Source organism: Pleurodeles waltl, chromosome 3_1, assembly GCF_031143425.1.
Source record: "Pleurodeles waltl isolate 20211129_DDA chromosome 3_1, aPleWal1.hap1.20221129, whole genome shotgun sequence".
Classification (NCBI taxonomy): Eukaryota; Metazoa; Chordata; class Amphibia; order Caudata; family Salamandridae; genus Pleurodeles; species Pleurodeles waltl.
In genome coordinates this window covers 573,623,581-573,767,759 of record NC_090440.1, presented here as the reverse complement: position 1 = coordinate 573,767,759, position 144,179 = coordinate 573,623,581, and positions in this window count along the sequence as shown.

Sequence of the window (144,179 nt, the reverse complement as noted above, 5' to 3'; positions counted from 1 at the left end):
GTGGATTAACTTTAACATACTAGTACCAGGGGAGTCCAAGGGTGCGGGACTTGCCTGGCTCTCACCAGTTTTCCTACACCCAGACTCTTCTTAAAATAACAAACTTTGCTTAAAAAACACTTATGCCTTGTATTTCATTGAGGGGAAGTCCTGGAATCTGCAGGCAGCCACAAATTTTCTACAACCCACTAAGTCTCGAGAGAAAAACATTGCCTCACTTTAGTGGGTGGGCAACTGATCGCAACAGGAAAGCACCCAAAATGGATTGTGTAGACATCAGAATTACCTGCCAAAAACAGCCTGGTTTTGTAAGACAGTCTCCTGAGTATTTGGTCCTGGGCTTGTCCTCCATATAGGGAAACCTACCAAACCCAGACATTTCTGAAAATTAGACACCCGGAGCAGTCCACAGAAGTATGGCGTGTTTGGATTTCACAATGTTTTCTTACCCAGAGTACCCTGCAAAAGTGAAACATTGATTAAAAACACAATTTTTCCTTGACTTTTCATCACAGAAACTACAGGAATGTGCAGGGATCCACAAAATTCCTATCACCCAGCGTTTCTCCAATTGTCCTGATAAAAACACAACCCCACTTGTGTGCCTGTGCCTAGTGCCAGCGTCAGGAATGGATCACTCCAGGGTTGACTGTAGCCCTCATGCAAGGACCACCATTAACCCTGGTATGATCCATTCCTGTTGCAGGGAACTAGCCTATCCACACAAGTGAGGTACCATTTTTATCGGGAGACTTGGACGAATGCTGGGTGGAAGGATGTTTGTGGCTTCCCTCAGATTGCAGAACTTTCCATCACCGAAATGTGAGGAAAAAGTGTTTTTTTGTCAGATTTTGAGGTTTGCAGAGGATTCTGGGTAACAGAACCTGGTGCGGGCCCCACAAGTCACCCCATCTTGGGATCCTCTAGGTGTCTAGTTTTCAAAAATGTGTAGGTTTAGTAGGGTTTCCCTAAGTACCTGCTGAGCCACAGCCCACAATCCACAGCTAGGCACTTTCCAAAAACCACATCAGTTTTCCATGTAAAACTGTGATGTGTCAATGTTGTGTTTAGGGGCATTTCCTGTAGCGGGCACAAGGCCTCCCCACACAAGTGAGGTACCATTTTTATCGGGAGACTTGTGGGAATGCTGGGTGTAAGGAACTTTGTGACTCCCTTCACCCTCAGATTCCAGAACTTTCCATCACCGAAATGTGAGGAAAAAGTGTTTTTTTGCCACATTTTGAGGTTTGCAAAGGATTCTGGGTAACAGAACCTGGTGAGAGCCCCACAAGTTACCCAATTTTGAATTTCTCTAGGTATCTACTTTTTAAAAATGTTTGCTAGGTTTTCCTATGAGCCGGCTGAGTTAGAGGCCAAAATCCACAGCTAGGCACTTTGCAAAAAACAGGTCAGTTTTCCTTGGGAAAATTATGTGTCCATGTTGTGTTTTGGGGCAATTCCTGTCGATGGCACTAGGCCTACCCTCACAAGTGAGGTACCACTTTTATTGGGAGACTTGGGGAAAAGCTGGGTCGAAGGAAATTTGTGACTCCTCTCAGATTCCTGAACTTCTATCACCAAAATGTAAGGGAAAAGTGTTTTTTTGCCAAATTTGAGGTTTGCAAAGGATTCTGCGTAACAGAACCTGGTGAAAGCCCCACAAGACTCCCCATTCTGAATTTCCCTCAGTGTCTGGTTTAAAAAAATGCATAGGTTTGCTAGGTTTCCCGAGGTGCCGGCTGAGCTAGAGGCCAAAATCCACAGCTAGCACTTTGCAAAAAACAGGTCAGTTTTCTTTAGGAAAATGTGATGTGTCCACATTGTGTTTTGGTGCATTTCCTGTCGCGGGCACTAGGCCTACCCACACTAGTGTATTTGTATCGGGAGACATGGGGGAACACAGAATAGAAGAACAAATGTTACTACCCATTGTCTTTCTCTACATTTATCCTTCCAAATGTAAGACAGCGTGTAATAAAGAAGTGTATTTGAGAAATGCCCTGTAATTCACATGCTAGTATGGGGAACCCCGAATTCAGAGATGTGAAAATAACTACTGCTTCTCAACTCCTTATCTTGTGCTCATTTTGGAAATTCAAACGTTTCTTTGATACCTATTTTTTACTCTTTATATTTTACCAAATAAATTGATGTATACCAGATATACAATGAAAGCACATTGCAAGGTGCAGCTCATTTATTGGCTCTGGGTACCTAGGGTTCTTGATGAACCTACAAGCCCTATATATCCCGCAACCAGAAGAGTCCAGCAGACGTAACAGTATATTGCTTTCAAAAATAGGCCATAGGTGGAAAAAGTTATGGATGAAAACATGGACAGAAATGGCTCTTTATTTCACCTCAATTTCAAGATTATTTCTTATTTTAGCTTTTTTTTCTGGAGGAAAACCTTGAAGGATCTACACAAATGACCACTTGCTGAACTCAGAATTTTGTCTACTTTCCTGAAATGTTTAGCTGTCCAGGATCCAGCATTGGTTTCACAACCATTTCTGCTACTAACTGGAAGGAGGCTAAAAGCACAAAAAATAGTAAATATGGGGTATGTCCCAGTAAAATGCCAAAATTGTGCTGAGAAATGTGGTTTTCTGATTCAATTCTGCCTGCTCCTGAAAGCTAGGAAGATGGTGATTTTAGCACCGCAATCCCTTTGTGGATGCCATTTTCAGGGGGGAAAACACATGCTTTCTTCTGCAGCCCTTTTTTCCCACTTTTCTGAAAAAAGAGAAATTGTATCTGCAATTTGGCGAATTTCTTGGTTTCCTCCAGGGGAACCCACAAACTCTGGGTACCTTTAGAATCCCTACGATATTGAAGAAAAAGGGTGCACATTTGGCATGGATAGCTTATGTGGACAAAATGTTATGAAGGCCTAAACGTGAACTACCCCATATAGTATAAAAAGGGTTCAGCACCGGGAGGTGAAGGGAAGAGCAGCTAAGGGGTTAAGACACAAGATATGAGTAGGACAACATAAACTAAGGCTACACATATACTAACTTAACCTATATACTAATCAAATATATATTGTTTGTGATTTTTTTAAATATAGATTTTTTTCATTTTTATAAACATAGAACCCCATGCATAACCCCCACCCAACCCCCCAAAACAAAAATCTGTTCTAAAACCCACCCCCCAACTATACTTACCCTATCCTACAACTAACCTAATCTATTTAACTAACCTATCATTACCCACCTAAAAATGATAACACTATACAACGGGAGAAGGGAAGGAACTGGAGGCTGTGCAGCAAATTGTTCAGAGCTTCTTCAGCTTCTTCTTACAGAACCTCAGCAACCTGTAATTCCCTGCACTGTCCTTCTCCAGCTGGTCCAACCTTGCTATTATGGCTGCCGTGACCCTCCTCATGTTTGCCTCAAAGTTTGAGGAGGTGGCTGCTGCAGGTGGCTGTTGCAGTGGCTGAGTGGGCATAGGTGCTGATGATGTTGAGGGGGTAGGACCACCTGAGGCCCCCCTGAACCCAGATGTTGTGCTCCATATGCCATTCACATTTGCGGCCTGTTTTGGAGGGCCCCAATTTGAAATGCAAGCCAAGCCCCGAAGATTTCTCACACCGATACCTCCTGGCTATCTTCTGGTATCCTGCCTGTACCGCCACGATGTGGCGGAAACGCTCACCTCTTTTTTTCAAAACCACACTTCTGTGCTGTGGTCATAATGGCAGCTAAAACATGAAGAGAACATGCCATCAAATAATACATTGGGTAGAGGTAGACCAAACATTCAATGTACATGGCATCCTGAGATGACACATGCTCTCCACTAGACATTTCACAACAATGTTAATGTCTAATTCCAGATTTAAATTCCTACCAGTCATCTACCGTATCATGTACATGTCACTGGGTTAATGGCTATCCATTGTTGACCATTAGGGCCCTGAGGTAAGTGGACTACTGTCTCTTTGTGCAACATTTGTGTCAACATACTAGTGAGGATCATGTGGCCCAACAAGTCCCAAATCCCTGTGCCATAGTCACTAACTGGCCCAATGCATGCATTCCTCCACTTTGACATCCCTTGCGCAATGTCAAGCCTTAGGCCCACATCATGGATGCAAGGTGGGGGTCTCTTGGTAGGGGGACCGGAAAAATTGGCACCAGGAATTCTAAGAAATGCCAATGCATCAATCATGTATCATTGGGTTAACACCTGCTCAGTGCAGGCGTCACCTTGGTCCCAGCTTCTGTATGCAAAGGGGACATAGCTCCTCTTGTCCTTCACGTGGTGTGCCAGTCAGGTTGTGGCTCTATTATGTACATATGGGTGTATGTGTGGGTGACGTGCATTGAATGCAGTGTAGTGTGGCATGTAGCATGTGTATTGTTGTCTGTACATCTGTGTTCCCTTGTCGATGTGTGTTTAGTGTGGTGTATGTATTGTTTGTCCTATTAGTTTGGTGTGTTGTCTGTGTAATGATTGGTATGGTGGCTTACCTACGAGTAGGCCATTGCCACATTTTCCATCCTGGAACCGCTCATTGATGGTGGAGTGCCAGAATATGTAGGCATCATGGACACTGCCAAGATATTTGGCTAGGATGTTTGTGATGAGCCCATGGTGGTCCACAATGGCCTGCACAGTTGTTGAATAGGTGTGTGTGCGGTTCCTGTAGAGGTGTTCACTTGCAGCAGGTGGCACAAGTTGGACATAGGTGCAGTCCATTGCACCAAGCTCATTCGGGAACCCAGCAATTTGGTAGAAGCCTTGCTTGATCTCCTGCTGCAGTTGCTGGGTGTTGGTGAAGTAGATGTGGTGGGGTGTGAGGCGCATGAGTGCTACAGAACCTTTGGAAGAAAAGCCAAGAAGAATGGCTGGGAAATTCCACCCACTTGTGCACCAGTTGTCTGGAACGATCCTGATGCTAGCGTATGGTGGACAGACAGGAGTTTGGTAATAGGTGGAATGGTTGTTGGAGTTTCCACCCTTGCAGTGATGTCTGGCGCAATGTGGTGCAGCAGGCGTAAAATGGTCTTCCGCTTCAGACGGTAGGTCCTGATGACATCTTGTTCCCTGAGCGCAAGGATGGTTGTGCATTGTCAAAAAATCCTCTCCCACCTTCTGCGCTGCCTTTGTGACTGTTGTGGTGGTCTTTGGGGTAGCTGTGGTGGTGGTGGTCGGACCTTTTGTCATCACTGCTGTCTGGGGTGTGTGCCAAGCTGAAGCATTCACAGTTCAATGTTGTCCAGGGGGTCGCCAATACTTCTTCTGTGTGTTTTCCTTATGTAGTAGTGTGTGGGTCTCATTTTAAAGTCTGGTCTGACCAGGTGTTAAAATTTGTGCTAATCGGATTTTGTGCCTTTTTTTGGGACTGGTTTCTTAATGTGCATCATTTTTGCATCAGACAGTGAATATATGGCGCTGGAGGGCTAGCGTTATTTTTTGGTAGGGAACGCCTACCTTACATATAATTGTCGCTAAACGACAGAAGGAGGGGTGTGCTCCTAAAAAATGACGCAAACTCTGATATTTTGTCGTTAGACGGGTCTAGCATAAAAATATAAACATGGCGCTAGGTTAGCGACGCTTTTGTGCCAAAATTTATGGCACAAAGGCGGCGCTAAGTTTCCTTAAAGATGGGCCTAAGTCTGAACATAGGAATCTTTATCCAGCAGCTCTCTGCTGATGGCACTCCCTCCTCAGACACCACCTGCAGGCTTGCTGCCCAAACCTTTATCTTCTCAGAACATTTTTCTTCAAAAGTCCAACTGTAAGCACTGACTGGACCCTATCTACTCTTTGCATCTGGCCCGCATTCTATCACGGTCAGCCATGCTTTTCAACTTTGACCTGGTGTTGCGCGGCTAGAAGTCCACGGTTTGTATGTGATCATTTATGCTCAAATTTTTACCGTAAACTTTAAAAATGTGTAACTCCAGTTCAACTAATTGGATTTTTGTCATTTTGATGTCAAATAATTTATTAAAATGTCCTCTATTTTTCTAAATTTGGAGTAGGAGTTTTTCTTGTGTTGGGTTTTCACTTTATTAACATTTATGTGCTGCATAAATACTTTACACATTGCCTCTAAATTATGACTGATTGCTTTTGTGCTAATCTACCAGAGGGTTAAGCACAGGTTAATTTAGTAACTTTTTTGGTTGACCCTGACAGGGAAAGTGGCAGTTGCGTGAACGAGGGTCACCCCTATGCAACCAACATCCAAGTTTGTCACAGATTGATTTTGGCATTAGCGTTTTTTCAAACGGGGAAGGGTATTATTTTCAAGGATATGAGTGGTGTAAAATTCTTCCAGTATAATATTCTGGCCTATGCTAAAGGTAAGAGGGAGCACAGTAAAATGTTAGATGGATTCAAGAGTTGTTTAAACTTCTAACATTCTCTTCGGTGACAGTTGTTGCCTTGGAGCAGTTTTATCAGACTCTTCTTATCCTTGTACAGATTATATTTGCTTACAAATTCATTGTAGCATGTTAATTTTACAGTGGCGATCAGTGTCCTGCACTGCTGCCAGTGAATCCTCAACGCTCAAATATCAAGTTGCAGTTACCTAGCTCCATAGATTTAAACTGTTCTAGATTTCAAGTGGGGAGGCAGTGTCACTCTAGTAGATTGATGGCATTGCCCTGGAGGCATTGGAAATTACACCAAAATTGAAAAAGAGAGGTTCTTAAAAATGAGACAATAGTTGCTGTATTAATACAAAGTCAAAGACAGCCACAGTAGATATCATATAGATGTGCACATAGGGCCAGCTCCTATGTGAGATGAGCAATATAAAGGTCTGTCTTTTTAAATGACAACAGTTAAAAAGAGACCCCTATATTGTTCATCCCACATAGGAATTGGCCCTATGTGGGGTCTGTCACATGTGAGATTTGGCCCTGCAGCTGCTGAGGGTTTTCCCGCATGAGATATATTTTCCAGCTCGACCCATACCAAGGTTTTGTGTCAGACTTAGGGCCTAATTTAGAGTTTGTCTGATAGGTTAATCATCTGCCATATTGCGATTCCTATGGGATATAATAGGATTGTAATATGGCAGACAGGATATCTGTCACATTTGTGATGGAGTAACCCCATCCGCCAAACTCTAAATCAGGCCCTTTGTAATATTTTTGAGAGTTAAAAATCCTACAGTGGGACACTGCTGTAAGATGTAGACAGAGAGAGCTCCACAACACCAGACACCTTTACTGTAAGGTCCAGCTGAACCAGTGTTCAGTATAACAAAAAAATACAGGTAAGACAAACCTATTTTTCTTACTCGCCTTTGGTGCAGTCTCCATGGGCAAGCCCTACCCTTTGTTCCAGTTCTCTGGTAGTAAGAAAAAATGTGCAAAGTCCCACTGTTCTCCAGCTGTTGAGAAACATCTGTTGGGTTAGTCCACAGGCCCCTAATCCTTAGGGCAGGGTTCTAGGCAAGAGATCTCACTCAAGCCAGGACTCCTGCAGGACCAGGTCCTCTGTGGTCTGGTAGACTCACTTGGAGTCAGGAGTCCTTCCTCTTTATTGTGTGCATAGAGGAGACACAAAGAAGACCAAACATTTCACAGCTGAAGTGCAGTTTCTGTGGATAGGTTCCAGCAGGAGTGAGATGTCTGCTTTCTTCCAGCAAGGTGGAAACTTCTCAGTTCTGTGAACTATTAGAGGAGCTGATGGTGAGGTGCCAGTCTTATCCTGTACACTAGCTAGTTATGAGAGATTTTTCCTGACCCAGTGCTGGATACTATCATGCCCATTCTTCCCACCTCCTTTTTCAGCACTTCCTCTTTGCCTTAGTCTCAGTTTCACAACAAGTCCTTGCTTGTAGATGACCTAACCCCTCTAGCACCAGAAAGGCCTCTCTCCATCTTCCTTGCCAATCCCCTATTTAAGGGAGCTCTCTTCCCCCCTATCCTGGTTAGAACTGGTTCTCCCTGCTGCTGGGGTTGCAGTCAAAGAGTACAGGGTGGCTCTGGAATGAATGGGATCAGATCATGATTATCACATTTTGGATCAACAAGCCAAAGGATGACTTATAATGTTAAAGCTGTCCTTTGTTCTGACTGCTGTCCTTCACCCCTCCCAGATGGGTAATCCCTACTAACTGGCCAGTAGTTTACAACATCCTGCTGTTCCTGGGCACAGAGGCAAACTATTGCCTTCTGAGACAGAGTCGTCAACTATCCCAGATAGGGCCGAGTATTCCAGTTCTGGAGGTGTGATAAGTGTCACACCCTGTTTTAAGCAAACTCCAGCTCAGGCAGCCCAAAATAATGTTTTACTTTTCCACTAAAGTTAGCAAAAACTATTTTTCTACTAAATTAGATTTTTAAAATTAAAGGGATAACTTGCATGCATTTTCCTAATCAAATGTGCAAACTTGTGGGCTTACAAAGTACACTTGAGGTGTAACATTAACATGTAAAAATAGGTTTGCCTGCATGGCAAAGGCATTGTTCTTTTCCGTGTTCTACTACAGTGCCATTAAGCTGCAGCCTACCTCATGGGTAAATGTGTGTGTTGCAAAGAGACACTGCCTCCCATATCTGTCATTCAACTCCCACACCAAAGGTGCATTTTCCACACCATCTACGATGGCCTTAAAGGAACCTGAATAGGACAATTTTGCAATTATCATTTTAGGGTCTGAACAAATGTACTATGGCACTGAACAGCAGCAGAAAATATGCCTCATAAGAAGAGAAAATTCTGATGTGACCATGCAGAAAATGTGAATCGCCTACATTGTTCTTCCGTTTATAATTTGTTGTATATTTAAGAAAACAACATAATACACAAACTGCCCCACATTATACATGTAGCGGACAATCATACATAAATCTTTAACTCAGATGAGCATTTATTCATTCAAAATAAAACATGAATCGGCCAAGATGCTGACGAGGACAAACTGGCCAGTGCAGCAGCTTGCAAACGATTTGCTGACAGGGTAAAACTTCAAATTCAATATGCTGTAAAATGTTCACTCTCAAAAAAAGATGATCCTTAAGTGGTCCGCGGACCAAAAAATGTCTGAGGACTTGTCTGAATTAATTTATTATGCATTTTTTGAGTACTGTCCAGTCTTTCCCAGGCTGTTGAAGAATGCCACTCAAAAATGTTTGCATGCTCAATTGGTTACAATGTTAAAAAGGCAGAACAGTGGTGTTTCCATCAACGCACAACAAAAGGAACCAAACCTGTTCACTGTTATATTTATAATACCTAAAAATAAGAGAAATAAAACAGGCACTGGGGCAGCCAGCTCTTGAATCACGGTTTTATCGTACATAGCTTAACTCATTGGGTGCTGAGGACATGCTGGGCACGTCCTCCGCACCAACTCTCGGGTGCTGAGGACGAGTCGAGCATGTCCTATTACCCATGAATGGGGGAAGCTCTGGCGCTGCCCCATACTCTCCTTGCCACATGCCCCCACCAGGGATGGCAGCGGAAACACTTCCACTTCCACTGCCAAGCCTGACTCCCCTCTCCCCCCGGCAATCTGATGACATCAGTGCAGACACAGCACATTGTTGTCATCAAAAGAAGCCGAGGAATACCTGGAAGCCATTTACTTCCAGCATGTCAGGAAAGAAGGTACTTTGTTTGCCGGGAGAGATTGGGAGGGCACAGAGGAACCAGGGGAAAGAAAAGAGTGTTACATTCCACAGGTGTCACCGTGCAGTGCATTTCTGCTGTGGGATCACAGGTGGGACTGCGATTGCGCAGCTGGAATGCACCCACTAGGCACCAGGGTTTTGTTTTTCATGCAAGGAGTGTCCCCTTGGACAAGGGTCACTTGCTAAATATATTACTAGAGGTTTTGGCTGTTTTTTTGTCCCCCCTTGGGGCAGATCAGCCATTTTCTAGGCTGATCTGCCCCAAGGAGGGGCAGAAAGTCCCTATGCACCAGGGATAATTTTCTATGTGTGTGTGTGAACTGCAGTTTGCCTAGCGGTCTGCATGTACTGGTGTTTGACCTGCTGTCTGTGTACTGGCATTTGCCTGGTGGTGTGTGGACTGGCGTTGGGCTGATGGTGTGTTTGATCTGGGGATTTTGCTGGCGGTGTGTGTGTGTGGACTGGCTTCTAGCCAGCAATGTGTGTGGCTGGAATGGTGGTGGTGTGTGTGAATTTGTGGAAGAAGAAAGGATTGGGGGGTGCACCACTTTGAGTTGTAAAGACAATTCTTTATAATGATTACGAAAAGTCCCAAGTTACTGAACAGGTAGTAACGCGGAGTTTCTGTTAGTTTCTTCCAGAGAATTTTATTTGGTCAGAGACACTTGTTGCAACAGTAAGTTCATGAAGACAAGCAGCCAAACAGCCAACGCGTTTCGCCCTATACACTTGGGCTTCTTCAGGGCTGCAAGAGTAACATATAACCATAGAGGAGTAAAGTAACAGTTGTGTGCATAACGTTACAAAAACAGAATATACAGAATATTGTATGGTACAGAGCACAAGACACTAGCTACATATGGTTGTCAATCAAGTCACAAAAGAGAAGAAACAAATTCAAAGATAAACCACAACTCAGTTTTTACACATGTCGTGAATGTAATGTATGTGCTTTTGGTCTGGATAAAACTAGTACTTTCTGTTATAACACTACAGGGGTCTTTACTATTAAGAGCTTTATTAATTGTAACACCAAATTTGTGATCTATATTCTAAAATGCACATGCAACAAAAGTTATGTGGGTAGCACTATAAGACCTCTGAAACACCGAATACAGGAGCACATACGTGCTATTAAGAACAATGACAATAGGTATCCATTATCATCGCATATGACATTGATGCACCGACATGATGATTTAATTTCGTTTCATGGGATTGACCACATTCCACCAAACCCTAGGGGGGCAATAGAGAGCTGCAACTACGCAAAAGGGAAGCAGCTTGGATTTGTCGTCTGCGAACGGTCGAGTTGGGACACAACACTGACCACGAACTTCACTAATATTTGTAATGGTTTTGTTGTATACTATACATATCAATCTTCTGTTAGCACACTTTTCTTTCGAGTATTGAACACAAATGTTTCTACTAAAAATGCTGAATAGAGCTGTGACCCAAGAATTGCTTTCTACACATGTAAATAGATTACAATTATCTATGTAATGAGTGAGATTGTATTGTATTCTGGATTATATGTTTTACTATTTCTTGATAATACTCTGCTTTTATCTATATGTTCATCATATACTAATGGATCACCTCTTTAGTAAAACTGAGATTGTATTGTAATAGGGACCATAGGCTCCATTACTGTCATAAATGCTATTGTACTATCACTCTTATATATATACTCTTCCTTCCCTTATCGGGGTCTGTCACTTTCTCTCCAATAGGGTTTGTTACTGTGTGCTGTTTGCTTCCCTACCTTCTTCTCTTTCACTTTCTTTCCTTCCTATATTCAGTTGTATTTATTTAACATTTTTCATTTTATATTTTTTATATATACTCCACATAATATATTTTATATATATATATATATTTTTCTCTTTATCTTTGTCTTATCTATTATTGTTAAAATCTTTTACTTTATTATCTGTTTCTCAAAACACTTAATTATATTAATCTTGGAATTTATATCCCTTTATTCTTCAGTTTTTGATGTTTTTTTGTTCTGTTAAATTATTGGGCTCATATTTTCCTCTTTTCACACTTTGCAACACTCTTATATACTACTTTTTGCTCACTCATGCTCACTTTAATATGTCTGCCGCACAAACCATTTGCGTAATGGCGCCTGTTGGGCATAGTCCTTCATTTATGTTTATACCTCTCTCCCACGTACGGCGGCTTCTATAAATCTTTGGCACTACTTGCCTTATATTTTCCAACACTCGGACGCGCTACGCACATTACTATACTTGACGGGCGGCAACACGGCCGGGCCCGCCTCTCTTCTTACTTGTTTTGTCGCCCACCGGCCTGTTATATTTCGGGAACAGCGCACAACTACACATCTGCATATTTTAGGTAAGGCTGAAGTAGCCTCTTAACTTACAAGCACGGTTACCTGAATGTACTTAAACTAACTCCCGAAGGTACCGCTTACATCACATATCACTTTATTGCTTTTATATTTCAATGGTTCAATGTAGCTCTAAGCCTATACAATGTTTTCAGTCCATTTTTTCTAAAACTAGTGACACTTTCTGGATATTATGAATCGTTTTTTCCCCCTTTCTTTTCCCTTTTTTTCTCTTATTTCTAGTTTTTTGAACCTCCGTCCGTGTTCATACATACTTTGTGAACGACTTCTAAATTCAAATTAGAACTTTACTACTTGGTATGTGCCCCTTTTCAACGTAAATCATCTTTCTATTTTAACTCTTGTCACCTTATGTTACTGTATGTCTGGTGATGGAATCTCAAACACTTTTGCATGGTGATGCTGGTATTATTCTGTTCCAGGGTTCACTATATTATCATACTATTTATAGTTTCCACCTTGTTTTGTCATTGCGCACATTTTTGTCACAATTACAATCCTGAGAATTTACATTATCATTATATAGAATTGTCTTTACAACTCAAAGTGGTGCACCCCCCAATCCTTTCTTCTTCAACAATTGGGGTGTTTTTGGTCACCCCTCTGGTTCCTTTGTGCAGCAGGGACTTTGGTGGAGGTGCACACTATATCATACTCTACAATGTATTTTCTGTGTATACTGCGACTATTTGGAAACTACTAGGGATTGATGCGTCTCGCTTTGGGCTTGCTGCACTTTGTTCGATTAATGTGTGAATTTGTGTTTGGCTGAGGTAAGGGTCACTCCCTTCTAAAGTGTCAATTTCTTCCCTATGCTTTGTGCTCCCACCCCAACCTTGGTGGAAGATCAGATGTTTGTGATGATACTCTTCCTCCAAAGGCAGACTTCATGGTGTTTTATATTGTTAACTGTTTTATTTTGTGTCATCATTTGCATTTGTGATGACAATGTTTTTTTCTCCTTTTTATTCTAGTGCAAATGTTTTGATTTCCTTGGTGGCGACTGCTGTTTGCAGTCTCAGCAGTGGTAGTTCTGAGGTTTGTGTAGCTGCATGTGTTTGGTAAGAAAACATTTTTGTACTGTTTACTTCAAATGAGCATCATTGCCATTCAAGAATGTGTTTTTTTACTGGTGTAATAATTGCAACATATTTAGCTCCTGCTTTACTGTGTCAAATTCTCTTTGGGTTTACGCAACATGTGCATTGTTGTAGGAAGTTGGCTCTGTATATACTATTTCAAAGTAAGAAATAGTGTGAACAGAGTCCAAGGGTTCCCCTTAGAGGTGAGATAGTGGCAAAAGTAGATAATCCCAATGCTCTATTTTGTGGTAGCGTGGTCGAGCAGTAGGCTTATCAGAGGGTTGTGTTAAGCATTTGTTGTACACACACAGGCAATAAATGAGGAGCACACACTCAAAGACTTACTCCAGGCCAATTGGTTTTTATATTGAAAAATATATTTTCTTAGTTTATTGTAAGAGCCACAGGTTCAATATTTACATTTAATACTTTAAATGTAAGGTACTTCACTTAGATACTTTAGGACAGTGGTTCCCAACCTTTTGACTTCTGTGGACCCCCACTTTACCATTACTGGAGCCTGGGGACCCCCCACTGAATCTTTATAGGACTTTGGGGACCCCCTACTGAGTCATTACTGAAAGGTGAGGACCTAATCTGTTGATGTTATTTAGTTTTCTAAGCAGTCGCGGACCCCCTGAGGAGGCTTCGCGGACCCCCAGGGGTCCCCGGACCACAGGTTGGGAACCACTGCTTTAGGAACTTTGAATGAAAACAATATCATGTACAGCCTTTGGCAATAAGCTATTTTCAAAGTGGACACAGTGCAAAAATCAACAGTTCCTGGGGGAGGTATGTAAAGGATAGATTAGGAGGTAAGTAGAACACACACAAGTCTCAGTTCTGGGGCATAGGCAGCCCACCGTTGGGGGTTCAAGGTAACCCCAAAGTTACCACACCAGAAGCTTAGGGCCAGTCAGGTGCAGAGGTCAAAGAGGTTCCCAAAACACATAGGCGCCTATGGAGAATGGGGGGGCTCCGGTTCCAGTCTGCCAGCAGGTAAGTACCCGCGTCCACGGGGGGCAGACCAGGGGTGTTTTGTAGAGCACTGGGAGGGACACAAGTAGGCACACAAAACACACCCTCAGCGGCACAGGGGTGGCCGGGTGCAGTGTGCAAAGCAGGCGTCGGGTTTTGTATAGGTTTCAATGGAGGAACCTGGTGGTCACTCTAGCGGTGCAGGCAGGCACGGGGGCTTCTCGGGACAGCCATCACCTGGGCAAGGCAGAGGGTCGTCTGGGGGTCACTCCTGCATCAAAGTTCGGTTCCTTCGAGTCCTGCGGGTGCAGTGTTGGTTCCAGGCGTCGGGTCCCTTCTTACAGGCAGTCGCGGTCAGGGGGAGCCTCTGGATTCTCTCTGCAGGCGTCCCTGTGGGGGCTCAGGGTGGTCGTCTCTGGTTACTCACGGGCTCGCAGTCGCTGGGGATTCCTCCCTGAGGTGTTGGTTTTCTGCAGGTCGAGCCAGGGGCGTCGGGTGCAGAGTGTAGAGTCTCACGCTTCCGGCGGGAAACGTGAAGTCCTTTGAAGTTGCTTCTTTGTTGCAAAGAAGTAGCTGGTTTTGAACACGGCCGCTGTTCACGGGAGTTTCTTGGTCCTGTAGTCCAGGGCAGTCCTCTGAGGGTTCAGAGGTCGCTGGTCCCTGTCGGATGCGTTGCTAGGGCAGGTTTTCGAAGTTGGAGACAGGCCGGTAGGGCTGGGGCCAAATCAGTTGTCGTCTTCCTCCTTCTCTGCAGGCTTGTAGGTCAGCAGTCCTTCTTTCTTCAGGTTGCAGGAATCTGATTTCCTGGGATCTGCGGAGCCCCTAAATACTGAATGTAGGGGTGTGTTTAGGTCTGGGAGGGCAGTAGCCAATGGCTACTGTCCTTGAGGGTGGCTACACCCTCTTTGTGCCTCCTCCCTGTGGGGAGGGGGGGCATAGCCCTAATCCTATCGGGGGAATCCTCCAAACTCAAGATGGAGGATTTCTCAAGGCAGGGTTCACCTCAGCTCAGGACACCTTAGGGGCTGTCCTGACTGGTGCGTGACTCCTCCTTGTTTTTCTCATTATCTCCTCCAGCCTTGCCGCCAAAAGTGGGGGCAGTGGCCGGAGGGGTGAACATCTCCACTAGCTGGGATGCCCTGGGGCACTGTAACAAAAGGGGTGAGCCTTTGAGGCTCACCGCCAGGTGTTACAGTTCCTGCAGGGGGAGGTGAGAAGCACCTCCACCAAGTATAGGCTTTGTTCCTGGCCACAGAGTGACAAAGGCACTCTCCCCATGTGGCCAGCAACATGTCTGGTGTGTGGCAGGCTGGCAGAAACTGGTCAGCCTACACTAGAAGTCGGGTAGGTATTCAGGGGGCATCTCCAAGATGCCCTCTGGGTGTATGTTACAATAAATTGCACACTGGCATCAGTGTGCATTTATTGTGCTGAGAAGTTTGATACCATACTTCCCAGTTTTCAGAGTAGCCATTATGGAACTGTGATGTTTGTTTTTGACAAACTCCCAGACCATTTACTCTTATGGCTACCCTGCACTTACAATGTGTCTAAGGGTTTGCTTAGACACTGTAGAGGCATAGTGCTCCTGCACATATGCTCTCACCTGTGGTATAGTGCACCCTGCATTAGGGCTGTAAGGCCTGCTAGAGGGGTGACTTACCTATGCCACAGGCAGTGTGAGGTTGGCATGGCACTCTGAGGGGAGTGCAATATCGACTTAGTAATTTTCTCCCCACCAGCACACACAAGCTGTGAAGCAGTGTGCATGTGCTGAGTGAGGGGTCCCTAGGGTGGCATAAAACATGCTGCAGCCCTTGGAGACCTTCCCTGGCATCAGGGCCCTTGGTACCAGCTAGTGGAGATGCCCGCCCCCTCCGGCCACAGCCCCACTTTTGGCGGCAAGGCCGGAGGAGATAATGAGAAAAACAAGGAAGAGTCACCCACCAGTCAGGACAGCCCCTAAGGTGTCCTGAGCTGAGGTGACCCCTGCCTTTAGAAATCCTCTATCTTGATTTTGGAGGATTCCCCCAATAGGAATAGGGCTGAGCCCCCTCCCCTCAGGGAGGAGGAGGCATAAAGAGGGTTTAGCCACCCTCAAGGACAGTAGCCATTGGCTACTGCCCTCCCAGACCTAAACACACCCCTAAATTCAGTATTTAGGGGCACCTCAGAACCTAGGAAACTAGATTCCTGCAACCTGAAGACGAAGAAGGACTGCTGACCTGAAGCCCTGCAGAGAAGACGGAGACACCAACTGCTTTGGCCCCAGCCCTACCGGCCTGTCTCCCCACTTCAAGAGAAACTGCAACAGCGACGTGTCCCCCAGGGTCCAGCGACCTCTGAAGCCTCAGAGGACTACCCTGCATCTAAAAGGACCAAGAACTCCAGAGGACAGCGGCCCTGTTCCACAAAGACTGCAACAAAGAAACAACTTTTAAAGGACTACACGTTTCCCGCTGGAAGCGTGAGACTTTCCACTCTGCACCCGATGCCCCCGGCTTGACCTGCGGAAAAACAACACTACAAGGAGGACGTGAGTAGCCAGAGTTGACCCCCCTGAGCCCCCACAGCGACGCCTGCAGAGGGAATCCAGAGGCTCCCCCTGACCACGACTGCCTGCTTCAAAGAACCCGATGCCTGGTAAAGACACTGCACCCACAGCCCCCAGGACCTGAAGGATCCGACCTCCAGTGCAGAAGCGACCCCCAGGTGGCCCTCTCCCTTGCCCAGGTGGTGGCTACCCCGAGGAGCCCCCCCCCTTGCTTGCCTGCATCGCTGAAGAGACCCCTGGGTATCCCATTGAAACCTATTGGAAACCCGACGCCTGTTTGCACTCTGCACCCGGCCGCCCCCGTGCCGCTGAGGGTGTACTTTTTGTGCTGACTTGTGTCCCCCCGGTGCCCTACAAAGCCCCCCTGGTCTGCCCTCCAAAGTCGCGGGTACTTACCTGCTGGCAGACTGGAACCGGGGCACCCCCTTTTCCATTGAAGCCTATGCGTTTTGGGCACCACTTTGACCTCTGCACCTGACCGGCCCTGAGCTGCTGGTGTGGTAACTTTGGGGTTGCTCTGAACCCCCAACGGTGGGCTACCTTGGACCCAACTTAGAACCCTGTAAGTGCTTTATTTACCTGAAAAACTAACAAATACTTACCTCCCCAGGAACTGTTGAATTTTGCACTGTCTAGTTTTAAAATAGCTTATTGCCATTTTTGCCAATACTGTACATGTTATTTTGTTGATTCAAAGTTCCTAAGATACCTGAGTGAAATACCTTTCATTTAAAGTATTGTGTGTAAATCTTGAACCTGTGGTTCTTAAAATAAACTAAGAAAATATATTTTTCTATAAAAAAAACTATTGGCCTGGAATTGTTTTTGATTGTGTGTTCCTCATTTATTGCCTGTGTGTATGTACAACAAATGCTTAACACTACCCTCTGATAAGCCTTCTGCTCGACCGCACTACCACAAAATAGAGCATTAGAATTATCTCTTTTTGCCACTATCTTACCTCTAAGGGGAACCCTTGGACTCTGTGTATGCTATTTCTTACTTTGAAATAGTACATACAGAGCCAACTTCCTACACTTACGTTATGAGTGTTGGAATTGTTTCGATTTCGGTATTGAGCTCGACCGGCCCGGTTTAGCTGCTGGTCTTGCCTTTGGCATCCATAGCTCTCAATGACAGGGGTGTAGCTGTTTCGGGATCACGGGTGAATATAAGAGTGGGGGCCCGTGGCTGGTTCGGGTACGGATCCGGCTGCAGGGCGGGCATTTCAACTGCTGCACGTTAAATTTTGTTTTGCTCTAGTCATTTGTCAGGGCCTCCCATCGCCCCCAAATCCTATCGTATTTACTCGGGTTGCCTCTGGCTTCGTAAACCAATCTCTCTTGCCACGCGCACCAGTCCATTCCCTGCCTCCATTTGTTTAAGGATGGTGCCACTTCTCTTTTCCATTTCGTCATGATGTTTCTTTTGGCTATCAGGCAAGCTATTCCCACAAAGGTCCGCTCTGCTCTCCTTAGGTCCCAGTCTCCCATTACCCCTAATAGGAACGGGCGAGGCTCTGGTGCTAAGTCGGTCTGTAGGGCTCTGGAGATCTGGTGTGTGATTGCTCCCCAGTATGCCTCTATGACTGGGCAGGACCATGTCATGTGATAGATGTCAGCCTCTAGCTGGGAACACCTCGGGCAGTCAGCTGCTGGACGGAGGCCCGCTCCATATAACCTCTTAGGAGTCATATAAGCGGTGTGTAGGTAGTAGGTCTGTATAAGACGGAGTTTAGCATATATTGTTAGGGTTCTGGGTGCCATTAGGGCTTCCTCCACCTCTCCCTCTTCGATATACCCAACCCATCCCTCCCATCTGCGCCGGAGCTTATCTAAGGGGCTGGATGTGTTAGATACCAATGAGCGGGATATCTGTGAGACTCCTCCCTTGCCAAGGTTGCCCATTAATACTTTCGCTTCCATAGGGGAGTGCTCTGGGATGTGTTCGTCGGCTCACATGTGTGTCGCTAAGGCGTGGCGTATTTGGAGGTATTTGTAAAACTGTACTTTACTCATCGAGAAGAGATTTTGGAGATCCTCAAAGGATCTCATGTGGGATCCCTCCCAGACATCTCCCAACGTAGAGATCCCAATATCGTCCCACTTCTGGAACCCCTGCAATCCTGCAACCTCGGCGAGAAGAGCACCGTGCCATAGCGGGGTTTGTTGGGTGATTCGTCTCCACCATCCTGTGGTTCTTTGGGCCTCTCTCCATCCCAGTAGTGTCACCCTAGTCACCTCGGGAGTGGATTGGGCACCCATAGAGGGCATCAAATACTCCAGAGTAGTTCAGTGTGTGGAGCTCGAGTCGATATGCATGGTCCGACCAGCCGCCTCCAACCCAGTCGTTGATGACAATCAGTTGTATCACGAGGTGGTCGTAATATAGGTTGGACAATCCCAAACCTCCATCATAAACATCTCACTGGCACGTGGCGAGTGCCAGTCGGGGACGGGTGCCCTTCCATAGAAATTGGCGGATCGAAGAGTCGAGGTTTTTAAACCATCTCTTGGGAATTGGGTAGGGGAAGTTCTGTAGCAGATAGAGGAGTCTGGGAAGGACCATCATTTTAAAAAGTGCGATTCTCCCAAGCAAGTTAAGAGGCAGGGTTTGCCAACGTTGCAGGTCGGCTTTGGTTATGAGTGGCGTGACATTAAGCTCCCACGCCAACTCCGGTATGAGGGCAATGAAGATTCCCAGGTATTTAAAGCTATTTCGGCGAATGGGGATGGTTCGTTGCCAGTCGACACATTCCCTTGCGGAGTGGAGCGGGACCAGCAGGGATTTGCGGTGGTTTAATGTGAGACCGGAGGCCTCTGAGAATAGGTCTAGGATCTGCAGGATACGTGGGCCGCTTGCAGCTGGGTTGGCAAAATATAGGAGGATGTCATCAGCATACAGTGCTATGCGATCTTCGGAACCAGTAGGCCAGGACCATCCCTCGATCAGGGGGTCCTCTCTGAGTAGTTTTGCTAGCGGTTCAATTACGAGGGCGAAGAGGAGTGGGGACAAGGGGCAGCCCTGGCGTGTACCGCGTCCGATGTGAAACGGGTCGGACACCACTCAATTTACCTGCACTCTGGCTGTTGGTTTGGAGTATAATAACCCCACCAGCCTCCGGAACCTGGGGCCTATCCCGCTGCCCTGTAGGACCTGGTGTAGATATGACCAGTCCACAGTGTCAAAGGCCTTTTCAAAGTCTAGGAGTAGTAAAGCCTTAGATGAGCCCGTTAGGGCATTACGGTTCGCCAGGGCCAAGTGCAGGTGTCTAATGCAGTGTCTAGTACTCCGGGAGGGCATGAAACCGCATTGGTCTGGGTGGATTAGTGACGGGAGGGTGGGTTTAAGTCTGTTTGGGAGGATTGAGGAGAGTATTTTGACTTCAATGTTTAGGAGGGAGATGGGCCGGAATTCTGAGCAGTATCATGAAGGGGGCTGGGTTTTAGGGATAACTGCAATTGTGGCTTGGTCAGTATCTGGGGGGAAGGGTCCCTTATTCTCAGCTTCCTCGTACATGCTGAGGAGGTGCTGTCCTGGAATGTCACTGCATCCCCTGTATAGCTCTGCTGGGAAGCCGTCCGGGCCGGGGGTCTTACCTGGGGCCGTTTTGGCAATTGCGGCTGTTACTTCCTCTAGCGTTAAAGGCTCATCGAGGATATCCCTCGTTGTGGGGGATACCTTGGGGAGAGTGATTTCAGCAAGAAGTGGAGACTCTCTTTCTCTCTATCTGGGGTTGGGGGCGTTCTTTGTACAGCTCCTCATAGTAGGCCGCAAAGCTTTGTGCAATTTCCCTAGGGGTCTTAGCGAGGGTTCCGGACTTGTCTAGGATTTCGGATATAATTCTCCTGGCCATTGTCCGCGTAGCCAACCAGTGCAAGAGTTTCCCATTCTTGTCCCCCTACCCGTATATCCGGGCAGTCGATGCCCTCCAGAGATGTTTGGCGGATTCTAGGGTGAGGGTTTTGATCTCCTCGTGCATTCTCAGGAGCTATCGCAAGTCCTGGGCAGAGGGAGGGGTACGGTTCCTGCGCTCTAGGAGCATTGCTTGTGATTCCAGTTCGGCTATTTGGGAGATACAGGCTTTTTCTCGCACTCGAATGAGGTACTTGGCGTGACCTCTAACCGTTGCCTTGCATGCCGCCCAGATCATGCGTGGAGATTGCACTGAACCTAGATTTTCGTCAAAGTATTGTATTAATCTGTCCCTCACCGCTTGTTTGTACTCCTCATCCAGTAGGTACCAGGCATTTAGCCTCCAGATTGGTCTGTTGGTGGGGTCGGTGCCGCCAAGGCGTATTTGTATTGGTGCATGGTCGGAAACCCCATGTGGAAGGATCTCGACTCCAGTGACGTTAATAATGTCTAGTGCTGGGGTGAATATAAGGTCAATCCTGGCGTGCGTCCCATGTGCGGCTGATATGTGTGTGTGTACTGCCTGGTTCTAGGGTGCCAGGTTCTCCATATTTCGCATAGGCCGAGGCCGTCAGCCCAGTCCCTAAGTTGTGATGCTCTGGACGAGCGCGGTGGGTCGTACTATTGCCTGATATGTCTAACTCGAGGTCAAGCACTGCGTTGAAGTCGCCCCCTATTAATGTGATGCCCTGGGGGAGATCAGCTATGGTTCGACCAAGGGAGGTCAAGAAGGCCTCTAGTCCCGCCGGTGGGGCGTATATGCTTATAAGATTAAGTGGTCTTCCATGCAATAGCCCAGACACTACTATATACCTGCCCTGGAGGTCGGCGTGTGTAGTCGTGATCGACATGGGTAGCGAGCGGGGTAGCAAAATAGCCACTCCTCTAGAGCCTCTGGTGAAGCCCGAGTGGTAGACTCTATCGTAACCTCCTCTAGCTGGCATAGGGCATCTGGTCCCTAGGAGGTGTGTCTCCTGCAACAGGATTACCGAGAGTGAGTATCTGCATAGTGTGCTGTATACTGCTGATCGTTTAATTTTGTCTATGAGACCGTTTACGTTCCATGACAGAATTTTGGTCATTGAGAGCAGTGCGTGAGTATGGTGATTAAATGTTGGTGTCGGGCCCTTCTCCGGGAGTGTCGGGTCAATCGTCTCGAGTGGTGGAGCAAAAAGGGGAAAGAGAAAATATTGTAGCAAAGGAAACTTACTGAAACATTAACCTGAAACTGGAGTGAGAACATATTAGCCCCCAACTCCCACCCACCCCATACTTCCACCCAAGAAGCTTCTGTCGCCCTTGTGCCCATTGTAACCTATACAACTAGTAGAACTAGCTTTGAGGTGGAGTGGTGGACCCCTCCTGGTGAACGGATCTTATGCAATACATACTTGGAAAGTCTACAAAGATATATCTCATAGTTATTGGGACCTTATTGTACGGCAGGTGTTCAGCTCGCACTGCCGTATCTTAGTCGGACCCAGGCCAGCAGGGATCAGTGTTGTGGAGCCAGGTTAATGGTTTTCGGCAACCCACTGTCTGGGACCGACTCAGTCTATCCTCTTTGGTTTCTTGTGTCTGGTCTTTATCGCTTAGAGCGGTTTCCAGTGTCCCCACTGAGCAGGTCTCTGCGTCGCCTCTCCGGCTCTCGCTTGCTGGACTCACATGGTCCTCATGATCTCTGTGCCTAGACCTAGCACGTCGTCGGCTCCTCCGTTGCTCCCTCTGCGGGAGGGATCGGCCTTCTGCAGGCACATCTGCCAGTTCCCTAGCTCCCCGGCAAGGTCTTGGGGCCTCCTCAGTCAGCCAGGTCCATGCCTCCTCTGGTGCGTCAAAGAAGTAGGTCTTTCCAGTCATGATGACCTTTAGGCGTGCTGGAAACAGGAGCATGTAGGAGAGCTGCATGGCCCTGAGTTTCTGTTTAACACGTTCGTAGGACCGGCGTTTAGTCTGCACCTCTCGGGTATAGTCAGGGAACACCAGGATTTTATGGTTGTCCCAGAGGAGGTCAGTTGAGCGCCTGGCTTCACCGAGGACCCCGTCTCGGTCCTTGAAGTTAGCAAACCGAGCGATCATGGGCCTCCTTGGACCGCCAGGGGGAGGCCGGGGGCCGGCACTCTATGCGCCCGTTTGATCGAGAACCTGGGCAACAGCAACAGGTCAGGCATACAGGATTTAATCCAATTTTCTAGGAATTCGGACGCTTTGTTCTCTTCCACTCCCTCAGGGAAACCCACAAACCACAGATTGTTTTGCCTGGAGTGATTTTCTGCATCCTCTGCCCTTCAATGGAGCTCACCGGTCCGATTTTGCAACTGGGCCACCTTGATTTTAAGTTCGGTAAGATCATCCTCTGTTCGCGAGACTCGGATCTCGACCTCTGTTATGCGGCCCACTGCGTTTCTGAGGTCCTGTCTAATGAGGCCCACATCTACACGGACTTTGCCTATTTTGGATTCTACTGCCAATTGTGAGGTTTGAATAGCTAGGAGGATTGCATTTACTCCGTCTGGTGCGGAGGTCTCCGGAGGTGCGGTGGCATTTCCCTGAGAGGCCGCGCAGATGGTGTACTGCTTGATTTTCTGCTGCGAGGCCGGGGTCTGTCTCGCTGCTCTATCTTTCCCCATCGTGCGTCCGTGTGTCTTCGCGCTTCTCCGTGATTCTTGAGCCCAAGGGGACTTGTGAGTGCGATTTCGTAGGTCTCCTCAATAGGACCAGCGGCAGCTCCCCTGGTCCGGGAGGCCCCTCGGCGGCCGAGTTTATTGTCTTCAGGTGTCAGGGTCCTCCAGGGCCCTCAGGGGGAAGGCGCAGTGGGGCGCCCCTCGCCTCCGCCGAGGCCGCTGCGGTCACGCAGCGTCCCTCTCAACCTCGCTCCTCTGCGTGGCAGAGGGTCCCAGGGGTGGGCACCCGATCGGCTCCCCTGCGGCCCCCCAGGCCGTTCACACTCCCCAAGAGGGCAGGGAGTGGACCCAGGACCAGGCGGCCTTCTCTCCGATTCTCCAGGGGCACTGTGCCGGTCGACTCCTGCCCGGTCCTGCCCGGCGCCCCAGTCTCCAGCTCCCCCACGGTGGTCCACGGGTCCAGGAATCTCACAGGGCTCTCCGCCCCTCTGGGTGTCGCTCCCTTTTCGGGGGGTTCCCCGCTCAAGCCCGGGGCCAGCGAGTGCCAGGTCCGCTCCACTCCGGGCCAGACGCTGCAGGGCCCCACGCGCTCGGTTCTCCCACAGCCTCCGGCTCCGCCGCGCTCAAGCCGGGGGTGGGGCAGCAAGCCCCGAGGCAAGGCTCACCCCACGGTCCCGGAGCCCAGATTCAGGGCCTCCCTGGTTAGTCTCAGCCGGGGCTGCATCGGCCGAGGCCACGCCTTTTTGCCGCTGGCTTCCGTCGGCCCGCTCCTCCTCGCAGAGCCGCGCTTGGGGAACGCGGCCTGCATCTGATCTGCAGCCTCAGCCCTAAACGGCCCCGGGACCGCTTATCGGCTCAGAATTCCTTCGGCTCTTCGGCTACAGGGTCGCGGCAGGGATAAGGTCTTCTGGGCTATTTCAGGTCGCGCCTCAAAATCCTGTGGGGTTCGGCTTTCCTGGCGGATGACGGAGGGGTCCAGAGCACTCTCAGAGTGCGACCGCCATCTTGACGCCCGTGGCCACGCCCCCCAGTTTGATGAGCTTAATGACACCTGTTGTGTATGCAGTCAGTTGGTAGTTCATCTTCTTCCAATAGGTTGGTTCTGTGCTTTGAGTGTGTTTTTGTGTGTAATCTGTTTATTGTGAGAGTGAAATTAAAGTGGTGTGTAGCTTCACAGTGAAGTCCGAGAGGTGTTTGGGTAGCAGTGTATGTGACGGGCAGTGTGTATGGACTGGCATTTGACTGCCAGTGAGTGTGTTGTGACAATCAGCAAGTCACTACACATGGACACAGCCACCAAAACACCAGCCCACATATTCCACCAGCTTTCAGGCAGTGTGATTGTTGGGTCTGAACTGGCATTTGGCTGGTGGTGTGCATGGCTGGTGGTGTGTGTGTTTTGCCTTTGGCTGGGAGTGTGTTAGAGCTGGCATTTTTTTGGGGGTGTGTGTAGTGACTTGCTGCTGGTCGCTACACACACATTGCCAGCCAAACGCCAGTCCACACACTCCATCAGCCTTGATTGCTGTGTCAGTCCTGTGGGCATATGAAAGTAATGTACCCTTGAATGGCGCTGTTTGTTGATGTGTTGTAATGTGCTGGGTCTGGAGCTGGCAGTGTGAATGTTTTTTTGTGTGTGATGAATGAAAGATGTGTGAGCGGTTGGTAAAGCGGTTGTTGCAGTGCCGTGGCTTTACAGTTCATGAGCTGTGAGTCATTGGTTCAGTGTTCTTAATGTGCAGTTATTTTATTACCAGTGATTTTCATTTCTGTGAAATCTTTTGTTAATAAGATTTACACTTGGAACTTTTCACTCGCACTCGTGCCACATCCAACTAGTATGTGTGTGTACTTGAGGACTAGATGGTTCTGCAGTAATATTTTCCTTTTCTGTCTTTCTGTCACAGGGCATACATTGTCTTTAGGGAAAATCTATCAACTCTAGATATTTTCGTAAACGAGACACCAGGGGACACCAGGGTGGCTCATGTGGTTCCTTCAAAGTATTGCAATCTGCTGGGAGGCTCACATTTCCTTCCACACACAGTTCCCAGATATCTCCTGATAAAAATGATTCCTCACCTGTGTGAGTGGGCCTAGTGCCTACAAAAGGGTGGTTATGGAACGCAATGTGGCAACATCAACCAAAGGGGTATCTCAAGTTTTTGGACCTGGGTTCAGAGGCAACCCAGGAAAATCTACCAAACCCATACATTTCTGAAAACTAGACACTCAGGGGAGTACAAGGTGGTGTGCCTCACATGGATCCCATAAAGTTTCCTTACCCACAGTGCCGTGCAAACATCAAAAATTTACTAAAACCATAGATTGTCCTTGCATTTCTGTGACATATTTTTCCAGAATCGGAAGGAATCCACAACCTTCCTTACATTCAGTGTCCCAGTACAAATGCTACCCCACTTCTGTGGTTGGGACTAGTGCTTGTTGCAGGAAAGGCTCAAACTAACATCCATGAGAGACCTTGCAAAGGGACCCTCATTGACCTGGCCACACAAGTTGGGCAGGTTTTATTGGGATAAGTGGAAGAATGGTGGATGGAAGGAATTTTGTGGATTCCTGCTAATTCCAAAGGTTTACATCACACAAATGCAAGAAAGATATGCAATATACGGCAAGGTTTGCAGGCTATTGTGGCTAAAAAACCTTTGTGGGACCCCTGCTAGACGCACAACCCTGGACTCCCCTGCATGTCTATTTTTCAGAAATGTCTGGGTTTGCCTAGGTGGCCATCGATCCCCAGGCAAATAAAACTCTGCTACCTACCCCATTGCTAAATTAGATCATTTTTGTGGCAAGAAATATTAATGTCTCAATAATGTATTTTAGGGCATTTCCTGTTGCAGGCACTAGGCCCACCTACACAGTGAGGTACCATTTTTATAGGGAGACTTGATGGAATGGTTTGGTGTAGGAAATTAGTTGTTCGCTGCAGATTCCAGAACTTTTCATCACGGAAATGTGATGAAAATGTGTTGTTTTAGTCAACGTTTGAGGTTTGAAAGGGCTTCTGGGTAAGAAAACCTGGTCCGAGCCACACAAGTCACCCCATGCTGGATTCCCACAGGTGTCTAGTTTTCAGAAATGTGCAGGTTTGCTAGGTTTCCCGAGGTGCAGGGTGAGCAATGGCCCAAAATCCAGAGCTAACCACATTGCAAACAAAGGGCCCGTTTTCAGTGGAAAAATGTGATGTGTCCATGTTGCGTTTTGGCACTTTTCGTATCGCAGGTATTAGCCCTATCCTCAAAAGTGTGGCACCATTTTTATTGACAGACTTATGGGAATGGTAGTGGGAAAGAAATTTGTTGTTTTCCACACATTCCAAAACGTTCCATCAAAAAAAGATGAGTAAAATGTGTTTTAGTCAGGGTTTGAAGTTTGCAAGGGCTTCTGGGTAAGAAAACCCAGTGAGAGCCATGCAAGTCACCCCACTCTGAATTCCCCGGGGTGTCTTTTTTCCAAAATGTGCAGGTTTGCTAGGTTTTCCTCATTGCCTGCTGAGCTAGGGCCCACATTCCACAGCTAGCCACACTGCAAAAAAAAAGGGTCAGGTTTCAGTGGAAAAATTTGAAATGTCCATGCTGAAATTTGGCGCCTTTCCTGTCGCTGCCAGTAACCTTATGCACACAAGTGAGGTGTCATTTTTATCTGGAGACATGGGGAAATGGAAGGTGGTAGGAAATGAGTTGCTCCCTGCAGATTTCAGAACTTTCCATCACAGGAATGTGAGGAAATACTGATTTTTAGTTAAAGTTTGAGGTTTGCAAGGGCTTCTGGGTAGGAAAACCTGGTGAGAGCCATGCAAGTCACCACACCATGGATTCACCCACATGTATAGTTTTAATGAATGTGCAGGTTTGGTAGGTTTCCCCGGGTGCCTGTTGTGCTAGGGCCCAAAATCCACAGCTAGCCACATTGCAAAAAGAAGGGCCAGTTTTCAGTGGAAAAATATGTGTTGCATTTTGGGTCATTTCTTATTGTGGGCTCTAAGCCTACCCACATAAGTGTGGTACCATTTTATTGGGAGACTTAGGGGAACACAGAACAGTGGAACAGGTGTTATTACCAATTGTATTTCTCTGCAGTTGTGCCTTCCAAATGTAAGCCAGTGTGTAAAAAAATAAGATATTTAGAGAAATGCCCCCTAATTCACATGCTAGTGTGGGTATCCACAAATTCAGAGGTGTGCAAATAACCACTGCTTCTAAACTTCATATTGGTTGATCATTTTGAAAAATACATAGGTTTCCTTCATACCTGTTAGACCTGGCAGCCTTTGGGTGATCCCTCCCTCCCCAGTTTTTTGCCTACCCCATCCATGTTTCTGACCTCTTTTTTGCTGGCATTACAACTCCGTGCACTTTACCACTGCTAAACAGTGCTAAAGTGTTTGTTCTTTACCCGAAAACATGTGGGGCAACCAAGGAAAATCTACCAAACCCATACATTTCTGAAAACGTATCCCGCAACTGGCATATTTAATTTACTTAGAAGTCCCTGGTAAAGTGGTACTAAGTGTACTCAGAGCCTGTGCATTAAATGCTACTAGTGGACCTGCAGGACTAATTGTGCCACCCACTTAAGTAGCCCCTTAACCATGCCTCAGGTCTGTCATTGCAGAGCCTGTGTGTACAGTTTACACTGCCATGTCGACCTAGCAAAATAACCCTTTTGCCAGGCCAAAACCTTCCCATTTTACACATATACATCATCCCTAAGGTAGGCCCTGGGCAACCCGGAGGGCAGGGTGCAACGTATTTAAAAAAAGGCTGGGCATGTACTTTTAGGTTTTACATGTCCTGGCAGTGAAAACCTCACTAAATATTTTTTTATTACTACACGGTCTATCTCTCCCATAAAATAGCATTGGGATTACCTTATTACATTTATAAGTGCAATTCCCAATTGTGAGGAGACAGACTTTTCAAGTTTGGTGTCTTGGGAATCATAATTTAAAGTCCAAACGTTTAGTACAGTTGGATTTTTAATTGCAATTCTGAAAATGCCACTTTTAGAAATTGGCATTTTCTTACTTTAGCCAACTGGTGTCTGCTGCCTGTCTCTGATTGCATGTCTGTGGTGGATGACAGCTGGGTTTTGAGTATTCCTACTATACAGCCACACACAAAGGCAGCATAGGTGTAATTTGATGGGCCATCCTGGCAGGATGGGATGAAGGATCTTGGCCAAGCCTCACTTACACCTGCATAGAATGTGTGCTGTTCCCACACAAAGGGCTGCATACCCCGCTCTATTGAATCTGGAGCCAGGACTGGAAGGGCGGGCCTCTGTGCACTTCAAAGGCCTGTCTTTGCAGTCTCGCCTACTACAAAGGCACCACTGGGTATAAGAACTTGACACCACACTTAAGTACACTTCTGGGCCTGTGGATGTGCTGCCAGGAAGAAGCACTGCTGTGCTGCTGAAAGGACTGCAACTCTACTGGACCACCACTCTAAAGGAGCTGCTGCCTTGCTGTGCTGACATGCTGCCCTCTTGCCTGGATAGGAAGAACTGGACCTGGAACCCATCTTGAATCCAGAATGACTCAAAAGGCTAGTCTGCTGTCCTCCTGTTTGACCTTCAGGGACATAACAGGCCCCCCACAGTTCCTGGACATTCAAGAGGAGGCTGTCAGGTTCTGGGCCCATGGAAGTGATTTTTAAGCACTTAAGGTCGAGCTTTTTGGCTCTTCTTGAATGTGAATGGGACTGTTCACTCCCGAATCTCGTTGCTCTCCTGGAAATCCAGTGCAAACAGCCACAAGTTAGTCTCTTTGCACAGCAAGCATAATTCGCCCAAATGGATCACCTCAGCAAGACTCCAGTCCATCCAGTCGCGATGTCCAGCCTGCTTCTCGTGCCCTGCTGACCATCGCCAGCGACAAGCTTCTTGCTCCCAGCAAACTTATTCCTCACAAATGGGAGTCTTGACACAATTCTTAAGAAAGTAAAACTTCAGTGGGTCTAACTTGGGACTATATCTGACCCACGCTCCATTCCGTTTGGCTTGAACGTTTTGACTTTGACCTGGTCCAGCGTGACCAGATAGCTGTGATTGGTACTTTATGCTATCAGGCACTATATTGCAGTTTATTCTTTAAAAATTCATAACTTCAGTTCTACTGCTTGGATTTTTGGTCTTGTTTTATTCAATAAATTGTGCTGTATTTTTCTAACCTGGTGTGGCATCTTTTTGTGTGGTGTTCACACTGTTTTATTGTTTGAAACATTGCACAAGTACTTTACACACTGCATCTAAGTTAAGCCTGACTGCTCTTTGGCAAGCTACCAGAGAGGGAGCGCAGGTTAATTTAGGGTTTGCCTGACACTTGCCCTGACTAGAGTTGTGGTTGCTGCTTGACTAGGGCTCATACCCCAGTCAACCAGTAACCCAATTTCTAACAATACTTATTTTTCACTCTTTGTATTTTACCATATGAATTGCGCTGTACCCGGTACGCAATGAAAAACCATTGCAAAATGCAGCTCAGTTATATGCTCTGGATACCACAAGTTCTTAGAAAACCCTCAAACCCTATGTATCCCTGAAACCAGAAGGGTAAATCAGTAATTGTAACAAGAGGTTACAAATGAAAGTGTTTTCAAAAATGGATGTTTTTCCTACTAATTTTCAATTTGTTTTAATTTCAACAGTTAGTTTCTTTGGGAAAATCTACTCTAATGGCCCCTTGCTGAGTTTGGAATTGTGTCTAACTTTCAGAAATCTATAGCTCTCCAAGATCACCCATGGATTTCACAGTGGTTTCCACCACAAACTGGAAGTAGGTTGAAAGCATATAAAATTAGGAAAAATTGACTACCTCTTTGAAAAATGCCAAAACGGTGGAAAAAAATGTTTTTTAATTCAGCTCTGAATGTTCCTGAAAGCCCTGAAAATGGTGACTTCAGCATAGCAAACATTTTGGTGATGCCATTTTTGGGTTAAAAAAAGACAATTTTTTGCAGAGCACTTTTGTCCTGTATTTCTCAAAAACCTTAAAATGTACCTTTATTTTGCCCATATTCTCAGTTCCTTCCAGGGGAATCCACAAGGTCTGGGTACCTTCAGAATTATCCAGGATCTTGGAGAAAAAAAAACACAAAGTTGATGTGGACACCTTATGTGGAAAAAGTTATGGATGCCTAAGTGCGAACTACCTCAAGTAGTCAAAAAGAGCTTAGCATTCTATTGGGAAAAGGCTGAGCAGCTAAAGGGTTAAGATCGCAGCTGACAAAAACGTACCATGGCTGAGGCACAACTGTGCAATTTGCAGTGGTTTTGTATGTGGAATAAAGTAACCTTTACATTACGTTTCATGATATTCCAAATCACAACAAGGTAATGTGAGCATATAGATATATGCAAGGGAAAAGCCTAAAAATGAAACCCCTTTCCATTACTTTGACTCATATTTCTAACTGCACCAAGCAAACAAAGTGAGCGATTTATATCCTCAAGAGTTTCTTTCTACGCATTCTTTCACCTGTCTACCCATCATTTCAACAGTTCCGTCCATTCTTTCACCTTTCCAAACATCCAGTATTGAAACATTCATCTTTTCATCCAAATAAATCCTTTCACTCACCCACCCACCCATCTGTTCTCTCATCCATACTTCCATCCTTCCATCCTTTCTTTCTTCATGCTTTCATCCATATATTTCTCATTTAACCCTTTCATCCATTCATCCGTTCTTTCATTCACCCATCCATCAATTCATCCTTAAACTCATCCATCCATTCATCCATCTTTTCAACCACTGATCCTTTCACCTGTAAAGCCATTCATCACGTAAACCGTCCAACCATCAATTCAATATTTATCTATTCATCCATTCACCCTTCCATTCAACCTTTCACTTTTCACCTTTCCTACCTTAAGTTCCCTTTCCTTCCTTCTAATTTATTTTTTCCCTTCAAACCTTTCTGTCCAACCGTTTTTCTTTCTCTCCTCCCTCCTTACTTTTATTTAATCTGTTTTTATCATGCTCATTCGTCCAGTTTGCCACTCTTGCTCAGTCCTTGTCCTCAACTTTTCATAATTTATGTTTCTCCATCTTCTTCATGCTCTTGGCTTATTTGGCAGTGCGCTTCTTATTATATTACAAATGTATTTAGGAACTTTTGTCTGCAGACGTGCATGCATAAAAAAAAGAACTAGCCAACATATTAGTGGCCTAGCGGCAACCGCAACTTGCTAAAGGGGATGGGGCTAATTGCACCCCTGGAGCAATCAGACCAAAGGCTGAGTTCCTTTTTATGGCTAAGGCCCAGGTTCTATTCAAGATCTTGTTGTGTACAATCAGGCATACTTTATTACTTATAATGTATAATATATCTTCCCCATCTTCTAATTACTTAAATTCTGGATGTGTATATGTAGAATATGTGTGAAACCATCACTGTTGAAATAAAGACAATAATAAGCAGTTTGCGATTTCATGAAAACACCTTCAAATTCTTTAACATACTTACATTTGTAAGTCTCCTTTGAGTATTACGACTTCTAAACGTACAGTACTGCTGAAGCACTGTTTACAGCAAAAATAACAGCCTCCATTTGAAAAACAGAGCTACAAGTACATATTGTGAAACAAATACTGTTAATTTATATGAATGCAATTAGTTTGGAGCAGGGACAATCCAAACCCATTGACTACTGCGGGATAAAATATTTCACATAGAAAATAATGGTCTTAGGAACAATATTTATGAAAATTAAACTTATCAGTCCCTAAGTGTTTAATACATGGAATCCTGGGAATAAGATATGGGTGCACTAGCAAGTGTTCCTATTCACATAAAGAAACATCCAGAGCAATGACTTTATCAGGCAAATTAAAAATAAAAACAGCTCACGTGTTTCAAGATGCAAAGGAGTCCCCTGACCTCAGGAGTTCAACAAACAAATCATTTATAGAGCTATTGGAGAGAACGGCCCACAGAGCAGTCAGTGGTAAAGAGATGGCGACTAAGAGACTCCCCCCGATATTAGGCTAAGCAGCACAATGGCCAAAGGTAGAAACAACTGTAATTCCATATTCTAAGGTGCAGTAGTAATTAGAAATTGCCTCGATTGAAATGTTGTCTGTTATAAAGCAATTAGTCCATTATTCAAAAACGGTATGCTTATAAGAATGACTATCATTACTTTCAGACATTTGTGTCACCAGCCATTTAGTCAACAGCGCAGTACGAGAAGCACAAAATAAAAACAAACACCCAAAGGTTGTTCAGGAACTTGTTTTCCATTCATTGTAAAGCTCCATCACATCACATTTATTGATTTTCATCAGAATAGTACATAACAACAGACAGTAACATGTGATTCTTTGTAGCGTGGTTGAGGTCAGTAGTATAGTAGGACGAATTGGTCATTAACAATGTTATGCAAATAGCAACTAACATTCGGACATCTTTTCCATTCATTGTAAAGCTCCATCACATTGCATATGGTATTTATGTACTGCAAACCCAGCCAAAAGGCAGTGGATTTGTTAGAAACGGTGAAATGGGTTTTCAATAGGTCAGTAGTTTTGAGTCAGTATCCAATTTGTTGTAGGCATGTAAAGCCTAGGTCAAGGAAGGCTAGACTCATGCCTAATTTCAAATATAGCTTCATGTGTTACATTTACATACAAAACAACTTGAATGGAACTCATCTATATAGTCAGTAGTAATTATCAAACTCTGCCATGGATCCATCCGATCTGGACCTACGTTGAACGCCTCTGTGCAGAGGGTTCAATAACCAGTGATGAGGTGCTGCAGATCTAAAGGTGAATCCAGATGGTCCTTTGAGGAAGGGTGCGGGTCTTCTCACATTGTCAAGAAGAGCACACATAGGAGATACTAAAACTTGCATAATTCAAGCAAGCAAAACAAAATACACTAAAATAGATGAGGAATATAGCCAGTATAACCAGTTAAAATAGTTTAGAATAAAGTGTATGTCATGAAATTAATTCAAGTAGAAAATATGCAACAGGTCTTCCATTTCTCCGAGTTAAAGCTATTAGCAGTTGTAAACTCCCAACCGGACTTTTCTTGCCTCATTAAATGGAAAAAAAACGAGCGCAATCACACTGCTAAATAAGCGAGATCGCTCTGCGAAAAAAGAGAAAAAGTAATCCTCACACCGGACGGAAAACAGCGAGCCTCATATGTTTTCAGTACTTGCTTGCTGCGCTCGAGAAGGGCTAACCCCTGGAAAAGGCATGACGTATGCCTTCTTTCCACTAATGAAAGCAAGCAGATTTTGAAAGGCAAGCCCATGACCCAGTGAAAGACACTGACGTGACATGGCCGGGGCTCCAAGCCCTTTTCTAACTACTACAGCATCTCGCAAGCGATATGCATGCACAACCGCATGCTATGCAGACTCGACCCTAAAAACACTGTTCATTTGAGTTGCTTTAATCATCTGGTTCAATGCTCCATGACTTGACCCGCCTTTCACCTCTGCTGCTGGCTCTGGCAGCAGGCATTGTTACCTCAGAAGTCGACTGTAACAACCTTGTAATAGTCCACATCTTTTCTATGTAATCGGCGATTACACAAGTTGCCGATTATAAAGCAATTGCATGCATTATAAAATAAGTTAGACCACGGAGCATTATAAAGTATTCTCTGCAGAAAGTAATTCTGCACTTTCACTCTGAGGTGGTGCCCCCAAATGAAACAAGCAGCCTGCTCCCACTCAGTGCTCTGGAGACTGGAGGTCCCTTGGGACCTGTCAATAGTTCTATCGATTCACTCTTAGGACCTGGGCTCTCTCTCTGTTTTTTAACAACAATTTTATTGATTTTCATTAGAATAGTACATAACAACAGACAGTAACATGTGATTCTTTGTAGCGTGGTTGAGGTCAGTAGTATAGTAGGACGAATTGGTCATTAACAATGTTATGTAAATAGCAACTAACATTCGGACATGACAGTGAAAGACTCTCCATGTCACCACAAGTCCTCCATGATGAATAATACTCCCCCCTCCTTCTCCTCCAAATCTATCAGCATTTATCTGCCGTAGGAACGTTCCTCATGTCTCCTCATCTCCCGAGGCGTACATCTCCGCAATATGGCCAATCATCAGGAATGCAAGAAGTACATGTGTCAGGGACAGCATGGTGGTAGTCAGTAATTTGATGTTACCTACTGTGTTGCCATAGTGTGCGTTAAATCAATCTGCAAGGATTTCTTTGAATGTTTGCAAATCCTCCAAAGCCCCAGGAAGCTGCTGTGGGGATCCTACGCAAGCCTCACACCTCCTATTGCCTAAACACTACAACTTTGGCCTTATCCCACGTAAGTGTTGCAGCACACTAGTGCCCCAGTCCAGGTAGTGTAGCCGCTTTCCAGTGCATGGCAATGGAATGGTGAACAAGGAGTAACATTAGATCTATAAAATGACTGGTTACCTTTTGGGTTTTCTTCTGCTTAAACAGCCCTAGTGTCGTCCCCTCAGCAGTGAACAGACCGCGTCACTCTATTATTCGTTCTCCCCATTTGTCCATGGCATGTACGTGTCATGTAATGAGTATTTTGCCCTCCCTAACAGCAGGGACCAAGTACTCCTAAACATACGAAGCGCCATCTTAAGGCATTGCTTTGGGACTACTTTTTTGTTTTGAGCATTTAACACAAGCACTAGTGTTTACAGTTGCTCCATGTATGTGAACAGACAGGTAAATTGTGGCTGTATTCCTCGTTTGCTGCATCCCTGCTTAAAGGCTGATTCATGTCCCAACGTGCTCTTTTCTCCTCTGTTGCTCGCTCAGCCCCCCAACTCACTACTGTTTACCACCCCCACCCCCCCAGTTGTCTACTCCCTCACAAGACTTCTTTGACCCCTCATCTCCGTCATGTTCTTTTAAACAAAAAAGTGAGCCCAGCAGCTTTAGTTGGCTTCCAGGGCACTGTTTTTTGTATCTTTTCAAAAAGCACTTTTGCGTTTCGTCTTTAGTGCTGTGGAAACGGGTTGTTTCGAACTACATAAGACTGCAAATAAATAACTGACTGATTCTACAGGTGGCCATTTGGTGGAGCAATGGTGAAGACGAAGATTGATCATGTTCTCTTCCATTTATAAAACTGTTGGGGTTCTGGCTATCTTTGGTGGCAATGTAAATGTGTGAGACAGGTTGGAGCACTTACAGAGGTGGATGGAGTTTGAACCACTGATGGGGTATTAGCACATCTAAAAAGTCATACAGTTTTAATCAAGTGCCCTAGTAATGGTTGGCATTCCTATGGATGCCACACGCCCCTTGCTCCCCCATCTCAACGCTGGCCATGCTGACTAGCTCCAGCGCGGAGTGCTGTTCCACAGGAAGCTTGTGCGGTCTCTTCTTGTTAAAAAAAAAGCAATCGTGTGAGGCTTGTATGTATGTCTACCTATAATTCACTGCATATTTGCTGCCATTTTCCTTTTCTCACTACTGCAGAGCCACACCATGGACCATCCTTCATTTTCTCTCCTGGCTTTTAATAGTGCTTAATACAGGGAGTGCAGAATTATTAGGCAAATGAGTATTTTGACCACATCATCCTCTTTATGCATGTTGTCTTACTCCAAGCTGTATAGGCTCGAAAGCCTACTACCAATTAAGCATATTAGGTGATGTGCATCTCTGTAATGAGAAGGGGTGTGGTCTAATGACATCAACACCCTATATCAGGTGTGCATAATTATTAGGCATCTTCCTTTCCTTTGGCAAAATGGGTCAAAAGAAGGACTTGACAGGCTCAGAAAAGTCAAAAATAGTGAGATATCTTGCAGAGGGATGCAGCACTCTTAAAATTGCAAAGCTTCTGAAGCGTGATCATCGAACAATCAAGCGTTTCATTCAAAATAGTCAACAGGGTCGCAAGAAGCGTGTGGAAAAACCAAGGCGCAAAATAACTGCCCATGAACTGAGAAAAGTCAAGCGTGCAGCTGCCACAATGCCACTTGCCACCAGTTTGGCCATATTTCAGAGCTGCAACATCACTGGAGTGCCCAAAAGCACAAGGTGTGCAATACTCAGAGACATGGCCAAGGTAAGAAAAACTGAAAGACGACCACCACTGAACAAGACACACAAGCTGAAACGTCAAGACTGGGCCAAGAAATATCTCAAGACTGATTTTTCTAAGGTTTTATGGACTGATGAAATGAGAGTGAGTCTTGATGGGCCAGATGGATGGGCCCGTGGCTGGATTGGTAAAGGGCAGAAAGCTCCAGTCCGACTCAGACGCCAGCAAGGTGGAGGTGGAGTACTGGTTTGGGCTGGTATCATCAAAGATGAGCTTGTGGGGCCTTTTCGGGTTGAGGATGGAGTCAAGCTCAACTCCCAGTCCTACTGCCAGTCCCTTGAAGACACCTTCTTCAAGCAGTGGTACAGGAAGAAGTCTGCATCCTTCAAGAAAAACATGATTTTCATGCAGGACAATGCTCCATCACACGCGTCCAAGTACTCCACAGCGTGGCTGGCAAGAAAGGGTATAAAAGAAGGAAATCTAATGACATGGCCTCCTTGTTCACCTGATCTGAACCCCATTGAGGACCTGTGGTCCATCATCAAATGTGAGATTTACAAGGAGGGAAAACAGTACACCTCTCTGAACAGTGTCTGGGAGGCTGTGGTTGCTGCTGCACGCAATGTTGATGGTGAACAGATCAAAACACTGACAGAATCCATGGATGGCAGGCTTTTGAATGTCCTTGCAAAGAAAGGTGGCTATATTGGTCACTGATTTGTTTTTGTTTTGTTTTTGAATGTCAGAAATGTATATTTGTGAATGTTGAGATGTTATATTGGTTTCACTGGCAATAATAAATAATTGAAATGGGTATATATTTTTTTTTGTTAAGTTGCCTAATAATTATGCACAGTAATAGTCACCTGCACACACAGATATCCCCCTAACATAGCTAAAACTAAAAACAAACTAAAAACTACTTCCAAAAATATTCAGCTTTGATATTAATGAGTTTTTTGGGTTCATTGAGAACATGGTTGTTGTTCAATAATAAAATTAATCCTCAAAAATACAACTTGCCTAATTATTCTGCACTCCCTGTATATGCTGGTGGCGGGAATAGGCACCCGTTGTAAGTGACTGTGGGACTTATTTTTCACAATCTGAGGTACGTTATCCTAGATCAAAAGAGTGGCAGAAAAGAGAAAACAAGCATTGACAAAACGAATAGGTCTCTGCAATCCGAGAGCTATAAGTGTTGGCAATATTAATGCATTTGTGCATATCAATAAAATACAGCCCCAGAGCTGAACACAAAGGCATTTAAATTGCCAACGCCTATAGCTCTCGGATTGCTGCGAACTTTTGACTTTGCCAATGCTTGTATCTCTTTCACCCACTTGCTTCTTTAGGACTTTCCTCTCCCTATACTGGCCCCTTTATTACACCCACCCGGTCTTCCCCGCTGTCCCTTTCAGCACCACCCAAATCTCCAACTGTCTCTCCCTTCTGTATCACTCAGCGTCTCGCTGGTTTTCTCCTGCCCCTCCCCCTAGGGTGTCCCTCTCTTACCTGCTGCTTGCTCCCTTCCCCTCGACTTTCTCCACCGCCTGCGTTGTTCTCCCTCCCACCTTTTGGCTCCTTTCCCCACCTTTTCCTCTGGTCTCGCACCCATTTACACCATTTTATGTCTGTCGATGTTTCGTCACCGTGTAAAGAGCATCTCTACCCCTCGATGTCTATCTAAACTGGAAAATAAATCAATAAATGGGGAGTGGGGCATGAGCATGTTGTCCTGCATGTCGTCGGTGAAATGAGCATTCAGACCACCGCAACAGTAATGTTGCAGTTCTGTAAATTAAAACCACGCAAGTAAACGTCCCCCAGCCTTTCAAAATTAATGACATTAATAGAAACTTGAAAACCTGCAACATTTATGAAAGTGTGACATGTAAAAAACACTTAATGATAAATTGGGAGTTCGTCATTGCTGAGAAATCACATCAAGTGTCACTGTTCTCATTATTCACGGCCCATAGGGATTAGGGCTCATACACATTAATATTCGTCTTCACTAATTGTCCAGTAGCCATTCTAATCCTGAGCAATGAGGGCAATCGTAGGAAGTACTACCGATCTCCTCAAGCTACAGATCTTCTCTGTAAGCATTGCAATTATGATTAAGCATTACAGTTTTCATTAAGAGAATAGTCAGAGCAGTGATTCAGTGGCCCTGGAGTAGTTATAAATGGTGATTAAGTGAGCATGAAAAATATACCAAGTATGCGTCTCATCGCTTAGATTACTAGGGGGGCTCCGTGCCATCAGGGGTGCATTATTCCAGCACTGGGCTTTTCTTTAACATCTAGACTGGTTATGGGAGCTGCAGCGCTGGTTTATGACGGTGGAACCAATACATCCTAGAGGGACTGGAGGACAGTGTCACTAAGGACACAGGGCCATCTGGTGGCTTCCACATCGCTGCAAAGTGACCTCGTCATTCTCGAGTCCGTGAGCCAGTCCTGCGGCGGTTTCCATACTGGCACTTGTAGATTTACTTTCAACTATGGTCTCAATCGTCCGAGCAGTGCCATAGGTTAAGGAGCATTGGCAAAACCAACAGGTCTCGCCTGTGCAAGAGCTATTGCCTTTGTAAATGTGTTTCAGACATGTTGTACACTAGTATGGCTGCTGTTCAGCATGGCTAAAATTTAGTGGCATAGCGGAGAGTGTCATGAAGTGTAGTAGAGTGGAATAAAGAGTAGAGTAGAGTGTCGTGGAGTGGCATTGATTGTTGTGTATTGGAGTGGCATAAAGTTGCATAGGGAGGCATATAATGGAGCAGCATAGAGTAGAGTGGACTAGTGTAGAGTGCATTAGAATAGAGCTGCAGAGTATAGTGGCGTAGAGTGTAGTGGAGTGCAGCGGCACGTAATGCAGCATGTTAGAATGCAGTGGTTTAGATTAGAGAATTGCAGAGTAGATTGCAGGGGCACAGAGTGCAGTGGTGCGGTGTAGAGTGGAGTGGCATGGAGTGGTGTGGAGTGGAGTACTGCAGAGTGGAGTCATGCAGAGTGGCATAGAGTGCAGTGGCATAAACTGCATTGGCATACAATGCAGCGGTGCAGAGTAGCGTGGCGTAAAGTTCAGTGGCACGGAGTGCAGTTTTATAGAGTTGAGTGTCAGAGTAAAGTGGCGTAGAGTGCAGTGGTGTACAACAAAGTGGTGTTGAATAGAGTGGTGTAGAGTGTAGTGGTGTAGCGTGCAGTGGCACAGAGTCGAGCTGTGCAGAGTAGAGTGCAGTGGCATAGAGTGGCATGGAGTTGTGAGGTGTAGAGTGGGCTGGTGTAGATTGCTTAAGCATAGAGTGTTGCAGAGCCTAGTGGCATACAGTGCAGTGGCACAGAATACAGCAGGGTGCAATGCAGTGTCGTAGAATGCAGTGGTGTAGATTAGAGTAGTGCTTAGTAGAGTGCAGTGGTGTGGAGTAGAGTGGCATAGAGCGCAGTGGCGTAGAGCACATGGGTGTAGAGTAGAGCTGAATAGACTACAGTGGCAGAGAGTGCACTGGCATAGATGGTGCAGAGTGCAGTGGCAGTGGAGTGGCCGAGAGTGGATTGATGTAGAGTGGTGCAGAGTGCAGTGCAATAGAGTGCAGTGGCATAGAATGCAGTAGTGCAGAGTAGAGTGGCATAGAATTCAGTGGCATAGAACGCAGGGTTGCAGAGTACAGAGTAGTAGAGTGCAGTGGCATAGAGTTGCATAGGGTACATCGGCATAGAGTGCAGTAGGGTAGAATAGAGTGGCATAGGGAGCAGTGGCATAAATCACAGTGATACAGAGTAGATCGCCGTGGCAGAATGCAGTGGTGAAGAGTGTAGTGGTTTAGGATAGGGTGGCGTAGAGTGGCGCAGAGTAGAGAGGCAGTGGTGCAGACTAAATTATTTCAGAGTGGAGTGGTGCAGGGTAGAGTGCAGTGGCAGAGTAGAGTGACAGAGTGCAATGGCATAAAGTGGTCTAGAGTGCAGTGGTGCAGAGTAGATTAGAGTGGTGTACAGTTGATTGGTGTAGAGTGCAGGGGCGAAGAGTTGCGTGGTACAGAGTAGAGTGCACTGGCGTAGAGTGTTCTGACACAGGTTGCAGTAGTTTAGAGTGCAGTGTTGCAGAGTGGCATAGATTAGAGCTATGCAGAGTAGAGTTGAGTGCCCTAGACTGAAGTGGTGTAGAGTTGAGTGGCGAAATGTGCAGGTGGCATGAAGTGCATTGGCATAGAGTGGTGCAGAGTAGAATACATAGAGTGCAGTGGCACAGATGGAGTACAGTGCAGTGACACAGATGGAGTAGAGTGCAGTGCCACAGAGTGGTGCAGAAGACAGCGCAGTGGCATGGAGTGGTGCAGTGTAGAGAGGAGTGGCATAGAGTAGATTATACATGTTGTGGTAGCACACTGCCATTACAGACAACACCTTTTAAATTACAAAAACCATTATATTTGCACAGACATACATTTTCACTAATAAAATTATCCAGTTTTCAAATACTTGAACAGTTCATTTAAATGTGGCTGTATGTTAGAAAAAACTCTTCACTACCCCCAGTATCCAGCAAGATTGTAACATCCTCTCACTTCAAAGTCAGAGAAAGAAAACTAAACGCCAAGTTCCCTTGGAAGACAGAGAGTGACATTTATTTGACCTCGGTCTTTGAATGCACAGCAAATGTGACAAGTTAGAAACAAGATTTAAAGGTCTGTTTGCAGAAAGGAGGACTCATGGGAGAATACAAGGAAAGGTAGTGTGAAACGACTTTGCTCCCTGAGGTGGGTGGGGGGGGGGGGGTTGGAGAGAGAACTCAGTCTGAAAAGCCTAAAACAAACAAGTCAGGAAATAGAAAGCCAGAAAATCTGAGTTAAAAAACACAAAGTCAATGGTAAGCAACAAACAGGGACGCTTTCTGAATTGGGCAACCAAAAGGGTCAGTACTTGCCATGAAAAGACAAGAACCCATAATGCACAAGCAACACATTGGGTACAGAAAGAAAAAAAGAAATAGAACATTATAGTATAGGGATCACTGGTCCAATATTACCCTCTAGATATCATGTATTCTCTGACTTCTTTAAGCAATATTAGCAGACTTCACAGAGTAATATGAGTAGATTCCAAACCCCACTTTACTTGTTCAACACTGTTGTTTTTATCTATGTAACAACATGTGGTGCAAACTGATTCTATCTCGCAGTCACATCTTTTACATTTGAAAAGTGGTGAAGTTATATTTTGTCTGCCACTTATTGTGTAAAGGCCGGAAAAAGCAGTATAAATCCTACCTATCCCATGTTCGCCCTAGTGAAAATACTGTTCAATTTACTTTGAGACTAGCAGCAAAGAATTGTGCAAGTGATTTTCCCTGATTTTCTGACACCAGCACAAAATCTTTCCACAAAACTTTCTGCATTTTAAAACATTTCCAGGATGATCTCACTCACATTGTGCCTCTACTATATTCAGGAATTTGTTAAAAATCATATACTGAAGTCTACGCGCAAATACACAGGGTCCCAATTCATTTATCTCCGGTGTTCTTTGACTTCTTCAGGTCAACACTATACTCTGTTTTCCTAATATCAATCCTAGCCTGATGAGTGCCACTTTTGTATCAACGCCGACATTGGTCATTCTGCATTATTTTACTGTGTCTTGGTCCAGCCGTCCATTGCACACGGGGACTAAAACACATCAAATCATATTTTTACATCAACGGAAAAGGAAAGAAGTAATTTTGCAGCAAATATACGAGGGAGGGTGCAAGTCACTGACTTTAATCAGAAGTAGCCAAGGCTAGTAGCCACCACTTGTGGTTTGCACTTTGGTATCTCTGGAACGGCCCTTAGGCCTGATCTCGGGGCTCGTGAAGGCAGGGCCAAGTGCAGGATTCCCTGTTAAGTTTCTGTAGTTTGTAAATATGAGGCTGACGAAGAGTTAAGCGTGAGTGAGGGTAAAGGGCAATACAGGTACGTCATGGGACATGTTGTTACTTCTGGCTCGGCTCCCACTGCCAGAAGATATTTCACAGTAAATGCTCCTCCCTACACCTCAACCGGTCTTTTGAAAATAGCTCTAAGGCTATTTTTAGAAGTTTATTCATTGTAAATGTAGCATTGGGAAGCCTTTTGCTTACTTTTCAACAATTTGAAATATTATATTGGGCGCAGCCTAACATGATGGAGTGCGTCTGCTTGTCCCATTCTGGGATATAAATATATATGTGTCGATCAAGTCAAGAGAAAACACATAGCTGGAACATATTCTGGCTTTAAAACACAAAATGCTTTTTTCCAAATGGGACATCCGTTGGTTCCCTCTTCATAATCTTCTGCACATTTGTGCGAGGCTTCCCAGTTTAATGTACGAGAATAGAACATTAATGATTATGGTTTCAGGGTAAAATGTTCTCAGGCCCTACACACTATTTCATTATTCTTAAACAGGCCAACGTCCCGTTTCCTCAGGAGGCAGTTCTAAAGGGACTTCTTGAATTCAGTTTCTTTAATATTATTGGTACTGTGTTCAATTTATACAGCATTAACTCGAAAACATATCATAATGAAATTGATGCAGACTGTAATGGTGTTTGCTTTAATAATTCCAGTACCAGGTACTTTGGCGTCTTGGGTGCAGCCATGCTTGTGTAGTGCTGTATGGGAGCTTGTGCAGTGTTGTATGGGACCTTGTGCGTGAGACACTTGCTTTGGACAACTGCTTTCATGATTGCCCCCTTATACCTCTCAACAGTATTTTCATGTCTTTTACTTCCTCCTGTATTTTGCATCTAGCTCTTATTCTAGACAGCAGGCCACTCTGGATTCTGAGACACTAGCATCGTATTGAATTCTAAATATCCTGGCATGCCTACATAATTGTTGCATTGTCATGTTGTGTCTTGTTTCCCATTTTGAGGCCTTTGGGCCACTGTTCTGTAGTAATGGACCAAAATGGCTTCGCTGCTTAAGTTCACCACCACACTTTGGACATCAGGACTGTTCTGTCAGCTTCTCACAGAAGAGGCATTTCTACTTTCAGTTTGTTTTAACGGGAGCCTGATGATGGCTCTTGTTTGATGTTTGAGGGAAACATCCTCCATACTTCTTGGCAGCATCAACCTTCCATACTTTGGGGAGAGCAGCAACTTACTTTTAAAGTGGTCTTTCTGAATGGCATTAGTTCCACTGCTTCCTTTCCTTATCACAATCTAGCTCCAATTTCCTTCTCCTCACATTTCTATAAAAAGTAATCCGTATTGAAACTGCCTTCCTAGAAAAGTTATTTAAATTGTCCGTTACTGACCCCTTGCCAATGTACCCGAACCTATAGTTGTCAGCTCTGGAGCTTAAGAATGCCTTTTAAGTTACACCTAGCTTGACCCTTATACATTGTGAGCAATGTCAAGGGTATAGGTCATAAGACACATGCATTTCTGAGCACTCTCTCAGGTAATACCTTTCTCAAAAATCTCTGGCATAGATTTCTTGTCACCTATAAGGGAACAGGGGCATTATGTATTCCCACTGCCTCCCTGCATGGACCCTCTATGGTTCTGTAAGGACCAAATAGACCCTATTCATGATGGTACTACTGTTCCTCAGCTTCACTAGTCCTTGCCAGATCTGATCTGTCACCACCAAATCTCAACATGAAAATAATAGGGCTTTTCAAATGTGAGGAATGCAAGCTGTCTTCCTGTGTGCACCCACCTGAAGTTTCACGGTGTAGGCACTAGCAACCGATCAGCTCCATATGCCCCAAGCGTTAATCATAACAAATGTAGAAAGGATGCCATGGATTAAAAAATGAGTACCCTCTCCTAGTGTAGACGCAAAACCCCTTAGCTGAGGCCTTGTAGGAAAGAAACTAACATATTCTATGTACGCTAATGCCAAAAAAGGTAACACCTAACTTAAACTAACCATCCATATCCAAAAGTAAAATAGTTAACAAATAAGAAAACAGAACAAAATACAGAACACAGAAACATACTAACTGTAGCACAGCTTTCTAACTCCAGAGGAACTGTGACTTTTCCTGAATGGAAGGCTTCAGCAATCTACATGAGGAGAGTAATTCATTTTGGGGAGTACATACATAACTCTCTAAATCAAAACTAGTTTCCACTAAGGAAAGTCTTTGATTTTGAGGACTTCAGATTTAATAATCTAATTCCAACCTAACTGCCATTGGACAAAGAATTTGATTGTGGGGAGTTCAGATTAACTATTCTATGTCATCCCCAACTGACACTGGGAAAAGTGCTTTACTCACAAATTCCACATATTTTTAAATGCATCGCACATTTCCCACAGCAAACGTCACCAGGCTTGCCTTAGGGATGCAGAAATTACTACATTTGTATGATCCTTCAGACCTGCAATTCTGACGTAATTATGTTAGTGTCGATAACTGTTTTCAGGGGGAATGTGAAGGAGTTTGCTCTCTGGTAAAGGACATAATAGCAAACACCATGTTAAATTGTTGCATTTTACATCACATTGGTGCAATTGTGTGTCAACAATAGATAATATTTTAACATAAATGAACTGTGATAACCCCTCTACAGCTACATGTAAAAACATTACTGACAAATAGATAATTTAGAACTTTAGAAGGTAATTTGGCAAAGTGTCTGAATGACAGTAGGAGCGGTTTGGCAGTCAGTTCTAAAATGGCCTCGATTTTGATTGACTGTAAGTGTCACATAAACGCCAACTCCCACAGTAGGCACCAGAAGCATCACTAGCGACCAAAAATATATCCATCAAAATCACTCACTAACAGCAACGCACATTCCATCTCACATACTTCTGTGCCACTGTGACGCTCATTTATCACAGTCTTCACGATGCCAATGTAATGCCAGCTTATCATACCCACATTCTCCACAACTACATTATGATGCACATAGCTGTTCAGTGTAAACAATGTCACTGCAATAGGCATATGCCTATATTATATATTAATTCACCTAAGTGCTTTTTTGCCTAATTTCTGCATTTACTCAGCAATGCGTGTACAACACTCCAACAATGGACATTGGTCACTTTCTACAAGGCTGCACCAATTCATATTTTGCCTAGTAACCACAGTAACGCACTAATCCATGTTTTAGCTTAATTTCCACAAAGCATCAGCAATGTTTATCACACTCACTCTCCAAAATTAGGCAGCATCGCACATATTAGCTAGGTTCCAACAATGCCACAGTAAGCACACACTTTTGCCCGATTTTCCCCGTGATACACAATTAGACATATTTGTATATGTTCTATAGTACTACAGCTTAGAACGAGTTTACACATTTCCACAATGTGACTTCAACAGACATTTGCCCACATTTCCAATTTCTACAATAATACACATTTTTGTTTGACATCCATAATGATAAAGTTAGGTATATGCTTCTTTGATTTCGCAAATCACCAGTAATCACAAGTTAGCGCTCACAAACATATTGCGAATTTAAAAATGATGCCTGCATTATTGTAACTACAACCACAGACGTTTATTTGACCATGCTAAATGTGCCTAAATAAAGCCCCAGTGTATGTTATATTAAGCCTGTCTTTCACATCTTGGTTCCCGAGATGAAAAAATGTTGATTAGCTTGCTTAGCTGAAAATGTTTACATTATCACGTTTGAAGGTTGTTTTTTAGGTTTCACCTGCACAGCACTTGCGCCGTGCTTATGAAATCTATTGAATTTAATATAAATCTTAAAAGGGACTTAGGGCCATATGTACGAACACTTTTTCCCATAGACATAGTATGAGTAAAAACCTTTGCTACATCTGGCCCTTACATCCTGCTCTCGCTATTCATTGGTTCCCAGGCTTGACACTTACTTTTTCTCCATTTCTCTTGGCTGTAGCATACTATTGCCTTTTGTTTTCCTCTGTCCTCTTATCAGTCTTCCATGGACCAAGTACTCTGCTCATCTGCTCTGACAAACTTCTTTCCTATAAGCAAGCATGTCAGCACCCCTGCTTGTTTCACTTTGTGTGCAACTCAGAATAACGGGCCATATGTACAAAAGCTTTTTCCCATAGACACAAAATGGGTAAAATCCTTTCGTACATCTGGCCCATCGTGAGCTCCGTCAGTTGTTCAGTACAGCGCTAATCTAGACGACAGACATTCAGCCTACACTTCTCCCATTTAATTAAAAAACAGTGTTGTAGAGTGAGCGCTTGAATGTTATGCCTCCTAACAAAAGTCAAACTGGCCGCACTGCTCTACATACGCTGCCTTTGTATCTTCACTGGGAACGCTGTTTTACCCAAATTAAAAAAGGCACTCTATATTGAGTCGTCCACTTTTCTGGTAGCCTTAGAAAAATGAAATAAAATACTTAGCTTTAATACGGCGCGTCACACCAATCTGCACGTCACCTTACAAGCGCAGTCAGCTTCTGTAGCACAGTTCCGAGAGAGCGCCCGCCTTGACAATTAGAAGATGGCACTTGCTGGTAAGTTGATTTGATGCCCCCGCGCTTCCTGCATGCTCTCTCAGATTCAGCTGCACACAGTGAAGGAAAACGTCCGTGTGTTTTATTGCAGAATAAATCATGCACCTGGTATTTAGTCCAAGCCTGAGTTAAGGAATGAAATAACAATTGCAAAGTATGTTTTTGCCACGAGTGCCTTTGTGATGAACCCGGCAGGGACGGTTCTTAAGTCAATGGCTTCAGCCTGATGAATGTGCCATGATTCCTTTCAGCGCTGTCTTTAAATGCACACCAAGCCCCAGCCTTTCTTCCTTACCCCTCACACGCAGGTGGTCCAGCTCCAATTGCACTGCAAGGCGTGCATGTTATTTACTTCCTGTGTCCCCTAGGCCGCGCTTCTGGGATTCAATGCCCCGCTCAGGCCAATACAAAGAGGCTTTTTCTTTGTATGGCTAACTCCTTGTCTTTTACTTGTATGAACTACACAAAAAAAAGGTACTGTTTTTGTCGAAGCGTATTTCTGTTTAAAGTACTGGTCAAGTTTGGAGAGGACAGAAAACCATTTTAAGTAAACTGTGTGATTATTTAAGTTTTCTATTGTTTAAGACTAAGCAAATTCCTGATGGGGTGACCACCTGGCATTGAGGCAAATTCTGGACAGGACTGTAAAAAAATTCAGGACAAAAATTCAGGACAAAGGGTCAAAATTCAGGACAAAAACAAACGTCAGTTTTACAGACCCACGCAAGAGAGGCCATGCCTCACTATGTTGTCAGTGCATTTGTTTACTCTTTTTTAACATGTCACTATTTATTCACTGTGGTCTTTTTGTGATTGCCTCCTGGTATGCTACATACAGGTGTCACATTACGTCCTTGTTCAGTAGTACATTAATGCCCTTCAGTACTGCGACAAGGCCATCACCCCAACCCAAATCTACCCAATCTTTCTTGAAGAGAAAGTAACAGATTATGTTTCTGAACATTTTAAAACCCCTGGCAAACAGTTTGGGACACATTAAGGTAATTAAAATTATGCTAGCTTAAACAAATTGACCAAAAACATCTGGCTTACCCCTAACCGCCCATGGACTTTCAACCTAAAAAAAATGTAAAGAGGTAGGGCAGATGGTGTGGGTGACAGTCTCACACCTAATGTCAGGATGTGAGGTACACAACTTGTCTGTAGTCTCACAGCACTAGAGTTTATGTCTGGGACCTTACATTTATCTCAGAAATGGGAGCCCGGACTACCAATCAAAGATAATAAAATGGGAGGATGAAATAGAGATCAAATGGGAGATTCACGGCAAGTGATTCAAAGGGTTGTTGCTAAGAACTGGATAAATAAGGAAGAGAAGAACAAGGTGGGACAGTTCCTAAAATCAGACAAGATGGGTCCACCAAGACAATCGGAAGGTATTGGTTACCTGGGGAGTTGTCTCTGCACACAGGAGAGAAACAGAAGAGGCACTGTCAAGTGGTTGAACTAGCAACACCCATCCGCCTTGGCAAACTCTTCTGGTGCAATGGTCTGCTGTTCGTGCTTGTGAAGGGTGAGCAGGGGCCAGACCCCTTGCAAGGTTGTGAAAGGCAATTACCCGCTTTGTCCATGTCTTTAACTGGTTTTGAAATTGAGCAAAAGCCAAACTAGTTGTCTAGGTTATCCCTAAGTGTCAAGTACACATAGACTCTTCAAAATATTTGGGATGTAAATTGCACAAACAAAATGTAAAAAAAATTAAAATGTAATTAGTATTTCTTTAACATATGGCACTGTTTTCACCTTTATATACAATTAGATCTCAGATTGAACTGGGAACCAGTTACCTTTTGATACCTAGTGATTAATATCTTCCATTCTCCCACAGATTTGCAGGATGAAAATCTCGGCAGAGCATCACAGTTCCTTCAAGCCCAGTCTGCCTTTTGGTCTTCTCTTCTGCTTTCTGTAGTGGGCCACGTGGCACTAGTGAAGATGGTGTGCTACCCCAATGATAGTATTATTTTGCAAACCTTCCCCTGCTCATCCTTAATTCCTTCTTCAGACATGCCACACATCTGATTTGTTCACTGCGGCGCTGTCGGGTAGCTCTTTCCACTCTAAAGCTACCTGTGACTGCGGGTGGATTAGGTCTTCTGGACTTAGAATTCTATTATTCAGCTGCACGGGTCCAATGGGTGGCTCACTGGCTTTCTGCCCACCTCCCTGCATGAGATAGGGTTTACCAGTAAAGACTTTTAAGGAAGGCTTAATGCACTGCTCATTGTTTCCTACTGACCATTCTATGGATCACCAGCCGGGGTTAGCATGCACAGCTTTCTCTTGCCTTGCTAGAACCTGTAAACTCACTGACACGAGGAAACCCTATGCTCCTGCACTAACTTTGCTAAGCCTTCCCACTCGCATAGGACGGCTGTGCTCAGAGCAACTCCATCAGTGGCATGCTGCAGGTATCTGAAAATTCGGGGATTTGTTTCAGGACGGTGACCTACTAAATTTCCAAACCCTTGTGGCAGACTACCATCTTCACCCCAGTCAACTCCTTACTTAAAACCACCTTAAATAATCATTAAATGCCCTATTTCATGTCTGCCACCTAGCACTAACCCTACAAGAAGTGTGCCAGAAGCTCTACACCATAGGAACTGGTGGCAAACTGATAGAATGGGTCTACAGACCTTTACTGCAACATGGAAACCACTCCAGGTCTTCTTGTCATGCTACCTGGGTGATTGATGTGGCCAAACCTCTGTAAGATAAGGACTGGACTAAAATACTGGACTTTCCCCACAAACTATCCCATGACTGTCACTTGAAGTACATTCATAGTGCTTCCTTATGAATGCATTCTGCCCGTTACTTGCCATTGGCCTGGTGGTTTGTAACTCACATTTTGTTGCTTTCAATTTGCTGGCTTTATTTGTTTTAGGCTATGCAGCTTGAGTTTGTCTCTTCCCTTGCCAAAACGTTATTTACAGTATCCTTCTAAGTGCTCCCTTTCTGTAAACAGGCCTGTAAATCTTGTTCTTATCACATTTGCTGTGCATTCATAGAACAAAGTCAAATGTCCGGCTCTGTCTTCGGTGGGAACTTAGGGCCTGATTACAACTTTGGAGGAGGTGTTAATCCGTCCCAAAAGTGACGGTAAAGTGACGGATATACCACCAGCCGTATTACAAGTCCATTATATCCTATGGAACTCGTAATACGGCTGGTGGTATATCCGTCACATTTGGGACGGATTAACACCTCCTCCAAAGTTGTAATCAGGCCCTTAGTGTTTATTTTTCTTTCTTTGACTTCAAAGTGAGAGGATTTATGCAACAATTTTGCTGGATACTGGGATTAGGAAAGAGTTTTTTTCTATCACATGACAACATTAAATTAAACTTCAGAATATATCAGCATTAGGAGTACAAATGAAGCACATTTTTGTTCAATCTAAACTGTGCTGGAAACAAATACCTTTATATGATTAAAACAAATCACTGCATTAGGTGATGCAATTTCCACACATCATCGTCTGTGCACAGTATAGTTTGATTTGAAAACTGTATATCTGTGCAAATGTAATGGTCATTTCAATCAAAAATGTGTTGTCTGTAATGGCAGTGTGTTATCACACCATGCATACTCCACTCCACTTTGCTCTGCACCACTCCACACCACTGCACCCTACTCTGTATCACTCCACTTTATGCCACTCCATGCCACTGCACTGCACTCTTCTCCATTCTGAACAACTCCACATTATGCCACTGCACTCTATGCTACTTCACACTATGCCTCTCTACTCTACTCTGTACCACTCTACTCTATGCCACTGCAGTTTACGCTTCTCTACCCCACTGCACTCTGCTCCTCTGCACGCTATACCACTTCAGTCTAGGCAACACCAATCTAGTCCCCACAACTCCACTCTATGCCACTCTGCAACACTGCACTGTACGCCACTGCACTCTAAGCTAATACACTCATTGCTAGAGCACTTTACTCTGTAACACTCAACTCTATGCCGCTGCACTCTACATCAATACACTGTATGTCACTCTAATCTACTCTGCACCTCTGCACTCTATGCCACAGCGCTCTACACCACTTTACTCTTTGCCATCACACTCTATGCCACTCTATGTAACTCCACTCTAGACTGCACCTCTCCACTCTAAGCTACTTCACTCTACTGTGAAATAATCTACTTTGTGCCACTGCATTCTCTGCCACTGCACTGTACCCTGCACCTCTCCACTCTATGCAACTGCACTCTACTCTGACCACTCTGACCACTGCACTCTAGTTCAATGCACTCTACACCACTGCACACTGACACTCTACTCTGCAACACTGCACTGGCTGCCACTATACTCTATACCACTCTACTCTGTACTACTACATTCTGCACCAATACACTATTCCACTGCACTCTCTACCACTCTACTCTTCCATGCCACTCTAAACAACTGCACTGTATGCCACTGCCCTTTACTCTGCACCACTGTACTCTATGCCACTGTTCTCTATACCACTCTACACCACTGCACTGACACTCTACTCTGCAACACTGCACTGTACACCACTCTACTCTGTACTACTGCATTCTATGACACTGCACTGTGCGTCACTGCACTCTATGCCACTGAACTCTATGCCACATGAGTCTACTCTGCACCCGGACACTGCACCACCCGGTATTACTGCACTCTCTGCCACTCTATTGTATGCCACTCTACTCCACTGCACTATATGCTACTACCCCATGCCATTCTATGCCACTGCACTCCGTGCCAATGCACTCTAATCAACTGCACTGTACACCACTGCCCTCTACTCTGCACCACTGTACTCTACGCCACTGCTGTGTGTGACACTCTACTCCACTGTACATCACTGCACTGACACTCTACTCTGCAACATTGCACTCTCCGCCACTGTGCTGTACACCAATCTACTCTGTACTACTGCACTCTATGCCACTCTACTCTGCATCACTCCACTCTATAAGACTGCACTTTATAGCACTATACTCTACACTGCACTGCACCACTCTACGACACACAGCACTCTCTGCCACGCGAGTCTACTCTGTACTCTATGCCACTGCACCATTCTACACTACTGCACTCTCTGCCACTCTATTGTATGCCACTCTACTCCACTGAATTCTATGCCACTCGACTGTGTCCCACGCCACTCCATGCCACTGCACTCTAAACCACTGTACTCTACGCCAATGTACACTAAAAAACTGCACTGTACCCCACTGCACTGTACTCTGCACCACTGGGCTCTACGCTACTGCTCCTCTGCCACTCTACTCCACTCCACACCACTAAGCCACAAACGTTTAGCCATGCTGACCAGCAGCCACTCTGGTGTACAACATGACTAATGGCTAAAACACATTAGCAAAGCCAATAACTCTTGCTTATAGGAGACCTAGTGGCTTTGCCAATGTTTGTTAGTACTATGAGGTACCGAGGTCCTTTAAAGAACTGTGAATGTGTAAGTCCTTATTTTAAACATGCGTTAGACACCTTGTCAGGGGTAGTAAGCGCTATATAAATACAATTACATCATAATATAGGCTGGTACAAAAAGCGCAAATACATTTCGGTTAAATAAAAAAAGTGTTTCTCAAATACAGATTTGAATAATATACAGTTTATACTTAGTACTAATATTTTTTATAACACTCTTTAAAACTCCACAGCTCACCTTGGAACACCATTACAGTACCTCTCTAAAAGAAAATATCTTTGCCATCAGAAAGCTTCAAGTGACTTCTATGATTAAAGTCAATGCAGGTTTTGAAATTGTAGTTTCAAGCCCCTATGCATTTGCAGATTTGCCAGTTACCCACATTTGCATTTCTTTAGGGAAGGAGACCCTCGCAAGAAGGTCTGTTTCTTATCTGTCTTCCCCTCCCTCCCTCAGAGCACAGGAGACTCCCTGCTGTTCAATCCAGCTGGGGAAACTACTTTGCCCCTAATTTCTCCCTCCCATCCGGTGTCCTTTTGGTGGAAAGCTAAAATTACAGACAAATGCCGTCCGTCAGTACTTTCATCACGGACAACGGACGGCAGGGCAAAATTATGGGCAGTCCATGAAATTTACAGACGGGTGGTCACCTTCATTTCTGATCATTTATTTTCCATCAGTGCTGTGCACTGTGACGCTAAGTATGTTTCAACTTAGAAAAGCGCGAGTGCCTTTGTGAGGAGCCCGGTACAGACAGTTCTTGGGGGAATGGCTTTCACCTGATGAATGCTGTGATTCCTTTAAGCGCTGCCTTTAAATGCACATCAAGACCCAGGCTTTCTTCCTGATACCTCACACGCAGGTGGTCCAGTCCCAACTGCACTGCAAAGCGTGTGTATTATTTACTGCCTGTGTCCCCTAGACCGTGATGCTTGGAATCACAGTGTCGCTCAGGCCAGAACAAAGCAAGAACTGGCAAAGCCAATAGGTTTCACCTCTACAAAATCCATTTTTTTTTCAATTCTTGTTTAGACATGTGACACAGCAGCGATAGCTGCTGCACAACACATCTTAAAGTTAAAAAAAAAAAACACACTATGGCGTGGTCACTGCTAAACCTAATGTAGTCAATGCTGGTCACATTATAGAGTTTCCTTTTTTAAACTTGAAGATGTTGCACAGCAGCTAGCACTGCTGTGAGACGCGTCTAAAAAAATATTGGCAAAACCGACAGATTTCGAATATGTGAAAGCTATTGGCTTTGCCAATATTTGTTCCATTTCTCATGATTTCAGACTGAGATACATGTGTGCTACCTTTTTTTTACAATGTATTTTTTTCCTTAGGGAGCGCACTTAACTTTGATTGAAGGTGGGGACACTGACCAAATATGTGACCAAATAAATTATTATTTATTCTTTTGTTGATAAACACTTTCAGAAATAATTTGGAGTGTGCACAGATTTTCATTGTAAAAAACTGGGTTATTAGTTGTGTAGGATGTGAGGCCTACGAAAGTAATAGGTCCACATTATCCCTTTAATGAAAACCAAGCACCCTACTGTGGCGCTTGACTTTCTCAGGACTTTCTATAGTAGTCAATATTACTGGCACAGTAAATGATTGTCCAGTCAGTGCTTTACATTTCTACACACACTACTACATACTACACATTAATTTACAAATATATGAATAAGGATCTTGGGCTCTCTTAGATGACATTCTGCAATCACATTTGATTACTAAAGGTTCATGACTCTCAAAGGTATAATAACCTTAAAAGTCAAATATACCATGTGTTAAAGCCACCATCATTTCATTGTATTCATGTGTAAGTGCAATCCTTAATATAATAAAACATTTCAACATTGATGAACTGTCACGGTCAGTATAACTCCATCAATAAAGTACTTGAAGTGAACATAACCGGTGCCTGTATCTTGTTTATACACCTTCAGGCCACATAAAATGCAACCACAGAAGCAACCTCTAGAGGGTGCTGTACTACTAGTCGAAGATGAAAAACTCCAGCCTTGAGAGTGCTTTAAAAATAATGTAACACTTTTCAAATCCCCTGGGGGGGGCTTCTACAACTCTTGCAGCACCCCCACAACACTTCACAAACTTGAAGGGGGTTCATCTGCCTTCCTTGGCTACCAAAAGGTGAGAAAACACTCTTTTGAAAGCCCGCAGAGCTTTATGGGGTGCTTCCTCCCAGGAGCGTGGATAGGTAGTGAGCGGCTTTGGACATGCTTCTTTTTTGTGTTGCGTGAGGCTTTTGCCCCACATGGTCTTTGTTTATTTTTTATTTTTGTTGGGGGTGCCTGGTCCCACTTGGTTATATGGACTAGCCTTCTTGTGGGCAGCAACAAAGGGGGCCCAACCTCCAGATCATGTTCGGACCCCTCATGTAGGAACAGGTCTGGGCATTGGGATTCCTGGGCCTCAAATGTTCCTGGGAAGAGAGCCCCACGCACTTCCCTTCCCAAGCTCAGTAAAAGTGAATGGGCTTCTGCCAGCCCCAGGACCCTGGCTCATCCCAGACGTAGTCCTGTGAATTGGCAGGGGAGCTCCATGCGCTTGTTGCACTGAAAAGGTCAGAGGTCACCAACCCCTAAAAGACCATAACTTAGGCCATTGGGCCAATTTGGATGATCTGGGGCTTATTTTTCTCCTGGTGGCAAGCTCCAGCCACTGGGAGGAGTTTCAGCAGAGACCTTCATCTTCAAGGTAGTGTCTACAGGAAGGAACTGGTTTTATTGGCTTCCTTGGCCCTCTTTCCTCCTTTTCTTTGTCTCTGATGCTCCTCTCCTCCTGCTGAAGAGCCAGATCTTCCTGTGAGCAGTCCCGAGGAGGGTGTTGGGGAACCAGCTTCTCTGGCTATGGGGTCAACTGAACGCAGACTATTTAGGGCCTGATTACAACTTTGGAGGAGGTGTTAATCCGTCCCAAAAGTGACGGTAAAGTGACGGATATACCACCAGCCGTATTACGAGTCTATTATATCCTATGGAACTCGTAATACGGCTGGTGGTATATCCGTCACATTTGGGACGGATTAACACCTCCTCCAAAGTTGTAATCAGGCCCTTAGTCTATTATGACTTCAAGGGGCTTGTCCTTCCAGTTGTCCATGGCTGCACCCGCCGTCACAGTCCCATGTGATAAATTGGGTTTTTGAATCCGTCTTAACTTAGGGGCAATCTGTAAAATATTTATGCAGCACTAAAACAGTCCACAACACAAGCACAATTCTGCATCAATCTAGAAAATATAGAGTATAATTTAATAAATCAAATCAGACCAGAACAACAAAAATCCAGTGAGTAGAACAGGTGATATGCAATTTCAGAGATTTAGGTAAGTTTAGCTAGTAAAAACACCACTCTGGGGTATGTGGTCATGCTAGACCAGAGTGAACGTTACAAGTTCAAGACAGCCATACAATAGAGGGATTCGGTGTGCCTAAATGGGCCACGAACTGGCAAGATATGGGCAGAGCTTGGTACAGACCCAACTTACAACTGAATAGGTTGTGCTCCTTTTGTCATTGTCTGAGAGGAATACACAAAGGCCAACTACATCTAGTGATGTGTCACAAGATACAGGCTGCAGGCACCAAATGGCCAGGATTCGGACTTAAAATCCAACTTTCTCATTAAAGAAAGTTTAAAATTACAGTACATTTAAAGGGTAAATATGATTTTACCTGTTACCAAACAAAGGTTATCACTCATTAAGTACAGTGAAGTAACCCAACATTATAATGTGAGGGGTAGACCTTGCAGTGCTGAAAAACAAATGTAAAAGTTTTTCACTACCAGGGCATGCAAAACTTAAAAGTATACCTCTAACATTTTAAATACAATGCGCCATGCCCTATACACTGTTTATGGCCTACTCGAGGGTTGACATATGTATTAAAAAGGAAGGTTTATGGTTGGCAAAAAGGTTAATTTTGCCAAGGGAAATTGGCAGTTTAAAATTGGGCACAGCCAGCCATGACAAGCCTGAAGCATATTTTTAAAGGCTTCTTAATTGGGTGGCTCAATAAGTGCTGCAGGCCCACTACTAGCATTTAATGAACATGCCTAGGTGCAGGTGGGACCACTTTACTAGGGACACAAGTAGATTAAAGGTGCCAATTAAATATAAGCCATTTCCCCCATGTTTAAAGGAGTGAGTACCAGCACTTTAGCATGGGTTAGCAGGGATAGCAGTGGTAAAGTGCACAGAGAGCTAAAGCCAACAAAAACAAATTTCAGAATAAAAGGCAAATGATATGGGGGAAGACCCTCTAAGACTGGCAAGTCTAACATTCATCAGCAGTATGCAAATACAGACTAGTAAACTGGCTAATGTGCATTGTCAGCCACAGCCAAGTAACAGACAAGCATATTCTTCTCAGGCATATATACACCAATATAAACAGGCAAGCAGACAGCCAGTTAGCAAAGCAGACATGAAGGCGCACACACACAAACACACAGACACACAATGACATGCACTCACATGTGTGTTTGGGCACATATGCATCCAGCCATAAATTCTCAGAGAAAAACAGACAGAGGCATGTAGCTCTTAGACAGTCACACCATACTGAAAAGCTCACCAAGAGGCACATACACAGCCAATGCTGTCAGGTCACTTTGTACCTGAAGCCAGTGATGGGATGATGCTGTTGATTTTTTTCAAGCAACATTGAGAGTCAAGTGTGAAATTTACTAATTTTTGGTGCTGGAAGGACTACCGTTCCAACTGAGGTTTTGACACCGAACTTGGGCGGATCACTTGGTTGCAAATGAGATCTTTCGAGACTGAGAAGAATTCCATGGGGCTGCTGGTCACATTCTCCTTGTGTGTCATATCAACAGATGTAGAGAAGAGGCACAGCCAATCAATGATCTACAGAGGGTAATATAAGAATGCCCTATTATTGAAGAATGGCGACCAACAGAGCCATGACTTAGGAGTCATACGTTTCAAGTTTAGCCCAAATGGCAGAACTTGAAATTGACAATGGCCCTCTGGCACAGCAAATCACAGGTACTGCAAATCATAGGTACTGCTAATGCGACTGATGAATCAAAATGCAGACATAGGCATCCGTCATGTGTATCGATGTTAGAAAATACTCCAGGCAGATAAAGTGAATGCATGATGGTTTCAAGACAAGGAATAGAATTGAGTAAGCCCCATCTGTGGTTTTACATGAGGGGCAGCGATCACCTCAACCATTCCGACCAGGCCATCCACCAGAGAACTTCTTTCTTTGAGAAATCCTTCAGCCACCGGCTAACATAGAAGATTGCAGGATCAGAGTTTGGAGTACATTTTATGGCATTTACCACAATTAATAATGTCTAGAATTCACTGGTCTGAAGCATCTTAGAGCCATGAGCTGAATAAGAAATGAAGACAACTTCTCAACAGGGTTATAGCTTGGCTGTTCAGATGTCTAGTATAGTCACAAGGGCAGAATAGCTGAAGAGGATAGAATGCAACTCAAGTGGAGCCAGAACCCTTGTTTCATAAAAACTGTCCACGAAAAAGCACAGGAGAGGGAGTATTTAGGAAATGGTCATCATCAGGCTAAAGAAGGAGGATGTGAATGGAACGGTATTGCCAGCTTGTGTTCCTCCTACACCTGCTTGACTAATTCCTCCAGATGAGGTCCAAATATGCACTACCCCAAGAAGAGAAATTTAAGGAGTACAATTTTGGGGCAGACTCTTGCTTCTAAGTCAAAGCCAAAAGTTCTGACTTGCTGATACTTCTGATGCAGCTCCTAGAAACAAAGCCTTTGGGGCATCAAAGGCAATATTTGAAATGAACTAGAGTTGTTTTTATTATATTTTCAAAGCAGTCAGAACTATCTTCAGGGCAGAGATACGCCCTTGAAAATCCTTCATAGGAGATTTGGCACACTGAGCTGCACAGGTCAGGGCTAAAATATCAGTCAGATACTCCAGTGAAGAGGAAGGAAAACCAAGGAAAAAAGAACAATCAAAGGCATTTGAATTTCCATCAGCTGAGGTTGATGGGGTAGATGGACTCAAGAAACCAAAATCAGGTTGAAGATGGGCTATAACCCCTTTCAAGATATCTTTATATACTAGCCTTTAGTTTCAATATCTGGAGAGTCATTTTCCTCCATGCAAAAAAGAGCATTCTCAGATTCAATCTCAAGCATGTCCGGAATGTCAATGCTAGGCAGCAGAGTATACACTGCAGCACTGGAATAAGTATTAAAAGTAGGATCAACTGCTGGGAGAGTAGATGTAGGGACAGGAGTAGGGGGTGGGTGGAGTTCACGGAGTCCCACTATGCGGAAATCCGTGACGTGGTTACAAACAAAAACCTCTGTGAGCTTTGCGAAATTCTGCCAGTGGGCAGAGTTGCTCAGCACACCTGTTCGTGCTACATTTTTCATGTTCAGGAGCGTGATTTGTGTTCTCGTGTTTCAAATATCATGTGCATGGCACCATGCGGTTCGCATTTGCGCAGCCATTCTGTTCTCTCTGTATCTGTGCATGATGCTGGACCTAACATTTAATCCACCCTTAATCTTTACAATTTTTACCCTTTTTTAAATTATCCACCCCTAATTTTACTTTATTTCAACAGTTTGTGTCTTCGTGTTTGTGTATTTTACATTTGTCATTTTTTTGGTGTGTTATTGTGACTTTTTGAATAGTTTTTTTTCTTGCTTTTTCCCTTTACTTTTTTAGATATTTTTATCTTTCTTCCTTCCTTCTATTTCTTACCCTTTCTTTTTCCCACCCAGCTCCATGGCAGAGGGAGTAACAGAGCCAATGCAACTGCTAGTCGCTTACCTTGTGGGCGTCGGCACAACCGGGTGCATTTTCACTGAGCGGTGGTGGCAGCACTTGTCTTTTTTGTGCAGTATCACCTCCTCTCCATGCTGGCAGCAGGTGGTAGACCTGGGAGGGTTACGCCCTTCTGGAGCATCGACTGCTGTGGGGGAGGGTGCACCAATTGATTTATCGACGCACTGGGGTTCAGCGCACCCAGCAGCAGTTGATGCACCATTGGGCAGACATAATCGACCACGAAAAGGACCTGCTCGACCTGCTGAGTGTCCAGGTGTCGGGGCTCGGTGAGTAATAGGTAGTTATTTGTTGTGTGTATTCCACAATGCAATTTCTTTTTCTAATAGCAGTGCTGACTCTCAGAGATAAGTTAAGGTTGCGTTTATTTATTATGTGATCCAATGTGAGCTAGCAAGGTGAGTCAGAGCTTCCTAATTGTACATGTGGGCACGTGTTTGGTCTGATTATTTAAGAAGCCATGCAGACAGAGACTCCTCCTCTCACCAAGAACTAGATAATAAGTAATATCAATAAGTTAGCATTCCCTTTTCTGTGCTTTTCTTTATGTAGCTTATGCAGTCCCTCCCAATCGCAATCTCCCGGTGATGTGTAGTATGATATCATTATAGTATGTATGCATCTATGCATTGGAAAACAATGGAGGCTGAGTAGCCCCATCAAAGGTGGTTGAGAAGCAAAGACCATTTGTTGCAATATGAATGCATTGTTAGTGGTACGTAGTTGTAAATGTAGGGCCATATTTATAAGGCCCTTTGTGCCACTAGAAGTCATGTTTAGTGACGATCCAGCGGAGCACACTGAAGGGCTATATTTACAAGGCCAAGTAAAGCCACTGTGTGTTGTTTTTCATGGTCTTGTAAATGTGACCTGAGTCAACGCAGTGCAAGTAGCTGTGTTGACTCACCCTGCAACAGGGATGCATGCAATGGGTGTTATGGTGGGTGTTCCCACGTAACGCCCATGGCATTTGAAATTTTTTCTGATTCACAAGGTTTTGTAAACCTGAGAATGCGTCAAAAGCCTAAACCTATCCAGGGAGGCGTAAGGGAGACACAACGAGGAGAAATACCTTTACTTCTCCTTGAAGGTGTCCATTTCTGCACAAAAACAATCATCCCCGAATGCGGGCACCCTAGCAGCATGGTGCCCATTGTGCGCCAATATGCGTTAAAAGTTTGTAAATGTGCCTCAAAAGTTTGTAAATATGGCCTGCAGTTTAGGGAATGTGGAGTAGGGCTTAGGTGTAGTAATTAGGAAAGTAAAAGTAATAGGTCAACTTGAGTTAAGTCGATCGATACTAGGAGATCTGATTTAGAAAAGTACAATGTTACTGTGTTTGCCTCTATTTGTCATAATATTTTTTGGGTGATTACATGTACCATAATCTTTTTAAATCTTCTTTATTTCTTACCTCAGCACCCAAGGGGAAGAAGAGGGCAAAATCTGAGGCAGGTTCAGGAGGAGACGAGGGTGCCAGTGCCACCACCAGTGCGGATGCTGGTGGGTCTGCTGGCCCCAGTAAGTCTTCTTTTTATATTATTATTACTTATTTCCTTAATATTCACCTCTCCATTTCAAATAATTTTTCTTTTAGTTTTACTGTACCATCTACCTTTTTTTGTACTTATTTTCATTCTAGCTAAGCTTTTTAAAATTCTTGATATCCCTGCATTTATCTATTTTTCATGTTTCTGTACCTGACTTCCTCCTGTCTGTACTAGCTTTCTTCTGCTGTGTTACTAAGCTTAGCTTTCCCTTCTCCCCTTACATAGCTAGCGGACTGGTACTTTAATATGAAGAAGACATATTTGTAGGACAGGTGCTCTACCGACAAGATTGCATGCCCAAGTCAGCTCTTCTATGGATGTTTGTTAAGGTTTTCTTTGCCCTGCTCATGTCCATTGCATTTGCCAACCAAGACCTCACCATAGGTTCTCCTCGATTGACCAAAGTATTCCACTCTTTTATTGTGCTTCAGTTTCTTAGCTCTGTCCCCCTATTATGAAACCTTTGTGGTTGATTTGTCTACCTGGCTTTTCTAACAACCAACATAATTCCTAAAGTGAATGACAATAGAAGATAGACCTGTAATGATCTATTGTGGTTGTTTTTGTTGCAATCTAAAATGTGTAAAAAAAAAATCCAGCCACACGGACCACCAGTGCAGGGGTCAGTGGCAGCCCCAGTGCGCCGGACGCAGCATCGGTCAGAAGGGGAGAACTGGCGGCAACAGGCATAGGTGTTGATAATATTGCTCTTGGTCATTGACAATTACTAATATACTCACTGCAAGGGTGTTGCTTTTGAAGCCCCTGGTTTAGCAGCTACAATGGGGGTTGAGTTCTTAATAGCCTCTTCTCTCTGCAAATTAGCAGACAAAAGCTCATAATGAACTGACCCTACAACTGATGGCTTGATGGACGGCTAAAATTAAGAATGGGTGAAATGGTATATTAGTGAAAGGATGTATGGTGGAAAGGATGTGCAGGTGGGTGAAAGGAGGGGCGAAAAGATTCCTCAGCGGGTGGAGGGTGGATGGGTAAAAGCGACCCTTGACCCTGCTCCAGGCAGGTCGCTCCGCTCTCACTGCTGCCTCGACTCCAGGTGCCCAGGTTTTGCTTTTGAAATTACTTTCTTTGTTCCTACTCCCCTGGCCCTTGCTGCTGCGTCCCCACGGCCCGCCCCCCTCCCTCCACTTCAGTTTTTCCTTTTCCCGCCGCTGCATCCCTGCCCCCCTGCTCTCCCATTCGCTGTCTCCCCTCCCTCCTCCCTGCTGTCACTCCTTCCCACCTCCCCTCATATGGCAGCCACGGCGCAGCAGGGAGAGCGACCCTTGACCCTGCTCCAGGTAGGTCGCTCCCCTCTCACCGCTGCCTCGACTCCAGGTGCCCAGGTTTTGCTTTTGAAATTACTTTCTTTGTTCCCGCTCCCCGGCCCTTGCCGCTGCGTCCCCGTGGCCCCGCCTCCCTCCCTCCACTTCAGATTTTCCTTTTCCCGCCGCTGCGTCCTGCGGCCCCGCCCCCCTGCTCTCCCATTTGCTGTCTCCCCTCCCTCCTCCCTGCTGCCACTCCCTCCCACCACCACTCATATGGCAGCCGCGGCGCGGTAGGGAGAGCGACCCTTTACCCTTCTCCAGGCAGGTCGCTCCCCTCTCACCGCTGCCTTGAGTCCAGGTGCCCAGGTTTTGCTTTTGAAATTACTTTTTGTTCCCACTCCTCCGGCCCTTGTCGCTGCGTCCCCGCGGCCCCGCCCCCCTCCCTCCACTTCAGTCTTTCCTTTTCCTGCCGCTGCGTCCCTGTGGCCCCGTCCCCCTGCTCTCCCATTCGCTGTCTCCCCTTCCTCCACCCTGCTGCCACTACCTCCCACCTCCTCTCATATGGCAGCCGCGGCGCGGACGCGCCTAAGGCCAGCCCGTCTGCGCCCGTCTGCGCCCAGCCTGCGCCCAGCGCCAGTTCCCCTGGCCCTCGCACCCCTGCACCACCAATCACTGCTACACAGCCAATGACCTCCACGCCCTCAATCCAGGACACTCCGCCACCTGCTTCCAGTCCACACTGAAGCACACCAAAGGACTCTTCTCCTGTAGAGTCTGCAACTTCACCTGCACCCTAACCACCAAGCTCCGACACAGAGCCGCAGACAACCACCTCAGCTGCATTCTGCTCAACACCCGCCCCGTCCACAAGCACGCAATCGAACTATGGGACCTACTGACCTCATCATCACCCGACGTCACATTTCTCACCAAAACCTGGATGAACTCGGCCTCGGAACCAGACATAGCCATACCTGAAGGCAACAAGATCACTAGAAGAGACTGCACCAACAAACCAGGAGGAGGAATCGCCGTAGAGCACAAAAGCACCATCAGAGTCTCCACCAGCTCCCATGACACCATCAACTCCGACGAGCACCTCAATTTCAATATCCACGCCAATGCCAAAACCACCCTCAGAGAACGCTGGTCTACAGACCGCCGGGCCCCCGCCGGGCCCCCGACCTCACTTCTGCAACGACATTGCAGACATCATCAGCGCCCAAGCCCTCACCTCAACTGACTACATCCTCCTCGGCGACCTGAACTTCCACCTAGAAAACAACAACGATATCAACACCACCAACCTACTCAACAACCTCGCCAACCTCGGCCTCAAGCAACTCGTCACGTCGCCCACCCACACCGCAGGACACACACTCGACCCCATCTTCTCAGCCAGCAACCATGTCTCCTTCAGCCACACCACCGAACTCCACTGGACCAACCATTGCTGCATCCATTTCTCCTTTCAGAAGCCGGTCACTCACCACCACACCACTCAAACCCCCCCCCCACTATTGGAACAGAATCTAAACAGAACAGCTGCTCTCCACCCTCGCCCAGGCACTTCCTCCTAGGACCTGGGACCCCAACTCAGCCGCCACCAACCTGCATCAATGGATAGACGACTGCGCCAACACCCTCGTGCCACTCAAACAACCCTAGGACATCCACCACAGATCCAAGGCCAGCTGGTTCACCCCGACCTACAGGCCTCCAAACGGGAATGCCGAAAAATGGAGAAGACCTGGTGCCTTGTACCTACCAAATCCAACCACGTCGCCCTCAAGACTGCCATCCGCATGAACCACAAGCTGATCCGCACCACCAAAAGAACCTTCTACAAAAGCCGCACAGACACCAACGCTCACAACAGCAGAGAGCTCTTCGGCATCATCAAAGAACTCTCCAACCCCAGGTCCTGCTCCTACGACCCCCCGCCATCACAGGAGTTCTGCAACTCCCTTGCCACTTACTTCCGTCTGAAGATCGAAGACATCCACAACAGCTTCAAAACCCCAGACCCACCAACCAACCACAGACAGCCTCGATCCCAGCGCACCAAGCAACGTTAACCCTCTATGCGCCTGGACCCACATCAACAATGAAGACACCATCAACACCATGGCCTCCATCCAGTCCGGCTCCCCCTCGTACCCCTGCCCACACCAGATCTTCAACAAAGCCAGCGACATCATCGTCCCCCATCTCTGTGCCATCATCAACAGCTCCTTCGAGAGAGCCACCTTCCCGGAGAGCTGGAAACACGCCAACGTCAACGCCCTGTTGAAGAAACCCAAGGCGGACCCAGATGACCCCAAAAAAATGGCCTGTCTCCCTCCTCCCCTTCCCAGCAAAGGTCATTGAGAAAATCGTGAACAGCCAACTATCCTGCTTCCTGGAAGACAGCAAAGCAATCAATCCCTCCCAATACGGTTTTCGCAAGAACCACAGCACTGAGACCGCACTCATTGCTGCTACAGATGACTTCAGGACCATGCTCGACAAAGGTGAAACCGCAGTGCTCATCCTCCTGGACCTCTCCGCAGCCTTCGACACCGTTTGTCACCACACCCTTCGAACACGCCTCCACAACGCCGGGATCTCCAGCAAGGCCCTCGAATGGATCTCCTCATTCCTCTCCGGCAGAACCCAGAGAGTCCACCTTTCGCCTTACCTGTCCGAATCCTCCAAAACCATCTGTGGCGTCCCCCAGGGATCCTCCCTCAGCCCAACACTCTTCAACGTTTACATGGCTCCACTCGCCAACATCGCAAGATCCCACCACATCTACATAGTATCCTATGCAGACGACACCCAGCTAATCATCTCCCTCACTAAAGACCCCACAACAGCAAGAAACAACCTCCACAATGGACTATACGCCATCGCCAAAAGGATGGAATCAAGCCGCTTCAAGTTAAACACAGAAAAAACAGAGATCTTCATCTTCGGCAGCAACCCTTCTGCTTGGAACGATTCCTGGTGGCCCACCTCCCTAGGAGCCGCACCCACACCCACCACCCAAGTACGAAACCTGGGAATCATCTTGGACTCAGCACTCAGCATGACTCAGCAGGTCAACGTAGTCTCTTCTTCCTGCTACAACACCCTTTGCATGCTCCGCAAGATTTTCAAGTGGATTCCCATCGAAACAAGAAAGACTGTCACCAACGCCCTGGTCAGCAGCCGACTGGACTACGGCATTGCAGGAACCATGGCCAAACTACAAACGAAAATGCAACGTATCCAAAACGCCTCCGCCCGACTCATCCTCGATGTCCCACGTCGCGGCCACATCTCTGCCCACCTCAGAGGCCTACACTGGCTAACCGCATCGAAGAGGATTACCTTCAAACTACTCACCCACGCACACAAAGCCCTCCACAACACAGGCCCGGCCTACCTCAACAACAGACTCACCTTCCACACTCCCGTCCACCAGCTCTGCTCCGCCAGCCTCGCCCTCGCCTCCGTCCCCCGCATTTGCTGCACCACCGCCAGAGGAAAATCCTTCTCTTACCTCGCCGCCAAGACCTGGAACTCCCTACCGCTCCACCTACGCCAGACCCAGGACCTCCTGATTTTCAGGAAATGCCTCAAAACATGGCTATTCGACCAGTAGCTCCCCCCCCCCCAGCGCCTTGAGACCCTAACTGGTGAGTTACGTGCTTTATACATTTTGTGATTGATTGATTGATTGATTGATGCTCGGGTGAGGAATGAGTGAATGGTATCAAATGATGGTAACAAACAATACATGGGTAAATGGATGGATAGGTAAAAGCAGGGTGTTTGAAAGGGTGGATATTGGACAGGTGAGTATTTGGATGGATGGGTGGATATATGGATGGCTAGACTGAAATGGTGAAAGACTGAACGAGAGAGTGTAAAGCTTAAATGGTGGGTATCAAAGGGTGAAGAATAGATTAATGAAAAGATGACTAATTGCTTGTATCAAGAAATAAGGGAGCTGTTCAGTAGAGGGATATGTCTGCTGTTCACGTACTTCACTTGGTTTGCATGGTTATCAAAACTTCGGTTCAAAGTGGGAGTTTTTTAATTTTCTGTCTTCTCCCCTACCTCACTGTAGTTGAAGCAAAGAAGATTTGTATCCTCCCATCCATCATCATACCTCCCTTCCCATTAGTCACCCACACTAAGAAGACATAACTGCAGTGAGTACAATTCGGCAGTACAATAGTGTTGTCTGTGCAATGTGCATCTGTTTCAGTTAATGCAGCATTTACAAAATTGTCAATGCATTGCAAACTTAAATGATGTGTTTCCCTTCCTTTCCAGTGCCCACTCTGTTACATCACAGTACTTCAGTCCTTTATTCTTTCCAAAGTTTTGTCCCAGCCACCCAAAAAAAAACTGAAAAATCCCTTTGGGCATGCGCCACATTTATGTACAAGTGATTAATATTTCATGGCTTCCAAAACGGATTCATGACAGTTCAAATTTTACCCTTTTGATATTTGTCAACTACAGTGAGGCATGTGTGGGTAATAAAATGGCCCTGTGACTTGTTGTGATCAGCCACATCAATTTCAAATTGCCCTAGGGGACCAACAATTTCCTGGCACTGTGCCACTCTACTTTTGCAAAAACTGTTTGCACAGCGCACTATTTATAATTTGTCATTTTCCTTTCCTGCTATTTCTACTTCTGGTGGACATCCGACTCATCAGGAGGTAGCAGCCCAGCAGCCACCGCAGAGGCTGGACATCTGCAATGAATATCAGTGGCTGGTGGCTATTCAGGAGGAGGAGGATGAGGCCCAAGCAGCAGCCAAAATTCCCGCCAGTCCTAGCTCCTCCAACCTGCTGCCAGTGCCTCCAGCGGCACAGTCATCGCAGTCGCCAACTGGCATCAGCCGTTCTACCACTGCTACCCTCCACCCTCAGATGGCAACGTCCAACGCCACGCCCTGCAACACTTTGCACGCCTGGACTGCTGAGTGGCACATGAAGAGGCAACCCTGGACAATCTCCGACCCACGCAGAGAAGGCCCTCTTCCAATTTTCAAAATGTTTTTTTGTTTTGTTTTGGTAAGAAGGATACTTGTTGAGGGTGGAGAGGGTAGAGAAGGAGTTGGGACCAGTTTTCACATTGGATTTTCATTGGACGTTTTGGGGACAGGTTTTTTTCTTGGGGCGGAAATGGTGGGTTTTTGTATTTGTTAAAAATGAAAAGGGGATAATTTATTTTACTTGATTTATGTCTTGGGTGTTTATTTTTGGTGTTTTAGTTTGCTCTACTGACTTTTAGTGTAACCGGTTTTTTAAATATGCTAAGAAAAGTGTATGTTACTTACTCATACCCTTGCTCTACTGCCCTCTGAAACTATATTGACAACTAAGGGATGGTTGTCATTGGCTATTTTTCCTACAAAAACCTAGATAAACACAGACATCATCTTCTTCAGTAGGAGTTAATTACTAACTAAACAAGTTCACTTCAATCCATATTTCTTCTCTTACCTGAATAGATGAAGTGAGGGAGTTTTCTTACTGCAGGGTTTTTCCCAAGGTGGCATCTTAAGGGGTGATAGGTAGTAGTAATAGTAGTACTAACAGGCTTGGGTGCTAACAGGGAAGACAGAACAGACGGTGCCGCTCCCACCTTTCAAAATCCAACTGCAGGATTAATCAAAGGGTTATCCATCACTGTCAACTAGAGTGAATGAAAACAGAGTTAATGCTTCATAGTACGTCATAACTTTAGAAAGACTGAGACCAGGCTACCACAATAACAGTTTTTGACAAACACCAAAGAAGACCTGATATGATAATAAAAACTAGCAATATCAACTTCTTCTGAGCAATGGTGGGGAGCTAGTATCTAAAAACTAAACTTAGGAAATGAAATTATGGAGTCTAGAAAAGTGGGGTCAGAGTCAAGAGTAGTTGGACAAGGTTAAGTGCAAGGCATGAATGATGATGATGATGGGGCTGGTGTGAAAGATCCCTCATGTAATAGAAGGTCATGCAGTGACTTGGTATCACTTTCACCACATCCGCCCCAGCAAGTGTGTAATCCATTTATGGTGTAAAAACATAAGTCACACCTCAATAAATTACAAAGCCCGGGGGAAGAGGAATTTGGGGAAAGGTATGACAAAAACAAACACTACAAAAAAATAAACACAACACTATTCATCGGGGCACTGAGCATCACACCATCATCAGTCTGTTATGGAAGGAAATGATGAAGGGTTAAGTATGACAGTCCAGTTAAATGCACTGCTAACAGCATTTCTACCCCAGAGAGATCCAAGATAGCATATCAATTATGGAGGATTGGAGTTCTGATTGTTAAAATGAAAATGATAATGTATTGCCAAATTGGGGGGTGCATCTCTATTCTTCTTAAGATATCCATCACTTGTGGGTGCCTAGCTGAACCTGCCCAGTAGTAAGTTGGAGTCTTGAGCTTTCACCAAGTTTTGTTGGTGAAGGACTAGGAAAAGGCCTGCATATTGAAAAAACAGTAACTGTACTATAGAGTAAAGGAGAAGGACAAAAGGAAGCAGGGTAAGCTTCAAGAGAAGTCAGGAGTGTGCCAAGAGGACTCTGAAGCAGAGCAGGAACATAAAGAGGAGTTTCAGGTTTGAGCCTGCAATGCAGCAAACACACATTCAGCAGTATTTCCCAAATCAGCGCACCTCCCTTCGTTCCACAGAGCTGAGTGAGTATGAGGCCTTAGAGTCTTCACCATCATCATGGTTTCTCTTTGAAGTCAATAACTTTCTCCTTCTAGTTGTTGAGGTAGTCCCACCTTGAGACCTTCCATCCTCCTCTCCTGATTCTGAGGAACTCTGTCCCAGTCCCCAATTGAGCGACGTAAACCTTGAGGTAATCAAGTGCACTGCTGTTGAAGAACAAAAAGATACAGAAGGGGAGCATTATGTGTAGATTTGTGTTTGGTAATTAAAGTAACTAGTCTGGTCTAGGAACCAGAAAAAAGGAGTGGACCCTGCAGGTAAATTTCAAAGACCAATTACTTTCAGGGAGAAATTATCACCCATCAACCCCCAAACATTGCAAATCCTCAGAATCAAGTTTACAAAAGTGTTGAATCACCTCCCTCACTGTCAGTCACCACATACATCAATCATCACTCACAATCACTCAATAGATCACCACTCATTGGTCCAATGTTTAGTAATTACCTCTTCCAAATCAAGCATGGTGGCGGAACAAAATATTATCTCTTCCACCAGTAGCAAGTAGCAAAACATTGGAATTTGGCACTGGCAGTCTTTTAATCAATGACCTTCTGGGGCAGCCCTGCTAGGTGATATAAAAAAAAAAGATAGGCAATGGCATGTGAGGGAGGAAGGCATCATCTCCAATGCCCTGAAGGGAATGTGGGGGCTTCTTCACTGAACATGGGTCCAACTCCAATCCTGCCATATAATATGTGACTAAAAAATGATGGGGCAGCATAAATTCAACACAAACAATGTTCCACTAGCATTTTTTTTGCAAAGAAAGTAAGAAAGAAGTCAATTAAAAATAATTAAAACATTTTATGGTAGCACTGGTATACTCAGTCTTGAAAGTAGAGTTCATCCTCAAACTCAGGTGGTTCAACCAGAAGTTGGTCAGCAAACACACTTGATTCTGACCAATCATCTTCTTCCTCCTCCTTTGGTGTTTCAGGAACAGTGTAAATCAGGTGGTGCAAAATGCTGGTTCATTTTGTTCATGGTTAATCTCTCCACGTTTTAAGAAAAGAGAATGGTCCTTCTCACTGTAACAACTGCACCAGGTGCACTGAACACACGTTCAGCAGACACACTGGCTACAGGACAAGCCAGATACTTTATTGCCAGCCTGCTGAGCTCTGGCCATTGGTGCATCTTCCCATACCAATACACCAATGGGTTTTGATACACATACACCTCTTTTGGGTCATCCAGATACTCCTGGAACATCCTCTGAAGTGTCATTTGTACTGCCATGTGCTTGACCTCTTTTGCTTTCACCTCTGCACTGGACTTAAGACCTCCCACTTGAAACCAAACCAATGCAGAGGTTGTATCTGATTCTTGTGATGCTGTTGACTGTGTTCGTGTTGCTGGTGCTGGCTGCTGCGAGACACGAGTGCCTTCTCTGGAAGTTGAAGGCGGCACCTGAGAACTGAAGGGTGGAACTCTTAAGTTCCAGCTGTTCTTCTTCCAGCTCTCCAGCTTACTCAACAATCCACCTCTTGTACTTTAAAATATCACTATCAGAAAAGGAAATGAAAGAGGAAAGGATTTTTTGTAGCGTGGATCAAGTAGGGTGGCACAGAAGTACTCTTTGGGCAAGATAATGTTATTTTGCAGCCTTGTATTACAAGTCAAGCAATAGTTTTGGCTCACAACCAAGGCATGCACTTCTGAGTTTTCGTTCACACCTCTGAGTACAAACCTTTCAGACACCTTCTTTAGCTGATCCTGTAGCTGATGCAACAACAGGATAGCTTGGCCCAGAGTACTGTCGTCCTTAGTAACTTCCCATTTGAAAACCTCAAAAGGGAGCAGCATCTGTGTCAGGAATTTGACTAGGCCCTATTGGTCCCCATGCATGGTCATAGCTTTCCCAACTGGATCCCTTCCTCATAGAATGACATAGTCATTGATCTGTCTGCACTGCTCAAACAAACGTTGCAATATATATTAGATTGAGGTTCAGTGTGTTGGCACCTCCTGTATCAGGGCTTTAACTGGTACTCTATTACCACGCTGAATAATCCTCAACTGTTTTCGGGCTTTAAAAGAAAGGATGAAATGAGTGCAGTCTCATCTGCAGGCGGTCAGTATGCTGCTGACTATGTCTTCTTTTTTGACAGTCTTGCACAACCAGGTTGATGCAGTGCACCAAACACAGGACCCTGAAATAGCCACCGTCTGCCATGGCCTTGACTATGTTACTGCTGTTGCCCATAGCAGCAAATCCAATTCGGATACCTCTAGGTCGCAGCCATTCAGACACCTTGCTATTAAATTTGTCCGAGATGTTTGCAGCTGTGTGCGATTTCCCCCCGGCAAACATGGCTAATGTTGTATGCCGCTGAACGCTGTTAAAAATTTCTTCTGGGCCAATACCTGTGGATAGCATTTGCTTTACACCCACAAAAGAGATCCAGTGTGCAGCAATGCACATGTACTCAGTTGTCTAACAACTGGTCCACAAGTCTGTCATCAGGTGGATAGTGTGGACAACGTTTTGCTGCAAAGCTTGTCCAACCAATTGCAGCACATCGTCATGCAGTGCAGGAACAGCAACTCCAGCAAAACAGGCCCAAGTTGGAAACTTCCATTTCGGGCAGATAGCTGCCACAATCTCTAAGAATTCCACTCCTTCCACAAAAGAAAAAGGGAGGTGGTCCAGCGCTAAAAGTTTTGCCAGCTTCCCATTTTACAACCATGCCATTGGGTGGTTGCGGCAATAGGGCCCCATCTGCCTAAACATGCCTGTAATTGTAGCCTGGATTTTCTTCTTTTGTGGGGCCACTGAAGCAGTCGACTTTTGAGAGATGAAGGTGGTGGTAGACTCAATGTGCATTGTGGTGCAGGCACCGTATGCTGTGGTATCTCCATCTGACTCAGTCTTGCTTTGCCATTGTGTGGGTGCTGACGTGGGTGATTATTGCACACTGCTGGGGACAGGGCTACTTTGCGCAAGGATATCACCCTCTTCTTCCTCGCATTCCACCATGATTTGACCAGTTGCAGCGTACGTTTCCTGGATCTCCTCACATTCACCACTGTGACCACGTTCAGCCATTTTTTTTAAGGTGCTCCTCCCACCAGATTGCGTGATGGTTTTTCATATGGGTTGCCTGGCTTCCAGTACCATAATGTGAACCATGCTTACCCCGACGAACACTTGTGTGGCAAATGCACCATATCGCAATGTTCTCCTCCTGTTTGCTAATTGTAAAAAAGTCCCAAACTGGAGAGGAGTACTTCCTTATTGTGCCAATGCCTGAAGAAGAAATAGAGGTAGGTGGGTGTGGGTGGGTGTGTCGATTGCCTCTCTGAAGTGCTTTCTTCTACTGAGGTATGGGTTGGTGCAGGCCTCTGCTGGGGCCTTACAAATATGGGAACTGGCGGTGCGGCCTGTGCCACATTCTTTGGAGCAGGTTAAATAATAATGTCAGACTCCTCTGTGCTAGATTCCACAATGACTGGCTCTTCGTCGTCATCCTCATCATCCCCTTCCATGATTCTAAGGCTTTCTGGATCTTTTCTTTTCTCTTGGGGTCTCCCAAACTCTGTCAGGGTCCACTCCATGTCCCTATCATCGTCATCAGAAGTGGTGCTTGGAGAAGATGATGTAGTAGTACCCTTCCTTTTTCTTGCTGGAGATCTGGGAGCCATTAATTCTAAAAGAGGAGGTTCTTGCTCAACAGGAAGCTCGAGATCCTGTTCTGCTCCTACTTCAGAAAGAGAATTGCTGTCCACTTTGCTCTGTTTCCTGAAACGATTGGGTGCTACTTTGCGAAAGGGACAAATCCAATTCAACGTTTCTTCTCGTTGGTGTCCCCACAATTGCAGTGGCTGCCTCACTGACAGACATGATCTTGGGCTTAGGTTGGGGTGGTGCTGTTGATGCTGGAATGCTGCTCCCAGGTTTCTCTCCAGAGGCCGGAGTGGCAGGCACACATCTCCTGAAAAAGGTTACGGTTGACACGCCACTGGTGGAAAGTTGCTTGGTCTCATTGGCCACATTCTTGGAAGCAACTTTCTTTGGGGCCATCTTAAGCTCTACGTTGGCAGTGGCACTAAGATACACAAGCATAAGAGTTTGGAGGACCAAAATAACTGTAGGGCCTTCTCTTTGGCAGTACTGAGGGTGATGAGAGGTCTCTTTTCTTGTGCACTAAAAGCAACCAAGCAAGAAAAATATGTAGATAGTGAAATGTGGCATTGTTACAGGTTTAAATAGTATGGGCAAATGGAATCTTAGTGCAGTTGGTTACCTATATAATAAGTACCAATTTAATCAAACAATGTAAAGTCAAACCACACCACCACAAAATTGTATTTCAAATCAGGCAGCACAACATGCAGATATAGGCCCTCATTACAACTTTGGCGGGCGGCGGAGGCCGCCCGCCAAAGTTGCGCGTCGTGAATACCGCACCGCGGTCGGAAGACCGCGGCGGGTATTCAGAGTTTTCCCCTGGGCTGGCGGGCGGCCGCCGAAAGGCCGCCCGCCAGCCCAGGGGAAAACGACCTTCCCACCATGAAGCCGGCTCGTAATCGAGCCGGCGGAGTGGGAAGGTGCGACGGGTGCTACTGCACCCGTCGCGTATTTCACTGTCTGCTATGCAGACAGTGAAATACATTTTGGGGCCCTCTTACGGGGGCCCCTGCAGTGCCCATGCCGTTGGCATGGGCACTGCAGGGGCCCCCAGCGGCCCCGCGACTCCCCCTCCCGCCATCCGGTTCCCGGCGGGAGAACCGCCAGGAACTGGATGGCGGGAGGGGGAGTCGGAATCCCCAAGCCGGCGCAGCAAGCTGCGCCGGCTTGGAGGATTCCTTGGGGGCAGCGGGAAACCGGCGGGAGACCGCCGGTTTCCCTTCTCTGACCGCGGCTAAGCCGCCGCGGTCAGAATGCCCCGCGGGGCACCGCCGGCCTGTCGGCGGTGCTCCCGCGTGCCGCGGCCCTGGCGGTTCTATACCGCCAGGGTCGTAATGAGGGCCATAGTGGTTTGCTTTATCTCCATATGTTTTAAAGGGGACAGCTGGGGTAGTCAGAGAGAGGTGCATGGGTAAATGGAATAAGCCTTAAAAAAGCGTATGGCGGCAAGGTGGTCTATGGGAAATGGAATAATCACAAAAAAAATGAATTATGCTGCTTTGTCTGCAGTGCTCCACAGCCACGGTGTCCCAGAGGAAATGTAATTATTATCCACCTAAAGGAACCAAACGTTGTAGTGCGGCTGTACGTCTTTGATGGACGGAGGAATGGATGTGGATGGAAGGATCAAGGCAAAATGCAGAACTAAATAAAATAAAAAAAATAAGAAATATATATATAAAAAAAAGATTTAAAATACTTTTTAAAAAACACACACAAAAATAATTACAAATTAAAACCAAAAATAAAATTAAAAAATCAGAATAAAAAATGAAATTAAAATTTAATTAAAAATAAAATAAAATAAAAAAATTAAAATAGAAATTAAAACTTAAAATAGAAACTTGAAAAAATAAATGATCAATAATGAATGATGTTTGTATGTTAGCCTATAGCAAAGACACACTGGCTGGATGCACAAAATCGCTGCCAGCCACATGGTGAAACAACAAGGAGCAAAGAGGCATGGCAAACAAAGAACACATGCAAGCCTATGACAAAGGGACACTGGCTGAATAGACAAAATGGCTGCCAGCCATATAGTCAAACAACAATAAGGAGCAAGGAGGCATGGAGAACAAAGAAAAAACACATGCAAGCCTACGGCAAAGGAACACTGGCTGGATGGTCAAACTGGCCACCAGCCACATGGTCAAACAATAACAACATGGAGCAAAGAGACATGGGGAACAAGGACAAACCACATGCAATCCAATGGCAAAGGAACACTGGCTGCATGCACAAAATGGCTGCAAGCCACATGGTCAAACAGCAATTACAAGGAGCAAGGAGGCATGGGGAACAAAGAAAGAAAACGTGCAAGCCTATGGCAAAGGAACACTGGCTGCATTCACAAAATGGCTGCAAGCCACATGGTCAAACAACAATAACAAGGAACAAGGAGGCACGGGGAACAAAGAACGAAAACATGCAAGCCTATGGCAAAGGAACACTGGCTGCATGCACAAAATGACTGTCAGACACATGGTCAAACAACAACAAGGAGTAAGAAATCATGGCAAACAAAGAACATATGCAAACCTATGGCAAAGAGACACTGGCCAGATGGACAAAATGGCCACCAGCCACATTGTCAAACAATGAGAAGAAGCAAGGAGGCATGGGTAACAAATAAAGAATGCATGCAAGCCTATGGTAAAGGAACACTGGCTGAATGCACAAAATGGCTGCCAGCCACATGGTCAAACAACAACAACAAAGAGCAAGGAGAACAAAGTAGAACACATGCAAGCCTATAGCAAAGATACACTGGTTGGATGCAGAAAGGGGCCGCCAGCACCTGGTCAAACACCAACTGTGAACAAGGATGCATGGAGAACAGTGGCTGAATGCACAAAATGACTGCCAGTCACATGGTCAAACAACAGCAACAAGGAGAACAAATAAGAACACATGCAAGCCTATGGCAAACACACTGGCTGGATGCAGAAAGGGGCCGGCAGCACACGGTCAAACATCAACCACGAATAAGGAGGCATTTAGAAGAAAGAACACATGCAAGCCTATGGACATAGACTACACAAAATGGCCCCCATGAAGAACAAAGACAAATGGTGCACAATGATAAACACAGACTGCCCATAATGAGGTATGGTGGTAACACTGAAGAAAACAATGCAAAACACAAAAATTCACTGAGCTATCAAACTTTCACTACAACAGTACACACATCCTCCTATGCTATCAAATATTAACACAAAATATAAACTTTTTGAAAAAAAAAATGAAATGTAAAAAAAAGGCTACATTTTTAATTTAATCTAATGCCATCCCTGCCCTAAAAGGATGTTTTCTAGACATATATCACTGAAATATTTATTTAATTCACTGATGACTACTAGTACTGGGCCTACTGGCTATATGGCCCTTTGTAAATCTAGATCACATAGTAAATTACTATTTCAAATGTTACAAACATGTAGAAAAGCACAGGTACTGAGCTGTGCAACAATTTTCCTTTCCAAATGAAGGAATATCAATGAAATGCAAAATAAATAATATCTAGGCCCATACTTAAACTTCACGTCACTCACCACTATAAACATTTTTAAATCAAATTAAAGTATAAAGAAATACTGGTGCATGCCCAAGAAAAAAAAAAAAAAATACACCCTTTTTCAATTGTTTTTGAACTTACCTGTGTTATTTCATAAAAACAATTAGCCTCATTACCTCAACACGGGACCCCCAAACCTGTGGGGAGGACCCCACTGCCATGGTGGTGGCATCCCCCCTGCCCTATTACTATGTTCTCGCTGGTCTGACTGGCAGGACATTGTAATAGAGCATTCCCACTGGTCCTACCAACAGGAACAGTGCTACAAGATAGCACTTGGCTCCCTTAAAGAAGTGAGAGGAGTTGTAATCAGCCAGGCGGCGCCGAGTTCAGTGCCGCCCTGGCTGAGTACTACTCAGACCACCATCACCATGCCAGGAACCTTGTTCCCATCGAGAAGGTGGTCTCCTGGTGCGTCTGCCCACCAGAGTAGTAATTGGGCAGTCCAACCATCAATGCCAGTGTAACAGTCCTCGGGCCGCCACACTTGTAATGAGTCCCAAAGTCCTTAAATCCAAAGGTATATTCAGCAGACAAAGAGAGTGATCCTTTCACCTCAAAATACAAGTGAAAAGTGACCAAGAGATGGACAAAGGCCTGAGATGGGCCTGCTGGACAGGAACAGGAAGTTTGAGTCTCTGGGGTACTTTCTTCCTGTTTGAAAAAATAAAAGGCTTCACAATCTAAAAACCAAATTGAGGGGCCCATTAAAGAACGAAATCCACTCAAAAACACTTTTTGACTAGATTTGAATGTATCTGGAGTAGAAAAGCTACTCCAGGTGCATTCACGCTTGTTAGCGAGACTGTTTTGGCTGCCATCGTGGCACGAATCAGCACAATAAATGCAAAGTCTCGCATGCAGGGCCGGAAACAGCACAATCGAATGCAAATTCTTGTGCGCACTTGCTAGTGGCCCGGGAGTATTGTAGCACTTGTGAGAGAGTGCTAAAACCCAATCTCACATGTGCGAATGAACTCCACTCTGAGTCGGATTGCAGAATTTGCGAGCTCCTCTCTACTCTGCAAACCGCAAAGTGCCCGAATTCCACAAACTCCGCCGCCAGAGTGTTTTTTTAAGCCTGAGCCTCGACAGGAGTTGAAAATGTCCTTTTAAATATTGCCTCACTATTTTTGCAACTATAATTTTTAACGAATTGGGTCAATAGTGAAACACAGAGGTGGGAAAAATTAATTGAAGGCACAAGAGAAAGACTATCATGCTTGTGCCTCTTTTGCCTGTGACTCCTGTGGTCCGGGGAGGGACTATGCACTCTTTGAGGAATGTTTCCTCCAACTCATCACCATTCTCTAATTTTTACAGATCATCTACAATTTAATGTTAATGACTCAATATAAGAAGAAGACTTTGCAAAAAATAGTAGTTCTATAAACTCCTACTGGCTGAAGTGAAGCCATGCATTCCTGAGCCTGCATCTCCAAGCTGCTCAGGCTTTCCTCCAAATTACCTCCTGGTAAGATGATGCCTGACTTCTTGTTCTGACAGTAAGTCAGGCACACAGGTAAAAAGTTACAGGTCCCTGTACTCAAGCAACTGGAGCTGGAAGATGTGCAGCCTTCAGAAAAAGAAAATAAAAGAAATTACAAATAAACAAACACTTTCCTAGCATGGTCAGGTGCCAAAACACGAGACTCCTGTCCTTTTAGATCAGCAGGAACAAAACAAGATGACTCAAAAGGGTGTGATCCTTCCATACCTCCCTTCCAGGAAAGGAGATACAAATTGCAGAATTAGAGCATTGTGATTCCTCTCTGTAGAGGTGGATGGTTACATCTCATACATAAGTACTGGGAAGAGGATGAGGGATGAAGTGGTAATGCGCCTCATGGCAGCACCCATTGTAATGTGACCCCCCTTCAAAACTCACACACATGCTAAACATTTTGAGACTCTGCAACAGAAATGTCCAACAGGGAACTGCCATACCAAATGCAAAGATTTATGCTATGGCACCATGTAACAAAGAAACCAAATATCCAATTCTGGGCAATTTGTGACGATAGTGCACAGATTGGTTTTCTTGGACTTTTCCTGGCAAACCAATGCTGATTTTTTGCATGCAGTTTACTACACACACTTTTTCTTAGCTGCCTGGAAATCCTAATTTTAAGGGTATGACTAACATTTTCACCTTTTTAAGGCTAATGACTTTCAAAGGAGACTGTGGCAGCATGGACCTGGATGGCTTAACCAATTAGTTCGGATAAGTCAGAAGTGTGTTGTCTTTAGCTTTGCAGAGGCTCTCCAACACATTCTAACATTCTCTAACCCTCGCTGACTAACAAAACACATTTCCCCCATATCATTAATATGTATCATGCTCAATGTTGACCATGCAACTCTGGAATTCCTTTCTGCAAGTCCTGCCACATTACATGCCTTCATATCCAAGTCTCACTTATGGCCAGTAATGCTTGAGTGCTAGGGAAAGTGAAGGGCACCTGCATATATTAAAACTGAGAGGCTAAAACAACTAAAGAAATAACATACGTACACAGTTACATGCACAAGTACTATTGGAGCACTTGAAACATAACGCACTTGAAACATAACACAATTTCGTTGGGACTTAAAGTTAAAAACGTACCTGTGGTTTTTAACACAGACAAACACTATCTAGTGCACTTCAGTGGGGTCGGGGCAAAGTGTTCCAGAGACTGGCAGGCTTTGTCTGTTGAAAGAGCATTAAGAATAAAGAAGTCGAACTCAAGGAGATTGAAGCCCTTGAGAAAGAAATAGCTGGCAATTCAACAACTGCAGATAGTAAATGCTTGATAGAAGATGTTGCCAAAGTGAATGGTGAATTTAAAACAGTTACAACTAATTTTAAAAAAATAAACTAAAAAATAAGGTTGCCTGTGATAAAGAACTTTAGTGTTGAGAAGGTTTATCTATATTTGAAGGAAGACTGTTACAAAACTAATAGTCCTTCACAACAACCATATCCGGGCAGATCTAGAAGAAGGTCTATCACCTTTTTAGAAACTTCGTTGGATTCTAGCCACAGTTCATCTGAAACCTTGGCCATAGTTTCCTCATCCAAATAACCAGCCTTTTTGTTTACAAGCAGCAACAAATGAGGGAGAAGTGGAGGAAGGGGCTAAGCACAAGGCAGTGGAGAGATCCAAACCAGGAGAAGAGTATTGACATGGTAACAACAGGTACCAAGGAGACTCAAATAATATCTATTTGTAACCTATCAAAAAGACCATTATCAGGTTTGGAAATGCAAGTACTCAGCAAAGGCTTGTCTTTTGTTCCACTATGTAATCAGGATCCTATAGACATTAAAACCAAAGTAGCTGAATTTTTACGTAAGGTTCGCCTTAAGATATACTTTGGCGACAAAGGAACACAATATTAATAATAATAATGAAAAAAGCAGAAAGGGAATGCCTGAATTGACTAACAACTGATCACCTAATTATTATCAAGGCAGCAGACGAAGGGGGTGACATTGTTATTTTAGAGGCAGAAGAAATACGATGCAAAAGTCCTTAGACAAGACACTACTACAGATTGACTCCCTCTCACATTAAAGGGCCTGAATAAAGAAATTGATCAAATAACTAAACAGGCATTTTGTGAAGGATGGCTCTCCACAAAACAATATGAATTTTTGAACCAAAGGGATCCTTGCATGCCCGTCATATATATCCACCAGGGCATCTGATTATATCTGCATGTGGGTCACTTTTGGAGCCTTTGGCCCAATACGTGGACCTTTTCTTAAAACCTTTTGTAACAACTACACAGTCATACATTAGAGACTCTATATACTTCATATATAAAACTGAAAGGAAACATTTCAATACCACCAGACAAATTTTAGTGACTTGTGATACAGAATCACTATACACAAATATACCACAAGATGAGGATCGTGACGTATTTGAAGTAGCCTTAGACTCTAGGCCTCGTCCACATGAAGTCCCCACAGTGTTCTTAGTGAACCTTGCAACAATGTGCCTGAAAAATCTTTCATGATTAAAGAAGGCAATGGGGTGCAGCTTTGGCCCTGAGGTGGCGAACCTCTTCATGGCCTTTTTTGAAGATAAGTGGATTTTTGGAAGTACAACAACCCCTGTGCACAGTTGATTGTCTGCTGGCATAGATTTATTGATGATGTTTTATGATATGGGGGGCTCTCCAGAGTCCTTGGAGCCATTTTCTAACTGGTTAAATAACCGGGTTGAAAGTTTGAAATTTACCATCAGACAAGACAGGCAGATGGTTATGTTCTTTAAGAATTACAAGTTGATTTGTATACTACACCAACTGACTGCAACACTTTGTTGCATTTTACAAGTTGAAATCCTAGATCTCTAAAAGATAATTTACCGTATGGTCAATTTCTCAGTGTTCAGAGAAATTGTACTTTGAAAGATGAATATTTCTCAAATGCAGCAACTTTGATTGATAAATTGTTATCTACAGGATGTCCAAAGAAATTAGAGAAAAATTCAATAAAAAGGGCCTGGTAGACTCTTTGTGATTCTTTACTCACTCTGAGACAAAAAGATGAAACTACAACTTTGACGTGTGTTCTTATGTACAATACCAAAGCAAACAATATTATTCTGTGTAACTGGCGCATTTTGTCACAGTTTGAAATTCTGAAACCCATGGTTGCATTCAGGAGAGGAAAGAACTCAAGAGACCAGTTGGTACGTTGTGCACAGAACATACAATGCCCCTCTGATTTACCAAAAATATTGGGGTTACCCTCTATCAACGGGCAATATAGATGTCAACAGTTTATTGTATGCCGGTTCACAGGTGGCTCTAAAAACATCATAGTGAATGGCAAACATATTCACCAGTCATTTTTCTCAAATTGCAATATGAGAAATGTAGTTTACTGAGTAACATGTCCATGCAAAAAGCATACATTGGCCAAAAAAAAACAACTTGTTAAATTTAGGATTTTGCAACATCTTTCACGGATCAGATGTGGGAACACTTGCAGTCTCATTATCAATATATCACAATGAACCACACAGAGGATGATATAAAATGGTCAGTGGTATTTGTCGGACAACACGGCCTAGGAGAAGAATGTACAGAGACAATGCTAAATCCCAAGAGGACAGCATGATGGAAAAATTGAAAACAGAGACATTAGGACTTAATGATGGTGACGAAATGTGGCTATTAATCAGATAGTCAATTGTTATGAGCTCAACAAGATGTGAGTTTTCAGATGACATATTGTATGTTATTTATGGACTGATGATTTAGGCCCTCATTCTGACCCTGGCGGTTTGTAACCGCCAGGGCAGAGTGCAGAGGAAGCACCGCCAACAGGCTGGCGGTGCTTCCGGGGCAATTCTGACCGTGGCGGTAAAGCCGCGGTCAGAAAAGGGGAACCGGCGGTTTTCCGCCGGTTTTCCGCCGGTTTTCCGCCGGTTTTCACCTGCCCCAGGGAATCCAGCGCCGCCATGGGGATTCCGACCCCCTTCCCGCCAGCCTCTTCCTGGCGGTTTACACCGCCAGGAAGAGGCTGGCGGGAACGGGTGTTGTGGGGCCCCTGGGGGCCCCTGCAGTGCCCATGCCACTGGCATGGGCACTGCAGGGGCCCCCTAACAGGGCCCCATTAAGATTTTCAGTGTCTGCAAAGCAGACACTGAGTCGCACCCCAGCAAATCCGCCGGCTCCATTCGGAGCCGGCTTCATCTTTGCTGGGGCTTTCCCGCTGGGCCGGCGGGCGATCTGCTTGAGATCGCCCGCCGGCCCAGCGGGAAAGTTGTGATCACCGCCGCGGTCATTTGACCGCGGTGCGGTGTTTGGGCGGTTTCCGCCCGGCGGGCGCCGCCCGCCGCCCACCGGGTTCGGAATGACCCCCTTATTGTAATACAGAAATGGCGAAAAAAATGATATGTCAAGTTGACTTGCTTTACCATTGTTTTGCTTTCACTAATGACTGAGTTGACAAAAATCTCTGGAATGCACTTCTCAGTTCGAAGAAGTCATTTATTATTACTTCACTCCGAGGTTCACAGCAATGAAAGGAAAGTATACCCAAAATGATTCTCAACTGCAATGTACACAGCAAATATATGTGATTATATTATAGCATAATTGCAAAGCAAAGAATAAAGTAAAAATTAATCACTGTAGGGCCTGCCAAGCTCTTCATCATTCTCATGCCAGCAAGAAGATGACCCCGTTCAACTGCGAGTAAGAGATATCCACCCTCATGGGACAAATGTGTGTCAGGCATTCGACATCTAATCCTGACCAAGGTCTTGGAAATTCCAATCTACTGAGCAGGGCCACCTTTTTATATCTTAAAGAACTGAAAGGGCTTTCTGGAAATAACCCCTCCCATGAAAGAGAAATATTCAAACATGCTGGCTACTGTAGGTCACAGTTGGAAGAAAAACGTTGAAAACAGGCCAACATCTCAAGGCTCTCCTCCCAAGGCCGAACCGTTCCCTCCACTGAAAAAACATGTACATTCTTATCATGCTGATTTACTAACTGTTCTGTGAGAAAGTATACAAAAAACAAGCACAGTTTACCATGTGGAAAAACACAGCTCAACTGCAATGTCTAACACCACAGTAAATTCAATAGGCAGCTAAACTGAATACAAAATGTAATCTGCAATTGGTGAACACTGAACAACTGATCCAAATGCAAAGTGGTGCAACACAAAGTCAGTGGTCAAACATATATATTTTACTACAACCATCTAAAAACTGTTCCAGCAAATAGGAACATGTATGTATGTGTATATATATTTTATATATATATATATATATACATATGTGTATATATATATATATATATTACAAATGATGTGTAGATATGCCTCTTAATTCTCACATGCTGTTTGTCACATTTTCCAAACAAATGTTCATAATGCAATGGCTAATATAATTTTCAGTGCCTTTACATTGAATCCCAAAATGGTGGGTACATTGATGAGTTATTTGTCATTATGGGCCTGATTCTAACTTTGGAGGACGGTGTTAAACCGTCCCAAAAGTGGCGGATATACCACCTACCGTATTACGAGTTCCATAGGATATAATGGACTCGTAATACGGTAGGTGGTATATCCGCCACTTTTGGGACGGTTTAACACCGTCCTCCAAAGTTAGAATCAGGCCCTATGTTTTTCTAATTGAGGGTAGTTTAATACAGGCAGTCATAGGACTACAGGCTATGTTCTCCAATTATGCATATATATATACTCTCTGCTTCCTGTCAATAGGGATAAATAAACCCTCTGCTCCCTTTCACAATGGCCACAACCTGAGCTGTTCTGATCGGGCTTGTACTCCAGTCCATTTTCATATGCGCACTGGTTTAAATCAGGGCAGTCATGGCGCCCGCTGTCTTCGACCTTTTTAGAGGGAGAGCCGCAGGTGAGTAGAGTGGTGATTTACCATTAGGTATAAGAGACAGCACCGTCTTGTCTCCACCCTCAGTAAGTGTTTATCTGCATTTGTGACCAGTGGCTTGAAAGGGTGTTTGCTTGATAGAATGAAGATTATACTGCACATATTTGGTTGTTTCCCCGTTTGTTTTTGACAGGACAAATTTTGTTTTCAGTCCTGCCGCAATATTTTTTCCAGTAATCTAAAAATCGGTAACCAAAGGATTTTTCACCAAACCATTTAAACACAAGGACATTGATATACAGGCTTATTTATGCAGCACCAACATTCTGTTATAGGGGATGGCGAGTTGATTCAGGTTGCAGAGTTTTTAGATATTAGTGCTTGCGAGGAGAGTCGCATCGATTAGCATACTGTGGCCATAAAAACTACGATGAGCCTTGGTAAAAAACACACCCTTCACTAACGACACTTCAATAGTAAAGCATGTCTGGCTAAGTGTTGTAGCATGTGTCTGAAGTTACACCTCATGCTCTTTTTCCTGGCACATGATGGTGTAGGGGCACACTGACAATGTAAATGATATTCAATGATCGCTTGATACTGCTTTTAATAACTCATGTCTGATGGGATTACTGGGTGATGGATTCTCATATGTTTTGCGAGTTATACACCGATACTTTGATTGTGTATAGCAAATGCAGGTTCAACCTTTTTGATGGATGACCTCTAAGTACTGGTGGCTAATGAAAAGTTAGACGGCTAATTGTTTTAATACGTTTGTTTTTAACTGTAGAATCATCTATGAACCATAAGTCCTGATGAGGACCAGTGGCGTAGCGTGGGGGGTGCAGGAGGGGCCGGCCGCACCGGGCGCAACATCTTGGAAGAGACTAAATCCACGGGTTAGGGGAGGCAAATTACATGCCTTGCCCCGGGTTAGGGGGCGCAAATTACTTGCCTTGCCCCGGGTGCTGACAACCCACGCTACGCCACTGATGAGGACTGCACAGTAGACCTGCCAAAACGCATCAACACTGGTGTTTCCAAGGAGCCAATTTAAAATAAATAATTGCTGGAGCTGTTGCTCTAGTTAAGCAACCTGACACAAAAAAGGGGGATATGTGTTTTCTTTATGGCTATCTGATTTGTGGATTATATTTGGGAAGAAATATGTATTACAACCTTGGACACAATGATCCTAAAATATGGGTTTGATGAAGCCGGCAGCTCATGTTTTAGAAGCGTGTATGGTGGGCACTCCAGGACAATTAGAAGACCTAGTTTCCTATTGGAATTGTAAATGGGAAGGATGGATTACTAAAGTAATCCCCTGTAGCTCGGCAAATCTACCCTGCCCTCCAATGCTAAATGCTTCAAAATGCCTTTATTTTAGTGGAAGGTCTTTGTCCAGGCATTGAGATTTGGGATTTTATTACTGATTCAGCACCTGATGTGGTATTTATTACTGTCTAAAAGAGCATGTCCTATCCGACATTGCCAATTCTCTGCCTTCTGGTTACAAGATCTTAAATGTGCTATAATAGGACATTAGGAGTGCGGCTTAGCTATAATTGTCAAGGATTTGTAAGCTAACTCAGCTAACCAGAGCATAGATGTCCAAGAATGAAGTGCCTTTTCAGCGTAGGCATGTAGGTATTGTTTCAAAGTCTGATTTAGTCTCTCCGTTTGACCATCTGTTTGAGGATGGTGACTAGTAGATAGCGTAGATGTCACTTGGAGTGTTTTACACCATGTCTTCCAGAATTTGGAGGAAAATTGTGACCCCCGATCAGAGAGGATAACCTTTGGCAGTTCATGATAACGAACCACTCTGTTCAGTAAAATAGTCGCCAATTCACTAGAAGTGGGCAATTTTTTACAGGCGATGAAATGTCCATATTTCGTGAGACTATCTACTACCACCAGAATTACTAAATGCTGTTGAACCACTGGCAGACCGGTAATAAAGTCTAAAGAAATGTGCTCCCATGGACGACTTGGGGTTGGAAGTGGATGTAACAACCCTTTTGGTTTTGAATGACTTGTTTTAATGCGAGCACAAACTTCACAGTTGTTTACCATTGCTTTTACATCTTTTGTTAGGGTAGGCCACCAAAAATAGCGTTGGATCAGTTCAAGAGTTTTAGGAGTACCTGGGTGACCTGCCGTAGGTATAACATGCAACCAATGAAACACTATCTTGCGAAGTTTGGTAGTGGGTACGAACAAACGAGCGTCATGAAACGGTAAACCTTGCTTGATTGACCTTTTGGGATCTGCTTGGGCCCATGTTTGCCATTTTTCAACAGTGAAAGAGTTGAAAATTTCTTCAAAGAAATCTTCAGTTTTTATGATACATAGAACCTTGTCAGGAGCAATGAAAGCTCTGGAGGCTTGAAATGCAGGCAACGTGATAGACTCTTGACGGGACAAGGCGTCAGCCTTGAGATTATCTTTACCAGGCCGGAAGGTTACTACAAAATCAAATTCAGCAAAACAAAACATCCAGCGTAATTGCCGAGGGGTCAAAAGTCTGGCGGAACTCATGAATTGAAGATTACGATGATCCGTATACACTGTGACAGTGTATTTGGCACCCAACAAATGATGTCTCCATTCTTTAAAGGCGTCACGAATCGCCAGAAGCTCTTTTTCAGCAATGACATAGTTCTGTTCAGCTTCGTTCAACTTCCGAGACATATAAGCTACAGGATGAAGTTGACCAGTGAATTTATTTCGTTGTGATAAGAAGGCTCCTATTGCTACATCTGAAGCATCAGCTTCCACTATGAAAGGTTGATTCACATCAGGATGAGTCAAGTCTGGGGCAGTGGAGAAAGCTTCCTTCAAAGTCGAGAAGGCTTTATCAGCTTCTGGGGACCATACAAACTTTTCTTTCTTTCTTAGTAGCTTAGTGGTTGGAGCCACTGTCTGGGAGAAATGATTTATGAAACTCCGGTAAAAATTTGCAAACCCCAGGAAACATTGTACATCACGAATAGTCTTTGGGGTGGGCCAATCAGATACAGCTTTTACTTTCTTTTCTGTCATCACCATACCTTGGGGGGTAAGAATAATCCCTAAAAACTCAACTGTGGTAACATGAAACTCACACTTGGTTAGTTTACAATATAAATGGTGTTTTCGAAGGGCTGCAAGAATTTTCTTGACATGTTGGACATGTTCGTTTTCATTGTCTGAGTAGATCAAAATGTCATCAATATAGACTATGGCAAATATGTTGAGGTACTCTCTAAGAACGTCATTCAAGAAAAATTGAAATGCTGCTGGAGCATTACACAGACCAAAAGGCATGACGGTGTATTCAAAAAGGCCATATCTTGTCTTGAATGCTGTTTTCCATTCGTCACCCTCTCTCATTCTGACCAAATGATAAGCACCTCGAAGGTCAAGCTTCGTGTAGATTTTTCCTCTCTTTATTTGTTCCAATAAGACCGGAATTAGGGGTAAAGGACATTTATTCTTGATGGTGACTTTGTTCAAACCCCTATAGTCGATGCAAGTTCAAAGTTCTCCATTAGCTTTTGGAACAAAAAACAAAGGCGAAGCTGCAGGAGACTTAGAGGGGCGAATGAAGCCATTCTCCAAAAATTGATCTAGGTATTTTCGTAAATGTTGATTTTCATGTTCTGACAGGGCATATACACGACAGTTGGGAAGTATCGCACCTGGGCTAGATCAATTTGACAGTCATAAGATCTATGAGGAGGTAGAGTCTCTGCTCCTTTCTCATCAAATACATCTTTGTAAGATGAATACTGTTTGGGCAGCTGAATTTCTTTCTCCGCAGCAGTAGCTATGTAAGAGTTGCAAACTTTTGGTACTTGAATCTTTTGGAGACATTGTTCGTTACATAGCGCAGATGAGAACACGATTTTTCGTTCTGCCCAATTGATCTCCGGATTGTGATGAGTTAACCATGGCAAGCCGAGGATAATCCCATATTGGGGAGCATGGATCACGTCAAGAATGATTTTCTCTTTATGTTTCTTTCTTTGATTCTTATCTTCACAAATCATCGACAAGGGGATAGTCTGAAGAGTTACTGGACCTCCAGTCAAGAGTTTTCCATCAACTGCCTGGATGATTTCTGGGGTCTTCTTTTCAATACATGGGATCCCCCATGCACGAACCAATTGGACATCAACAAAGTTCCCAGTAGCCCCAGAATCGACTAGAGCTTTTTTGAAATAGATCTTTTTCTTGACCTGAACTCTTATTTCCAGTTTAAGATGTCTAGATTGTGAAGGGTCCACGGTGACACCCAAGAGCAACCCTTCTCTGCATCTCGGGTGTTGTAGTTTTCCAACTCGACTGGTGCATTGGCTGTGACCCTCTGAAACTGGACCTTGCTTGTTCTTTGGTTTTATTGGACAATCTTTGGCAAAATGACCCTTTCGCCCACAATAAAGACATTGTCCATTTTTTCTGTGTAGGTCCTTTTCATCTTTGGTCAAAGGTCTTCTGATGGTTCCAATTTCCATCAGTTCCGGCGTTTTCTCTTTCGGAGTTCTTGAGTCTCTGTTATCATGAACACTCCATGAATATTTTTCAATCTTTTGCGCGTTCCTTTACGTTCTGCTAAACGATGATCAAGTCTCAAAACAAGATTTATTAACTCTTGCCAGTCTGTAGGTTGTGGGTCGATTTGCTCTAAGATATCTTTTAGTTCCTCTTCGAGTCCCTTGTAAAACAAGACCGCTTGTTTTTCTTCAGGCCAGGATGTCTCGGCAACCAGCCGGTTAAAGTTGGCTAAATACGACACTAGGTCTGGATTCCCCTTGGCGTGAATCTAATAATTCACAATCTGCTGACTGTGTTACAGTTCTACGATCAAAAACTCTCTCAAATTCACGAACAAAATTTCTCCAGTTGTACAACAAGGGACTATTTTTACGCACAAGAGAAATTGCCCAAGTAGCTGCATCCCCAGACAGCTATGATAACAAGAAAGCTACTTTGGACTGGGCATCAGGGAAAGTATTTGGTCTGCAGGTGAAGTGTAGTTCCACTTGAACCAGGAAAGATTGCGCTTTCAAAGGGTCACCTGAGAAACGTTCTGAGGGAGCTAAAGGAATTGCAGAAGGAACATTTAGGGAAATCGGATTACTTCCAGATGCTTGAGAAGAAGTACCTGGCCAAGACACACCTGTGGGACTTTGTTCCTTCTTCGCTACCTTATCTTGCAACTGACTCACTCTCTCTGCTAAGCTAGTTGTCAAGTCTTTGGATGATACCACTTCTGCTTGGAGCTGGGTGATAGCCTTGACTAGCTCGTCTAGCGTGGCCATGCTGAGAACATACACAAGCCAGGAGGATAATAATTTGTGGGCTCACTATTCTGTCAGAGTCACCAGATCCTCGGGGTCTGTGCACGTTCCCAACACGTCCACCACTGAACAGCTCCAAGACTCTGATAGATAAATCACAGAGACTGAGAGAGTTCAAGAGGAGAAGAGGGGATTAGGAAGGGAACAGCTGGGAAGGAGACCTGTAGTAAGAAAAAGGTGAGAACACACAATATGAAAATTATATCTCCTGAAATCAATACTAGACTATGATTCTAAGCCTAGTCACTCGGAAAACATGAACAATCTAAGAGTTAAGTTTAAAATTACTAAGTTTTAAGATGACCGGATACCTGTAGGGGAATCAAGATGAATTAAATGAAAACTTTCTTATTCAAGTACTTTCCTTTACATGAGAATCCGAAAAACATTCTGACTACATTTTAAACCAGTCATATAAATCCTGTTTTGAGAATGTATACTAGGACCATACAATATTGCATCTAGAAACTCTGGCCTTCTGTGCACTCTTAAAATGTTTCAACACAAATTGCACCTATTGCAGATATATATATAAATAGTAAACACCATAAAAGGATTGTGCACCATGAATAACACATTATGGATTCAGGAAACAAATCACATAACTTGTCAACTCGAATATTACATAATAAATATCTTAGAATAGTGGCATACAATAAACAACATGAAATAAACTTGAGGAGAGAATCGTACGTCTTGCCGATTCGAGTGTTACCATGTAAAATACCAAGAAATGGTAGCACGCAATGAATATCAAAGTCAAATCATCATTAATCGAATTGCGTGTCTTGCCGATTCGTAAAACACGATGTAAATGTCAAGAAATAACAGCTCACAATAAATAACAAGATCAAAGTACAATGAAACGAATCGCGCTTCTTTTGCCGATTCTTAAGCCACCATGTAAATGTCAAGAAATGGTAACGCGCAATGAACAACAAAGTTAAATCCTCATGAAATGAGTTGCGCGTCTTACCAATTCGTAAAACATCATCTAAATGTCAAGAAATAGTAGCGCGCAATGGACAACAATGTATAAACACCATAAAACGAAATGCGCGTCTTGCCGATTCTGAAGCCACCATGCCAATGTCAAGAAATGGTAGCACGCAATGAATAACAAAGTCAAACATTTATGAAACAAATCGCGCGTCTTGCCTATTTGTAAACTACCATATAAATGTCAAGAAATGGTAGCGCGCAAGTAATCTGTTACTCATTTAAGAATTAAATCAAGAATGTGAAAATTCTCAATAACGGTGTCGGGACAGTCCAACCACCGTCTTACCGCCTGGAACAATGATCACCAATGAAGGATGAAGGGCAGAAGACTGCCAGATCCAAATAGGCTGCCGGGACAGGAGTTCAGGAAGAAGCTGCTGCTCTGCACCGGGACCTCTGTATAGTGAGCACTGGGAGTTGGGCTGGCTCTCTTTTATAGAGTCTTGGCCCAGCCCAGAACCACGCCCAGGCATGTTGCAGGGAAAGTCTCTGGAAGGCCCTGGAAAGGGGCCACACCCTAACACACTCTGAAAACCTGCAGCAATACATTGCAAAGGAACCGTATTTGTAAGCATATTAAAAATAAGTTTTCAGGATTGAACTCTGCAATGCAAAAGGTTAAACCACAACATATCAGCACAATGCATAAATTACTTTGTTTTGAGAGTGCTGGGTTTTTGCATTTTTGTCGCCAATAGAGCGCTTACTGCTCTGGTGTTGACAACAAATCACAATAGCGCTGCAAACTGCGGCGATCGGCGGTCACCACAGTAATACGCAACATCCTATTGGATAGTTTGAATTCCACACACCTGACACACATCCATCACACATCTACAAACTGCACTATAAAACACACTCCTTCACATCTCACAATCCTTTGCAACCAGAACACCACACAGAGCACCAATTAAAAATTCAGAACCATAGATAAGTCACCCTCCACATTCAAAATACCACTCATCCCACAACTACACATCACACTTCTTTTCCCCCCACACATCAGACACCACCTGTCACCCATTCATAACCCAGCACCCACACCTCATCACCCTTTTTTTCTCTTTTATGTGGTGTCCACCACCATGTCCCCAAAAAACACCCCCCTTCACAGATGAGTTGAGGATCATGGTGGAAAATCATCAAAGTAGAGCCCACCTATTTGGAGCACAGGTCCAACAAACCTCTTTTGCCACGAAAATAGAGATGTGGCAAAGAATAATCAACAAGGTGGATTCTGTAGGCAGCTATCCACGCAAAAGGGAGGACATCAGGAAGAGGTGGAACAACCTCAGGAGGAAGGTCCAAGCCCTGGCTGCCAGGCACCAGCTGGCAGTCCTCAAGACTGGCGGTGGTCCCCCAACTCCTCCCCAAACATTCACATCAAGGGAGGAGAAGGTCTTGGACATCCTGCATCCTTAAGGCTTAACAGGAATACCTGGGGGAGTCGAGTCAGGTAAGTCACTACACCAATAATGTCACCCTAAAGTTCTGTCTTGCATGCTCACTGATCACCTTTTGATATCGTACCAGGCATCCCGCTCACCACCCCTGTGTCCAACTGTCCAAATACCCCTGTCTGGCATCCCACATGTCAGCTAAGCTCACCTGGGGGCAGTCTGTGTCTGGTGTGGGTAGTACAGGGACTGACAGCACTACAACTCCAAACAAACACTGTTCTACCATTTAGAAAACTAGAACAGTGTACCATAATGAACATAATCTTGCATGCCAACTAAACAGTCAACTAAACCCACCTAAATGTTCCACAATTGTACAGGTTAGGGCAATGACAGCATTCTATGTGCATCTGCTGGTACAATACAACCAACACACAGCTACAGCTGTGTCCTCTGTTAAACTGGTCCTTCTAACTGCCATCACTAATTGAAATATACTCACCTGGGGGTAACACACATATATGCAGTGCGCTGTACTTGGTGTAACCTCACACATATGGCCAAGTACAATGGTTACTCCTAATTTGATGGACAGGTCAGTTTTCACTTTACATTGTGCAGCTGCCTGGTGACTCAATGAAATACTGCTAACTGGGAGGTAAAATGAACAATAAAAAGCTACACAACAGACAAGATATGAGACTATCAACAGACATCCAACTGAAAAGATACTCTGACATCCTGTAGCAAGGTGTATGATATAGGAATTCTCTGTTTCCCATATAGATAATCCCCAGATTTGATAGCAGGTGTAACTGCCATATCAGGGGATTAAGCAGAGACCTCCTGAATATGGCTCAAAACATATCTACCTGTCAAAGTTTAATACCACATGTTTCAATACAATCTGGTACAGTCTGTTCCACTACTTCAACAGGTTACCTACCTATTGGGACTATGGAGGGGAGGCCTGAGACAGCCACTTCCCCCTGGATAAAGCCCTCAGTGAGGAGAGCGCCCCTGGGTGTGAGGGCAATGAGGATGCCTCTGGCCCATCTGGGATACCGGGTCAATCTACAACTGTCAGCCTCATCCTGCTCACATTGACTCCTCCCAGCCCTGTTGCTTCTACATCCCAGGCAACTATTCACCCCCAAACCTGTGTCCCAAGGACAGTTACTACCATCATGTGCCCTCCCCCACACCCAGTACGGGTACCAGAGTCGCCACCAGAGAACCCAGACAATGAAGGACCTGGCACCAGTGGGATTGGGCACACTGTAGCAAGGGCACAGGCACGTGGGGGCACTGTTTTTTCCCAATCCTTTCTTTTTCCTGTGCAAATAAATGAAATGAATACCACTAAACTACATAGTATGTTTGAGAGTCATTTTACATCTACATAGAACGTTGATTAGTGAAATTTCTTGCTTACACATGATGTTCGCAAATGTACCAAATCTTTTAAGTCCCATCTCACACTGTTGAGTCTGGGTTCAATTTACACACAATGAAACAAATCGACAATCTTCAATCCCCATTTATAGGACTTTCCTGCACATAGGTTGACAACATGCCAATGATCACACAGTGAAGTACATCTTTACAATTTGGTCCTTCAGCATAGGTGTGAAAAATTTACATCCCAAAGACTTCTGAAGTTAGGGACATGGCAGTCATTATCTGTCCAAATAGGCAAATATATTGGTTAATTGTATCTTCAGATACAGCCTTATCACATACTCATACAATACATCACAAATGATCTTGCCCCATGATACAGACAGTACAAATGTCCCCAGTCATGGAACCTTCCACTTACTATGGTCAGGTATTTGTAGGCATGTTACTCACCTATGACAGTCACGACACATGCACAGTGGCTTGTGATGAGGAAACACAGTGACAGCTACATACAAGTAAGATAGTACCATTATCAAACCAATGAGAAGGTCGGGGTTATGGACTGCACAAGATGAAATATGTCATAGACACAATACCACACACATGACACCATTGGACCCAGATAACATGGCACACAGGTCTATTGTGTGGAACACTGCCATCCCACTGTCTTGACAGTCTGGGCATGGAACTCAGACACCACCAATATATAATGCCGTACAGTATCTGGATATATTCATGTCTACTTCAAATGTCAGACCTGATGATCCCATCTGTGAGAGACACAATTCTGAAATAACCACAAGTATGACATTGTGAAGAAATCTGCAAAGTAAAATTGAACAACAAAAGGTATAGGTAGTTAATAGTAATAAAGGCCTATATAGACATGTCCAAAATACAATGGTAATGCAGATTGTGCATTGTTACAAATATTAACAAAAGGAGATTGTGATACTCACAACTCCATGTACTATATTGCATGCACACCTGAGGTATGTACTGCTCAACAACTAATGACCTGTCTGATGATCATGCAAAGACCATTCTCAAACATCTCTAAGCCCCCTACTATCCCACTGAGTCAATCATTTTACAGAACAACACATACCTACAGTCAGTTGAAGTACTGATTGATGAGACCTGCACAGATGTCTACACCTTCATCCTCATCATGGTCATCCTCACTTGACATTTCTGCATCCTCACCTGGTGGAACTGCTGGCTCCCCATCTTCTGGGATATATGGAATTTGAGGTCTCAGGGAGAAGTTGTGGAGCACACAGCAGGCCACAATGATTTGACACACTTTGGAGGGTGGGCAGAGGAGGGCTCCACCAGACTTATCAATGCTACAGAATCTTGTCTTCAGGAGCCCAAACGTCAGCTCCACAACACGCCTTGTCGTTCCGTGAGCCTCCAGGCGTGGTTGGGTACCTCACTGGTGTCAATAACCAGGGACGGTTTGGGTAGCCAGAATCCCCTGTAGGGAATTGTTATACGTGTGTGTAAACATTAATCTTGGACATCCTTACATTTGGCAGCAGACATACAACACAGACACACATGACATATATGACTTACTTACCAGCTAGGCCCTCTGTGTATACTGTTGTGACATCAGCAGAGGGGTATTGCTGTTCCGCATGATGAAGGCATCATGGACTGAAGCCGGGTACCTTGCACATACTTGTGAAATGTAGAGGTCCGCCAAACAGACTACTTGGACATTTATTGAGTGGAAGTTTTTCCTGTTCCAATGCACCTGTCCATTGCCATGTGGGGGAACCAAGGCTACGAGGGTACAATCAATGGCTCCCACTACATGTGGGATGTGTCAAAGCATACAAATCAGCCTTCACATGGGCCAAATCTTCATGTTATGGAAATCAGATGTAGCTGTCCAGGCCTTTCAACAATGTAGACAGTACATCCTTCAAGACCAGACTGAACCTAGGCTGGGACATCCTTGCAGCTGGAGCCACAGTATTTTGAAAGAAGCCTGTGGCCAGGAAACGCAAGACTGACATGACTTGTACAGTGGGTGGTATGCTATTGGGATGACGAATGGCAGGCATCAGATCTGGCTCCAACTCATGGATAACCATGATTGTCTGCCTACCCAGGCAGTAGATCTGCATGACATGTCGATCCTCCATGGTCTGCAGGTCTGCAGATCAGCTAGTAGACGATACACTAGAGGTTGTCTGACCTGTCTTGTGCCAGGGTAGCTATGTTAGAGAAAATAAGAAGGTATGCTATCAATCATTGTGTACATAATACTTGGACATGCCACATGATCTTGTAGAAACATGGTACACAGCACAGACCTAGGAAAATAATGAGTCATTAATGCAATCTCATCCCTCATTTATGACTTGGAAATGGAAACGTGTCACTAAAAGTCTCTGTGATCGATATTCTTACTATGTTTCACATTTAAAAAGGCACAAATACTATCTATCCAATTGGCATGAGGGAGCTGACTATGCCACTAAAGAGACATTACTAATATTTTATAAATTTTACATCATGTCTATCAAATCTACATATACATACATGGTTGTCATAGTCTGCATTAAAGACTATGGCATTGAAATGTTTCATAGCTTGTGACAACTTTAAATTAACTTTTCCGAACATCTAAGGACCTTAAAATGGCAGCTGCCTGACCTACTGTGACAGACATTAGGAAATGACCTATGTCTGCTGGCCGAAGTTGTCATGGTGGTAGACGGATATTACTTTGGCGGTCTTGGACCAATGGCGATGTCCCCCCGGCGGCGATGGTCTCTTATATGGCAGACGGGACCACCATCTCAAACTTCATCTCTCACCCCTGACACTGCTGCCAGCAAGACCTCAACAATCTGCTCATAGAGGCTGTACACAGCAACTCAATCATACCACATCCTACAGGTGATAGGGCTGCTGCCTTGCCACCTGAGGAGCTGGAGAAGCTAGTGGAGGAGGTCCTACACCTATATGGACAGCTCTATGGTGCACCAGAGGAGTCGGTAAGAGCACCAGGTACACATATGTTTCATTAGCTCAACTATTCTTTGTTATGCTAAGAAAAGGCTGATGGGCAATATTTCTGATAGTGTCCTTAAAGTCCATAGGGTGCTGAAGTTGTGGTAGAATGTGTGAGTTCATGGGCATGTACTTATGTTTAGTGACATATTTTGAGTCCTGAGACATTGCGGAGAGTGTTTCATGTATGTTCCCTGATCCACCTTGTAACTGTTACACATGGTTAGTGGAGTTGGTATACCAGGCTACTCCTGAAAAATAACTCCTTCATTTCTGTTTGTTGTCTGATCTGGGCAAGCTGGTGCTGGAGATGCATGTTGTCTGCCTGTTGCCACCTCACATATGTCCTCACTGTATATGCTGATCCATCAGTGAAGGGGATGTTGAAGACAGTCTGTGTTTGGTTTGTTGTACTAAGTTCTTAGTAGCTCTGCCTGTTATAGTGTGTTACAGCTGGACATGACTAGTCCAGTTTGAGGCCGTCCTCCTCATTCCTGGTGTCTAGTGGGAGAGCTCTGCTTTCCTACTAGGCTGCCCTCTGCCCCTCCTCCTTTTTTCTGCTTTGCTCTCTGTTCTGCTTTCACTTCTGTGTCTGTCCCTTTTTGTGCTCCTTTTGCTTCGTTACACTCTTCCCTGTTTTTCTCTCACTCCGCTCTCTCTCACTTCGCTCTCTCCCCTCTCTCGCTCTCTCTCTTTCTCCCGCTGCTGCTGCCCCTGTGGCCTGCACCCTCCTCTCTCTCTCACGCTGTACTCCCGCCGCTGCTGTCCCCTCTGCCCCTTTTCGCACCGTTTTTCACCAACGCTCCTGCCTCCCAGCTGTCCTCTCCCCCCCCCACCTCCCTACTTAATGGCAGCCGCTGGCGCGCCAAAGCGCCCAGCACTAGAACCCCTGGCTCTCTTCCCCACCACTGCTGCCACGCACATCTTCACTACGACGCTGCCACCCGCCGCGCCCTCAACACCGGCCGCTCTCCCGGCCTGCCTTTAAGCCTCCCCGCAGACCTCCCACGGACCCTTCTCCTGCCAGAACTGCACCTTCACCAGACTCCACGCCAATGTCCCACCCACCCACCCAGGCCGGAAATAACCATCTAACATATATCCTCAACACCTGCTCCGTCCACAAGCACGCAGTGGAGCTATGGAATCTACTCGACTCAGGCTCCCCAGACGTCGCCTTCCTGACCGAGACCTGGATGAACCCCTCCTCAGTGCCTGACATCACCATAGCCATCCCGGACGGCTACAAGATCACCCGCTGGGACCCCTCCAACAAACCAGGAGGAGGCATCGCCATCATCCACAAGAACAGCCTCAGGATCATGACCAGCACCGAAGACACCCTCAGCACCGTCGAACACATGCACTTCCAGATCCACACTGCCCCAAACACCACCCTCCGAGGGACCCTCGTCTACAGGACCCCCAAATCCCCTACAGCAGTTCAGCGACTCCATCACTGACGTCTTCAGCACGCACGCTCTCGCATCCACTGACTACATACGCCTCTGGAACTTAAACTTCCAGAGAACACCAACAACAACAACACCGCCATCCTGCTCGACAACCTCTGCCTCAAATAGCTCTTCATGACACCGACCCACTCCCCAGAACACAGACTTGACCCCATTTTCTCCACCAGCAATCACGTCTCCTTCAGCCACTTCACCGCACTCCACTGGGCAGATCACCGCTGCATCCATTTCTCCTTCAAGAAACCCACAGCACACCACCACCCACAACGGATACCCCACTGCAGTTGGAACAACGTCACCGAAGACCAACTTATCACAACCCTCTCCCAGAACCCACCTATCGACACCACCAACATTGACGCAGCTGCCCGCAACTTCAGGCAATGGATCGACACATGTGCCAATACTCTCGCTCCGATCAAGAATCCCTTCAACAGACGCACCGACAGAAAGGCCTTCTGGTTTACCACCGACCTCCACGAATCTAAGCAAACCTGCCATAGACTCGAAAGAAAGTGGCGCCAAGATCAGACTCTGCACAACCACACAGCCTTCAAAAACGTCATCCGCAGACACCACCAATTCATCCGAACCGCCTTCAAAGACCGAATCAACAACAACGTACACAGCCACAAGGAGCTCTTCGACACTGTGAAGGAACTCTCCAACCCCAGCTCCAACGCCAATGACATCCTGCCGTCTCAAGACCTTTGCAACTCCTTAGCCTCCTACTTCCACTGAAAGATTGCAGACATCAACGACAGCTTTAGCACCCAGACCCCCCCCGCCCGGCAACCACCAACACCACAGATTAACCTCCGACCAACCTCCTGCACTCCTGGACCCCGTCAACGACACCATCGAAATCATGAACGCCATCAACTCTGGCTCTCCATCTGAACCCTGCCCTTACCATATCCTCAACAAAGCAAGCTCCGTCATCGCACCCCAACTACGGAAGTTCATCAACTGCTCCTTTGAGTCCGCCACCTTCCAGGAGAGCTGGAAACATGCTGAGATCAACGCCTCCTCAAAAAACGCAAGGTGGACTCAAAGGACCTCAAGAACGTCCGGACTATCTCCCTGCTCCCCTTCCCGGCAAGTCAAAAGACAACTAACCTGCTTCCTCAAGGAGAACTGCACCCTGGACCCTTCCCAACCCAGATTCCCTAGCAACCACTGTACCGAAACTGCCCTCATCACCGCCACCGTCTAGATCAGAACCATACTGTACAATGGCGAAACCGTGGCCCTCATCCTCCTGGACCTCCCAGCTGCGTTCGACACAGTCTGCCACCACACCTAATGCTCATGCCTCAGCAATGCAGGAATGCGCAACAGAGCCCTGGACTGGGTCACCTCCTTTCTGACCGGCAGAACCCAGAGAGTCTGCCTCCCTCCATTTTGCTCAGAGGCCACCAAAATCATCTGTGGCGTACCCCAGGGTTCGTCCCTCAGCCCGACCCTCTTCAACGTCTACATGGCCCTGCTGGCTAACACCGCCCGATCCCACCTCAACATCATCTCATATGCCAACAACACCCAGTTGATCCTCTTCCTCACCAAAGACTCCGCCAAGACCAACCTCCACGAAGGAATGAAGGCCATCGCCGAGTGGATGAACAACAGCTGCCTCAAACTCAACTCCGACAAGACAGAAGTCCTCGTCTTCAGCACCACCCCCTCCGCATGGAATGACTCCTGGTGGCCCGCCACTCTCGGAGCCGCTCCAACTCCCACCGACCACGCACGTAATCTAGGATTCATCTTGGATTCCTCATTATCCATGACCCAGCAAGTCAACGCCATCTCCTCCTCGTACTACAACACCCTCCGCAAGCTCCGAAAGATATACAAATGGATCCTTACCGAAACCAGAACAGTCACCCAAGCCCTCGTAAACAACAGCAAACTGGACTATGGCAATGCCCTCTATGCAGGAACCACGGCCAAACTCCAGAAGAGGCTGCAACGCATCCAGAATGTCTCATCCTGGACATCTCCCACCACTGCCACATCACAGGCCATCTGAGAGACCTGCACTGGCTCCCAGTCAACAAGAGAATCACTTTCAAACTCCTAATCCATGCTCACAAAGCACTGCACAACATCGGACCAGGATACCTCAACAGACAGCTCTCCTTCTACACCCCAACCCAGCATCTTCGCTCCACCGACCTCACCCTCGCAACTGTCCCACGCGTCCTCAGAACTACAACCGGCAACAGATCATTCTCGCGCCTCGCCGCCAAGACGTGGAACACTCTTCCCACCCACCTGCGTCAGACCAAAAACCTCCTTACCTTCAGGAAACTTTTCAAGACCTGGCTGTTCGAGCAGTAGCAGCACTGCCCCCCACCTCAGAGCCTTAAGACCCGCATGGGTCAGTAGTGCACTTTACAAATTCCCTATTGATGACATTTGTTTTGTCTAGGTCATCCATGCAGGCCAACGCCCATCAGAAAAAGGGGATTTGGCACGCCATCGCCAAGAAAGTGCGGATCCTGGTGGTCAACAGCCAGTAGAGTACCCACTGTCAGAAGAGGTGGGAGGATCGGAGATATTGGGCCTGGAAGACCACAGAGGCCCAGCTGGGGATGTCCTCCGAACAAGGATGGGGTGCCTGTCGGACCCTGACCCCCACCACCCCTTAATGGCCAGCATTTTGGCAGTGGTCTACTCTGAGTTGGATGGGCATTTGAAGGCAACACAGCAGCCACAAGGGGGTAAGTACAGACCTAACTCACTTTTTTCCGTTCACTAGGTGATTGAGTGATGTAAAAGATTGTTAGCTCGGACAATGTGTTAAGTGCAAAGTGTCACAGATCTCTTGTGAACACTTTGATGTACAGTAACCATCTATAGCACACAGGTATGAACATAAAAAATGCATTTTGAGGCTGTCCATAATGGTGCACATACGACTGTCATATGTGTACCACTATACAGCTTCTTCTACCCTGGTGATTGCTAATTCACACCAAACGGTCAATCTTTCCAATGTCATGATGGTAAGGTGCGTAGGTCCTTGCTTTCTGTCCTCTGCAATGTGTCAAGATTCCTGTCTATGTGCTACATAGAGGCAGACATATTCAAGTCATCAATAGTTTACATACAGTTTCTGAAAAGTGACAGCATCATGTGATACTGTGATGTATATCTGGCATATCACTTAACATACACGGTTAACGTCTCGACAACACTTGCAAAGTAATCCCCCTTGGTAAGTGAGGGATGTACATAGACGTTTGTGATGTTTCATCAGAGTTAACAATATGCATGTTGGATACCTTTAAGCTGTTGCCACATTTCTATTGGGACACATATTTGTGTCAGAGGAAGGAACGTTACTACCATGCCAATGTTATGTTAGTGGAAAGTAGCCACACAGCATTGTCCATGGGCATACTGTTGTAAGGATGATACATAGGCAATGGTACCCTATTCACAGTAATATTCTTGACAGATATTTGTCAACATCATGTGTCAATTGAAAGGTTCATTCATGAATCAATATTGAAAATAGTTTTATCTAACTGCAGTTGCTATGAAGGATATGTCAACAGAGTCCTGGATGTTTGCGGACCTAATGTTGGCAATGACTCCTATGTGGTGCAGGTGTGGTAGTTCATATACACATGCAAGTAGTACAAAAAGTGTATCCAGGCTTTTGGCTTGCACCATGGTTGGTGTACCTGTCATGTTAGCCTCACATGTGCTTTGGCTCTAAGAATCCTCCACAGAGAGATGTAAGACTTGCCATATCTGATGTTGTTAGTCAGTGGCCTATTGATGCACTAAATGCATGATTAGGTAGGTTTGAAAGTCACCTTCCTGCACAGTACAGTAGCCCATTTGTAAGGTACACATTATTGACAAGTTGTGGTTGTGTGTAGGAAATTGGTCTGAGCTTACTTGGCCCTTACATGAATGATATAGTTTGTTTTCAGTAGACCAATGACATAGATGCCATGGTCAACAATGTATTTTCAGTCCTTGATACATCACTGTTGGTGCATGTGTGTATGACGTGTTCTGACTCCTTGACCTATAATTGACATATGTGACAATTTGAAGTGTCACATGTTGGCATGTGTCCATAGTGTATGGTAGTAACTATGTGAAATGAAGAAGGTATGGTGTGTTTGCACAAGGCTTGCTTGCCTTTACTTTACATGTGTCACTGCCTGGTACATGACATCAGGGTAAAATATTTGTATGTGTTGACTATGTGTTTTTGATTAGTGGTAAGCAATTTCACATTCCTAAACTATTGCTTGATTTGTGCTTGACTATGTTGTTGTGGATAGGGAATCTGTATCATGTGGCAAAGTAACCTTGTCATGGTATGGTCAGTGTGATTGGTAAACTTAGTTCATGGTATTGTAGATGTCAGATAAGTAGCTTAGCTGGTGTATAACAATGCTGATATTGAGGGACATACATAATAATTTGTTGTGACATGATGTTGGCACTTTACTGGCACTACCTGGGGGTGTTGGTGAACAGGATGTAATGAGACTTATCTGTAATGTATGATGGAAGGGAATGTGATGACCCTACTTCACTATCTATGGTCAGCATCAGCACCGGCAGGTGAAGGAGATGGGGCACAGCCGAGTGGGGAAGCTTCTGGCCACGGAACCTCCAGTCACGATGCCCCCAACAGCGAGGGACCCATTGGCCAGGAGAGCGAGGGGAGTGCCATGGGGGAGACCAGATCCACTACAGAATCTTCCTCCAGTGGCCACTCCTTAGTGGTGGTGGACCCATCTGGGACCACTTCAGTACTATCTCTGTCTGCCACCCACCTTTTTATCACCACCCTCCTTGTAGCTCCCCACCTAGTTGGTCGTGCCCTCCCATCCAAGAGGGTGAATGTCTCCTGTTTGCCATGCTGTCCTCAGTGAGGAGGCTACTGACCTCCTGAGGTCGATCTCTGTGGGTCAGTCGACAATCGTGAATGCCATCCAGAGACTGGCAACTCAAATCCAACCGAGCAATGCCTTCCTGGAGGTCACTGACAGTGCACTGGCTGGCCTGCAGAGATCATTTCAGGCTCTGGCCTCCACACGGACAGCCAGTCACCATTTGTCTACCGTCCCCCCTCCACCTTCCTCTTCCCAGTCTGAATCCTCCCTTCCCCGACCCAGCCAAAGCACACAAACAGGCTTGCATGCATCCACCCTAACAGACACCCTCACCACCCCCAGCATCACAGACACAACACCTGACACACCTGCAGACACCACATCAACATTCACCGATCCAGCCACCACACCAATCCTACCTGCAGACAGCACACCAGCAGACCCTCAGACATCCACCATATCTGCAGTCACCACCCCAACAGATAGCCACCCAACCACCACGGCATACCCCAGCACTTCAACCCCCCTCAGGTCCAAGACGCATAAAACATGTGTCTGACGTGTTTATATTTGTGCGGTTGTGGTGTTATTGTTACGAGTACATATGTTGTATGGGATTGTGTGAGGGTGGGCCTGTGCTGTGTTGCCGTGCGTAACTGTGTGGTATTGACATGTGGTGTGTGTGTTGGCTCAAGTGTGCATGCTGTGTATGTGTGGGTGTATTTGTAGATGTATGTGAGTGTCACTGTACTGTTACGTATAAGTGCAGCCCTTGCACCCCTTTCCCCATGGAATGTTATGTAACTGTACAAAATTTTAACAATTTACAAATGTAACAGATGAGTGTGTGTAGTTAGGGTTGTCGTCGGCCTCATCAGCAATGGTTTAGTTGTCTTTCTGCGAGCAGGAGAAGTGGGATGATGTCTAGTTGTGGTCCCATGGCGTCTCTGGAGGCGAGTGTCTCCTTTTATACTATTCCATGGTGCTCCGACCGCTGCGGAAATGTTGGCAGTGTGCAACCTCGTAATGAGTCCAGCGGAAACATGGTCTCTGCCAGACTGTTGTTGGCTCCAATCGACTGCGGCAATCTGACCACACTGGTGGTGCTTTGACGGGATTCTGTTTCCATCACCGCCAGTGTCATAATTTGGCGGTCTTCTCGGCCAGGCTGTTGGCAGTCAGACCGCCAAACTCATACTGAGGCCCTATGTGTACGTCATCAAAGGAGGTAGAAAGCTAGATTATCTGCTACTATTTGAAGATTCTCCCTGACTTGTAATTGAGGCATTTCAAGGTCCCAGAACAGACAGATAATGTCATGCAACAAAAGTACTGCCTGGAATGTTGAGTGGCCTTGCCAAAGCCTCGTTCAGGCTCTTGTTTAGCTCATACATGAGTTAAACCTAGTGCTCTGTGCCTCAGATTACTTTTTTGGGTAAGTGGTTGGAAACAGCACAGAGAAAAAGCTACGATGAGACTAGCAAAAACACATAGAAGAAAGCAGTAAGGAAATACCATTATGCAGTTAGGGAAGCCAAAGTCAACTATTTTGCTGCTAAAATCGATATAGTCCCAAATTCTTGTAAAGAACTGTACAACATACTGAGCAGTTTAACGACAATCGCAAAAAAACAAAGTTGATTCCCCACTTTCAGAGAAACAATGTTATGATCTGGCAAAATATTTCTGGGAAAAAGTTATACGCTGGACATTGGAAGGAGACAATTGAGTAAAGGTAATTCATCAGCCGGCTCAGGACAAATTGTGCATTTTTCCAGAAAGGTCACTGGAAGATACCCAGGAGATTCTAGCATCCTTCCAATCGGGGTCGCCTATGGACCCTGCTCCACCTGACCTCATGCTCAAAGCGGGAAAAACCATTATCTCAATTTTAAGTTACATTTTTAATCGCTGTCTAAGCTCTGGCATTGTTACAGCACTGTGGAAACATGCAGTAAAAGGGCCATTATTAAAGAAGTTACACGCAGATCTGCTAATATGTGAAAACTATTGATTAATTTCCCTCCTGCCAGGACCTAGTAAGATCTTGGAAAAATATGTTAACAAAAACGTATTTTGTTACCTAGAGGTAAATGGAATGTTACCCCCTTCCCAAACTGGATTCAGAGCAGGTAGCAGCACGGAAACATCTCTTTTAGTAGCCGTCTAAGAACTTAGGGCAATCCGATAAAAAGGCAGTTCAGCAGCCTTGACCCTTTTGGACATAAGTGCTGCTTTCAATACTATATCACATTCCACATTGTTTAATAGGATGGCAGAAGCAGAGATATCCGGGGCAGTCCTTCCGTAGCTGTCCTCCTTTCTTTAAAACAGAAATATTCAAGCCTGTGAAAAAGATAAACAGTCTGACATTTTCTCCCTGGAGTGTGGAGTGAAGCGAGGCTCCTCTCTCAGCTCTACGTTATTTAATGTATATATTGTCCCATATACTGAGATTATAAAAACGTATGGCTTTACGTCAATATCATATGCGGATGGCACACAAATCATCATCAGTCTCTCGCATCAGATAGTACCTCTACCCTCCTGGACAAATGCTTGAAGCATGCAGTAGATTGGCTACCCGCCAGCAGCCTCACACTAAATGGAGACAAAAAAGAAGTGCTGGTAGTAGAAAATAATCTTTCCAGGGGGATGGACAGGATTGGCCGAGCTGTATAGGTGTCCAACCCACCCCTAAGGAGAAGGTGAAAAGTCTTGCAGTCTGGATTGACAACAAGCTTACTATGAAAACGCAAGTTAAGAAACTGGCAGCCACTTGCTTTTATCCTCCTCTGGACCTTGAGGAGATTACTGGGATGGCTGCCAGATCTTTTAGGCACTATACTTCTCTTAAAACTTTGAACTGCATATCTCCAGTTCTACTGATTGGATTTTTGTCATTTTGGTGTCAACAAATGTACTAAGTTCTTATTATTTTTCAAAATTGGTGTTTTTTTTTTTTTGTGTGTTGTGTTCTAACTTTATTACTGCTTGTGTGGTGCATAAATACTTTACACATCCGGTATAAAGTAATCCGGACTGCTTTTGTGATAAGCTATTAGAGGGGTAATCACAGGTTAATTTTGTGACTGTTTCACCCGGACAAGGACTGTGGTTGTTTCTTGAGAAGGACTCACATCCTCCACAACCAACAACCAAATTTCACACAATAGATAGATTTACTAATTTTAAAATCATGTACAATTTTCACTGCTTGTGGCAAATTGTGTACTGATTAGCCAGAACTTAAAGAGCAATAAGATAATTCCAGGCACATACCAGAAATGTATGTGATCACTCACATACTGGAATTGTGTCCTATAGTCAAAAGAGGTATTGCTTTTTCTTGAATCCTTTCGGACTTGCCACTGTCTTCCTCCGATTCCACCAGGCCCATCTTGCATTGGTATGGCACAGAATAGCCCATTTCTATGTCATTGCAACTCTCTCGGTAGCTGCAGAATGACGTTTCAGACAAATGTCAGGTTTCCGTAGCAGAGTGGAGTCTAAGATAAGTTGTGAGCAGAGTAAGGAATGTGCCTTTGCCAGAATCATTCATTAAACTAGGGCGTCCTTTAATATAGCTGTTGTGAACTTGGTTGTTATTATACTGCACTGGTGTTACCAATACTGGAGATATCAATACCTCAGTGCAATGGTATTGCTAAAGGAATACACGCAGTCCCCTATTGGGCCTTTGAAATCGGAAATAATATGCAGAAATCAGGGTTAAGACACTGAATATTGCATGACATTTCCTTTTTTTCCTGGGAGAAATTAGGGCTTGATATGGAAGGTTTGTTCCCTGAAAATATTTTATTGCGTGCAGTATTACCACATGATATACACGAGAATTCATGTTTCTGGCTCTAACAGTACTATAAGATTACTTATCATGAAACCCTTCATTAGTAGTGATTTTTTCAGGTTGAGGAGGGCAATTGATAGCTAGTTTACGCATATTGTAAGGGTGTTTCAAATCATGTAAATTCCACGAGAATTGTGTAAAATTTCTCGAATCTGTGCAAAATTATGATATCGTGGCAAAATAACAGCAGACTGCTTCAAAGAGAAAATGTTTCTCAGTGACACTACTTGCCAACCAGAAGCCAATAGTATCTCGCAAGGCTGTTTATACACCAGTTGTGCTTTTCCTTAAGAAAAGTTTCAAGATATTCCATCCGCCAAAATTTCAAGATCATTTTTGTAACACAAAATTCAGGAATTTCGTCAATTCATTAACTTTGCCAGCAATTTTATAGTCGTGCCTTACCTAGCATTTTCTCCTTCAGTAAGCGTCTAATCAAGCCTTACTTCTGTTCACCTCGATAACATCCGCTTGGTTTCTTCCTCACGTGTAAGTCAAAGCCATTGCAGGGGAATGCGGCAGAGAAGAGCGAGCCAGCCACCACTGAGTGATGAATCACACTGTCAGAAGCATTTTGTCTCAAGAGAGAAATTAACTGTTGTTGTAAATATGCTCAGCTAGAGGATGCTGCAACATGATGCATGGGTTCCCAAAAGTCGGCAGCAGCTTTACCGGTAGGCTCAACACTTTTTTTGACTAACTTGTGTTCAGAATTGCCAGTTTGCTTTAAGATGTGGTTTCAGGGGAGTAATTTCACTCAAATGTAAACTTACAGATTTAGATAAAGTACATTAAAAAGATGAAATAGAATTATGTCTTAAATTCAGTAAGCTGGATAGCATGAAGGACTGTGTAATGGCAATCTGAACATACAGTAGTTTCGTATCATAGGCGCCTGTATTTTAAGGAGCCTGTCGACTCAGACGTTCCTCTCGACTCATGGAGGTTCATGCCAGACATATGCATAGTCAGGTCTGACAGATATAGCAAACCACCCCAGTCCTGACAAGTGTCACACATCTCGCATTAGAATAACGCATTTCCAGTCATTTTCGCACATTACCGCAATGCCTGAGATTGTCACTCAAGTCCTGAAGTGCAGTAAAATCTTCTAGTTCCAGTTTCTCACTTTGCTTGGTAAGCTCTGAGTAGTGTTTATCAAAGACCACGAGGTAGCGATGGTGTACAACAGGAGGTATAGGATTCTATATATGTTTCGATATTTAAATGGTTCCTTCGTCTTCATCACGTGATTTTGCTTGCAAGAAAGTGTCACTCAGTCTTTGAAATGTCACTCATAATTACACTGAAATTATGAAAATGTCACACACAGCAATCTGAAACCTTGTCACTTGCGGCTAGCTGCAAAGTGGTGCATGATCATGACTTTGACACAACTGTGGTTGAAATTCTCCTAAACAGTGCCGTTTCAGAAAGCTTAGCTTGTTCTGCTAAACATTTCAGAAAAGTTTACAGCCACTGCATGTGCATGATCTGAATCAAACTAGAACCTAAGGCATCCTAATCTTTTCAGGAATAACCAGCAGTTAATGGCTAGATGCTCAAATTATTGAGGCTTGAATACTTCAACAAAAGGCCTAAATTGTATGTCTTGGACTCTACAATAGGTTTTTCAATGAAATGGGGGCTCTTGGTTTTGTAGCTGGCTGCAAAGTTAACACTCCTTGCATGTATCTCTTGTTATGATAAATCCAGGATTTGGAAAGCTGGGGCAAATCACCTGAGAGTCTCCAGGCGTTGAATTGTATGCATGGGGAGATTAAGGGATTTGCCCAGAATCACAGGATGTTGAGCAGACGCCAAGACTCGAACCTGGTTCCCCAGCTTTGAAGTTAGGCCGTTGCGCCACATCCTCTCTGTTTGACTTGGCATCCTTGGCGTGGTCTCCACTAACTTTTTGCCCCTGCGTCCCATGTTGCTGATGTGTGCTGGACTCTGTTTTTGCTGTTTTTGATACTCTGGGCACTTTACCACTGCTAACCAGTGATAAAGTGCAAGTGTGCCTGTGTAAAATGGATGTGTAATTGTCTTTTCCATGATTGGCATATTTGATTTACTACTAAGTCTCTAGTAAAGTGCACTAGAGGTGGCCAGGGCCTGTAAATCAAGTGCTACTAGTGGGCCTGCAGCACTGGTTGTGCCACCCACATTAGTAGCCCTGGCTCAGACCTGCCACTGCAGTGTCTGTGTGTGCAGTTTTAAACTGACAATTAGACTTGGCAAGTGTACCCACTTCCCAGGCCTAAACCTTCCCTTTTTATACATGTCAGGCACCCCTAAGGTTGGCCCTAGGTAGCCCCATGGGCAAGGTGCAGTGTATGTTAAAGGTGGGACATGTACTCGTGTGCTTTACATGTCCGAACCGTGAAATACTGCTAAATTCAGTTTTCACTGTTGCAAGGCCTATCTCTCTCTCATAGGCTAACGAGGGGGCTGCCTCTAAATATCTTTAAAGTGCAGATTCCCTTTGGGAGCAAATTGAACCATGGAGTTTGGTGTCTCTGAACTCACAATTAAAAAATACATATTTTAGTGAAGTTGGTTTTTAGATTGTTAGTTTGAAAATGTCATTTATAGAAAGTGAGCATTTTCTTGCTTAAACCATTCTGTGACTCGGCCCGTTTGTGGATTCCCTGTCTGGGTCAGTTTGACAGTTGGGCGGTTTGTGAATCCCCTCTAGACAGTGAGACAAAGGGAGCTGGGGTGTAGCCTGCATATCCTGATGAGTCACCTGAGCTAGAATGGAGGGAGCAGTGGTCACTTACTCCTGAATGGACTGTGCCTGCCCTCTGACAATGCAGTCTCCAACCCCCTGGTGTGTGTCTGGCGCCTGGCATGGGCAAGGCAGCATCTTGCAAACAAGAGAGACTTCCCTTTGAAGTTTACCAACTTCAAAGGCAGAAAGGGGTATAAGTATTGGATCCAAAACCCCGGAAAATTAGATCAGTTCTGGAACAAAGAGGAACCCCTACCAATGAGAAAAGTCGAAGAGCTCAGGAGAAGTGCTGCTCCTGCCTGTGACTGTACTTTGTTGGGCTATCCTGCAGTTGCTGCTTCTGCCTGTGAAAGGGGAAAAGACTGGACTTTGTTATGCATTCCTACATGAGAAGAATCTCTAAGGGCTTGAAGTGAACTTGCCTCCTATTTCAGTCTCAGTGCCATCAAAGATTTCCTCTGACAGCACGTGGACTCTCTGCTGAGACGCCTGCCCTGCCACGTGGTGCCTTATCCAGTGCCTGGGCCCATGAAAGGTGAAGTTGGCAGACCAAGAGCTGAAAAATCAAGCACAGAACGCCGTGCGGGGAAATTGAATGCACCATCTACAATGCGGCAGATAAACGACGCTCTACCTGCATCGCAGCTGGAGAAACTACGCTCAACACCCGCTTACAGCTGCTGATAACAAACCCCACACAGCGCGCTTTTCGAACACCGTGCAACCGGATTTTCCACGCATCGTCCTTGGGTGTCAGTCATCCCGACTCTGCGCGGATTCGAGGTGCCCCATTTAGAAATTGGCACGTTGCTCTCTTGCAATGGAGAAAAATGATGCATTGCCGACCCGACAAGAAATGACGCACGGCCTCCCTTATGAGGAAGGAATCAACGTATCGCTAACGTTTCCAATGCACACTTGCCCGTGCGGTTTTAATTTTGACGCAAACCAGGTACTTTGTGTAAAATCAACGTTTCCATTGTTTTCTATGGAGTAAGACTCTTATTCTTTTGAAAATTCATATTTTAACTTGTGCATATTGGATTTTTGTCACTTTGGTCTTGTTGGATTTAGATAAATATTCCATATTTTTCTAAATTGCTGGGGTGTCCATTTTGTAGATTTTTCACTGTATTAGTGTGTGTGATGCATTAATGTTACATCTTGTTAAATTTTTGGCAGCACTGCATTTCCGCTCTCCTGGATATTTCACCCCTCAGTTCAATGGATGTGCATATTGTGGTTCTGACAAATTCTCACAAGTGATTGGCAGCTATTTTGCATCATCTAAAGGAATATATTTGATCATTCGCGACTCGACGGTGTTAAAAGGGGGCGGGGCAGAACAGCAATACATTTTTTTTTTAAATAGCAACATTTACCTTGGCTCCCGTGCTGCGCACCACTCCTCTGCTGGCTGCAGGTACAGGCTCCCAGCCTGCCCTGAGGCCAATCCTGACACTGCTCAAAGCAGCGTCAGGATTGGCTGGGAGAGCAGAGGCAGAGGACTCCCAGGCAGACTGGGAGCCTGTGCAGGCTCTCTCCAGCCCAGCAACGGTGTTGCTGGGCTGGAGAGAGCCTACAGCGCATGTGTGTTGGGTCGGCCAGAGGTGGCCAGCCAAACACAAATGTGATCTGAGGGGGAGTGCTGCACCCCCCCCTTAGAGCACATCACCCTGTGACCCCACCCCTTTCCAAGGAAACAATAACAAACACTGTTTGTTATCCTTAGCTTGCAAAGGGTTTGCAGCTGCTGCTCCTTGGGGGTGGGGGACATGCTCATCTGCCCTCATGGAGGAACCGGCCCTGCATTTGATTCCTGAAGAGAGGCCCTGTAGGTCATAAGGTAAAGCCTGGATTATATGCATTTCTGTAAGGAGATTTGGGGAGGGGGAATCTTATTATTGTGGTCAAAATATCAACCTGCAATAATATAGAATTCATAATAATGACTACCACTATATTGTCATTATAAGCAGATGCGTGTTATGCGGTAAATTGTAAATCTATACTTCCCTATATATACATGCTTCGGCAAAACAGTGGCAGTCGATACTGTGGACGTGATACTTTTGCAGGTCGATATTGTGGCATGCTAGTATGTGTTAGTTCAGTAAGGGCCATATGTACAAACACATTTTCCCATAGACACAGAATGGGCAAAACTGCTTGCTACATCTGGCCCTAAGAGCCATAAAAACATTTTGAAAAACAGAAAGTTAAACTGCCTCATTAATGTGTAACTTCTATATTATGTCTTAATAATAATACAAAGAAGTGTCAAATACTGGGGCTCATCCGATTATGCTATCTATGTACAGATGCTCTAACACTATTATAATGGTTATGTTTCAACTTGAAAGAGCTTGTTACATGTCAAGTGCAAAAAGCTAACAACTAATGAAAAGAAAAAAATGAATTGTGTATTCTGCTCCATGTGGGAAATGTTCCACACTCTTTTCAATCATGGCTAATGACAGAATATTATTATTCAAAACCTAGATGAGAAAAAATATACTGCGTTGTTCACCTGGATAAAAAAAATATTATTTTTGTTTTCCTTAACAGCTTTTTCAATTGCTTCCACGTTTCAAGAGGTGAATGTGTCAGTAGGCCTGGCAAACAATGCTTTACTGTTTTGTAACACTAATTCTACATAACGTGGCGATCAGCACACACATTCCTATACTACCAGAAGTTGAATCACTGGTAACAGATCAATTACCTTTCTCAAATACAGTTGCAAATTTTCCATACAAAAAAGATGGGGAAATGTTAGCGAAGTAAGAGATAGGGATAGCCATGAAAAACAGAGGTATGGGGAAGTAGAGAGGGAGAATGTGTCTTCTATAAATTGGGATTTAGTAATGTCTCTATTCTCTATTTTACACCAATAGTTTCAGCACAAAAATAATAATAATTGTTCTTCTTCGAAATTATAATTTCAAACATTTTTATAAGATACATCTATCAATAAGGACAAACGAAACAATGGTCCACAACTCATTGACCAGCTCCATGTCCATATGTTTAGCAACAAAAAAGTTACTTTAATCAATACAGAGAACTCAAATAGTAGACTAGTGTTATGCCTTCCCGAAAAGGAAGTGTGAGTCTTTGTGGACCCAGTTGAATGAGGGCAGGAACCACAGGTCTTCACAGATCCCACTCAGTTGCCTTGAGCACCAGGATCTATGGACCCCATGTGCATTGAGGAAACACTATCAAGAAGCAAAATACTTTGGGGATAAGTGGTACGTTTACCTCTAGGCAATACTCCTTCTCCTTGAGGCTACACTTCTTCAAATAATGGAAAAAGGGAAAGAGGTTTACAACTTATGTATATATAACATCTAGGGTTCGGGCACAAAACATCATGATTCTCAAGAGCAGGAAGCTTAATGTGTCTTGCAAAAACATCATGATGGTATTCTGTTTCCTCCGTCATTGGAAGACATGTTTCATTAAAAGGAATTGAAGTCTGCGCGTCACTGTCTCTCAACATTTGATATCTGGCTTCGTCTACTTCACCTCATTCCCTTATTTCCGCTATCTGTGTTCTAGTTAAAATTCTTGTGGTAGGGATGTTATTTTTTCAATTTTTGGTTGTAGATTCTTGTGCATTTTTTCTGCAAAGTATCTGATTTTTCCCCTCTGAAGTACCTCTGTCATTTTGCGCAGCTCTCTCTCTGCCTTGGTTGACGTCTCTTTAACAATACCTGTTGGACTTTTTTTGCTTATGCATGGTCATCCCCAATCTTTTTGCATCCTGCCTCCTATTTTTTCTGACCTGTTTCTGTTGGCTTTTGAACTCTGAGCACTTTACCACTGCTAACCAGTGCCAAAGTGCCTTTGCTCTCTGTGTAAATTGTAGGGTTGATTGGTTTAACCATGATTGGCATATTTGATTAACTAGTAAGTCCCTAGTAATGTGCACTAGAGGTGCCCAGGGCCTGTAAATCAAGTGCTACTAGTGGGCCTGCAGCACTGGTTGTGTCATCCACATAAGTAGCTCTGTAATCATGTCTCAGATCTGCCACTGCAGTGTCTGTGTGTGCAGTTTTAACTGTAAATTTGACTTGGCAAGTGTACCCACTTGCCAGGCCTAAACCTTCCCTTTTCTTACATGTCAGACACCCCTAAGGTAGGCCCTAGGTAGCCCCAAGGGCAGGGTGCAGTGTATGGTTAAGGTAGGACATATAGTAATGTGTTTTATATGTCTTGACAGTGAAGTATTGCTAAATTTGTTTTTCACTGTTGCAAAGCCTGTCCCTCTCATAGGTTAACAAGGGGACTACCTTTAAATCATATTAAAGTGTAGATTCTCTTTGGGAGCGGATAGCCATGTGGAGTTTTGGGTCTCTGAGCTAACAATTTAAAAATACATGTTTTAGTAAAGTTGATTGTGTGTTTGAAAATGCCACTTTTAGAAAGTGAGCATTTTCTTGCTTATACCATTTCTGTGACTCTGCCGGTTTGTGGATTCCCCGTCTGTGTCAGTTTGACAGTTGGGCTGGTTGCACCTCACACTAGACAGTGACACAAAGGGAGCTGGGGTGTAGTCTGCATTTCCTGATGAGCCATCTGTGCTAGGAGGGAGGGGAGGAATGGTCACTACCACCTGAAAGGGCTGTGCCTCCCCTCACACAATGCAGTCTCCAACCCCCTGGTGAGTGTCTGGGGCCTGGTCTGGGTGAGGCAGGGTTTCACCATCAATAGAGACTTTGCTGTGCTTTTGAAGTAGGCCTACTTCAATGGAGAAAATGGGTATAAGAAGGGCACCCAAAACTACAGACTTTAAACCAAGAGGAACCTCTGCCTGGAGAAGAGCTGAGGAAGAAGAGCTGCCCTGCCTGTGACTGTGCTTTGTGGAGCTATCCTGCAGTTGCTGCTTCTGCCTGTGCTAGAACACAAAGACTGAACTTTGTGTTGCCTTCCTTTCTGTGAAGAACTCTCCAAGGGCTTGATTTAGAGCTTGCCTCCTGTTGTTTGAAGTCTCTGGGACAGGTAAGACTTCTCTCTGCCAGGACCGGGAAGACTCCTATTCTGCCAAGTGGTGCCCATCCAGTTCCTGGGATTCTGAAAGGAGAAGCTGGCAGCCCAAGAGTGAGAAATCCACGCACCAACCGCCGTGCAGGGAAAAGATCGACACAACTCTGATCTTCGGCTGAAAAATCGACACGCCGCCGGCTTTGCGACTGAAAAATCTATGTTAGCCTGCAAAGCGACCCGAAGATCGATGACCAGGGCTAGAGAAACAACGCACAGCATCGCTGATGGAGGTATGTGAGATCGCAACCCATGCTGCGTGGTCTTTGGATCATCGTGCGGCTGGATTTCTGACGCAAACACCACTGGATGTGTAAAAACGACGCAAGGCCTGCCCTGACCCGAGTGCTGACCGGATTGATGCATCGCTCTCCTGCGGGGAGAAGAAACGATGCGCACCAACCCAATGAAAGGAGAAACAGCGCAAGGTCTCGCTTGGGAGTGAAATCGACGCATCGCAAGCCCTTTTTGACACACACACTCGCCCATGCGGGTTATTTTTGATGCGCCCAAGGTACATTTTTACGCTAACAGTGTTAGTGTGTGTTTAAAATGACATGTCTCTTTTTGCATTTTTAGGGATAACTTGATTTGTGTATTGTGGATTTTTGTTGTTTTGGTCTTGTTTTGTTTAGATAAATGTTGTCTATTGTTCTAAACCTGTGTTGTGCCATTTTATAGTGTTTTCATTAAGTCACTGTGTGTGTTGGTACAAATACATTACACCTAGCACTCTGAAGTTAAGCCTACTGCTCGTGCCAAGCTACCAAGGGGGTAAGCAGGGGTTAGCTGAGGGTGATTCTCTTTCACCCTGACTAGAGTGAGGGTCCTTGCTTGGACAGGGGGGTAACCTGACTGCCAACCAAAGACCCAATTTCTAACATTGATGGCAGCGGTGGGACTGGACTTGCATTTGTACTTGACATACAGTGATTAAGTGTACACTACTGTTTTGAGTTCAGAACACTACATGACCACATACTACTTGTCTTGTGATTTTTCTTTTTGTTCTCTGATGTCCTTCTGGATATATTGTTGATATCTTTGGACTCTGGGTTTTGGTTGTAAAGCCTTTGCAGAATGGAAGTCAACTTCTGACACCTATTTATCTATAAAAAGTGGCAGCTTAAAACATTTTGCATGGAAAGGGGACTGGCTGTGAATAAGAAATCCAGAAGAAAGGATTTTGAGTCAGCCGTGTTTCAGTATGAGTTGAAATGTGGTCAGGCAACACCACCAGATGAGTCTCAGGAGGAGGGCAGTGGCCCTGAGGAGGGAACAGAAAGATGATTGGCTCCTAGCTCAAATCCAAAGCCTGGAAGAGCTAGATGCAGAGCTTGAGAGGACTGAGGAGAAGAGAGCCTTAGCTCTAGAAAAAGAAAGGTTGGCAGTTCAAGAGCTGAGCTGTGAAGGGCTGAAGCTGGAGGCCAAGAGGGCGGAGTTCAGTTCAGATGGTGGCAGCAAAATTCTTGTATCCAGTACTGCTGAAGAAGTGCACATGCCCAGAGATGTGGTGCCCTACTTGAAGGAGGGAGTTAATACACACCAGGAGGTTCAGGGGTATGAGGTAGCTCTGGTGATGCATAGACCCCCTGAGGTGGATTGGGGAACTGGCATGGGGAGTCATATTCCTAGTGATGGGAGGGACACTCTACTGGCTCTAGGTGAGAGTGACAGGGAGAGGGGTTTCCCCCAGGTAGAAGTCTTGGTTATGGAGTGTGAAGACATCCCATAAGAGTGTGGGTTGAGTGTCAGGGACAGTCAGGTACTTTCTCACCAGTCTCAGGAGGGTGATGTGGGGTACTTTTTCAAGGCTGAGTCACTGAATGGTGGGTGAAGGGGAGTTTGGTTAATTCATGTGAGGGGCTGTGTGACGTAATTGCTGGAGAGCATATGTCTAGTCCTTGTTATCCAGAGCTACGCCAACACTAGGTGGAGTGTGAGTTCTCTGACCCCAAGAAACTTACACTGGAGGCAGACCTCTGGGTGAGTACCAGAGAGTCTGAAGAGGCATTTGGGGGTGCTCCTCGGGGGAGTGGTCTATTTATTTCCCAACCAGGTGAGGTAGGGAAGGATTGCAGTGTCCCAGGTAGGTCCCAGTGTAGGGGGATGGGTGAGGGACCCCATGTCCAGTCTCAGAGGAGAGGGAATGGGGATGGGCTGAGGCCCAAGGTGCCCGAGATCCAGTCCCAGGTCCTGGAGAGTTCCATGAGGGAACACCAGGAGGGGAGCCTCACCTGTATTGTAGGGACATCTAAGGGAGACCCCAGAGTGTCAGGAGAACTTGGGGGGCGGCTGTAGCCAGCGTCCCACCAGTTCTGGTGTCTAGCAATACCACTCCTAGGGAGGGGGTACAGAAGTCCGGACAGAGGGTTGAGAGGGGGTTGTGAACCCCAGTGGAGAACCTGGAGAGTCAGGGGTTAGCTCTGAGAGCAGAGCCCCCCAGGAATGAACTTGGTGAGACCATTTCTGGGTTGGGGGGAATCCAGACTCTGCCAGATGGGCAGGAGTCAGGAGACCTGTGCCAGCCAGACTCTTGGGTGACCCTTTGGGATGGTGTGTCCCTTGTTGGGGGTAAGTATGCCCCCCAGGAAGTCCTGGTGTGCCAGGCCATGGTTCAACCGCAGGGTGGTGACTATGGGTTGAATGATCAGGTTCTGGGAGTAAACTCTGACCTGGTGGGGGGTAGGAGTGCCCCCCCCCCCAAGAAGTCCTGGGTTGCCAGGCAGTTGTCCAGTCCGAGGGTATAGACCCTGGACTGGAGGATCAGGTGCAAGGGGGAAACCCTGACCTGAACGGGGGCGGTTTGCCCAAACATCCCCCCAGGTGTGATTTCTAGGGGTACTCTCTCTGAGAGGGGAGTGCAGAACCCTGGGAATAGGGGTAGGGGAGGGAGAGACTCACTCCTGACCCCAGTGCAATCTAAGGGTACAGACCCTGGATTGGAAGGCCAGATGCAGGGTGTACCCCCTGACCTGGAGGAAGGGGCTACTGCTAACAGTGCCCCTACCATGTTGTCTTCTGGGCGGCCACTCCTAGCTGGGGGTTGCAGGACCCCAGAAGGGAGGGAAGGGGGAGGGAAGCCTCATCTCTGGCCCTAGTCCAACCTGAAGGTACAAACCCCAGGTTGGAGGACCAGTTGCAGGTTAACATCCCTGCACTGGTGGAAGAATTGTGCAGGACTGCTTCTACAAGCACCCTGACAATTTTGGACTCTGGAGGTGCCGCTCCTGCAGGGGGGGTAGAGAGCCCCAGAGGGGAGGACCAGGATCAGGTTGTCATCCCTGACCCAGTGGAAGGGAGAGTGGTCAAAGGGTGCCTGGCACCTGGGGCTACCGCCTCCCACTCTCCACAGTCACAGTGGTTGCAGAGTCCTGAGGTCGGGCTCTCATTCCTGACAGTTGTCAGGGGTCACTGTGGCTTACTGTCCTGGTGGATAGAATAGAATTGCCCCTGGGGGGGAGAATGAGAGTCACACCCCGGGGGTGGAGTGGGCAACACCACTGTGTCAGCCCTGGTGGTACTATCTGGCCATTGGGATACATCTGTGAGCAAAGTAAAGTTAGGTGCTGCACAGATGGTATCTGCAGATGTAGAATCTGGTTCTCCATGGGTTAGCTTAGTGGGCCCTGAGAGTATGGATGGAGGGATCCAACTGGAGTCAGGAAGGCATAGAACTGAAACTGAAACATGCCCCTGCTGTTGTGGGCCTGGGTCCTTGTTCTATCGCCCCAATCAGCGAAGTACATCAAGGTATTGATTGTTCTCCCCTGGCTTTAGGATGGTAGGGGGTCGTGTTGGACTTGTTTTGCTTATGCAGGGTCATCCCCAATCTTTTTGCCTCCTGCCTCCTATTTTTTCTGGCCTGTTTCTGTTGGCTTTTGAACTCTGAGCACTGTGTTTGCAGGTGGAGCCCACCAGCACTAATTTTTCTTGGAACAGCACTTACTGAATATAATAGAATATTACTTACTATTAATATAATTGAAAAATAGGCAGAAAACAGGGAGGGTGGATGCCAGATGGCCATATGAACAAGCCACCCCTTTACTCTTGGCACTGATTTTGCCAGCTCTGAGATCAGGGATCAGAAATGCAGTGTCAGAGGTTGCAAGGAGGAAGCTAAGCCTTATAGCTGTAAGCCCCGATGACCCCTAAAAGGTGTGCATGGGTAAAATTGGCAAATAAGACCAAGGATCAGAATAGAAGGAAATTAAAGATTGAAAGGAAAATCCCATTGTTGTCAAAGTTACATAACTAGTGTCTTCTTAACATAATTAACAGAAATGTGCACCCACTGGGGTTGATAGTGGAATCTAATATTCATATCTGATGATATTTCTGTATTTGCTACCCCCAGCTACAGAATGGGATATGGGACCCTGAGTCTCTCATATCTCACAGATATTCATTGGCCTTTCACTGAATTGGGACACACTGAAAGTTTGATGCCCCCAAAGGGTTGAGGGCCTTGCAGCACATGGACTGCAGGGGGCTTCATTACGCCCCTGGTCTGTATTTGTTCCTCACTAATGTCAGTTCAATATGAGACCATGTGGAGACACTCACCACAACAAAATGAATATCTACCTGAGGAAAATAAAATGGGTTGATGTTTGTATGGGGTAGGAGCTCTGGTCAAGCAACAGCCACCGTCCCTTACAGAATGAAACCACAAAAAGTCACTAAATTAACCTGTGCTTAACCCTGGGTAGCTTGGCACAAAACTCAGTCACTTTTACTTACAGGCAACGTGTGAGGTATTTATGCAGCACACAAACAGCAATAAAGTGAAAACATAATAAAAAAATGCCAAACCTATTTAGAGAAATAGAGTAAATTTTATTACATTATTTAACATCTACACAACAAAAATCCAATCGGTCAAACCAGAGTTATGAATTTTTAAAGTTCAAGGTTCAAAACAGGGCCTAAAATAGAAATGCACCAACCGTGGACATCTGGCCACATGAGTCAAAATCGAAAGTTAAAACTGACTGCGATGAAGAGCAGTTCAGATACAAGATGTTAACTGGGCCCAGTCAGTGCTTACCTTCGGACTTGAAAAACTTTTAGAGAGAAGAATGTCGGGGGAAGTAGATGTTACACATGGCAAGGCTGCAGGAGGGTCTGAGAAGGGAGAGTCGCCACTGGATGGTGGTGGAGTGAAGCAACAATGAAGATCTGTACCTTCGGACTAAAGGCCTGATTTAGAACTCAGTGGATGGGTTACTCCATCACAAGGGAGGCTGTAGCTAACAACACTTCCATGAACCCGGAGTAGCCACATGGTCAATCTGACCAGCACTCATGAGAATAGGCAAGCAGGTTAGTCCCATCTGCTACTTAGTTCTCACAGCACTTTTTGGCCAACTTTTGCACTTTTGGCCACATTTTGTACTTTTTTGCCAAATTCTGTCTTAAGTCCTCAGCTTTGGAAAATGGGCATCTTGGCACCTTTGGCACCATAACCAAGGGTCCAGAAGTGGATGGCAACCTCTTGGGATTTAGGACTCACACAGGCTGGATTCAGTTGTGGGTTCAAGACGGTAGGAGGTAGTACGTCCCAGTGGTTCTGAATAGGAGGCCATCAAACTAGTTCTAGAAGTCACTTCTGGTAGTCCCAAGTGCAGATGTAGACACAGGACTCAACAGCAGGGCTGGCTTCTGAGGGTTTCAGGCAGCAGAGCAGTCCTTCCAGGTACAGCAGCAGTCTGGCAGAGAGCACAGCAGGTCACTCCAGCAGGCAGACCTCTGAGAGTCCTTCCGCAGATCCAGTAATGAACTGAAGGGTGGGTCTGAAGGTCCTGTTTTTATACTCTGGTCCCCTGCTCCTGGAAGGTGGGAGAAGTTTCGGGAAGGGTTCCTTGAAGTTATTGGAATTTTCTGTTTCCCTTCCCTGGCTCCAAGCTGGCTGCAGTGACAATGAAGGGTTGTTAGGCCTATTGTGAGGAGACAGGGCATAGCCTATTCAGATGCAAGTGGGACTGTGCTCAGCTCCTCCCCCATCCTACCTTTTAATTACACAGCACCATGCCCAATGGGCTACCTAGGGACTGCATGTAATAAAAGGGGAGTTTTAGGGTTGGCAAGAGGGTTTAAATGCCAAGTTGGCATGGCAGTGTGAAACTGCATCCCAGCACAATGGCAGGCCTGGGGCAAGTTTTAGAGTGCTTCTTAGGTGGATGGCTCAATACGTGCTGCAGGCCTACTGGTAGCATTTAATTTACAGGCCCTTGGTATACGGTATGCCACTCTACAAGAGACTTACAAGTAAATTAAATATGCTAATAAGGCTTATGACAATCAGACCATGTTCAGGGGAGTGGACACAAGCACTTTAGCACTGGTAATGTTCACAGAGTCCTAAGACCAACAGAAGCAAAAATGGGAAACAAGTAGGCAAAAAAAATGCGGGAAGACCTGCCTAAGGCTGACAGGTGTAACCCCACTACAACCTACAAGTGACCTACAACCACTCTAAACCTGCATTTCCCCTACCTGCGGTTTCCTACCTCATATAGAGTCTATCTCTTGCCATACACTAGGGTTCTGGAATATAGCTAATGTCTACTCCTTGCCACAAACTGTCTACATGGACGTTTATTAACTTGAGAGACAGCCACTGTACATTTCGCCTCCTTATAATTTCAAGCATTCCCAATGCAAAAGGTGGTTTGTAAATAAACATATGAGAAACAGAAAGGCAATCATGTTCCAGTTTGTAGAATTCGGAGTACACTGTGTGCGATGCCAGTACATAGGATTATGGAAAGCTGAAAACTAATGCAGATGTCCCCCGTGGACAAGCATTGGGCATATTTGCATTTGAAAGAGCATGTAAACAAAGTAAAAAGATAACTGTTATTCTTTTACCCATTAAGCATATCAGACCTACCAACCCTGAAAAAATACTCATAGAGTCTGAGAGTTGGGGAGGCTAGAGACGGAGGTTAAGGTTGTGGCTTTGAGCCTGTCTCTACCTGAGCAGCTGTAGCAGAACTTTGGAGGGATGGAGCTTTGTATTTGACCCCAAAAGCATAAACAAAGGCTTAAAACTGCTGCTAATATCTGTCGAAAGTAGCAAAACTCATAATAGATCTCAACTTTTGAGTCTCCAAATACGAGCTCGATTTTTGTTTTCCTGTGCAGGGGTTTCCAGCTCACCTTCACGTCACTGTGTATTATTGGTTCCACTCCGGGTGATTGCGTAAAAAGTAACAGTATTGCGAAACATCATATGGCACTATTTGAGTTGGCAGGCCTGGCATAACATCTCAGGACCGACACAGGGCAGCCATCTTTCCCCAGACTAGACAATGAAAGGTGATTTAAACGTGTTGTTGTTCATTTAGGACAGATGATATGATTGAAGAACTCATGAAGTAAAGGTATGAATACCAAGATGAAACCAGTGTTATATTTGGGCACAACACACTTTTCTAAAATCTGTACCACCTGATCGGTTTAGATTTATTTTGCAATGATGAACTTGTAACAATGCAAGTATTTCCAATTTCTTTACTGTTCAATACATCACCATTGTCATGCATTAAAACATCAGCTAGGTTCTCAGAGAACTGAGGAAAGGTGGCAATACCATATAAGGTTAGGTGTTCATCTGGTAGGGGAGGAACCAAGGCAGAAGCAGGAAGGGGAGGGGAAAGCGGAGGAAGGTAGTACTAAGTGCGTCAGAAACATGAAAATTATTATGCGAGTTTATATAAATAAATGCCAGAAGTCCAGGAGCTTAAACAATTCAGCATACCAGAAAACATATAGTAAATGCATAAAGACATAAACGATGGCTGCAATAATTTTAAAATCATTCCGATGTTATGTTTTTCACATAATTTAGTAAGTCAGAAAACATATTTTCAGGTACAAACATCAGCAGTGAGCATGTTTAAAAATATTTTGGACTGTTATTGCATATCTGATGTACTCTAAAGTATTGTACAGGGATATGCAACATTTCAAACTTGCACCTTTGCATTTTTGGCTAAAATTTTGCAATCTCTGAAGTTAGAGTGTTTTTGCATATATGGCTTTGTTGAGCTACACTAGACGATGGTGGACTCGTGACATTTTGTACCAAGCTTCATCAGAACCCTTACTGCCAGCATATCCCTTACGTGACCCTTGCATCGTCCACCGACACTGTCTCTTCTTGCCTGCCAGGAGGGTTGGACTGGCCGATAGAGCAATCGAGTAGTGCCCGATGGGCAGCCTGATAGGTTAGAATGTGAGCAAAGTTAGAGTGTGAGCAGGGATTTTGGCTGCTTGTGGGCCTGTTTTGTGGTCCTGGGGGCTGGTTTTTACTGTTGTTTTCCTAGCTATTAAAGCAAACATTGCCTGCAGCTAGCACAAATCCATGTTGTCTTCCATAACAGTGTATATAAATTCAAAACTGCCCCAATTTACGAATGTGGGCCAATTTTCTTGTTATCTAAATCACTAATAGGGGCCATTTTTATTTCGGTGCCTGGGCTTATTTTCGGTCCCAGTTCAACCCTGCCTACCAGTGTAGGGGGCAGTTGCCCCAGATTCACATCGCTAATTTAATACATGGTCTTCTGGCTATAGCAAGTATTTTCCCTTGGTCTGGAGTAGTTCAGGGTTTCTGGGTTGTATCCATGATGTGTATTATTGTTTACAAGTGCTGTTATAGGGTAAATACAACTACTGCACTCCAGCTGGATAAACCAAACTACTCCCTTAATGCACTTGACACACCAAGGGTAGCCAGGTTGAGCAGTCAAGACTTACCACAGTAGGTGATAGTGGGTTTTAAATTCATGAACATTATGCCGCAAGTATTCCCATTAAACTTTTTTTCATGTAAGTAGGGATGTTAAAATAATGAAAACCACAACAAACAAATGGCATCTGTACCTTCAGGGCTGACATGACACCATTCACAGGGATGGACCCCCCATCTCTCCAATCCATATTCCAGTGATGCTCTGTCTGACATAACACCTATAAGGCCAGACTACATCTTGAGCAGGCTGAGACTCAATTTTTTCTATTTTTGCAGAACCACTGACATCATTGTAGAATCATTTGACACAGATGTCTGTCCTTATCGTTCCAAGAACCTGTAAAAGTATCACGTCATTCAGATAATGACATTGATAAGACAAATGATGCACAGACAATGATCTCGATAAGACATGTGATGCAACATCAGTCTGAAACAAGTGCTTTGTTATTTCTATCTCAAGGTCAGACAAGAACAACAACATAAACAGTGTGGTCTGAAAGAGACATAACTTATTTGTTTATAAGAATTAATCTAAGACTAGCACCTTAATGGGCATGGGTAATTTTAGACATTCCTAAGGTTATGTCAGATATTCTAATCTCAGATAAGATATAGTATAGTATAAAAGGCTCTCCAATAGATCACTTGGCAGGAGAGGTCCTTTGCCCCATATTATCGCGCAAGATCCTACCAGTTTGCAGAGATACTGTGCATCGTGCCTTACGCTGAAAGTTGATGCCGAGCCAAGTACAGGAGGAGAGCGGCTGATGTGACTTTTTTTATCTTTTGAATGGAACACCGACTCTCTGACTTCTGATAGGTAAAGCGTTTTGCTGAAAACAGGTATGCAGTGATTTGATTCTCTCTCAGTAGCAGGTTATGCAACTCCATGCTTTTCTAGTGAGGCCATCAAAGTAGGTTTTATGGTGTTAGGTTGCTAAATGACATTGTAACTAAAGGTAGAAGTCTTTTTATTATCCTCTGTGTTTACAACATGCATTTGTGCAGTTATAATATTCTGTGTGGTTATTTTTAGATGTGCTAAGCAAAAATATGACTGCTAAAATAAATACTTTTTAGTTATAGTATCCTATTCTTAGTGCTGTTGTGTAGCCATTTTTAGCTATAGTTTTAGACACATTATTTTAGCAAACTAGGCCTGGTGCTGTGCACTTTAACCTAGATATGTTTTATTCTAGCTTTGTTATATTATTTTGACAATAGCCACATGTGCGGTCTTGTTTTATTTTCTCTATCTAGCTGTTCTTCGCCTAGGTCAGCACTATGTTCTTAAACAAGACATTTCATTCACTCTGTGCTTTTCTCAAGGCTGCAGTAAGATAGGTTGCCGGCAAAAGTGGTACGCTTTGTCTTCAATGTTCACAGAAACATACACACTCTTACGTGGGGATCCTTTCTTGGAACATCAGCTGTTTTATTATAAAAACACTACTTTGACCCATGTACGTAGGAGGGAGATTTCTTCTCGTGCAGATGATGCACTGCTAGTTAGCAGGAACAAACCTGGATTAGGCAGACAGGTGTCATCTGGTGCAGGATCAGACTCAGTCCCCTGAAATACAAGTGATTCCACCTCCCAAATCCAGTAGTCTCATTAGCATAATAAGAACCTACGCAACAGTGCCATTGTGATATTGTAAAGCACGGAACTGGCTTTTCAAATTACCACTGCGTACCTGGATCCTTCTTTAAGTACTGCCAATAACCCAAAAGCATTTAACACCATTTCAACTATTGTATTGGGTGGGATCCTGCAGGACTACAATAACCCATTGTTAACATTAAAAAATGAATGCATTGAACTAGGTTCACTGGTGTCACTGGTAGTTGTGAAAACAAACCTAGTAGAGCTAAGCCAGAGTCTTAATTTATGCAACAGCTCCCTCCACTCCGCTTCTAGGTCCCTTCTCCCTACCCATCCATCAATTCGAGTTGATTTGGTGGTTGCTCCTTCTGGCTCTTATCTAGCAAAACATGAAATGCCTTGCTCTTTAAACTTCAAAACATACCAGAAGTCTCTATGTTTAAGACTCTCCTTAAAACCTGGATTTTTGATCTTGTGCTTCTCCTCCTTTTAATTTTTGAAGCCTAGCACCAGGATGCCCTCTGGATTAACAGTCTGTGCTCTGCAAATACCTTACATAGACAATACAGTTATATGACACACTGATACACCAAGTGTTTCGCTTGTAGAAATGATGCATTGGCTTGGAAACACATGCTGAGGCATAATCGCATGAAGTATTGGTTGGAGTGGTGGATGATGTGTGTGAAGAGAGAAAATATCCACCCAAGTTCCAGAAGCATTGCATTGCACATAATGAGAAGACTGGCCAGGGAGAAGGATCGAGGTCACTTATGCAAGTGGGAAGGCAGTGCAAGATATTTCGTGTCAGAAGCTGGTAACAAAAAAATGCAGAGATGGATGTAGGTTGTATGTTCAGATGTTGTGCATTAAGAACAGAGCATTAGGAACAGAGATAATTGTGACCCTATGAGCAAAATGTGACAGCAAGACTAAGGGGTGGGGTGGAAGGTGCAATGATGCATACCAGAAAAAGAACAGGGTTAAGAGTGCTTCATGCCACAAGGCCCCATCAAAACGAGAAGTGAGCGAGCTTGAAAAGTACAGTACTTTACAATTTAGGAAATCTAAATCTTTTAAAGATTACCAATTTCACAAAGTGGGAAGCTGGCTTTTTTTTTTTTTTTTTAATAAAGGCTGTCCTATATGACAGTGGCTTATGGTCACACTGCCACTCAGGGCCATAAGTGTGCCATTTGGCAGACGCATACCTTTAGCTCCCTACTCTTTGAACTGCTTTTGCTCCACTCACCCTTGACAGAAGTCTCTTCCTAAAACAGAGTAAGCAATGGGACACGTGCGGCTGCGCTATCTTGTTTCCACAATGCTACTCAAAGCCACCCTCAGTGGGGAAGATCTCTTTTCAGCACCCAACTCTTTGAAGCCTGAACTTCTGCACATCATGGACGGGGCTTCTGTCTGCAGGGTGAAATTTGAATTACACTTGCGTAATTCACCTCATTTTTGTAAATTCCGCGTTACATCTCTCATGCAAAATTGCAAAAATCAGGCAATCCGCCTCTTCATGTAATTACATATCCTTCGCAGTAAAGATTTACTCTAAATGCGGTACTTGCAGTAAAAATTTACAGGAACAATAGAATATAAGTGGCTGACATGAAGACTTATTTTATATCAAAATATAGCACAAACTGACAGACGTATTCTGCATGGTTAAGCATAGTTTCACATAATTTTGTCAACATTTTACGTAATTTACACAAATGCAAATTACATGATTTACGCACATCCACTTGAATAGAGGTTAAATTGTGCTATTCTTCTCTTCGGTCAAAGTTGTTGAAATTAAACAATTATGGTCCACCTTCATTGAATGGTGAAGGTACCTGCCTTCACTGGACTTTGCTGGGAAAGGTTTTATTTCTCCCAGCCCTAAATGATGAAGGAAGTGTAAGACTGAAAGATAACAGAAAATAAAACTCAGTCTCAGAATTCATAAATCGGTGCAGCTTGTGAGATACGGTCGTTGGAGTGAAAGGCCGTATGGGTGTTGCCTTGAAAATGACCTGAATCAGTTTGTGACTGAGTGACGACCAGCTGTCTCATACAAGGGTACGCTGTCTCAGCAGTTATAGGTGCAGAACTGACAATGTAACAAAAGCCATCTAGTCACTTTTGCTTTGTAGCACAGCCCAGATCTAGTGGGATGCCCATGGTGATACCTTAACCCTTCCTCGATTTGTTTACAGGAAATAAGCCAACTGAGGTGGTACATGCACAATTGCTATGTGTTCATGGAGGACACCATCTCCCCTAAAGTTAGTTAAACCACACACAAGCCACAAGTCACACATTGCAAGGCTTACAAGCAGAGAGAAGTCAAGAAACGCAATTATGGGAGAATCAATGAATTTCAGACAAGCCGGGGTACAGGAGAATTATGAGGAAATGTGGGAAGAAGTTTAGGTGTCAGGGGTGACTTAAATATGATGCAAGTAGAAAGACAATTAAGATGCAAATCCTGTGACATTACTACGTTACAGACGTTAATGGTCATAAATAATTCAAGTCACCCAACTGGCTCAAAGCATGCAATTGTTACAAAGTCACAACTCTAGTCTTAGCACTCAGGAGCCACTGGTGCATCTACCTCAAAGAAAACTATTTGCACTTGTAGATTTACTTTCGTTCATTTAGCACTTATTTATAGTCGCAATCCACCTTGTATTGCTTCGTTGGGTCTTTTGGGCATTCACGGCTGAGTAGAGTGGGATCTTGAATGGGACGGGGCTGGGACTCCTCGGCATGAAGTAGAGGCTACGGGTCACGCCAGTTCCTGCGCCGCTAATTCTTGTACAAGCTCTTCCCAGGGCCCAAGGAGGAGGGTGGTGGTGCTGGGGGTTGGCGGCGGGTGAAGGGGAGCAATTCGTAAAGCGGTGTCGCCACAAAAACTGGTTATCAAATATCATAGCACATTTTACCCCTGTTTGATCTGGCACTTGCCTAAAATGGCAATATAACAAAATAGTGGGATCTCCAATCCTTCAGGTAAATCCACAGCATTTGAAGCAATTAGGAATCCTTGGGTGAAACGCGCGTCATAATGAACCAGCAACATTTGATACAATATCTGGCAAATCACAGATTCCAGGAAGCATCGCTCATGCAACACTATAGTTTATACACTTGAGTCAGGTTTAGGGCCTGCATTTTGACACAATCATATTCAATGGCTGACTCTTTTTCAGCCTTATCGGGTGAAATGCAGAGCAGCTGACATTTCAGTAACATCAATCCACTTTAACCAAAGTGAACCGGTCTCATTCCTTATTTCTCGCATCTTGAAGGCAGCTCAGAATAAAACACTTGGCGAAAACAGCACATAAGGTACTTAGCGGAAAATACCCTGTTAGATGCAATTAATAAGAAGAACAGGCAGTTCTATTCATAATAAAACTCAGCCAATGAAATTATGTCCCGCTGACAGCCCTTTTCCCAAAAATAAATATAATTGTGAGTCATTAGAAAATGTAGGTTAAAAAAGGTCAATGCGAATATTAGTCAGTCATTATAAATCGTGTTATTAAGCAAAAAAAAACTCAGACGCCTTTTTGCTTGACGTGTGGGTATACTCACAATGCAGCAAGGCATGAGCTGGACACGACAACGCACACCCGCAGAGCAGAATTATTTTCATTTTTCTCGTTTCAAACGTCTGTACTCGCCAAATGAAACCCGTTTTCCGCGCTAACAAACACCATTGACTAAATGCGATGGCATCTAGCCGCAGGTTCAGCGGATAACCGGCGTCGCTGGAATGAGAGGGGGTTCTCAAGAGTCCACCTGGACCAGTGCTCTCGCGCTGCCAGCCTCCTGCGTGCACACAGTAGCGGGACAACTAAGCGCCTTGCAGCTTCATACGTTCCTCTACAACCTTAAATGCCACGATTTACAACACCACTGATGTGCCTCACCTGTGCACCTTCCATGCTAAAATGAGCCCTACCTGAGAAAAACGAAGCTGATTGCACAAGGTGGGGCTCATAATAGCCACCTGAGAGCCAAATTTGGACAACCAGGAGGACTTTAGTACCTCTGGCGCTGCCTCTGCAGACCTGCGCTCGGGTCCCGCAGGCAGGCGCAGGAATGGAAAGCATACTACTTTTTATAGTTTCCTCGCATTAATTATCCTTTCCATAGTTCCTCAGCAGCAAATAGGGGTCTTCTATAGGAACATGGCTACAGAGTAAGGGCGCTTGATGTCAGTCCCAAAACCCTGGTTATTTTGCTCAAATGATGTCGATGCGTAACGTACTTTAAAGTCTTATTTCTCTTTCGCTATCAGTCAGTACTTGCTAACAGGTTTCAGAGTCACAAGACTCATGCTGTGAGCAGGCGCAGTTAAAAGTGGGGCTCTGTGCCAAGACCTAAAATGGTCCCATTCTGAGAAGGAGAAGAAGAGCAGCCCAAGTAACACATTCCCAGAAACCACCGAGCTAGGAACACCTACTGTGCTTCTTTTGCATTAGCGTGGGTATTATTATAAAACCATTAGAGAGCTTGCACACTGACCTAAAGACACTAATTTCCACAAAGTTCATTAACTGTACAGGCATCTACACAAATGCAGTCCAATCAGTTGCGGAAAGCAGGGGTATTCCCCTCTACCCGAGGTTAGGGTGACCACCTGGCAAGAAGGCACATTCTTTACAGTGACAGTAACAAATTCAGGGCAAAAGGTCAAAATTCAGGACAAAAATCAAGGACAAGAGGTCATTTTATGGACACTACTAAGGAGGCTGCACAATTATAAAACAGACAGCTGACAGAAGTACAAGTCAAAATAGGTTTACGTTCTTTAGTTGTATTAGACATTGAAGTACTGAGAAAACATTCACTGATAGCTAGATTTATTCATCAATGGAAAGACTAGCAAACATATACACCCCAAGCAGAATTTAAAAGCTGACCATGAATGATAGTGCCAGAAGTAGCACTCGGTTACTGAACATAGACGTAGGAGTTCACAGGCTGTTGCACTTCCACAGAGTCTGAAACTGAGAGAGAAATGATAGTGATAAAGGATACCAGAAGGATATATACAGAGATGGAAAGATAGAACGTTGGAACAATGAGATTGAATAGTGAGAGAAGTGAAAATCAAGCAAGGGTCGGCCAGCTGAGAAAAAGAAAGAAAAGATGATGAAAGAGGGAAAAGTATAAGATGGGGCACACAAAGGAGTGAAAAAGAGATACAGAAATGTGACAGTTGAAGCGAAAACAAGCCTTCTCTCCTTTGTGCCTTTTACATGAAAAATATAAAAAGGTAGTCAGCAAGTCTAAAAGCTACTGGGGAACTTTTCGTCTACTGTGTGAAGTACACTTGGCTTACCTTTGGTTGTCTTCATTGTCAGTTGTATTTGCTTGCTTCTTATTCAGTGGCTTAGCTTGTCCATCTTGTCTCTGTTCCTCCCTTGGAGAATAGCCTGCTTACTATATCTCTCATTATCTAGCTTCTTTTTATCCCCTGACCACTTTTAAGTAACCTTTTTTTCCTTCTGGGTTAAGCACTCCATAAGAGTGCATGTGTTTTCAGCTCCCTCCTTCTCAACTCTGTGTGCTTGCGCCAAATTCCCACCCCTCTGCTATATTCCTCTCTTCTGTACTCCCCACCCACCCCCCTTGCATTCAGTGTTGTTCTCACCCTTTTGTGCTTCTCCTTCCCTGTTTGTGATGCTGTCACTTTTGGGTATTTCTTGCTTTGTTAAATGCTTTTAACCCTGCGTTCTGTGTTCTTCTCTACCCCATCACCCTGTGCTGTGTTTTTCACTTTTGTGTGCTTCTTCCTCGGCTCCTAGTGTTGCTAAGTCCTGTGTTTGATCCTCTGTTACCCCAACCACTTCCAATCCTTTTGTAGGCACCCCCCATAAAAAAGTGTCTCACGTTTGGAGATTGCAACCTTTTCTAAAGCATTGCTTGGTAGGTAACAGGTGATTCATTTGGGAGAGCATTGTGGTAAATAAAGTCTTAAAACCTGTAGGTCAGTAACATTGGAGAGTACTGAACACTCCCTTTTCCACTGCTTCTCACCTGCTGGCCTACTGACACTCATCTGCAGGACCATTAATCTCACTTTGTCTTTGGTCACCATCAAATCCTTCCGTCCTCCTCTATTCTTAGGTCCCAAAGCTCCTGTTTATTCATGGGGATCTCCACTGTCCACTGACCTTCAGGCCCCAGAAGTTGATGTTCACCCGTAAGAGTGAATTCTATTCACTTTGAAGGTCCTAAGTCAGTGAAGTTCTTGCTCATCATCAGTTGGTCCTAAACCAACCCACTCATCTTCAGGAGCCTAACTTCCTGGTCACTTATATGTCCACAAACTCCATTCTGACAAAATTTACTCAAAGCCTCCACATAGTCTCCAGGTGTACCTTTATTCACTTCCCATGTATTGACTGCAAAGTCATGTCACTGCATGAAAGAACCATATGCTCATCCTCAAGTACAGTAGTGCTGTGTGGCCGCAGGCTAGTCGTCCTGTCTGAAGGGGCTGTGAGATCTGCTAAGTTGAGTCATCAGCCCCTCATAGCTGGCTGCCTGTAGTTGGAAGCTTCCCAAGACTCCTTTTCAAGTCATTGGAGTAACTCAGAGTGACCAAGAGCGAGACTGGTCATCTTTCCATTCAGAGGTCTGCAACAAACTATTCATAAACCTACTAAGTACCGTCAGATATACTAGAAAGTTTATGCAGGACAGATGAATTAAATTACATTATTGAGCAAACATGTAAAAACCCTGAATGATTTAAGTGTTTGTTGCAGACGTTTCTGTGCACATTATAGATCACAGTTTGGAGTCTGGCAGGGCCAACTCATCCTTTCAAGATTTAAAATTGTTACCACTGAAGAGAGTACTGTCAATTAATATATGAAGGAATTGATGATTGTCACTGCTAAGCAGCTGCATGCCAAGTGTGACACCTTTAGTTATGGCCAAAAAGTGAAACTACAGTAAACCACATGTCCCAATATGCAATGATTCAGTGGCATATCACAAAACAACGGGAAACATCCTTTTTTACGACTTTTTTTTCTCCGAAAGTCGTGGTTAACGAAAGCGCAACAATGCTTTTTTTAGCCATGACTCCGTTTTTTTGTGCCTTAACTACAAATGTTCTGAACAACGAACATGCGTGGTTAAGGTACAAAGAAGGGAGTTGGCGAAGGTAAGTGGTGGGTTTAGGTTTTGGGGAGGGGGTGGGGGGTCAGGGGGTTTTAGGTTTTGGGGTGGGGTTGGGGGGGTGGGGCGTTTTTGGTTTTTGGGAGTGGGTGGGGGGTCAGGGGGTTTTAGGTTTTGGGGTGGGGTTGGGGGGTAGGGTGTTTTTGGTTTTGGGGAGGGGGTGGGGGTCAGGGGGTTTTAGGTTTTGGGGTGCGGTTGGGGGGGTGGGGCGTTTTTGGTTTTGGGGAGTGGGTGGGGGGTCAGGGGGTTTTAGGTTTTGGGGTGGCGTTGGGGGGGTGGGGCGTTTTTGGTTTTGGGGAGTGGGTGGGGGTCAGGGGCTTTTAGGTTTTGGGGTGGGGTTGGGGGGGTTGGGGCGTTTTTGGTTTTGGGGAGGGGGTGGGGGGTCAGGGGGTTTTAGGTTTTGGGGTGGGGTTGGGGGGGTGGGACGTTTTTGGTTTTGGGGAGTAGGTGGGGTCAGGGGGTTTTAGGTTTTAGGGTGGGGTTGGGGGGGTGGGGCGTTTTTGGTTTTGGGGAGGGAGTGGGGGGTTTTAGATTTTGGGGTGGGGTTGGGGGGGTGGGGCGTTTTTGGTTTTGGGGAGTGGGTGGGGGGTTAGGGGGTTTTAGGTTTTGGGGTGGGGTTGGGGGGGTGGGGTGAGGGATGTAGGGTGAATGGTGCCTATTGCTAATGCTTTTATCAGGAATGCCTTTACAACGAAATATCGTTGTTAAGGCATTTGTGGTAAAATCATTAGTAGTCGCAACGAGGTCGGTGTTCCGACCTCGTTGTTAAGGCAGTAGTTGTTTTTGAAGTCGTTGTTTTGTCGTACAATCCAAAATAACAGGGACAAACGCCTGCAGAATGCAGTGTGGGGCCCTAAACCTCCGATATCCCACTGATATTCATTGACCTTGGACTGAATAGGGGCCCTCTGAAGGGAGGTGCCTCCCCCACAACAAGCAGGAACTCAATAGCTCTGCATTACACCACTGCAATCCTCTTAGTTGACAAAAAGATTGACGGAATGTAAATAGCATGGCATGGAGACACCTAGCAGCTATGAAAGAGAGTGAAACCCAGTGTACCTTCTTGTCATCCCTCTTGCTGTACCTCCATCATTCTCACCAATCAGTGTCTCTTGGCAGCACTCTATGGTAAGATTGTCTTCGGTTATCAAGATGAGTTGTCTCAAGAATGAGGCTGATAAGTCTGGTCTTACTAGCTTAAAGAAGGTCTTCTAGCACACACTGCTGTCAATTCTGATTGGTGTGACTTTGCAAAAACAAAAAGTAACAATACAGTGCATAGCACTGCCCTGCATTACCTTCTGTCAGGTAGGCGATACATGGCGGTGCATAGGTGTTCCCGTGCATCCATCCATGTATTTTGATGAATATACATATTTACAAAAACTTGTCAAGATGGGTTTATGCCAAAATGGTGTGCCGATCTGAAGCTGGTGTAACAAGGAGAAATATCTTTATTTTTCCTTGTTACTTCCTTTTTGCATGTGTGCTGCATTTTGCAGCATATAAGCAAAGAGGAATTTGCATCATAGGATAGTTTTCTCTTCCTGCTTAAAAAAGTTACCAGACCACAACGTTTGGGCACTAGGCAGCCGTAAGTGTGCCAGTGCTAGGAGGGAGCATAACTGCACCATATCTTCAAAAATATAGAGCTGTTCAGCTTTTTCCATTTCACGCAATGCAGCAACTTCACTTGCTCTTCTGTGTTGCGTGAAATATTGGTAAATATGCTCCTCAATGATTTGGCACAGGTGTCCAGAAATACATTTTGTCTTGGACCTCCTACAGCATTCCTTTTGCCGTTTGACTAGGATCACACCACAGAAACAAGGGTCATGCTATAGAAACAAGGGTCACGCTATAGAAATAACATTTACATACAGACAGAAAATTACTGTTTGAAAAGCTATCTTTCAAATAATGAGGGGAAAATCCATCCACAGCTCCAGCACAAGACATTTGTCTGGCATGTTACAGTGTGGCAGTAAATATTTTGGGATTAGTGAACACTTGTAATGTTATGTTAGGCGTTCCTAATTTTCATTTTCTTTCTTCATTAACTAGAAATACAAATTGTACAGAAACAGGGATTACATTAAAATGAAATGCATCCTTTCATAGGCGATGCCTTCCTACCAGTCTGCCCTACAATCAGCTCCGGAAGTGCTTTTGCCCTACAACCTGGGGCACTGCACAGGCTGCAGGAATAATAACAATGCCCCTACAGGGCCAACATTAATTATGGTTTCATTTGGTGTGACAATCTTTGTTGGCACCGCCCCAAAGACCTCTTCCTCCAAGGATAGTCTCAGTACCACCATTTAACAGTGCCCCTCATCTCCCCGTAGACCCTTTCTCGTGTGTATTTAATTTCTTTTAAAGTGATACTTATCCCAATGTAAGGTGTCAACTGCACTTTACATCACACACATATTTTTCAGAGACAATGACTCATATAAATGTGTGAATCAATCTATAAGAAATGTTACCTAAGAGCATGAGGGATGCAAGGTGTAGTCATTAAATGCCATTCATACTGATAGGAATTATATGCAGGGCCACTGTAATTATGCAGCAGGGGAGCACCAATTTATGTGGCAGGGTTGACTAAATTATGCATCAAAAAGCAAATTATGTAGCATAATGCTGCACTACTTTTGATAGTATTACTTAATTCTTTTTTAATTTTGATACATGGTAATACTCTCTGGGCAAAGATTTCACTTTATTAGTAATCTTTTTAAAGGGCCTCCCACTGCCCATGAACACGTCACCACTTTTTTAGTAACTTTTGATTCATTTGAGCTAGAAACATTTTTTGTTAAAATCTGTGGATTATGCAACAGATGTTGGGTTATGGGGCAAATGCAGCAAATCAATAACTATGCGAAAAAAGCAGCAGCCGCAGAAGTGCATAATTCCAGTGGCCCTGTTTGTTGAGAGTGCATGGTCAGGAGAAATACAAACTCAGGGTTTAAAACTTAACTTAGTGGATGGGGGTTGTCCTTGCTAATAAATATGCATTATTATCCTAAGGGACCCACTGTATTTTCTACATAAAACACTTCTTTGATCTGCATGTTACACTTTGTGCTTTGCAAGAGGCACAATAACCCTCAGCTCTGCTTTATGATGAGTCAAAACTGGGATTAGGCAAAATTTAGAAATCTCTCCAAGAGATATATTAATCATCAGAGTTAAACTGACATTTCTATGAAGGCTTGAATGTTGAAGGCAGGCAAAAAACTCAGAAGTGTTTGCATTTAACCCTGTTGGATATTTCAAAATGCAGTGCACTGGAACCTCCCACTTCAGCATGGCTCCTCTTTCTGGGTCACTGGCCTCTCTACAAGAGCAGAATGACGTGCCCTAGGCTGATGCAGGAGCAGACACATCACACACTGTAACTGCAGAATGTCCCATCGTCATTCTGTTTGTGATAATCTGCCACAGATAGAATGACAATAGGCCTGTTTTTGCGAGGTCGAGCAGGGGCTGCAGAAGCCTCTTCACTTCGAAGAAGTGCGAACTGGCCCCCATTAATGAGGGTGTTAAAACTCTTTAGGCTTCTCGCGGGGTTCACAGATTTCTGCCATCCCTAGAATTATGGACAAAGGGCGTCCGTAAAAGCAATTATGATAGACAATGAATTAGACACCAAAATAACGAACGATCCGTGAAATTTACAGATGGGTGGTCACCCTACCCGAGGGCTCAATGGGTTCTGGTGTCATTGTCCAACAGCAGGACACAATTCAGCAGTGCCCGCCAATTTTCTGCATTTCGTTCGTTCAGAGCAGCAACACACAGGTGGGGAGGGATGTTTTCTTCTTTTCACTTCTAACTTGACCCAAAACAAATGCCTTCTTTAAAGTGCATTTATACCTTATTTTATTGGAGTATCTTGCTGACTGGAACCATTTTGAGCCAAATACTTAATCACTAATGCAACTGATGGAAACAAAAGCACACAGCTTATCACTTCACAAGTACTTTAGAGACTAGGCAGGTTTATCACTTTGTTCAACCCCCGTATGTAAGACATATTCATGCACGTTAAGAATGCAAGATGCAGCTGTGTGTATGACGAATTACACAAATAGTGATTTAAATGACAGCTACTTTTTTGTGTTAAATTCTTTTATAGCTTTTTATTACATTCCCTTGATGCACTACTCACCTTAGTCTAGGGTGTCAGTGTGCTTTACATCATGCACACACAGAATACATCATACAATGGTATAAATCAATTTACAGCAAATATTGCATAAGACAATGAGGTTTGTAATTTAGGCACCCAGTTTTCAATTTTTACTGATTTATATAGATAAACACAGACAGAAAACAGTATGCTTTTTTTTCAAAAACAGAAAAATACAGAAAATTGTGATCCTTGTGAGTAACTCTCCATGCTGTCCATGAACTCGAGGGCAACAACTGATCAGAGACAAGCATGAGGAGTTAAAAAAGATGATGAGGTTTCCTTTAATACACGCATGTGTTAGCACATATTTGTACATAAGTCTAATATTTATCTGTGGGTGTAGTATTTTGTTATATTTGGCTGCTTAATTCGTTAAAATGAAACAGGCTTCAAAGTATGAGTACATGCTTGTCAGTTAAACGTGGAAACGTACCATTTTATGACTCAATTTATTCTCAAAACACAAAATAAATATGGATAAATACAAATAAGATGGTCAAAAAATAAATATGGATGAATACAGACAGATATTCTTAAAAAAATAAATACCAATAACCCAGGAGCTCTAGTTATAATATGTAGGAATCACCAGTCACCCATACTTGTAGACATGCAATGTTACGAGTGAATGGTCGGGAGAAACACAAAGTTTGGATATAAATCGTGACACAGTGATTGGGTTGTCTGTACTAACAAGAATGTGTTACTTTCCAAAGGACCCCTTCTTTGCAATCTTAGAATAACAACAGATTGAGACAAAACAAATACCTATCTAAACCTATAGTTTGCATACAGCTCTGTGATGCTCACAAATAGATCACTATGCTATATTACAAGAATTGGAAGCTAGGAACTGGAAGTAACAAAATGATTTGTGTCGAAAGGAGTAGCCTACTTACCTATGTATGTAAAATTCAAATCAGTGATCTACATGTTACACAATGTGCCTTGCAGTAGACACATTACCCAGAGTACTACTGAGGCAAGTTACACACTGCTTTCCTGGTGTGCATGATTAGTGTTGACATGGTGCTCATTATCTTTTGGTCATCTGGTGCACAAGCCTAATAGCCTAAAACTGTGTAATGTGCGTAGGAAAGTGGAGTATTATACATTTAGGCTGGTTGGGCTTAACTATGTAAACCTCTCACAGTACTCCAAAGATGGTCCCTCTAATTCACAATACTAAATCCTTAGGTCTGTGCTGTTAGTGTGGCAAAGAGCAGTCTGGCTTAACTAGGGGAATATGCGTTAAGCATTTCAGAGTACCAACATGGATGATAAATAATTGACACGACTCAAAAGAAATTCAATACCAGTTTATAAAAATAGAGCCGATTTTTATATAATTTTTAGACACCAAAACAAAGCAAATCATTTAAATTTAATCAGAGTTATGGATTTTAAAGCAAAAATAAAATCAGTGCATTTACAAGCTGTCAAATCTCACCAGTCCAGTCAATGGGAAAAGTCACCATTGACACCCAGTCACTTGCTGGGTGAGTTCAGACAAACCCACTGGTAGTTAAGGTTGTGCGGATCCCAAGACCAAGCTGTGACAGTCAGACCCATTTTACCTGGCTCGTGCGGCCCGGATACAGAGGTGTCCTGGCTGTAATTGGTGCTGAGCACGGGAGCTGAAAAATGGTACTTGTGACACTCGGTCACTCAAACTCAAACTTGTGTGGGCTCCTGGACCAGGACTCACCAGGCAGAACAACTCCATCTAGCTTCGACATCTCAGTTGCAGAGGTGTGCTTGGTTATCCTTGGTGTTGAATGGGAGCTGCGGTTGTTGGGTTTACCCGTGGGACGGTGCGGGCAAAGAAACAGATGCAAAAACTTGACAATGGAGCCACAGGTGACGTCAGCTGAAGGTGTTGCAGACTGCCTTTGGGTTGCAGCATTGAGTAAAGGTTTCAGCCACAGGTACAAGGTATCACAACTTTTGTCAGTGCTGGTTCTTGTTGCCATCAATGTGGGTCATCTCTTGTGCTTTTGTCACAAGTTAACACAAAAACACAAACACAAAAAAAAAACACAAAAATTGGTTTGGGTACAAGTAGCCAATGGACTTCTGGCCCCAGCTGCTAATTCGCTCCTGAGGTGACCACATCCATTGGGTAGTGACACCTTTTCTACCCAGAGCCGTCTATTCTGCCTCTCTCAAGGATGGCAGAAGTCTTCCTCAGCTGTACAATTCGAGATGCCCACCATAGAAGTGTGGCTAGCCCTCTCGGGTGTATGCCTCATGCCTAACTAATTTTCCTGCACACCCAGGTGTAGATGTGCCTGGGAGCTGGCTTTTTCCTCCACTGGAGGACAGCCTGCTTGCGAATCAGAGGAGGTGTGCCCTTTGAAGCTCACCGCCTTGATGTGCCATAGCGCTAGCCTTCATGCGAGGGAGGGAGATGTGACCTCCTTCCCATCCAGGTCATTGTCCTGACTCCTGGGAATGTTCACATCACCTGGCAGGAGTTCAGAATCATGTCTTTGGTGGCAGCAGGCGTGGGAAAGCACAGGCTGGTCAGTGAAGCTGCTGTAACCAAGTGGGCAACCTATAAGGTGCCACATGGGTGCATGCCAGCCTTCCCTCAACACCACATTCATATCTGGTGAGAGAAGGCACGTTGTTTGACACCAGACTCAACATATCTAGGTGGTGCCGTAATGGAGCTAGCAGTGCAAGTCTCATGCTATCTATCACCAAACTGTCTATCACTTATAGCTTATACCTTAATATTAAAGTTACTATTGAGACATATAAGCTTGCATTCACATGTCTATACTCATGTCTATACTCATAATATACTGCACACTGCCTCCAGGGCACAGGAGGCCTTCTCTAGGGGTGACTGACATAAACCAAAAGCAGTGCATGGGTCTGCACCTCACACAGCGAGGGCACAGTTGCATGTGAGCAGTTTATACTGCTCCTGCAGTCTGCAATGGCAGGTCTGCTGTCAGTAGTTTGTGCGGGTCCCCTAGGGTGGCACAAAACCAAGCTGCAGCCCTAGGGGACCCCTTAAGCAACTATGCTCTGGTACCCCTGGTTCCATATACTAGAGATTTATAGGGAGCATGAGGGGGCAAAGCCCTTACCAATTGGGGTTACCAATTTACACATAACAGTTTTGGGGAATGAGCACTGGCACTGGAGCTGGCCAGCAGACTCTAGAGCACCGTCAGAATCATAAACCAGCATCCTGGTAGTCCAAATGGAGACAAAGAGTGTGGGGTGGGAGGGGCATCTGCAAAGAGCCCAGTTTTCTTACTGTGCATCAAAAGTACTACAGGCCAAAATGAGAAATCCTTCTACATCCTGGGTTTGGGAGTAAAAAGCCAGGTTTAATTGGGGTACATGTGTCTCTTGCATCATTTAGCCCTGGTGTAGATGTACCCACTGCCATAACGATATCTACCCTTTGGATCCCTGCTGCACATGGTTATCAATGCCTGTTGGACTGTGTGCAGAGATACCTGAATAGCTGGTTGACTCAATGTTGGATTTAGAAAATATTTACTCCCAGAACCCATAAAATGGGGGTTGAGGTGTGGCAAAGGAAAGGGTTGGAGTCACAAGGGACAGAGCTTGAAAAGCAGTCTGACAGTCAACTTACATGTTTTGTTAAGAAAAATCTACCACAAAGAAATTGGCTACATTGGCAAATATGATAGTAAATCTGTTCTAGCTCATTAACTTGGTCACAATTGTTGTGGCCTCACCAGGCCTGCAATTATGGCATTGAGCAGTATCTGGAGTAGTGCAAAAAGGAATCAACCAGCATTCTTGGTTACATGCTGTAAAGACCATGAGGTCCGGGCCTTGCCCTTATTTATTAACTTCTCTCTGAACTACAACTCTGTCCATGGAGAGGGGTTTTCAAAATGACAACACTCACATTAGTAATATAGTGGGACCCTCCTGGTGCCAACATAACAACAAGGCTTTATTTAAAAATATTTTATAGGGCCCAGACACCTACTGCATAGATCTTTGTGTGCCCAGTAATTTTGAGGGGATTAAATAGCAGTAAGATATGTCTGGTGGTTAACACAGATCAGAAGAGTTCTGTATTTTGTGCAGTCACAGTTTTGACTTATAAAGTAGCCCTAAGGGCTAATGTGCATTAGAGGAGCACAGGGTGATGTGACTGGGTCCCTGGATTTTCTTGCTCTAGGAAAGCACTGGTAATTGAGCATGATGTCCTGCAACATCTAACATTTTCTATCCTATCTTCTCATCTCACTGTCACAAATCACAATTTCTCGTTATGTGTAACCTTTCTTTGTAACCTCACAATATCTAATCTCTTCCATCCTATTTACTTATCCAATTTTTCTACTTGCATGAACCCATTCTATAATCCCACCTAACTCTTATTAACTTAATCTACCACTTTAAACAGATAAATGTCTTCAGTTTCCTTATAGCACCAGACTACCCAAACAACCAACAAATATAAAACAACAACTAATAAGCACTAGGTTAACCAGTAGGTTTGGGTTACATAGTGTGCTACCCATCATAAAGTGCTTCAATGTCTTGTAAGGGGAAGTACCCATTATATAAATTCAATGTATACAATACATTTAAGTATGCTTTCAGTGTTGCCCTGGAGGTGTCTGTCATATAAGATATGGGCTACATAGCAGCAATATTTCCTCTTCTCGACAATTTTACTTCTTTTGCTGCTTAAAGTTATTTTTGCAGTTCCCCATTCTGTAAAATCTTTCAATTATTTGTATTTACTATGCTACTCTGAAATACTTTCACTCCAGTCACAGAGCTGTGTGTCTCATCTTTTTAATGGGACAACTGAAAGATAACAGAATGAAGCTTGATTCTGTCAGGGAAAGTACTGTCTGTCTCAAAGGATTTCTGTGATGTACCTAACCTACAAAAACATTGAAAACAGTTAAAATAATATATCTAAGGATTAAACATCCAGTTCTGAAGCAGGACTCCAGCAGATCGACCGAACAAAAATCCAGGAATTCAACTTCGAGCATAAATCTCCACAACAGATAATTAAGCTATGGTATATTTAATTGCCACTTAAATCATTCATATTGCTATACCTGGAAACAATCGGTAGCAAGGGTACGGTAATGGAATGGGCCAACCACATGACCAAATCGGGCAGTTAGGACATTTAGAACCCAATTTGCCTTTTGGGGCGAAAGATAACTGGAGATTAATTGAAGGTAGAGATACGTTTTGAAGCACTGTCATTAAAATAGGAGTATTAGTAAGTTATCGTCACCGCTCAATTTTTGTGAGGATGCCAAATGCAACATTTCGTAAATTTTTCAGGTCATCATTTTCCCTTCAGCTATTCTCACATTATAATGCTCGCATGATTCTGTAAAATTAATGTGAACATTTTACTAGAAGCAGAATAGCCGAAGCCAATACAAATTATATTCTTCTGAAAATGGATATGCTTGATTGATTTCTTACAGATTTACCTAAGTGCAAGGTTTTCCACTGAAACAGCGCCTTCCATCTTCTGTAAGTATATACATATTTATGGAGTGGGCTTATTTAGTGTAAACTCTAGCTACAGAAAGACAGAGTACTTTACAAAGACAGAAGGAGGGTGGGTGTGGGAAAACTGGGCTGATTCTAGAAGCTCCCTGACTTTTTGACTCAATTTTTCACTTATTCTGGTGTTTTCCTGACTCTGATGGTGCACTGGGCACTGCTAAACAGTCCCAGGGCCTGTGCTTTGATTACAATTGATACGCAAATTAGGCTAATTATTATTGACTGTATCAACCTACCTATAAGTCCCTAGTATATGGCAGGGCATGTACGTTTAGGGACCTCAGCATAGGTAGTGCACCCACAGGTGCACTGCTGTGGAGCCCAGGGTCATTTTAAAGGCAGGCCTGCCTTGCTGGCTGCTTTTAAACTACAGTTAATCCCAAATTCGACTTTGGAATTAAAAGTACTTCCAAAGTCCTTATGAAAGACATTTTATAAGCCCTGGTGAGGGATAATTAGCTACATTTGTTTCCCCCCAGGGTAGTGAATGGGCTCCGTAGGCTAAAATGGGAGGACTTTATTTTAAAATAATAAAGTCTTATTTTCCATAGAAAGAGCTAAATATGGCATATCTAGTATCAAATTAAAAGTTATAATACATCCAACAATTTTCAACTGTTGAAATTAATATAACATGCACCTAGAAAGAGTCTTTGAACGCTTCCTAAAAGTTGCCAGTTTCAGCTCTGTAGTGCCCTTCTCTGATTGGCCAGCCACTGACAGCCTGGCCAGGCTGGATTGATGAGGTGTGAGGTGGCCTGGGCTGAACACAAAGGAAGTGCCTACGGGAGGGGAACTGCCTCAGAAGATGGTGAAACAGGACAGTGGGGAGCAGCCAAACTGGTCTTCAAAGGAGGGAAGGACAATTGGGACAGCATCTATGCCTCCTCCATTTCCTGCAAACCCAGACAGCCAGGTGACCCCTGATTAAATTAGGAGAGGGCTGGAAAGGGGTGTACCAAGAGAAACTTAGTCACACCAGTGGGTGGGCTCAGCCAGACCTATCCTGTAAGATTGTATTTTCGCCATCTTGGATTTTGGGAGAATGTTGCTCCCTGGGATTGATTTTTGCCACACTTCCCAGGAAGTGGTCACTCAGGGGGTGGTGGCCTGCACATGATTGGTCAAGAGCCTCCCCTGCATTCCATCCCAGGAGCAAGGATGAAATTGGCAGAGATGCACTCCCTGATCACATCCCTACAAGGAAAAAGACAATGAAGAAGGACTGCCCTGCCGGACCCATGACCTGCACCTGGACATTGCAGTCTAAAGGACTGCGCCAGGTGCACACTTGGGCTTCACCACCAAAAGGTCTTTGCCTGTCTTCAACTGCTTCAAGAAGGGACTCCCTGTTTGCCACAGGTAGGAAATAGCTGACCAGAGACCCCTGCATCAAGCCCTGAAGAAAATGACCAATGGTAACTTTTGGATTTGAGCCAAGTGCATTCTGGGAGTTGGAGTCCTAACCTTCAAGGAGCAACTCAGAGCTTCTGGCACCTTGGGGTGAGTTGTGGAATCCAGAAGGACCTTCAGAGGCCTTCTGGAAGAAGGTCCAGAACTTTGGAGAAGATTGGAGCACTTTTGGAAAAAAGCTCCATAAGTGGACCGACCTGACGTCATTAGCCAAGCCATCTTACGTTGACAGTGACCCGGCCTGACTTGCAGGCTTGTGCCGCTGAAAAGCTCCAGAGCCCCAGACGTCTAGGATTTCATCAGCAGTCAGCCTTAAATTATGACTTTGCCCCGGTCGAGTGCAACCAGATGTTCAGATTGTTGCTTTCAGTTTCTATGCACTAAAAACATTTATTCTTTAACAATTCATATCTCCAGTTCCCGTTATTGAATGTTTGTCGTTCTAGTATAATTTTAAAGATTAAAAATCTAATCTATTTTTATAAATTGGTGTTGGATTTTTGTTATGTATTGTGTTTTACTTATTTACTGTTTTGTAATTTTAAATGCTTTACACACCGGTCTCTTAAATTGAGCCTAACTGCTCATGCCAAGCTACCAAGGGTTGAGCTGAGATTAATTTATTGAGCTATAACTGGACCTAGTGGAGGTTAGTGTTTTGATTTACCTGCCCTTACCAATAATCCACTTTCCAACATTTCTGGTGCGCAGTGGTGGGATCCAGTACTTGTGTTCAATATCACTACACTACAGTTTAAAGTGAAACAAACTAAAAATTCTCTAAATTGCCCAATTGCAAAAGTTGTTTTAAATTTTTAATTTGGACTTATTTTAATTTTGTGATTTTTGTGACTTTTCTAAGTTTCTGAATCCAATTTTTGCAAAGTTTTTTTAAGTGATACAAAACCCTAGGGATACCATGGAGCTTGATCTGGCTAGCCTACCCACACTCATTGCAGCTGAGCTTAGGGTGTTGTGTAGAAGGAGGGGATTGTCTGCTGATAACTACCTTAGGAAGAACGTAATGATTCAGTCCCTTGAAGCCTATGCAGTGTAGGAGTCAGAGAAAGCTTCAGATATAGGAAGGGAGGGAGAAGATGTCCTCTTCAACCTCCAGGATGAGGAGGATAATAGTCTGTCCATTACTTTAGTGGTTAGCGCCCTATCCAGAGCTAATGGGAAGGGAGTTACTATAGTATCAACCCAACAAGAAGCAGAACCGGCCCTCAGGGAGAGGGAACCTGAGGCCCAGGTAGCCCTGATACCTTTGGAGGCAGAGAAGTTACCTCTAGAGAAGAAGAAGTGGGTAAGGAGTGAACAAGAGATGGTGGGCAGCGAAGAAGAAGTTGAGGTGTCCAAGGATGGTGGGCTTGCCCCAGACTATCCAAGGGGGTTGTTCCTATTTATCAAGAGGGGATGACATAGACAAGTGACTGATAGCCTTTGAGAGGGCTCTCAGGATGAGGCGGGTTAAGCCTTAGTACTGGGGTTCACTCCTATGGGAGTTGATTCCAGTATCTGGGAGGGATAGGCTGCTGACCCTAGGGGAGGATGAGACAGAGTCCTATCCCAATATGAAGAAGTGCCTCATCCAGAAGTTTGGTCCCACCCCAGAGCAGTATAAGGTGAAGTTTAGTAAGACCCAGAAGGACAATACCCAGTCTTGGGTTGACTTTGTGGACACCTCAGCTAAGGTACTAGAGGGCTGGATACAGGGAAAAAAGGAAGTACTTATTGGTGGCTGTATCATTTGACCAAGAGGGAGCACATCTTGACAATTGTATCTCTGAAAGTTACGCCAGCATCTAGGGACTCTAAACTGACCAAACCCTGAGAGCTGGGGAGGCAGCTGGTGAGTGGTTGAGAACAAGAGTGGTTGTCAAGTCCCAGGGGTGAGACTCCAAGAAGGGGGGGGGGGTCAGGTTCCCAAAAACCTAAAGAGGGAGGTGGTAAGCCCACCACAGAGACTCCCTCTGTACCCCTGAACTCTAAGAAGGAGGAGGGTAAGTCCCACCCAGGGTTAAAAAGCTCTTGGACAACAAGGCCTGCTTTGACTGTCAGCAGACAGGTCACTTCGGGGGAGATGCATCCTGTTTCAAGAAGGTGGTTAGCACTGGGGTGTCCAGTGTAGCCCTAGAGGA